The sequence below is a fragment of the Drosophila innubila genome (assembly GCF_004354385.1).
Source record: "Drosophila innubila isolate TH190305 chromosome 2R unlocalized genomic scaffold, UK_Dinn_1.0 1_C_2R, whole genome shotgun sequence".
In the NCBI taxonomy this organism is placed as follows: Eukaryota; Metazoa; Arthropoda; class Insecta; order Diptera; family Drosophilidae; genus Drosophila; species Drosophila innubila.
In genome coordinates, this window is record NW_022995374.1 from 2,093,865 (window position 1) to 2,197,323 (window position 103,459).

General features: G+C 33.0%; 7 protein-coding genes across 8 annotated transcripts; 5 read left to right on the plus strand and 2 right to left on the minus strand.

The window, feature by feature from the left end:
• Window positions 1–14,980: 14,980 nt before the first annotated feature.
• LOC117784545 (carbonic anhydrase 1) lies at window positions 14,981–22,148 on the plus strand. Its single transcript, XM_034622300.1, has 2 exons — window positions 14,981–15,127; window positions 21,228–22,148. The coding sequence occupies exon 2, from the start codon at window positions 21,238–21,240 to the stop codon at window positions 22,120–22,122; it is 885 nt and encodes a 294-aa protein (XP_034478191.1). The 5' UTR covers window positions 14,981–15,127; window positions 21,228–21,237; the 3' UTR covers window positions 22,123–22,148.
• Window positions 22,149–26,237: 4,089 nt separating this feature from the next.
• On the minus strand, window positions 26,238–26,579 carry LOC117783822 (immune-induced peptide 4). The gene is made up of 2 exons (XM_034621368.1): window positions 26,423–26,579; window positions 26,238–26,351 (listed from the first exon to the last, which is right to left on the minus strand). Exons 1-2 carry the CDS (start codon window positions 26,535–26,537, stop codon window positions 26,299–26,301), a joined length of 168 nt encoding a protein of 55 aa, XP_034477259.1. The 5' UTR covers window positions 26,538–26,579; the 3' UTR covers window positions 26,238–26,298.
• Window positions 26,580–27,466: 887 nt separating this feature from the next.
• LOC117784514 (immune-induced peptide 14) lies at window positions 27,467–27,816 on the plus strand. Its single transcript, XM_034622266.1, has 2 exons — window positions 27,467–27,623; window positions 27,685–27,816. Exons 1-2 carry the CDS (start codon window positions 27,557–27,559, stop codon window positions 27,756–27,758), a joined length of 141 nt encoding a protein of 46 aa, XP_034478157.1. The 5' UTR covers window positions 27,467–27,556; the 3' UTR covers window positions 27,759–27,816.
• Window positions 27,815–41,355, plus strand: LOC117784513 (inositol-pentakisphosphate 2-kinase). Of its 2 annotated transcripts, XM_034622265.1 has the most exons (9): window positions 27,834–28,743; window positions 29,992–30,144; window positions 31,695–31,795; window positions 34,547–34,924; window positions 35,024–35,082; window positions 36,852–36,998; window positions 38,707–39,367; window positions 40,847–41,094; window positions 41,169–41,355. In XM_034622265.1, the coding sequence occupies exons 1-9, from the start codon at window positions 28,425–28,427 to the stop codon at window positions 41,317–41,319; spliced, it is 2,217 nt and encodes a 738-aa protein (XP_034478156.1). In that variant the 5' UTR covers window positions 27,834–28,424; the 3' UTR covers window positions 41,320–41,355. The 2 variants fall into 2 exon arrangements, 1 of the variants encoding a protein (XP_034478156.1); XR_004617428.1 differs by lacking the exon at window positions 38,707–39,367 and having other exon boundaries at window positions 27,815–28,743; window positions 41,169–41,308.
• A 1,237-nt stretch (window positions 41,356–42,592) lies between these two features.
• Window positions 42,593–47,445, plus strand: LOC117784759 (calcium and integrin-binding family member 2). Its single transcript, XM_034622571.1, has 5 exons — window positions 42,593–42,767; window positions 43,652–43,686; window positions 43,951–44,093; window positions 44,240–44,362; window positions 47,135–47,445. Exons 1-5 carry the CDS (start codon window positions 42,717–42,719, stop codon window positions 47,350–47,352), a joined length of 570 nt encoding a protein of 189 aa, XP_034478462.1. The 5' UTR covers window positions 42,593–42,716; the 3' UTR covers window positions 47,353–47,445.
• Window positions 47,446–49,364: 1,919 nt separating this feature from the next.
• Window positions 49,365–80,371, minus strand: LOC117783963 (homeobox protein orthopedia). The gene is made up of 8 exons (XM_034621544.1): window positions 80,134–80,371; window positions 78,886–79,177; window positions 69,979–70,307; window positions 69,222–69,377; window positions 52,984–53,188; window positions 52,700–52,825; window positions 51,075–51,244; window positions 49,365–50,972 (listed from the first exon to the last, which is right to left on the minus strand). Exons 2-8 carry the CDS (start codon window positions 78,914–78,916, stop codon window positions 50,607–50,609), a joined length of 1,383 nt encoding a protein of 460 aa, XP_034477435.1. The 5' UTR covers window positions 78,917–79,177; window positions 80,134–80,371; the 3' UTR covers window positions 49,365–50,606.
• Window positions 80,372–95,024: 14,653 nt separating this feature from the next.
• LOC117784626 (carbonic anhydrase 1) lies at window positions 95,025–96,205 on the plus strand. Its single transcript, XM_034622421.1, has 2 exons — window positions 95,025–95,430; window positions 95,638–96,205. The coding sequence occupies exons 1-2, from the start codon at window positions 95,025–95,027 to the stop codon at window positions 96,186–96,188; spliced, it is 957 nt and encodes a 318-aa protein (XP_034478312.1). The 3' UTR covers window positions 96,189–96,205.
• The last annotated feature ends 7,254 nt before the right edge of the window (window positions 96,206–103,459 follow it).

Below are 103,459 nucleotides of genomic sequence, written 5' to 3' on the forward strand. Positions count from 1 at the left end.
ATTGGCAATGATAAGGAATATGAGTTGAAGATGGAGTTGCTGAAACGGTAATTGGAACTTTCATTGCAGAAATCTTATTCTATCTATCAAACGGAAAAGTTGCAAGGTCCACGTCTACAACTATATAAACTATACATCTATACAGTTGGTCAAGAAAGTGTTTTGACAAAATCGATGGGCCAAAAAAAAATAAAAAAGCTAATCTAAATACGCTATCTACGTTTTATTTTAAAATGTTTTTACCAAGAATCCAAAGTTCTAAAATCAATTAGTGGTCCCCGATTTTTGACTTGAAAAAATGTATTTTTTTGAAATATTCATCATGTTATAATTGTATAGTTTTTAGTGCGATCCTAACAAGATTGGTATCAAAACTCTTGTTAGGAGAAGTACTTTTAAATTTCAAATTCGCAATCTACGTTTAATTTTAAGATGTTTTAACCAAGAAACCATAGTTCTAAAATCAATTAGTGATCCCCTATAATTGAGTTAAAAAAATGTATTTTTTTGAAATTTTCATCATGTTATAATCAGCATATCTCAAAAAACTCAAAACTCTTGTTAGAACTAGGACTTTTAAATTTCATCGTATCAAAGGACTAATTGTTCTTAAAACATAGCTTTCATCCATGCAAACACTAAAAAAACATTATTTAAAATACACATTAAAAGGAATTGCTAAAAATTCTAGAAAATGAGAAGCAAAAAAAAATGTTGCGTGACATTTTTATTATTTGTAAAATGAGTTTTGTACCACTGTTTGCATAGCCAATAATCGCAAGCGATGCACAGTGTCACACGGTCGATTCCGTGGAATTCCCTTAACTAACAATTAAAATGTTCATTTAGCAAATTTTCTTTGTTTTACCGACAGCTTTCACACACACACATACATATAAAAGTGTAGAAAGAGGCGTGAAATGTAATTGCAGTATTGAGTTTGTCTGCGTGTTTTTCCCTTTTATTTTTATTAGCCAATGTGTGTGTGAGAGTGTGTGAGAGTATGTGTGTGTGTGTGTGTGTGTATCAAGTGGCAGACATTTACGCTTGTTTGCCTTTGTGTTTTATTGACATAATTGCTCATTACATGATGGGAAAAACCTACACACACATATGCACAGTGTGTGTGGAAAATTGAAATTTAATTAATCGTTGCATACTTTGCGGCGCTTTGAGTGTTGGCACTTTTATTCGCGAATTCGAGTGCTCTTTTTGATTACACAGTGTAGTGTAGACCAGTTAAGTATTTACAATAATTCCCTTGACTGACTTTTTCACTAGTTAATTTTATTTAATTTATTTTCTGCTTCAATTTTTGATTTCTCAGTGCAAAACAAATTTTTAAACACACACAAAAATCCATAAGCGGTGTTGTTCTTAAATCTATTGGGAAATGCAATTAGAAATAATATACTAATTGCCATTTATGTATTTTCTAAGCATCTAACATATAACTATCAGCATTTTAACACTGAAATTGTCTGCAATAATTTGTACATCCTTTAAACTTTTAATAACTTTTAAAGTATTTTTAAATTTGCAAAATAAGGCAAACCGTTGAAGTTTAAATTTAAACTGTTCTGTAATAAAACAGGTAGAGTACTTATTGTTCAGCAACCAAAAAATTAATATGCACTCAGCTGTTTATATATTTTAGCTTTTGGGTGCTGTTCTGACAGCTGATAGACAGAAATTCTATTCCCACAGCAATGTTTGAGCAGGTATTTAACCCAGCATAAGGTAAAGTTATCTTCAAATGCAGCAATAGCAAATAAAAAATAATAATAGATAGAAAGACAGAGAGACCAACTGAAAAAGGCAGAGACTAAAGGCATATATGAAAAAAAATAATTTTACTTTTGCTCTGGCCGTATAAAATTTATGCTCTAACTGCATCAAGAAAAGCAAAAAATTAGAAAAATGTTGAGAGAAGAAACAATTCAATTCATTGGCTGTAGATGGTCTGGTCTGGTCTGGTCAGACTTGGCCTGGTCAACGTCGCTGACCAGAAGGCAAACTTTGTGCTAACTTGCTCTAGAGAAACACAGGGAGAAAGACAGAGAGAGCGTGCAATAGAACTGGGAGAAAATGCTGAAAGCAATTCTTAGATATTGTCTGCGCTGTGTAACAAAAACGCTTTAGAAACAACAATTACGCTTATTAGCACAACTAGCAGATACCCTATAGAGCAGTTAAATAAGCAGAAAAGTGTGATATGTAAAAAATAGTATTAGTTATATAAATCATAAAGATTTTGATAGTAGTCATATAAAGTACTAAACGATTTAGACGATAAATATGTTTAAAAAAACTGTAAATATTAGAGAAATTTATTTCAAATAAATTCATTTTACAGTTGAAAAAAAAGGCAAAACTAACAGATACCCTTTAGAGTCGTTAAATATGTATCAATTCTTAATTTAGTTGTCTTAAAATTAATATTGTTCCCAAAATAAAAAAAACAATAAAAATTAAATAAATCAATCAAGGCAACGTCTTACAGATACCCTGTAAAAAGCAAAGCCTTAAGCTTAATTTTCGTGGCCTTTGCTTAGCTAATTTGCCACATGTTGCAATTTACAGGGTATTTAAGGAGCTGGTCATGCAGCTAACCGCAGTTATTCAATTCAACTAGAAAATACAACTCTGTGTTGCAGTTTCTGTTGCTGTTGCCGTTTCTCTTTCTGTTTGTTTGGTTGCTTGTTTGTTTATGTGCCAACCCCTGACTTTTTCGCTTCCCCCACTGCTGACTGTTTCCATAGTGCTGACTCTTTCCCTGCCGCTGTTGCTGCTTTTGCCGTAGCCTCTGCTGACTTAGCTGCTGCGTTTTTATTAGCCTCAACGCAGGCACAATGCAAAAAGCTGCCTTCTCCCGACTGCTTGTTACTTCTCTCCTTATTTTCTCCTCTCCTTCTTCTTTCTTCTCTCTCTCTCGTCCTGGCTGACTGTGCGTATAAATAATGAAAACACAGCGGCAACATTCACTGTGGCAGCGCCAAGAAGCATTAACAGCAACTCACACAGAGTAAAAAAAAAATAAAGCATAGAGCAAAAAGAGCAAAGAGAGCAGGGAAAGAAAAAAAGTATAAACTCAACTCTCGTTGAGTAATTTCGTGCAAAAAACCGCATTTAAAGTTTTTAACAGCGATGGCAATTGGAGCGCAGCAGCGGCAAAAACTTTTTGCTGTCAGTGTGTTAAGTGCACCCACACACACACACACACACGCACACACACACGCACACACACACACGCACACACACTCATTCAGTCAGCATTCAATGCATTGCAATGATCATTAATCAGCAGCTCTACAAATATATAAATAAATAAACACCAAAAAGCGCAATTCGCAACTTGCAACTTGCAACTCGCTACTTGCAACGCGTGGCACGAATAAACTTTTCTTGGCTTTCTGTCATTTCAATTCATTAGCAGCTAAAATTAAATCAATTATGCAAATGCTAATGAAAACGAATACGAAAATACTACTCGCTGCAAACTTTGCAAATGAAACAATTCGCATCAAATTGTAGCTACAATTTCATGATTTTCCATTCATTAGTCAAATATGCTATCTATCTACCTATGCATCCATCTATCTATCTCTCTCTCTCTTTATCTCACTCTCTCATTCTATCTTTATCTCACTCTCTCATTCTATCTTTCCACGTTTCGAAAAGCAAATTTGGTTTAGCTTTGCTACACCCTGTAATTGAAACATACTTTTAAGAGGGTATAATTTATAAATTAAATGAGAAAATGTTGAAAATATATGCAGATAGTGTAACGAATTTAATTTAATTTAATTTAAATAAAGTTATTTATTATTTGTATTTAAAAATTTAAAATAAAAACTGTTATTCCTTGATTTAAATTATGAAATGATATGATAAATCATAATATATTATAACTCTTATTTTGAATACTTATTAATTAAAGTACCCAATTTAAAAATAGTATATTTGAGATTTTCGAATTCGTTCAAATATTTTCTCTTCAGTTTCGTTTTTTTTAAACTTACCACACTTTTTTTTAGCGATCCCTAAAATATACGACATACTGTAACTTGTTGACTATCTTTTGCTTTTATTTAAATTAAAAATAAATTATAATATTGTTGTTTAAAGGCTAAAAATTAATTCACATATCTGTGTATTAATTTTCTTCATTTAATCTATCTGCCTATAAGTAAAACTGATTTAAAATATTTAATATAGATGTGAAATTTTCTCTTTATTAAATTCGAATTATATATAAAGTTGGTAGCATATGGATTGAAATGAATATAGAGGGTATCTCTGGGTAAAACACTCTGGGCTGGAGCACTCTAACTAATTTGCAACAATTATGTTGAACAGTTTTGTGGATTCAAAATATAAAATAGTAGTGTACTACATTAATGTTTTTGCTTAAATAACGGATAGATAGGAAAAGATAGGAAAGAGTATTATCGAAATTTTCATGTTATTCACAATATAGTTTTTATTCTAAAAAGTATTTATTTCCCATCCTACATCTACACATCTCAGTTAATCACAGCTACAGGGTATCTCTTGAATAAAACACTCTTCCTACTTTCTTTCCTAATAATCTCATTGACAGCTAAAGAATTAATACCTCATGTTTCTCTCTTCACCACTGCCAAAGTGGTTGTTAAAGAATTCTCATAAAGAGCTGAGACAGATTTTCAGAAGCTCAGGGATAATCTTAATGCCCAGCCCATTATTAACATAACAATGCACATTCAATGCCATTTGGATAGGCGATAATTGTGTCAGCTATCGAGGGCAGTACAAAAGGTTTCAACTGACATAATAAATACTTATTAAATATTTATGAAATTGCGGCAGTTTGAAGAGACAAAAGAAAATCAATTTACAAATAAAAGAAATCAATAGAAATAAATTCTTTGACGCAAATGGAAATAATGACCTATAAATTTAAGCTTTCAAAGTCAAAGTCTGAAAAGAATGTTGTACATTCAAACAAGCTTTGGCAAAATTAAGCAATATCAAAGAGACAAATAAATAAACATTTTGCATTTTATTTTAGAATTTGAGTTATTGAAACATTGAATTTGTGTTTCTTATGGAAAAATCTTTTTACATCATCTTTAAGAATTAATTAAATTAAATTTAGAAATGTTTTGCTTGACATTTTTATTATTAAATAAAGCAATGGACAAATTTACAAATTTTGTAGAGACAAAAAAAATAAACTTTTCACTTTTTTTAAGAACTTAAAAATTTCTTTAAGCGCATTGAAATCTAATTTGTTGTATAATTTAATTTATGGCATATGTTAAAGGCAACCCTGGTGGCAAAAAGGCATGAATGTCAGCGGATCTCGGGGTCGCAGGTCAACGTTGAGCTTTGTGTCCTTGTGTCGCATACATGTGCGCAATGTCCTTGTCCGCAAAACGAATTATAAATTGCACTCGGAGCTGAGTTACATTGTATGCTCGAACAGGTGTATATATATACTATATACGACACACGATATATATATATATAAATCGCATATGAGTTCTTTTGGCAATTTATTTCTCGCTCTGGACTCGACAAGGTTTTGCTCGATCTAATTAGCGAAGTTTACTGTTATTTTTATGTGCCACATCAGCGAGTGCTGCAACATAACCTACAAATTGAGTGGTTGGGTGGTTGAGTGGTTGCAAAGTTCGCTTTGGTGAATTTACTTTCATTAGCGTTTGATTAACGCTTGCAATTTCACTTTGAGTGTTTTTTTTTTTTTCTTTTTGCTTGATACGACATGAATATGCATGTTAAGCTGGGTAAGGAAATAAATCAGTTAGTGCAATAAAGTTAGTACAGTGGGGAGTGGAAAATGCTGAGTGGAAAATTGTATGTCAATTGAATGCCCAGAAATCAGTGTTTGAAATTTGCATGCATTTGCAAGGCAATCGGAGCCAAAGGACAAAAGCGGAAGCAGGTCAACGAGAGACAGAGACAGAGACAGAGCTAACAGCAAACAGGTAACGGTTAACGGTAATGCCAACGTTAACGGTTAACGCGCCACGTGGCCAAGAGTGCGATAGGAACACAAAACATGCATAAAACATAAGGATAACGAATGCTTAAGGACATAAACTGAGACTAAAATACACTGTGCGAAAAGAGGCAGAAGCAGAGAGCGAGTGAGAGAGAGGGAGAGTGTGACAGCGATAGATAGAGACAGGAAATGTAGCATTGTAGCATTAAAATTGCATTCAAATGCAAATGCGAATTGAAAAACGAATACGAAAGCGTTAGTAAAACGCTTAAGCGGCAAAGGAATAAGAGAAGGAAAGAAAAACACACGTAGAGAGATTAGAAAAAGGTTCATGTTGCAACTAAACTGCATTCATAAATGTAAAATTCATTGATAAAGTCCTTTTGGCCTTAAATCCTATTAGCTGAAAACGCAACACACATTAGCCGAGCGACAGAGTTAAGAAATAAAGTGCAAAAACTGGCTACACTGATAAAAAAAAATCAGTTTGAATTTAAGAATATTTAAATTAAATTTTTTGTTTAATTAAAAAGGACATATTTAGTAAAATAAATAAGCAAAATGCGTAAGTTTAGAGTTTCTAATTTAATTTTTATGAAAACAGTTATTTTTAAAAGAATCTTAAACTTAGGATTAACAATTGCGCTAACGTAAAACAAGATATTTTAACTATTTTTTTTATGAGTATCTATTATTTTTGTCACAATATTCTAAATATGCTACTTTAATTTAAATTTTCTAGTCTTACAATTTTCCTAAATTTTTTGAACAGTGTAGAAACAATTACTGGGCCAGGCTAATTTGTGCAGTGCAGTCAAGACAATGGCACATCCTGCTTAAGGATAGCTCAGCAAATAGCCGAACAGGAACTATCACAGCACACGGTTTGTCCACAGGACACAATTCGCATCCTTTTGTGCCGCGAGCGAGAAACTGAAGCCAGAAACAGATCCTTTCTGCAATTTATGCGCAAAAATTCCATGCATTCTGGGCCAGGTGCGTAAAGAGGGCGGAGAGAGAGAGAGGAAGAGGTAGAAGTGAGGAAGGTGGATGAAATATTGTAAAATGCGACAAGCATATTGAATTTTTATTGAGCTTCCGCTGGCAGCAAGCATATATCGCAAATACATATAGGCAAAAGAATGCAAAATGTGCGGACGGAAATATGTGCGGATTGTAAAAGAGTTTTGCATATTTTGGTTCATTGCATTTTCACACCTCTTGGCCATGGCTTAGTGCCAGGTAAACTGGTAACCTTTGCATCAAAAAGGTCTACGGGATTAAGTCAGAGGCGCGCGCGCGTTGCATGCCACACAATTTAGGGAATGTGCCTCAGCTGCACGAGCTGCACGTGACCATTGATTGAGTCCAAAAGGGGCAACTGGTTGCACTAGAGCAAAAGGAGGAAAAGAAGGAGGAACGGAACTGCCAGTGTTTCCACTTTAGCTATTTTATAGCTAGACTTGGCTATTTTAAGCTAGCATATTTTCAAAGCTATAAAAAACGATCTTAACATAATAAATTAGAATATATTTCTTACAAAATTAAAAATTTTCTCAAAAATAATAATCAAAATTTTATATTATTTTGCATTTCCAGGCATAGAATAGAATAAAAGAAAAGTACTGTTTTTTCTTTAATCCGAGGTTTTCGAATAAAAAGCTTAACATAAAAGTATTTTAAAAATAGAAATTTTTTTGAATCATGTTTTATAGTTTTTTTGAATAAAACTTGCTATATTATGCATAGGTTTTATGCATGCTTAAAAATTTTGTTATCTACTTAGCTTTCTTTTAAATCCAAATATTAGCATATAAATAAAATGTTATCCGAAAAAAACCATAAATTGTATAAAATTATTACAACTTACTCTACACAGAGAAAAAAATCCGGAACTCCTGGCTATAATTAATCCAATGCGGTTTCAGAAGTACTTTAATAATACTTAAATTAACAACATTGTTATTTTCAGAAGATTTGTAAGATTTGTTTTCAGTTAGATCAAATAATTTAGGTTTTTTTGTCTTAACAATGTTGAATTTTTAATATTGTAGCCATTTTGTCTGCGTTTTATCTTAATTTAAAAAAATATTTTGAATACATATTTAAAAAATAAGAATTTTAAGCTTGAATTTCAAAAAAAAATTTTTATTTCTGTGTATTTACTTTATTTATTAAACTGAGATATTTTATTAGATAATTATTAATTAATACTAAGTTAGCTTAACATAAAATTATTAAAATTATAGATCTTTATTTTACTTTTTTAAAATTTTCTTTAGCTAGTTCTAGCTACTTTTTGGTATTTAATTAGCGGCTGATATGCTGGCAACTCTGGCGCCCGCAGGTCGCGTGGCAAGCGTTTGTCACTAGTAGGCAGGTGACTCTGCGCTGTTGCTGCCACACAGATAGGGGCGCAGACTAATTTCACATGTGGCACACGTGCCTCAAGATGCGGCAAGTTGAACTTGCAGCCTGTTGTACTCGTAGTCCATGCTGCGGGCCAGTTTCTAATTGATATGCATTGTTCGGGGCTAGTGCAACATGTGGGCTGCCACAAGCAGCAAGTGGCAAGTGTGGCAGGCAGCAACTATCAAGTTACAATCTCAATCATAATGCGATTAGTGGCAACAATTCCAATTTTGATGACACCAGACACACAACTTAATGAGCTGCAAATAAGTATTTGCATTTTGTTAGCTGCCACGGATATCTGTGCAGCTCCTTGTGGCATGTGGCACGTGGCTGGCGTTTCAATATTTGCGGCATGTAAATTTGCACAGAGCTCGCAATGGAGCGCAACAAATCGCAGCTCAACGGCAGCTGCATATCATACTTTGCATATTAATGTCCAAATCCAATTGCAATTGCAATTGCACTTGCAACTTGCCACTTGCAACAGGCAACAACAACATGTGGCAAGGACGAATGTCAAGCGTCACGCACAGCGCTTTTCCTTAAGAATTTCCCACACAGATCTCGCCTGCAAATGAAAAGAAAAAAAATTATTTGTTTGCTTTCGTCGCCTGCAAAGGAAAGCTCAACTAAAGTTCTCCTTTTACGTTTTCTTTTCTTCGTCTTCGTCTTCGTCTCCCCTTCGCTTTTCTTTTCCAATTTTTTTATTTGCAATTTTTCCATTCGGTTTCTTTTTCTGTCACAAATATCAAATGCAATATCAAAGCAAATGTTGAATAAAATGCAAATGAATCACAGTAAATTGAGAAAAATGTTACCAAAATGTTTGATGGCAAGGGGAGAGAGAGAGAGAGGAATTCAGAACGATTGCAGTTATGTAATTGTAATGCTTCAAAATGGACTAAGACTTGCATAAATATATTTTAAATATTGTTATTTTATATTTTTATGTAATTGTGGAAAATAAACTTAAGAGAACTTGGAATAAATTCTCCATCAGGAAAAACTTCTTTATATTTATAATTTTTGTTAATATTTTATCAATGGAAAAATCTTATTTATCATAATTTGAAAAATTGTAAACTTCTCTTTTGCAGATTTTGTTAAAAAGAGATCTTTTAACAACTTATTTTTTCTTATAAATACGAACATATATATATATAACTTTTGTTAATATCTTATCAATGGAAAAATCTTATTTATCATAATTTGAAAATTTGTAAACTTCTCTTTTGCAGATTTCATTAAAAAGAGATCTTTTAATAACTTATTTTTTTCTTATGAATACGAATATGTAACAGATACACCTTTAGAGAGGATTTTTTTTATAAGAAACTTATCTTTGAAGAAGTCCTTTTCTCTATGAAGGTCTTAAAAATAATGAATTAAATAAGAAACTTCTCTAAGACAAACTTTACTCTAAACATCTTTTCTTAAAAAAAGCTTCTCTGTAAGAAAATTTAACATAAGATATTTCCATATGAAGAACTGCTCTAGGAACGACATTACCTAGAAGAACTTTTTTTAAAGAAACATTTAAGTGTATTTCGAACTTCGCTATGACCAGCTTCTCTATGAAAAACTTCTCTATGAAAATCTTCTCCATGACCAGTTTCTGTATAAAAAACTTCTATATAAGCCATTTCTTCAGATGGAATTTCAATATAAATAACTTCTATTTGAGGATCTATTTTATAAGGAATATAAAAGACAAATTTCTTTAACAAAGAGAAGTTTAATGGCATTAAAATTAAGATGATATATTATTGAAAACTCACTTAACACCATAAACTTCTCTAAAACTTATCAGATTAAACAGCATCAAATCAATTTTCTCAACTGTTTTCAATTAGGAATAGTTCAGTTCACACGTTTTCAGCTGAACTAATCTTGGCTGAAAGTTGTCAAAGTTTAGAATATTGATTAGCACATCCTGAAAGCTACAACAAGAAAAAAGCGAAGAATGTTTTTTGTCAAATGTTCTCCATTGCGAATTGACATATAATTTTGAGTTGCATCCCTTGAGGGAAAATCCACTTAAAAGAACTGTCAGGGAAAAGGGTAAAGGGAAAAGGAAAGGGCTTCAAAGGTGTATTAAGTCCCATTACCATTAGACAAGGACACTTTGCTTTGGGGCTAAGGCTGCTGCTCGTCAAGAGCTGCATGCTATGAAACTTTGCGACCATGGGACATTTGCATGATTTTTTCACAAGTAATAAACGAGGGAGTGACTATAACAACAACAATAACAACTACAGCAAAGGCAATGCCAATACTTAATGTCAGTCACGTAGCATGAACACTTTGCGTGCATTCACATTGCAGGCGCTCTTGCCACTTGCTACTTGCCACTTGCCACTTGCCACATTTGCCCCACCATCATCATCAGAAAATGTGCTCAGCTCTGTTCGAAATATATATGTATATAGTCTCTATGTCCATGTCCGTGTCCTGGCATAACGGTCAGTTGGTTAGTATGCAAAATGCTTCATCTTCATCCTTTGCAGAGCTTTGTGTTCGCTTTTTTTTATTCCATCATTTTCTGTTCTTTATTTTTTTTTAGCTACTCGCCATTGATTCGCCTTTCACTTTGCACCGACTGATGGCAGAGCAAACTAAAGTTATTAGATAGCGAGCAGAGCAAATGAAAAACTTAAAAAAACAAACTGATAAAATCAACAAGCAGCATGCTCGACTGGCTGTTACCCAGTAAGCAGAAGTAATTTTTATTTTCTTACATTTATTAAATGTCAACAAAGCGCAGTTAACCAAAAGTTATTTAGTGCTTAAATTAAAATAAAATTAGAAAATCTGATTTGCATTAAAAGATTGAAAACGAAAAATAAAAAACTGTTTGTCCTGACTCACTCACACACTGATCATTGCACATTACAATTTAAACTGAAAAGTTATAATAAATTAAATATTTTAATCTTCAATTAAAATGCTCAGAATATTAACTTTGATTTTTACTTAGTGTATTAACTTAAGAATAAATAAAGAGCAAATATTTCATTAAATATTTTCATCTTATGACAAATATAAATTTATTTTAAAAACTAAATTTTGTTAAATATAATTAAATTCTTTAGTAATTGTTGTTAAAGGAAATATCCAAAGTTCTACTCGTATTACTCGACTCTGACATATTTAGACAAAAGTTGTGCATACCCCATGTTACCCTAGGTATGGCTGCATGGTATACAAATTGAATATTAAATTCTACCGTCTACCATTTGGAAACTTGCTTTTTAAGCTTTCAGCTCGACTTTTTCGCATTTTCGCTAGCATTTTGCTGTAATTTGATAAGCTTGCCAAAAAATATCCCTGGCACAAATGAGTCGATACACTTTTAATAGTTTTTGTGCTTGGCTGATGCACTGAAAAAACTTTGAGAGCAACTTCTTCAAAAACTTTTGCGCTCAGATAAACAACAACAACAGCAACAAAAAGAAGAAAAAGAACTACAATAATAGCCAAGTATAATAACAAGAAGTGAAGCAGAAGCCAGCCAGAAAGTCAAAGCGAAGTGTTGACAGCTTGATATTACGCACACACACATATATATATACAACAATCACACACACACTCGCACAGTCATGTGTAGAAAGTTTTGGACAGCTCAAATGTATTGTATACAAATGCACTTTCAACGACTAGGACTAAAACTGAAAGCACTTTCTTCTTTCCCTCTCTCTCTCTCTCTCTCCCTCTCTTTCTTTTTAGATGGCAAGTCCTTGGCCAATATAGCCAAGTTTTCCTTTTCAATTTGAACTTCTGACAAAAGTGACAAAAAATACCAAAAGTCAACGTGCAAAAGTTTGAGCACAAAGCCAAAGCATTGCCAGAGTTATGTTCGGGCATTATTAGAGATTGAATTAGATTGCATTTTGGGGATCAGAGCAGTCCCCAATGCAAATGTAGTTACCTCTCTTTTTCACTCTCTCTTTACCTCTCTCTCTTTACCTCTGTCTTTATTTTAGTTGGCAGCTGAAACAGGCCAACTGTCAGTCATAAGCTGCAGCTGACGACTTCAACTTTGACTTTAGTCTAACGTGTTAACTTTAGTCCTACTGAGCTTATTTGAACACCCTTTAAATGCAGTACCAATCAAATTGAATATTGTTTATTATTAATTTAAAAAAATTTCCTTTAAGCCTATTTATTTATTATTTAATTTCAACTAAGTATTGTGGATCTAGAGTAATTTAAAATCTTAAATAAAATGATCAAAAATGGCTGAAAAATTAAAATTAAATTCTAAAAATTTTGAATTAAATCAAAAAAGAAAAAAACAACAAAATTAAATATTATAAAGTATTTAAGTCTTGGGATTTCAAAAAATTTATTAAACTTTTTTCAATACAATTGAATCCTGCTAATGAGTTAAATTTTAAGCAAGAATTAGAACTTAAAAAATAATCAAAGCTGAAAATTTATGCGGATGTATAATAAAATCATAAACATATTTAATTTAAACATTCAATTTTTTTTTTTAAGTGATATTAATACAAAAATCAAAAATTTCAAATATTTAAATTATTATTAATAAGAAATACTAAAAATTTCGAAAAATTAATTTTTTTGAATTTTAGTGACTATTGTACTTTTAAAAATTATGAATTTTTATAATAATAGTGAACAAAATTTAATGGCCAAATGCCAAGATTAATATTGTTTATTATTCCCTAAGCTTGTGTTTCAACAATTTATCAAACAATCTACAGGGTATAAATACTCAATACCTCAGCACATTTTCAACGTTTGATTTGTGACAGTTGGACAAAAACAAATGACGCATTAAGTTTGGAAATTGTCACTGAGCGAATAATATTGACAGTGTCCCATTTTGTTAGCGTGTAATTCAGCAAGAGTTTCAATCAAAAAGTTTCAAAGTAAACACAAAATTTACCTGACTATTTGTATACAAAGTAGCTGCATTAATCCTTTTAATTTTGAAAGTTTTTCTGCATGCAAAATATCAAAATATATTTAAAAAATATAAAAGGCAAGCACATGCTTTTCAAAAGTTTTTTAATAACAAAAAACAGGCAGCCACTTTCTGAAAAAAATAAGAAGAACAGGAAGAGGAAGCGGAAGAAGTAGAAGTCGAAGTAGAAGGGCTAAAGACAGCGCGACGTCAAGCTAAAGTTATAAATTTTTAGGAATAAATTTCAACATTTCCGCACGTAGTCAGCATACATTTCAGCAGGACAACAAGAAGAAGAAGAAGAGTCAAGTAAATGCAACTAGAGTGACTTCTTGGCCAAAACGGAGAAAAGTTTAGCATCAACTGTGCCTCGGGGGAAAAGTCGGCCACTCAGACAGACACGGCAAATATAAGTTATAATAATTTCTTTTCAATTTCCTCAAAGCAAATAGCAAAGGATGAAAAGGAAAGATGGGGAGAGAGAGAGAGAGAGAGGGAATGAGTTGATTTAAGGCCAAGAGCAGGAATTTTGTAATGCAACCAGAGGATTAGAAGCAGAACAAGGACTTCTTGTCCTTGGCTCATCTTTGAATGTCTTGATTCAAATTTCACTCATTTTCTAAGAGTCGCTTTCGTCGTTATTGCCACATTTTTTTTCTTTTTTTTTTTTTTGAAAATCTCCACTGAAATTTACATAATTTCAAGCAAACAAGCAATTTGTCCGACATTTCAGCCATTTCAGTGACGGCTGTCAAGTGCAGGCCACTCGACAGCTACTTGCAACTTGCAACTTGCAACTCGTAATAACTCTTGATAGTATCGTTGAGGCATTTACAACTTGCCCCCGTTTAATTTGATTTAATTTTGAAATGAAAAACAAGCTTGACAAACGACAACAACTCGGAACACAATTGCTGAGTATCCATTTTGGCATTCCGACAATATAAATAAAACTATTTATTTGACTTGAGAAACGCCATAAGCAAAAACGCAATTAATTCTTAATTATTATTTCTGAAATTGAAAATAAATGTTGACTGTGACCAGAAATAAGAAAAATTTGAAATTGAAATGAAGGAAACTAGTTGAGTTCATTTAAAAGAAAATGCTTGACTAAAAAATACCTTACACACTGTTTAAATTAGTTTTTGAACCAATTTTATTGTGACAATAAAATACTCTTTAATTCCCTTTCCAATTACAACCAGAAACTATGAAGGGATTATAATTCCAAAATTCAAATTACAAAATTAAAAAATATTGCTTAGTTTTCCATCATAAAATGCATAAAGCATATGAATTAGTTTTTATTAAAAAATAGTAGAATAACGATTTGTAAAAATTGTAAATAAATATCTTCGATATTTTTGTGTAATTTTCTTCCATTTTTTCTTTATATATTTTGAAATAGGTATTAAAATAAAAAATATAACGTATTTATTCTATGAGGTTTTAGTATTTATGAACCCATAGTTCGTATTTAATTTTCCTGATGACAGAGAAATTTGTAACAATCACAACTTTAAAGCTAATTAATCTATCCAAAGATTTGAACATTTAATCTCATTTACGAAAGTAACTTCATCTATATCTAAACAGCTTTGAAAATGTTTTCAAAATTTCCTGCGTATTCGAGTTTTCAAAGTCGATTTTGTAGAAGTAAATAGATTGTGGAGTAAACACTGAAAACAAGCCATCGAATATCGATTAAGCTTGTTATCGATTACAGCATTTGGACTGTTATCACTTACAGAATACACAAAAGGACAAAGGTGAGTATTTATTTTATTTTAGAAATGCAGAAGAATGCAGCATAAATTACAAGTTTATAAAGTTATAAAATGCAGCTGTTAACTGGGCTAAGAGAAGTTTTAGTTTGCGATAAAAGTCACTGCCAGCAATTCTGGCAGAAATAATTTGCTTGTTGCAAATGCAAAATAATATGCAAGGACTTGGACAACAAATATAATAAATTCAATATTAACTTGTGCCTATGTCAACATTTCATACTGGAAAGAAAGAGAAAGGGAGAGATATATGTATATAGAGATACAGTGGCTCCAATCGTATTCGAGACAACTCGATCTTTGCTGCACAACTACTTCTTTTAAAACTTCAAATAGTCATAATTTTTTCAATTCTTAACCGATTTTCCTCCGGAATATCAATTTTATCATTATTTGGCCTCTATTTTAATCCTACATCAAAATTGGAAAACTTAATTTTTTTTCATTCACTGTCCATTTTATCCATACTTTCCATCACTATCCATTTTTCCATACTTTCCCCAAGACACTTATTTACAAACTTGAAATCGTCATAACTTTTTCAAATCTAAGCCGATTTTCTTCCGGAATATCAATTTCATCATTATTATTTTTATCCTGCATCAAAATTGGAAAATTAAATTTTTTCATTCACTGTCTATTTTTTTCCATACTAACTATCACTATCCATTTTTTCATACGTTTCCCTTGACACTTTTTGAAAACTTCAAAATGTCAAAACTTTTTAAAATCTTAACCGATTTTCTTGCGGAATATCAATTTTATCATTATTTGGCCTCTATTTTGATCCTGCATCAAAATTGGAAAACTTAATTTTTTTTCATTCACTGTCCATTTTATCCATACTTTCCATCACTATCCATTTTCCATACTTTCCCCAAGACACTTATTTACAAACTTGAAATCGTCATAACTTTTTCAATTCTTAACCGATTTTCCTCCGGAATATCAATTTAATCATTATTTGGCTTCTATTTTTATCCTGCATCAAAATTGGAAAACTTAATTTTTTTTGCATTCACTGTCCATTTTATCCATACTTTCCATCACTATCCATTTTTCCATACTTTCCCCAAGACACTTATTTACAAACTTGAAATCGTCATAACTTTTTCAATTCTTAACCGATTTTCCTCCGGAATATCAATTTTATCATTATTTGGCCTCTATTTTGATCCTACATCAAAATTGGAAAATTAAATTTTTTGCATTCACTGTCCATTTTATCCATACTTTCCATCACTATCCATCTTTCCATACTTTCCCCAAGACACTTATTTACAAACTTGAAATCGTCATAACTTTTTAAAATCTTAACCGATTTTCTTCCGGAATATCAATTTCATCATTATTTGGCCTATATTTTTATCCTGCATCAAAATTGGAAAACTTAATTTTTTTGCATTCACTGTCTATTTTTTTCCATACTAACTATCACTATCCATTTTTTCATACGTTTCCCCTGATACTTTTTGAAAACTTCAAAATGTCATAACTTTTTAAAATCTTAACCGATTTTCTTCCGGAATATCAATTTCATCATTATTTGGCCTATATTTTTATCCTGCATCAAAATTGGAAAACTTAATTTTTTTGCATTCACTGTCCATTTTATCCATACTTTCCATCACTATCCATTTTTCCATACTTTCCCCAAGACACTTATTTACAAACTTGAAATCGTCATAACTTTTTCAATTCTTAACCGATTTTCCTCCGGAATATCAATTTTATCATTATTTGGCCTCTATTTTGATCTTACATCAAAATTGGAAAATTAAATTTTTTGCATTCACTGTCCATTTTATCCATACTTTCCATTACTATCAATTTTTCCATACTTTCCCCTAGACGCTTATTTACAAACTTGAAATCGTCATAACTTTTTCAATTCTTTACCGATTTTCCTCCGGAATATCAATTTCGTCGTTATTTGGTCTCTATTTTGATCCTGCGTCAAAATTGGAAAACTTAATTTTTTTTGCATTCACTGTCCATTTTATCCATACTTTCCATCACTATGCATTTTTCCATACTTTTCCCAAGACACTTATTTACAAACTTGAAGTCGTCATAACTTTTTCAAATCTTAACCGATTTTCTTCCGGAATATCAATTTTATCATAATTTGGCCTTTATTTTTATCCTGCATTAAAATTGGAAAATTAAATTTTTTGCATATACTGTCCATTTTTTCCATACTAACTATCACTTACCATTTTTCCATACTCTCCCCTAGACACTTATTTTCAAACTTGAAATCGTCATAGCTTTTTCAAATCTTAACCGATTTTCTTCGGGTATATCAATTTCATCGTTATTTGACCTCTATTTTGATCCTGCGTCAAAGTTGGAAAACTTATTTTTTTTCATTCACTGTCCATTTTTTCTATGCTAAGTATCACTTACCATTTTTTCATACGTTTCCCTTGACACTTTTTGAAAACTTCAAAATGTCATAACTTTGTCAAATCTTAACCGATTTTCCTCCGGAATATCAATTTCATCGTTATTTGACCTCTATTTTTATTCTGCATCAAAGTTGGAAAATGTTTTTTTTTTTCATTCAATGACCATTTTTTCCTAACTTGATAAATGTACTGGATCCAATAAGCTGTGAGCCACTGTAAATACAAACACACACACGGAAATATTTATGCTTTGCAAGTGAAAAGTTATCGCTCGACAAACAGGACAGGCTAGCCAAGAGAGTGTGTGAGAGAGAGAGAGAGGGTGAGGAAGTGAAGAGGGGAAAAAAGAGGCAATTTTTGTTGGTAGCAGTAAACTTGATGTTAACCCTAGACTGCAGCTTCCCAGGTGCCCAACTCCCAACTCCCTCTTCTCTTCCGCTCTCAATTTTCTACCCTCCTCTATTTTTTCACCCCCTTCTCTCTCTCCCCTCTCGCCTTGTTCCCCCCTTTGCGTGTGCTGCTGTTTATGACTTGCTTTGCCAGCCATAAATAAACTTACACTGGCAGGTAATCATTTTCCGCCCAACGCCCTCGCTTTTCCAACTTCCTGTCCTCTCTTCCTCCCCTTTCCCTCCCTCTCTCTTTCTCTCTGTCTACACTCTTTGTGTGTGCTGTGTAATTTTTTGCTTTGCTGTGTGTGTTACACGCTGTGGTTTCAATTTAATTACTGTTGCACAGTAATATTGATGTTGGCCCCGCAGCAAAAACCACCTGTTCGAACTTCAAACCTTTTTACCTGTCAATTGCATGAGAGGAGCCGGTTGCGGCTCCTTTCACCCTTCACCTTATGCAGCTCGTGTGGCATTTTTTTTTAGGCCAAGTTCATTCAAAGGATTTCATTACAGGTTGAAACTAAGTAAAACAAATATTCCACTTAATAGCTTTAGATTTTAATGGGCAATAATATCATTAATAATTCGAATTTTCTAATGTATTCTCATTTTTAATGTAGCTGAAATTGTTGAACAACTTCTTTACAAGTAAAATAAAATTTCTTTAGGGGCAATATATTCAGCATAAAATTTCATTACCCAAAAATTTTATTTTCTTAAATTTATTATCAATTTCTCACATATTTTATTTTCAATTTTTCACACATTTGTACGTATAAATTAATATTCCTATAAAAAGCAATATTTGTTAAAAGTTCTTTGCAAAATAAAATTCACTGAAACGTTTTTCGGTCTTTAAACATTGCGAAATTTCTCACAAATTGTTTTTACAAAATTTAAAGCATACTTTTAGGCTTATTTTCTTTATCAACTCGCAAATAAGTTTAGAAAACGATTTAAAACTAATATTATAAATGTACAACAATGTTACAACTGCTTTGCAGTTCTTAACTTAATGGGCTTTCCTGAAATGGTTTTAAATCAGTTTATAAACCTTACTTTAAGCATAATTATATTATAGTTTTGTAAGCGTAATAAGTTTCTATAAATTAAATAAAATAAACATATTAAAGCTTTTTAGACTAGATCTGACATTTTTATTTATGTTCCATCTTAATTCAGCTTTTTTCGCTGGTCTTACATATGGATTTTGTAAAACCCTTACAAGCTGATTATTTTATAGACTCACTCGTAAAGTCCCCAATGCAATTTCAGTTTTGGTTTTACAACTTTTAATGGGCTTTGTGTAATACATTTTAGACTCACACACACGCACATACATACAGACACACACATTAGGGCATGTGTTTAGAGTCACGTTTAATTACAAGGCAAAATATTTACATGCTTGGCTTTGGCTCTGGCTTTGGCCTAGACGAATAGGCCATATAATAAGCAGGTAGTGAGTTTTGGGCCAGCAACATGCATTATGACTATTTTATGAAGCACGCGTCGCAAACTTTGCCAGCAAGGATGCAGCAGGACTCTGGAACTGGAATTTTGCTGCTCTGCATTTGCTTTTGCTTTTGGTGTCAGTTTTTGGCCATTTACCAGTTAGCTATTTATTTAAGTTTCAGTTTCAGGCAGTTTGTCCTTTCATAAAATTTGGCCTAAACGCACATTCGATGTGTGTTGTTCTCTTGTTAACGTATTTGGTTTATGACAGCACAATTTCAGTTCTCTCTCTCTCTCTCTCTCACTCTCTTTGTTTATCTCTATGCAAGTCTCAAATTCATGGCCCTAACTAAATGGCTCACTTTGGAGCCACAAACATGAGCCGTCAATAACTGTTTGTTGTTGGCCCGTTGTTCTGCTGTTGTTAGCCTTCATTGTCCAGGACACGCATTTGCCCAGTCGCCCATAAAGTCAGCACTGTGTAATCCTTTCTCTCTCACTTGGCTTGCAGTTGACAGCTTTGACCTAGCCACAAAAGCATTGGGCCTTATTGATATTTCACAGTCAGTGGCATTCAATGAAAGCCCGTTTTCTGTTGGCCAATTCAATGCAAATCAGCTTGACTTGCTTGTATGACTTAACTCAAAACTATTCACTCAGAAGACGGCTTTCTATCATCGAAAGGTCGTCAAAGTCAGTTGCTTTTGTAGAAGGATTATCACATAATTTGTATGCTTGACTATGATTTTCGGGATAATAATCAGCACTATTATTCCGAAAATCATAATCAAATCTATAATTTTGAACAGTGCTCAGGCAAAACTTAGAAATTCGAAGCGGTTTTAATGTACAATGTATTTTTAATGAATTTAAATCTTTGAGATACATGTATTTTTCAAATTTTATTACACCAAATAATGTAAACTCTAATTTATGACAAATATTTAATAATAACTACATCTCAAAATTTAAATAAAATTTAAAATTTAACTATTGTTTTCAATTTTTGACTTAATAATTTACAATAAAAGCTATTTTTTAATTTTAATAATACAAATGTTACTTTATACTAATCTTACATTCATACTATTGTTATTAACAATACTAATCTTAATTGATCTGATTGGGTTTTTCTGGGCTTTCCCCAATCCTAGCAACAAATGTTGGATCATTTATAATTTTTGCTTATCCTAGATCTAACTTAAATTTTTTTTTCTTTACAGTTCATAATTTATTTTGAATTGTATTTGTATTTTTAATCTTTAACTTAATTTTTATACTTGGTAATTTTTTCTTTGCCGTCTGCTTTTAGTCGTGCATAAATAAATAAATTATTTAAAAAAAAAAAAAAAAAAAAATTGAAGGCACTTAAAAAATTATTAAAAGGCACATAAAATAAAACTAATTAAATTTTAACTATTCCCAATATTGGAAAAAATTGCAACTGTATCTCAAATTTAAATAAGTTTTTTATTTTCTATTTTTATTAATTTGATAGCTTATCTATTCTCAACTTAATTTAATAAGCAACTAATGCATAAATATCACCAACTTCTACATAATGGAATCTTATATGAATATTTGACTTAATGGAGAATCAAATAAGTAATTATGATAAAAAAAAATATTTAACAATAGTACGTTAGAATTTTTAGGAGCCTCGATTGCAATTGCTTCAGAAATTAACGATATGGGAACTGGAATCCATTCCAAATCAGTCTGTAGACTGCTTAAAATGACTCTCATATTTTTTACCATGTCTTTTTTATTACTTCTTATTTTATTTAAATTTTATTTTATTTAAAATTCATTCAAAATGAATTTTAGTATTTTTACCATGTTGCTGCTGGACTTTATATACCTGGTGTGGAATGCACTGATGGCCTTTATGTCACTGCTCATGAACTATGCCTACGAATCGAACTATATAATGTTCCTGATCAGCTGCAGTATGGCCACAATATTCCTGCTACATCTGAAGGCTGGCAGCATTTTGTTGACTGATTTAACCACAACAAGTCTGACGAATATCTGCGATATTCAGCCATCACCGATCAACATTGTGCGTAGTCTGGTTTACAGGGTATTCGATGATAGCCTGGACCGCTTGTTGTGGATCAATTATGATGAGTTGCCACGTGCGATGTCCTTGCAGAATAATGGAAATACATTGATGATGCATATAACAGCGGATCCGAATTGTCAGCCACATTTACGTGGTATCTCGCTGCTGGGCAACTATTATTTCGTGGAGGCGATATTCAAATGGGGCGGATCGGAGCATCTGATTGACTCACGTCAATATGCGCTGGAGTTGCAAGTGTTGCATGCCACAAATCTGCGAAATGTTCCCTTTGAATATCTGACCATCTCGTATCTGTTTGTCCAAACACGTCGCAAAAATCAAGCCATGCAGCAAGTTATTGAGAATTTACCTGCTATTATTACTGCCGGCTCAATCATCGAGCTGCCGCCCTTTGACCTTGCCACCCTCTTTTGGCCCTTCCACAGCGGGTATTATAGATACAGTGGCACCTATGCCAACGGCAACGTTGTTTTACCCACTCAGTGGCTCATCTGCAAGTCCATTTTTCACATCAGTGTGGAGCAACTCCATCAGTTTGAAACCCTTTGCAATTTCCAAGGACTTGCGATTGGCCAAAATTCACGCTCAGTGCAGTCGCTGGGCAATAGACGTGTTCAACTAAATGAATTTCTCTAACTTTTAATAATACTTTTAAAATCAAAAGGAAATCCAATTAAAAATATTTTATTTTCATTGAAAAAAATAACAATCGAGTTTCATTTACAAAATTATATTATCTGCGAAATTGTTGCATACTTTTTGGAGTCGCTTTAAATAGTATGACATTTTAATGTGCAACTTTTTGTGAAGTAAAATTCAGAATTTTTATAAATTTTAGTAATTCTATAATTTTTAATCTAATTTAAACGGAAATTTCAATAATTGTTTACCTAGCTATTTACTAATCATTTCTTATTTAAAATAAAGTTAAAATAGAGAAAGTTCTTACGAAATTGTTTGGTAAGTAAGTTTAGAAATATAGTTACATTATATTCTTTAATATTGAATATTTTTAAACTAACGAATTTAATCTATTAAAATTAATTTCAACACCCATAAGTATGTAAGCTTATTAATCTACCAAATACAATTTAAAAGTGAAATTTAAACAATTAATACATTAAAGCTTTACGAAATCTTTTAGACATTTTAATGACAATTGCTTTAAAAAAAACCCAACGAAATTTATTTGTAAATTTCCGCTGCTTTATATTTTGCAAAACTTCAAATAAATTATTAGTTTATGTTAAATTTTATACAAAAAAAAATTCATGTAAAATTTATTTTGTTAGCTATTTATTTAAACATTTTTCAATATAAATTTATACACTTTAAATATACATTTAAGTTAATTCAACACATTTTAAATTTTTTCAACCTTTCTATTGTTGAAAATTTGAGGAACATGCCTGATAAATTTAGTTGTATAGAATTTAGTCAATATAACAATTGATTCGTCAACATTAACCGACCCTGGGTCTTGATTCTCCGGCTGTAGAAAGGGAAAAAAATGTATTTAGCATTAGTTTGTTATGACTTTAAGTTAAAGTTATTACAATCTGGACTCGCAGTAGCCATGGCCACAATCAGGGCCAAAACAAAGCCACAAATACGAAAGAATTGCATTATTGTAGTCTAGACTGAATCGTTGTCGTTGTCTCTATTAAACTGTCTGTTCGTCTGTCAACTTTCAACGCTTTTATAGCAAGTCTCAAGTCGGAACTCTTGACAGGGTTTTGCCCGACGTAAAAACCCAATCAATTGAAATCTTTAAGATCTGCAGTCAGTTTACTATTACTATTTTATTTGTGTGATTTGCCAACTATCAGACACAGGTCTGATGAAAGACCTCAACCATTTGACTGGGCCTGTCTGGGAATGCATTGAAGCACAAAGTCAAAGTCCGTTAACAATCAATTTGAGGCAGACAAAAAACAGGGGAAATTCTATTGCACTTTGGTAATGTTTTGGCCAAACTCTTTGAAATTTTTGGTCGAGCTAGAAACGTAAAAATTAATTTCCAATAAAGCTGCCGAATGAATTCTGATTACAATTCGACCACCTACCGAACTTTGCCATCATAACTCTAATGGGCCACCAAAAATTGCTTTGATACCTTGTGCCTTCACATGAAAGTGGAGTCCAGGGAACCATGAGTCCCAAAATCCATGAGTAGCCCCTGGGCGCAAAATACTCCGGCGTAACCGTTGCAAATTCCTCAAACCATTGCTTTGTGGCAACCGCAGTCCAAACAATGCCAACCGTTCAGCTCACAAGCAGTGTTGACATCTTAGCTATTTTTTTTTTTTGCTAGCTAGATTTAGCAACTTTTTTTATGCGCAAGCTATAAAATTAGATAAAATTCTATCAGCTAACAAATTTGAAATAGGCTTCCATATAGTATAACTAATCTAAATATTTTATTTTGATTTAATCATTTTTTTATTTGAGCTATTTGTAGCTTCTTTTCAAAAATCAAATAAGCTTTTTAAGCCTTTAAGAAAACTGCCGAAACACCTATGGCATCTTAAAGCATTTACTATATATTTTATACAATAACTTGTATTTTGATGAAGATTGCAATCGAGCTCCTGAAAAAATTAAAAAAAAATTAAGAAGTTGATACTTTTTTTATCACTTTTAGACAATTTTATTTTACATTAGCTATTTAAGTTCTTTAAAGAACTACTTAAAAATGGATCTTAGTTTTTTTTTCTTAGCATTTTTTATCATTTTTTTTTTAATCATTTCCAGCTACTTTTCGTTTTATCAAGCTAGCTTAAGTTCTTGAAAAATCTACTCAAAATCAATCCTTTTTAAAATTTTGTTTTATAATCTAGGTATTTCCAGCTACTTTTTTATATCCAGTTAGCTATTTTGATCTTTTAAAGAGCTACTTAAAAATATATCTTTTTTTTTAGCATTTTTGGTTATTTTTTTAATTTAGCTATTTTAACGCATGAAATGCTGGCAACACTGCTGCTTAGTAGTTATTGAACGCACAGTCTGTTACCATACACACAATCAGTTGGAGGCGGACGTAGAAATTGTTGTTAGCCGGAATTTGGTGCAGTTGAAAATCAAAAGGATTAGCTTGAAATTGGGAATGGAATTGGGATCGGGATTGGTATTGGGATTGGATTGTGGCTCCTTCTAAGAAATTGGCAGCCAGTGGCGATTCGACGTCGCCGTCGCAGTCGCCGTCGCCGTCGCAGTCGCAGTCGCCGCAAAGTCGCCGGCAGTCATACGAGCTGTTAACCAACCAGGCAACTTCTATTACAATTTATTTCAGGCGTAAAACCAGCCAAGGAAATATTTGTGGTAAAAGTTTAAAATAATTGTTGATGTAACGAACCATACAACGTGGTTGAGCTGAACAACGGAAGCGGAGAGAAGTAGGAACAATAGCTCCGGAACAAAAGCACAACCTACACTTCCGTCCCTCTCCACTTCCCCTTACTATGCAGGACAACCAAATAGTTTTCGCTTTGGCAAATTGTTTAAAGTTTTACGCTGTTCAGACGGCAACATTGGAAACATAGAAATATGAAGGCGGCTCGAGGCTTGAGGTCTGGTTATAAAGCCAAGCGTTTACCAAGTCCATCACTTCAACAGCCATTTTGGCCCAGTTACTTGACTTGGCTTAGCCCTTAATAATTACCATAGTTTAATATGCTGGCTTAAAGCAAGTCTCTGGGCATTTCCAGTTGTATTTACTATTATTAAACAATGCAATAAAAACCACAACAACAAAAAAGTAATTACAATAACTTAAGCTGATAGTGAAGCTTAGTAAAAAGAATAAAAAAAACTTGTTCTAAACGTCATTTCAATTGATACATACGATTTTAATTGCGTATTGAGAATGCAATCAGGTAAAGCTAATCAATGGGTGGGTTACACTGAGAAATACCCCGCTTTTTAGACATTACTATATAAGTGTGAATTTAATTGAATTTCTCTAATTTTAGTTAAGGTTTACTTATTTATTTATCGGTCAAAACTAAAATATTATAATAAGTAAATAAAATTTATTTGTAAAAAAAAAAATCGGTTTAAAATAATACAACTTTTTGGTGTATTATAAGATTTAAAAATATTTAAGTTCCATTATGAATACATTAAAGCGCTTTTATATAGCATTCGAATTTAAAATAAACAAATAAAATTAAAAGTAACTTAATAATTTCCTGCATTTCAAATAATCCCAAGATACGAGTACATGGAATAGTTTTTAAATTTGTCATGCTGACCTTGACCGACATCTAACCACAGTAAAAATATGCCTACAATTGACTTTTCCCACAATTTCCCTACTACTTAAAACCGGTTTCCATTTCTAATACTATAGAATATTTTACTCATACATTGTCAATACTGTTTAGAATTGTTAATTTAAATTTATTTATTAATTATTATTTTTATTAAAACAGCAATAAGCATTAAAGTTAACCCATTAATAGCTTAAGTTACTGTGATCGGCGTTTAACATATATAATCCTGATTCAAGCCCGGAAACCAGTAATAAATACATCGTTAGAAGTATGTATGGTATCTAGGAACATTTTAATGAAATGTAAGCTAGAGAGAAAAAGAAGAGAAAGAGTGCGAGAGAGAGGGAGCGAAAGAAAGATTTGATTAAATAAAATAGAATTTAATACAAGTATATATTTTTTCTCTAACAGTTTTTTGCAATCACAAAATCAGTTTTTCAACAGTGGGTTTACATAAATTAAATATTCACAATGCTGTACTGTTTTATACATTCATTTTTATTGAAAGAAATAGCGACATTATTTTTAGTATAGAAAATTAACCAGTGCGAATGTATTGCGCGTTGTCAGTCTGAACCAACACAGTACCAGCTGTAAAATATGTAAAAATAAATATGATTTAAAATATTGTTAATAAATTGTTGTAGCTGTATGGAACTTACGTTTTGGCACGGGCTCAGCGCTGGCCAAGGCAGCGAACATGGCCAGAAGAACGGCAGCAGCTTTGAAGAATTGCATATTGATTGAAGTTGTTTGTAAGATTGATACTGATTCCATTTAGCGATCTGTGCGATCTTTTATACTTGCTGCGTCTGAAGGTGGGAAATTCACAGGTTAAGAGATCGCTTAGCTAGCGACAAATACTTAATCTTTCATTTATGAGCATCACATTTGTTGATTACATTTACAGGGAATCGAAAACCGGCTGGGGTTTCTACGCATTCGTGTAAATAGTGCATACATTATAGTTAATTTGCGTTTTATATATAGTTACTGTTTCCAAATAAACGTATTAAATACCCTGCATATTTGATATTGGAGAGAAACGTTATTTGGTTATAAAGCAGGCAATGAATAGTGCATATATAAATTTAAAAAGTTTCAAGATATATCATAGATATAACAGAGTTTGAATAAAATTCTCAAAAAAAAAATATTGATTTTAAAAAGAGTGTCGTATTTTTTAAATACTTTGTGAGCATTTTTAATTTAAAACTATTTTCAGATCAAATAAAATAGACTCCAACATAAAAATGAAAGTTAAAGCCAATAACTTTTCGTTCAAGAACAAAATTCTGATAAATTCTACTCTACTTAAATGAAACTGGCACCGCTTGATTTTTACCCGGAAAACATGATCATTTTTCTGGGTAACTATATGTAATTGAAAAGGACACCGTAAAATAGAGAAATATAATACAAAATAAAAGGATTATTATCATAATATTGATACATATAAGTATTTTAGTATACCAATCAAACAGATCATTCCAATGTCATTGTTCTACCTTGTACCTTGGAAATATTTTCTATATACTTGGGAATCTGTGCGTTTTTAGCTGATTCTATATAATATAATAATTCAAGAGTGCATTTCAATAAATTTAAATAAGTAAACACAACTGTAAACTGCAGTTATCAGTGGTTGTCGATCATGTAACTGGGTATTTTCTCAAGATTCTAAGCGGATTGACGCTGGAATTTCCAGTTCACCTGATCGCGCTGTTTGATCAGCTATAAAAGCGCAGTTTCAACCGATTGCATTTCATATCAAATACAATCAACAAGAATACAACATGAACTGCCTGAAAATCTGTGGCTTTGTATTTGCGCTAATTGCAGCTCTGGCTAGTGCTGATGCTGGTAATAATAAATAATAAAAAATTCAATAAAACATTTAATTAATTATTATTTAATTTAACAGCTACTCAGGTGCTGAATGCTGGCGGCCATACGCTGATCCAAACGGATAAAACACAATACATACGCAAGAACTAAGATTAAAATTGTATAAATAAAATTTCTGTAAATAAAATGTTTTGATTTGACGCTTAAATTCAAATGCAGACTCTTTTAACCGAAAAACTATGGTCACTCTACATAAAGTAGTTGTTGCAGTGCTTGATCGGCTATCGACCGACCGCCACATTCAGCTAGTGTTAATTTTTTACAAGCGCTGGTCACTCTACTCTACGTACGCTAAGCTTGATCGACTATCGACCGACCGCCACATTAAAACAGCTGTGATCATTTTGTAAACAAAGCAATTAAGTTGCAGCGCAATCTTGATTTATTATTGTAAATATTAAAGTGAACAATATAAATAGTTATTATTCTAGCTGCCAGTCTACAAATTGCACAAGCATAATTTGTTTTGGGATTATCTTATCGCAGTCTCAGCACAACAATAACAAAGCGTCAAGCGGCAGCCAAGAGGAAAACAACAATAACAATAACAATTGCAACTGCAACACGAAGCAAACCACAAAAGCACAACCGCAACAAAACCACAATCGGCAGAAATCATCAACACTGGCGCGCCACTTTTGAGACTTTTAAGACTCTCCTCGGGGGTCAGACGTGGCTGCGAATGCGGATGCGAACTCGTCCATGTCACTTGCATTTTGACAGCGCCAACGAACCGCAAACACCCGCGCAAAAGTCATGACAGCACCCGGAGCATCTACAGTGGCAGCTGCAGCTATGCGCCCACCTCCACCTCCCCCCTCACTCAACACGCTGCTGCAGCTGCCCGCTCAGATGGAGCTTAGCCAAATTGAGTTGATCTATCGGGCGGAGGGTAATGCAAATTTGGTGCTGGCGTTGCCGCAATTTAAAAAAGTTTTACGTTTGCCAAAAATGATATCCAACAACAGTCAGTCTCAGCTCCAGTCTGAGTCCCAGTTCCAGTCCCAGGACAGTTGCCAGCCGAACAACCCAACAAGGCCGGAAAAACAGCCCAACGTTTCCGACCCAACTAAAGGTTAGAGCTACTACATATATACAGTATGTCAAGTATTTGATTTGACAAGCTAAAAAATGCACACAGTTTATTTAATAATTTTTATTTTATTTTTTATTTTATTTCACTAAAGATGCATATGTTTCTTACAAGTTCAAGAAATTTTAAATATTGAAATCAGGTTTTGAAAATTTTAAAAATAATAAAAACAAATTTGTAAACATTTTACTTTGTTAAAAAAAACATTTTTTTTTATATTATAATGTCATATCAAAAAAAAAGGTTCCTTAATAAAAATAAAATGTTAACTAATTTGTTTTTTGACTTCGTCTTTAATTTGTCTTATAGTTGCGTATGAATATTTGAACAAATTTTTTATGAGTGAACTAATGAATTTTATAGGGCTTAACTATATTAAAATCTTTATCTTTTATCTTTGTCAAAACGTTGACTTTAAAAAGAAAACCTTTTCTTGGTATTTTAAGTTTATTATATAGTAGTTAAATGTCTTTAAGAAAAATGTTATCAATATAATAGATAGAACAAAATCCTTAAAAAAAAATACGTGAATTTGTCATGTTGTGAAAATAATTACTTGACATTACTAATTACTAATGTATAGTATCAAAATTTTCAAAAACCTTTTGAATTTAAAAAAAAAACTTACTTTTCTTGGTGTTTTATTTAGTTATATTTATTTTATGTTATTAAAATTAGTTTGAAGAATTCAATAACTATGAAAATCCTTTTAGTTAAATTATTATTTAAAGTATTTTATTATGTTATCAAAACAATTACCGCTCCTACTGTACATACATATATGTTTAAAAGGGCTGGCATGTTATTGTTGTTAGTTTTTGGACAGGAAGTGGTTGCGTGCAACTTCAAACACCACAGCAGCAGCAACAACAGCTGCAACAACAACATCAGCGGATACAGTTGCCAATCCTGCTGGCCACTTCCATTTTCATCTTCATAGCAAAAAGCAAAAACTAAAAGCAAAAGCAAAAGCAAACTGAACTAAACTAAACTTCTCTCTGGTGCTGGACAATTTGTGTATTGTGCCATGCTTATTGCTGGCTTGGTTGCTTTGGCTTTTACACTCGCTTTGTGCTTACTGCTTCTTAAAATGTGTGTAGATGTGTGTGTTGGGTGTGTGTTAAGTCAGCAACTGTTTTTGTGGCTGTGTCTGTGTCTGTGCATCTTTTGGCCATTGCATCAAATGTGTTTATTTCATTTATCTTATTTTCTTTTCCCTTTTTTTTCTAGCTGGCGTCTTGACAATGCCGGATTTTATGGCTTATATCGAGATAATGCGCCGTCTATTAGGAAATGAGTTTGTCTGCGAACCGGATATTGTTGCCATACCCAAGGAAAGCGATAGATTCTGGATAAGCGAGCATATACGCAACCAAAGGCCGAGTGAGTTCATCGTCATTGTCATCCTCATCCTCATTGTCATCCTCATCATCAATGTTGCAAGCATTTTGTATTTGATCAGCTGCAACTTTTCTGCTTGCTTTACTTGGCCTTTGGCATGTCAGCAGGAGTAGAAGCAGCAGCAGAAGCAGAAGCAGAGCAGTAGAAGAGTTGGCCATTGGCCATTGGCCACTTTCCCAAAGCCTTTGAACCGCCATAGCAATCAATCATAAAAGAGCTCGCTCTTTTTCCTTCTCTCCCTTTCTCTCTCTCTGTGCTCTAGTTTCTAAATTGTACATCAAAATGTGCTGCATGTGCACATGGGACTGATTAGTGGCATCCTCGTGGCATTCTCGTGGCATCCACGCCGTGAGCCGGCGCCACAACCGTAGCCAATAGTCGCAGCCATATATCAAAATTCGGTTTATGTTGCCTGCCAGTTGAGGCAACTTCACATGCTGAACAGAATCATAGAGAGAGAAAGAGAGAGAGAGAGAGAAATGGAGACAGAGAGAGTGCAACAGGCTGCATCTCCTGGTTGTCCTGGGTCATGCCACAATTTATCATTGCCAGCCGCTAACCCAGAGCCATCTATATATCAATAAACGAGACTAGCTCTGTACACAGAGAGATATTTGTTACACTAAAATAGCAAGTTTAAATTAAATATTTGAGATACCTTAAAAATTAACTTAATAACATCTTTTAAATAGTTCTTAAATTTCTTAAATATTTGTATTGCATTCTTGGTACATTTAGCACCAAATTTTTTAACGCTTTTATAAGAATTTACTTTGTTAAGAATGTCTAAAATTGAACACACAAAAACTAGGAAAAAAAATACTAGAAAATAGCTTATTTAAAAATAAAAATTGCAAAGACAAAATAAAAAGTAATAATATTAGGAAATTAATATTAGAAAAAGAAAATAAATCAATTAGATTTCGTCTTTTTTTTTTGTAGTGTGAACGCTTTTCTTATTTTAATTTTTTCACACTGTGTATTTCCTAAATTATGCTTTCTATTTTCCATCCTTATTTTGATTTCTTTAAATTTGATTATTATTTTCTTTTGCATCAAGAACATTTAATGCCGAAAACTTAAGTGATAACCTTTCTGATTTAAATCTGCAATGTGCATTTCATGTAAATACTTAATTTAATATTTTTAAGTAGTCTTCAAAGTCAAAGAATTGAACTTATTTTAAAATAACCCCTTATTCCAAGTACTTTTGAAACCCCTTCTTTAATGTACGAATACTAAATTATAAGAATACTTAAATTTTTTAACTCAAAAAATTCTTTGGTTTAAGATTACTAAGCTACTAAAATATTCAAAAATTTGTACTTGGTATAAGATCAAATTTCTCGACCTTAGTAATATGAGTTCTAGAAAGCAATCAACCTTAAATTTATATGCCGAAATGCTTGGAATTTTTTTGTTCTATGTAATCTCGACTGCTCTGTTGCACTTTACATTCATGTTTGCTTCTATTTTTTCTATTTCTATTTTTTTTTTTTTTCTTTTTTTTTTTTATCATTTTCCACTTGCAGTTGGGCGTCTGGATAAGGAATTTGTGGGGCCATTCGGTCTGATGCTGCCAGATGTGACCCAATTGCCTGCCACATTCGATGTTTTACTTGCCAATTTACAGGTGAGTTGCTGCTGCTGCTGCTGTACTCGATTCTCGATACTCTATACCCCCCGATACTCCGATACTACCTTCTGATGCGGGGGCGTCATATTGGCGCTCGGCTCAAATATATTGTATATTTTGTACAAGGACAATATTGGCATTTTTTTCACCCATATGCGCTCGCTTCGATGCTGCGGTTTAGCCAACGTCCAGCTACCAAAAATAACAACAACAACAACAAGAACAACAACAAATACAACTAGAAATATATATAGATGTTTGTAGCTAAAGCTCTAAACCAGGCGGACATGGATATGGACATGAACATGGAAGCTAAGGCAACATAAATCAACGGTTCTTTGTTTTGAATTAAAGTGGGCAACAGTGTAAACACATTGTTGTTGCTATTGGTTATTGTTGTTGCTGTTGTTGCTGTTGCTGTTGTTGTGAAAGTGGAAGCTGCAAACCTTGCCTAAACCCAAATGCCCGTTTCGGTTTGTGCGGTTATAAAAGACGCCGAAATTGCTTTGAAAGTGCCGCAAGAGCCACTAGTTCAACATACCCTGTAATTATTGAAAACCAAAAAAGGGATAGCTTGTCAAACTTTATAAGAACTGAATAGTAGTACAAATATAGTCTGTCTATTATTTATTTAAATTTACAGCTTGAATTATTTGAGTTCTTTATAGAATATGTATAAAATCTTATAACATATTATTTGGCCTATTTATTAAATGTTATATAGAATTTAGTTTGATTTTGTAAAAATATAAATCTTATAAAATTAAAAAAAATCTTTGTTCTGGTTGCATTCAAACGTCCAAATATTTGTTTAGAGTTTTAATAAAATTTTAAATTTATTGAACTAAATTCAATTCTTTTTTAAATTGTATAAAATGGCTTAAAATATATGTTAAATAAATTTTACCTATCTTTTAATATTTTATATGATTTTATGTTTTCTTTCTATCAATATCCCACTACTGTTCCAACAAGTATTACATCAATATATTTTCTAAATGTAATTCATCTGATATTAAGCTTATTCTACAATAGATATAAAGTATTTCTATCAAAGCATGCGTTGCATGATTATATATAAAATTGATATATAAAATTAGTATTTTGAATTCAAAATCCAACAAATTGAAAACCAGTTGACGACATCTAGCGTGAAGTGTAGTACCCGCAACTCACGCTAGATGGCGTTGGCTAAAGTCAAGCAGGTTACAGGATATCTTGGTAGTCGGTAAAGGCAGTCTTTCTGTTAGATTCTTTGGACTCTTCGAACTCGGCCTCGTCGTAATGGTTATATATTCAATTTATGGCTTTGGTGCCAAAGCATTGACCGAAATAAAATTGCAAGTGGAGGAAAAAAACAATAGTTACGGCGCCATAACTAACGCCATATTGTGTGCCGGACAGGATATGACGATGAGACCACGAACTAGAAGAGGATACGGAGAAATGGGAGGAGGGAAAGGGAGAGCTAAAGTGCCGCTTTTAATTGTGCCTTTAAATGTTAATTTTCAATTTCAACTTGGAACGAGAAAAGCAAATATGAGAAACTGACAAAGGTGTGTTTGTGTTTGTATTGTTGTGTGTGTGTGTGTGTGTGTCCAGCTCCATAACTCATCATACAATCAGCGCGGCAAACAACAACTTTTGTTTTATGTCGCAACAACAACAACAACAACTACAAACAACGACAACAAGCTGGACAATTTCAGACAGTTACAGTTCATGTTCAGGCTCCTGCAGCGATAACCTGGTCCTGCCCTTGGTCCTGGTCCAGGTCCTGCCTCCAACTTTCAACTCCAATTGCCAGGACCTTCTGCCACTCTCCTTTTTTGTTTATTTGTATTTTTTGTGTTGTTTTTCATGCTTTTTTTTTTGTGGCACAACAACTTCGTTTTACTTTGCTTGTTGTTGGCATTTTCAAGTCAAAATGGCGTCAACGCTGACGCTGCTCCACATGCTACACCTGCCACACACTCCACGTGCAGCAGGGGCAACAATGCAAACAAGTAATAACACTACAGTCCAGTTGCTCGACTGCTAGCAGCCCAGTAACCATATCTTTGCAGCCAATTCAATTCATTCATCTAACAAAAAGAAATACAAATTTAGTAAATATAATCAAAATAGGTTCAAAAATATTTTTAAATAAATATTAAAAAACAATTATTAAAGAAAAAAAACAATATGAATCCTTTTCTACACTGTAACTGAGTTTGAACACCAAGTACTCAAAAAGATTCCTGCTGAAAAATATTTGCAATATTTGCAAACATAAAAATAACAAGTAAAAAATTATTTAATAAATAATTGCAAAATTAAATAATATAGAATAAATCTAATCGTGTAATATACACAACTTCTACCAGTTAAAAAGGTCGAAACATCATAATCATTTAATAGAAATAATTTCGTTTTCTTGAAAAATAGAAATGTTTGAAAACAAATATTATTCAAGATAGTGGAATATTTCTTAAAATAATTCACTAAAAATAAAACACAATAGAATTATTTTTCATTAAATTTGGTAGCTTTAGGCCCTAAAGTCTCTGAGATCTAAATACTACTAAAAAACTAGGAAATAAACAATAAAAAAAGATTATAAAGAATTTCAGATTTTAAGTCTAAAAATAAATACACATAAAATATAATAAATTGCTTATATACTCTATATACCCTTTGTACTTTGTAAGTACAGAGTCTAAATTAAAAAAAGATTTGAGAGAATAAGCCAAATGAAATAATTTGTAGGCAAAGGACATGAACACGGACATGAATGCCGACATCTGCAGCGACTCCGAGTTCGACTCCCAGGCCAGTTCCAGCTCCAGCTCCAGTTGCAGGACAGAGATGGGAACAAAGGGGAATGTGGGTGGTATAACCTGTCTGGGCGATACATATGCCATTGAAATAAAACCGAAACAGGGCTGGTTGCAGTTGGCAAGTGATGTCAGCGATTTATTTGATTTAATGCCAGCGGGCGCAGCAGAGACAATGGACATGGATGCGAGCTGCAATCCGAGCAGGCGAGGACAGAGACAGGGACAGGAAGAGGGACAAGCACAACAAGGGTTAACGTTAACCCCAGACAAGTGCAGGTGTCGCTATTGCAGCATGCAGCTGTTAAAGGTAAGTGTGTCTGCATCCTCACACTGTTGTTATTTGATTTGCTAACATTTTCTCCACTCTTTTTTTTTTGCCTTCTCTCTTGATTTTTTGCTTCCTCAGCTGCACACGGGCAAAATCAAACAATTGAGCGACTATTGCCCATTGGAGCTATTTTCCGGGTAAGTTTCAAGTTTTCAATCTGTTGTTGTTGTTGTTGTTGTGACGCTTCTCCTGCTTTTTGGACACGCCTTTAAGTCATAAATTTCAATCTGCTCCATTTGCGTGTCCTGTCGTGCTTCATAATTCCAACACTTTCGGGCTCCTGCTGCAGCTCCCTTCCCCACTTCAGCTTCTGTTTCTACACAGAAAAAAATCTGGTATATTTCAGAATAAATATTCCTTAAAAAAGTAAAATGTTCTGTGGTTTTTAATAATTTTAATCCGAATACGACATTCTTAAGATTTCTATAAGAATTTTGTACTTGAATAAAATATGTTAGTATTACTTTTCCTAAGTCATGATCCGCATATAGTCATAACTTAAGAATTCTAAACTTAATACATATTTAAAACACATTATTCATTTTTTTGGCATTTTGTTTAGCACAGAGTGTAAAAAGACTATATTACAATAAGAAATTTTAAACTAAAAGCTTAGAAGGAATTTTTTTTTTAACAAGTTTAGTTTTAAAGAATTAAAAAGAATTTTGTAATTAAATCAAATATATGTATATGTTTGACTTATTTTACTTTTTTAATGCTTAATCATTGGTTTTAAATTGGCATGTATTAAACAACAAAAAACATATTAAAATTTAAATTTTTTTGTAAGAGCTAGAGATTTAGGTTTTGCATTTCAAATTCATAAAATTGTTGAAATTTTAAATCGAATATTGTACTTATATCATATCTTTTGACTTTATTGTCTTTTATAGTGCTAAATCATTGACATTTAATTCGCATATATGATTAGTCAAATTAAATTAAAAATCTTAAAAGCTTAGAAATTTTTTATTTGAATTTAAGAATGTTTATTTCATTTCTTTCAGTGTAGTTCTGCCTGTGCTACCTTCTAGCACTTGTCTGGCGTTTTATACCATTCGCCATATTTGCGGGGCCAAGCCTTTATAACATGACCAGGGACATTCGGTTCAGTTTGGTTTTGGTTTGCTTCAGTTGGGTTCAGTTTAGTTCCCGCGGCTCATTCGTTTATTTGCGGCCCGCTGTTTTAAGTCATGCGTGCATCCGTGCACGAAATTCAATTTGCTTGTGCTTTCATTCCGGTTTACCGCCTGTTTCGCCTGTTTCCACTTTCATTTCTTTTCGATACCCTGTACCAATTGAAACTGACCAAAGCAGAAATGCATAACATTTTCTCAAAGTAGCAGCAGTCTTGTCTTAAACTCAGTAATTTTAAGAGCTAGACACACCGTATTTAATATGTGAAATTCGTATATTTAATTGGAATTATTTTGTAGCTAAGAATTTAATGAAAAGCAAGAGACTTGCCTTGATCTTATCAATTTTAAGAGCTAGACACACCAAATTTAACATGACTCTAAGATCAGTTTATAAACAATTGAATTTTGTCTAAATCTCATTTACTTTAAGAGCTAGACACACCAAACTTCTCATGTTAATTACTGTTTCTCATAACAACAGATCTACTCATGTACTTATTTTCCAGCTGGGTACAGGGTAACTCGTAGTTGCTATCTTTCAACTGCAACTTTCTTGCATTTTTCGTTTTTTTACTTTTTTATGGCATCGCCTTTGCTTTCGTCCCAAAATTGTTGCCGTTTTTTCGCCAGCCTCCATTTATAGCCTGAAGCCAGATATATCGTATATACATATATATATAATATTTATGTTTTAATAGTGTTATTTTTTTATATATTCATTTATATTCTTTTTTTCTTCACTTTTCTTTGTTCCTCTTCTTTTTTAGTGCACCCGGTCGTATGGTCAATGCCTTGAATGCACTTTTCGCCTGCCCGCAAAATAATTTACGTGTATTTCAGTGCGGCAATTTAATTTATGGCGATCACGCGAATTCGATTTCCTGTGATGAGCTGCATACTCGCATTTTTCCAGGGTAAGTGCAATTTATTCCCCCCTCTTTATCCTTCGCTTTTTTCATCACTATGAGCACTAATTTGTACTGCTTTTTGTAGCATTCAATACTTCGGTAATTTTCTAAGAAATTAGTTTTGGGCAGATATTCTGAGTTGATTTTTTGAATCTCTATTAAACCTGAGAACAAATTTAGACATACAGATCTACATACCAAAAATGTAAAAAAAATTAAGTGAAAATTAATAAAATTTTTGACTTGCAAAGTGCTTATTTAAAGGTCAGACCAACTTTCAACTCTCATAACTTTGTCAAAACTCAACCGATTTTCATGCGGAATGTCATTTTGTTCATGATTTGGCCCCGAAATTGATTCTACATTCAAATATTCTATAGTAAAAAAATTTCATATTTTTTGACTATAAGCCAAGAATCATCCAATTTTCCTTAGCAACCCCTTGACATTTTTTCGAAAACTTTGATCTATCATAACTTTGTCAAAACTCAATCGATTTTCATGCGGAATGTAATTTTGTTCATGATTTGGCCTCGAAATTGATTATACATTTAAATTTGATTCATTAAAAAAATTTCATATTTTTTGACTATAAGCCAAGAATCATCCAATTTTCCTTCCCAACCCCTTGACATTTTATCGAAAACTTTGATCTCTCATAACTTTGTCAAAACTCAACCGCTTTTCATGCGGAATGTCATTTTATTCATGATTTGGCCCCGAAATTGATTCTACATTCAAATTTGATACATTAAAAAAATTTCATATTTTTCGACTATAATCCAAGAATCATCCAATTTTCCTTACCAACCCCTTGACATTTTTTCGAAAACTTTGATCTCTCATAACTTTGTCAAAACTCAACCGATTTTTATGCGGAATGTCATTTTATTCTTGATTTGGCCCCGAAATTGATTCTACATTCAAATTTGATACAATAAAAAAATTTCATATTTTTCGACTATAAGCCAAGAATCATCCAATTTTCCTTACCAACCCCTTGACATTTTTTCGAAAACTTTGATCTCTCATAACTTTGTCAAAACTCAATCGATTTTCATGCGGAATGTCATTTTGTTCATGATTTGGCCTCGAAATTGATTATACATTTAAATTTGATTCATTAAAAAAATTTCATATTTTTTGACTATAATCCAAGAATTATCCAATTTTCCTTACCAACCTCTTCACATTTTTTCAAATATTTGACAATAATAAGTAGCTGCGACATAAATTTCCATAGCAAACCAAACAATTGCAAGAATATACAAAAAGATAGGGAAAGAGAGGAACAGAAAGCGAGTGGTAAAGAGAGAAATCTCAAACCAATTGTTCAACACGCAAATATTCAATAAATAATGCAAGCAAGAGCCAAACACACAAATTCTCAAGTGCCAACCGCTAACATTGAAATTTCTACTTTTATTTTTCTTTTTTTTCATCTCTCTTGCGTTTTCTTTTATGTTTTGTTCACTCATTTCAACACCTTGGCACAACAACAATAACAACAACCATAAAATTGGAATGTGCATTGAAAATGCTAACAAAACGAAATGCTGGACAACAACTTTTCCCCTGCACTGTGGCAATGCCAATCGCCAAAACGCAATACCAATGACCATTTTCCCATTTTCGCATTTTCGTATTTGCCATTTGCCATTTTCCATTTCCCATTTGGGCTGGTCATGGTCATAAAATCACTGAAATTCTCCAGTGAAATTATGGCGCTTATAAAACATTTGCTGGTCGCCTGCCTGCTCAGGGAATATAACAAAGCGGACCAAAAGGAGCAGGAGCCGAAACGGAAAGAGGAAAAGAGTAGCCAAATCCACGTGGCAGCCATGAAGACAAAAGCAACAGCAACTACAGAAATTGGCGTGGCTAATGTTGAGGCAGCCTGGAGAGTAGAGAAGGAGAAAGGGGAAAAGAGGGGAGAAGCGAAAGGAGAAAGCGGAATTTTTGAGTTTGTCAAAGCTGTTGCTGGTCAGCCGCAGCGACGCTCGACAACAGCAGCAGCTGCTGAAAAAGCGACCCAAAGGTACACAAAACGTAGCCGTATAGCAACAGCAACAACAACAACCGAAACAACAACAACAACCGAAACAACAACAACAACTGTAACAACAACGTGCTGTGAAAGCACAAGCAGCCTGTCAACGAATGTGGCAACGCCAGCAATTCGAACGGAAACGGAAACTCGAACACTGACATCGTTGGCGACACCGTCTCTGTCTCTGTCTCACTCTCACTCCCCATCTCACTCGCACTCGCCGCATCCAAATGCGACTCGAGCACAGATCAACAAAGCGGAAATATTTCACTTACCAAAAAATTGTGTGCTGCAAAAAATTTTGCATTTGCAATTGTTGGTAAAGGTAAGTAAAGCAACTTTTGCTTTTGCTATCATCATACTCCCTTTTTTCTTCAACTTTGTTTATTTCTTTTTTTATTTTTTTTGTATCGAGGTCAGTTCCCAGAGTTGCCCATTTTTTTCGTTTTCCTTTCTTTACCTTTACTTTTTTTTTTGACATTTGATGGCCATCGGTTTATTTTTTTTTGTTTTCCATTTTCCCTTTTTCAATACACTATCTGACTGTATTACATTATTGTCAAAACATATGTAACAAATTTAAAGAGTTGTAGGAGAGTTCTTAATGCTTTAATTAATCTGAGCGGCAGATAAAAAATGCATAAAGCTTTTCCTTTAATATAATTTATTAATTTTAAAATTGTGTAAACAAATTATTTTTACAGAACTTAAGTATTTTTTTAAATACAAATGTATCATGTGAATTTTTTATTTTGTCAAAGCACTTTTTTCTCTAGCTGTTTTTTGTTGTATAACTATTCTAAAAAATCTATTTTCTTTACTATATTACTTCCATTGGAATAATTGTTTCTGACAAGAAATTCTTTATAAAAACTGTTTTGCTCTATAGGATAAATCTTATTAATAATCAGTAATAGATAGTTTTAAATTATTCACTCCAGTTTCAGTTAAATCGGACTATATTATATAGTTGTCATATGAATTATAAATTAAGTTTGTCTACGAAAATGTCTTTAATTTAATTCTAGTTGCACTTTATTCGAATGAATAAAAATCGACTTAGCGAACTTAGGGTACTTAGACTTCGGCTTTGTGTGGCAATATTCAATCTTGAGCTCCTTTTATATTTTTTGTTGCTCTCGTGCAGTTGGTGCCACACAAAGGCAACTACATTGAGCTACCTGGTTGATGTTTCAACAATGCTTCAAGTGAGTGCCTCGTGCTAAAAGCCAAAAAGGAATGAAATTGAAAGAGCAGCTAAACGGCAAACGGAGTGTGTCTCCGCCAGGTGAATTCACCGGTTACTGGTCAGTGGTGCTGCTTAGTGGCTGCTGGGTGGAACTGGGTGGTGTTGCAGCACAGTGGGGAATAACAGCTAAATTAAAGATTTTATTTAATAAAATGTAATATAAAATATTTAATACAGATTTTAGGGAGTACTAGCAGTTAAATATACCTTCAGATTAAGCTGTATTTAAACATATCTTTTAAGTAAATTTTAAAATATATGTTCCGTCAATTTTTTTATACCTGTATAACATTATACTTTTTATAAGATTTTTTTTTTTTTTTTTATTATATTGTAACTTATTTAGCCTTTTTCCCACTGTCTGCATTTGGGGATTTGCACTGGACGCGTTCACTTGGACGCCAGCCAAGTGGCTTGGCCACTTTGTGTAGCAAAAGATTGGACTGTCTCTCTCTCTCTCTCTCTCTCTTTTGCTCTATCTCTCCCTCTCTAATTCCCGCTCTTTTGCTGTCTGTGTGTTACAAACTTTGCAAACGTTTTTCTTGCCAATTTCAGCGTCATTTTCATTACATGTGGCAAACGGGGCAGGCTGAACATGCCACGCCCAGCTATGCGGCACTGCGAGGGCTGCTTAGTCGCTGTCAACAGAATCCGGATTTGTTTTCAGCCTTCGATTCAGATTCAGTGGCAGATAATGTGGATCAGCTGACGGCAGAGCAGGCTTACATGTTGGGCGCCACGGCACTGGATTGTTCCATAATGTTGACATTTCAGGAAATACGCTGCCACAGCAAACACAACAGGTAAGCACACACACACACACACACTCATAAATACACACACAGAGAGAATCAGCTAATTAGTGCAACATTTGCAGCTTATTGCAGCCCTGGCTCGTCACATTGCAAGGACATCAGTTTCTCACCAAGCTGACTGTTTTAGATCTCGATCCCAAGCCGGATAGTCACTTTCACAAGTTCGTAAAGCAGTTGAGGGAAATTGAAAAGTGCTGCCGAGCATTAAATTAATTAATAAAGTCTCTGGAAAAAGCGTCTAAACAACAATTTTCTCAATGAATCAACTGCGCACAAAACTGTGCTACACTTTTTGCGCTTTCTTTAAGACCCTGTACTTTGAGAGTACAAAGGGTCTAGGCATTTCTCATTATTTATTTAGCGTCAACTGTATTTATATAGTTGAATAAAAAATGAGTTAGATTTTAAAATAAAGTTTTAAAGTGACAAAATAAATAATGTTAAATTATTAATACAAAACTGTAAATATAGAAAATAAATACTTCAGTTAATTTATAAACACATAACAAGTCAGCAAAAAATTATGTAGAATTTTTAATAAAACTAAAAATAAATGATTTAAATATAGAAAATAATTATTTTAAGATGCGACTCTAACATTACTGGGTTATTATTATAACAGCATCCCACAGAAATTATTGTAAATTAAGAAGAAAATAAAATTTAAAAATTACAAAAATTGTATATAATTTTAAATATTAATCTGATCATATAGAATTAAAATACTTGAAAAGGAACGTCTGTATTAATATTACTGGATTATTACCATTAAAGTACTGCACAAAAAAATTGTTTGAAAATTTAAATAAATAAAAACAAAAAATACAAATTAACAAAATAAATTATATAAATTATTTTTGTAAACTGTTATGATAAAGAATAACATAAAATTCTTAGTGGCATAGTATGACAGAATTAGTACAGGTAATATCACAGTTGGGTTCACTTGACTGCAACTAGTTTTTCCGCTAGTTTTTTCAGCTCTTTGGCATGTTTGTGTGCAATGCGTGTGTTGTTGGTTTTTTAGCTGTTTCGCCGCACCTCTAAAAGCGTTTTTGCCGCTCGCCTTTTTGGTGTCGAAGAGCAGCAAACAGACCACACACACACACACACACACATAAAACAGTAGGCGAGGGCGAATCGAAAAAAACAGAGAGAGACAAAGAGAGAGTGAGTGAAAGAGAAAGTAGCAAACTGACAACGTGAACACTCCTTAATTAATTTCCATGCGAATGCGGCCAGGACAAGCTGGAGCCAAAAGCTGCCGCAAAGGCGCCGCAGGATATGTCAGTCGCCACTGAGCTCAACCTGAAACTGAAAATGAAAATGAAACAGGGCTGGGCAGCTGTCCCAATGTCCCCATGTTCCCCTGTCCCCCTGTCCCCCTTTTCCTCTGTCTATACTAAGCAAAACTCTATGCAAAGTCAGTTCGCTGTTTGTTTTTTTTCCAGTCGCGCAGCGTTTGTAGAGCACAGCAGTTGGCCGAGTTTTGCCTAAACAGTCTGAAAACTGGTAACCAGAAACTGAACGTGGTCGCGAACGTGGTTCGACCTGTACCTGTACCTGCACCTGAACCTGAACCTGCATAAACAAACGCAATTGGATAAGCGATGGGCAACAAAGTTGTGACATTCACCGAACAGCAATTGGATGACTATCAGGTGAAAGGCTTTCTCTCACATTCCCCATACCTTTCTCAGTCTCTCAATTTATAAATTTTAATTTGTGATGTATGAGCTTAAAGTCTGTATACTTTTAAAATGAATATACTAACTTATTAGTCTTAAAGCCGGTTTTTCAATGCCTATTTAAGGGGTTTAATAACAATACAACAGATTGTATAGAAATCAATTTTAAAATTTAATTTATCTATCTTATAAAATATAAGGAGAAATTTCAAAACCGGCTTAGTATTTAATATATATTTAACAATCCCTTGCGAATTAACTTAATACCAAGTTAAATTACAACCTACTTAAACCTATATTGCTTGCTCTTTGAATATTTTACATGGGAAAGTTCAAAAAAACTACAAAAATTAATATTCTGACGAAAGGGAATTATAAAAAATATATATATTTTTTTTATTTACATTGCCTTTTTTATTGAATCTTCCCCAAGGAAGACTTACAATAAGTTTATCAAATCTTATATTTTAAGCTTAACTAACAGTCATGTTGATTTAATATGAACTACGTTGCACCAAGTGAAATATATGTAAATCAATTCTATTATCAGAAATATTAAATTAATGCAGTTTTAAATCAATGCAATACTTCATTAATTTTTAGACACAGAAAATAAAGTAAAGTAAAGTAAATCTCACTGTTCCGAGTTAAACAAAATACTGACTGACATAAAATTTAGTTATTTAATAAATAATTTAACAATTTTATATTTTAATTTAAATCTAAGAAAACTTTACGTGCTCTTTACTTTAAGTATATAATTTTCAATGATTATTTATTTAATCAGGAATTTAATTAAGTAAAAATAATAAATAAATACAAATATTTTTCATTCTTTAAAATAATTAAAATAAAAGGATTGTACGTTCTTCACACGTAAGGAGATACTGCGGTAAGCATATTTGATCCCACGGGGCGTATACGTATTTTTTTGATTGTTTATTTCTTTAATATAATAAGCAAAACTATATTCTATTCATATGAGTTGAATTGGAATGGCGCCATTGTTTGCCGCATTCTTTTGTTTGGGCACTCAGCAAAGCACACACACACAGACACACACACACACACAGACACAGACACACATAGACACATACACTTGAATATATATATAGAAATAGAGAAAGCCTTTTATGAAGTATTCTCGCATTTGTAGTGTGCATAAACGGTTTCGTGAGCTGCGACCGGATTTGGTGCCACGCCAAATGACCGAGGGTCAGACGTCGAGTGTCAAGGTGCCACGCGAATGCATTGAGAAGATGCCCGAGTTGCGTGAGAATCCATTTCGGCGACGTATCTGTAAGTACAACAACAACAACAACTGAGACAACAACAACCACAACTATAGTCTGCCAGTTTCATAAGCAAAACGATTTCAATATATTATTTGGCAAATGCCACGCCCCTCTCTGCCTCCCATTTATATTTTGTGCTGCTGACCACAGGCGAGGCTTTCTCACGCGATGGCCTGGGTAATTTATCCTTCGAGGACTTCTTGGATGCTCTCTCTGTGTTTAGCGAACAGGCGCCCAGAGATATTAAAGTCTTCTACGCCTTTAAAATTTATGGTAAGTTCAACTTGTTTTTTTTTTTTTTTTTTTATACCCTGTACCTGTAACAAATGAAGTCCTACAGTATGTATGGGACAGTTGAACTGAATTTATATCGTCTATCTGATTATCTGTCTGTAAGATTGAAGCAATCTCAGAGTCCTTAAAAGCTAAAGTGACCAAATTTGGTATGCCAATACTATATACACTTTGTATGCAAAAATGTCTCTTATCAATTAATTTACAAAAAATACAAAAAGTTGTTCATTAAACCAAAAAACCACAAATGAGAGTTAGAAGTTTCAAGAAATCAAACCTACAAAATATTATCTGGATTATTGTATTGTATTGTCATTATAAATATTGCTTTTAACTCTTATTTTTGATGTAGATACAAAAATAACGAGATAATCTTTAAATTTCTAATTTAATCCTGTTTCAAAATTGAAAAACTCAATTTCTGGTTCCTAATTATTAATTTTATCTTTTCGTACTTTCCCTTTTACACTTTTACACAATCTTCAAAATGTCATAACTTTGTCAAATCTTAACCGATTTTCTTGCGCAATGTAATTTTTTTCATTATTTATCCGCTTTTTTGATTCTGCATCAAAATTGAAAAAAATTGCAATATTTATGGTATCTCATAGTCGATCATTCTCGTCTATAGCAATTTTGTTGTTTTGTTTGTTGTTGTGTTGCACGTTTTTGGCCAGAGTTTTCCGGTTTTGTTTATGCATTTTCATTGTTGTTGTCGCTGTTGTTGTTAATGTTGTTGCTGTCTCACTATTGTTGTTGTTGCTGTTGCCGTTGCCGTTGCTGGTTTTGTCTTTTGTGTCTTTGGCATTTACATGGAACGCAATGCTATTTGCCGCGAATTGTGAGTCGTGGCTCAGTAATTTGTGGACCAGGTCAAACCCAAGCAGAAGCCCATTGCCAGGACAACTAAATAATGTTGTTGCTGCTGGAATTGTTGTTGCTGTTGTTAGGGTTGCTGGTGGCACAGTTTTTGGTGGCACAGTTCAAGGACAGTCATAAATTCTAATAAGCATTTTAATTGAAATTTAAATTAGAATCTGGAAATTTTTCGAGCATTCTCTTGCTTCCATTTCCATTCTCTCTTTCTCTCTCTCTTTTAAATTGATTTGAGTACATTTTGGATTTACGACTGGCAAGCGAATAAATGAATACACTCGCACTCGCAATAACAATTAGCTGCATACTCAAAGTGCACACATTTCATTCACTCGAGTTTGTCTCTATTAATAAACTGTGTTTAAACATTTCCTCAGCTCATTGCAAGCGAGTAAATTGAATCAACAATATTCAATTCAATGCAATGTAATTGTTTAAATCTTCGCTTTGTTCAATAAAACAATTGAGCATTTACTGCATTATGTTATCGTTTATCGCATCGTTTTGATTTAATGAAACGTGTCCATTTGGAATGCCTTTAATTGCCAATTATAAATTCTTTTGTTTAACTCGATTATCAATTTATTGACGATTAACACAGTTTGTGACTAGGTTGAGAATTCAATAAAACGAGTAAACCAAGATTTGAATGTGCTTTGTTACACTATAGGAGCTCCTTATAACAGGACAAGTTTTAAACATAGATATTTGTATTGTAATTATCATTAGTATTGGCATACTTTCAGATTTGTCTCTTACATTAGCAATTGCATTAGAGATATCATTGACATCGTCATCGTACCTGTGACTTTCGTATTGGCAATAACCTAATTGTTATTCCTTTTACTATCATTATTACTTTCATTATACTTATCATTAGCATTGGCATTGTAACTAGCACTCGCATTATCTATTCATTTGCATTTGCCAGACCTTTGGGATTTGTATGAGCAATATCGTTATCATTTGTATTGTATTATCATTTTCATTGTCATTATCATTAGCATTAGAACTTTTCATATAAATAGCATTGCCATTATCAACTGCATTGTCTTTAGGACTTGTACGAGCATTTGGCACTGGCATTAGAATTATCATTTGCATTGCATTAACATTAAAATTATAATAAGCATTAGCATTAGCATTTTTATATGCATTGCCTTTAGCTTTTGAATGAGCGTTGGCCTTAGCATTAGCATTATCATTGTAATTGGTGTTGCATTATCATTAGCACTGTCGTTTTCATTAGCATTGATATTTTTTGTAAAATTGACATTATCCTGTGTTAAAATTGTGATAATCAGTTTTATTTCAATACATTGACATTATAATTAGCAATGATATCATACATAAAATTGTTATTTTACTTCGAAATCTTATCGCATTGGGCTTAAAATACTATATGTGACCCGTTTTTGTAGTTGTGGATATTTCTGTAGTCTTAATTCCTTTTGTGTTCATCGTTTGCCAATCCATGATAATATTTTGAAATGTGAACACAACGCTGGCACTTTGTCTCAATGTGCTTTATTGGATTTTCACAAATTGAAGCATGCAACACAGACAACGAGCAGATGCGATTATGCACACAAGGAACTCACACATAGAGAGAGGAAGAAAGAGAGAGAGAGGAGAGAGAGATAGAGAGAGGTAGTGAGTTATCTATAAGAATATAGCCCGTAACTTAGTTTAGCACACATCAGTTGACTTTTATGCATGAAAATGTCAACTTTGATAATGCGACACAGACACAGACTTACACACACACACACACACACACACTGCATTTGCATGGTGTGGTAGTATGTGTGAGTGTGTCTCCATACATATGTTGTGAGTTGTACTTATGCATGTCTGGCTGTCATGACTTTGCAGATTTCGATCAAGACGGCTTCATTGGGCACGCTGACCTCATGTCCTGCCTGACGACAATGACCAAAAACGAGCTGAGTCCCGAGGAGCATCAACAGATTGCTGACAAGGTAATCGAGGAAGCTGACGTCGATGGCGATGGCAAGCTATCAATTCTGGAGTTCGAGCATGTCATACTCCGTGCCCCCGACTTTCTCTCCACATTCCACATAAGAATATAAACCAGCGAAGGCACTGAGGCAAAAATTTAGGATTTCAGCATTCCTAATTATTCCATTTCGTTGTCAGCAAATAATAATAATATTCCCTTACAAATATCGACCTTAAAGTTTTAAACAAATTATTAAAATTAAAGAAAAAACATAAAAACAAAAAATAAAATTGAAGTTTTTTTTTAAATCCTACTTTTAAGTATTTGGTATTTTACTTCTACTTTACAGAATGGTGTCTAAAAATCTTAATCTATATTCTTAAGTAGATAAGAAAATTTTCGATACCAATTTGACATTTTATTCATTGTCAGTAAATCAGCCAATATTTAAATGCTTCAGAGATTATTTTAAATTAAATTTTAAACACTAAAGACATAAACTTGGCATTATAGTTTTTATTTCCAGCCTTGAATCTGTATTTTTTCTGACTTTGTATCTTTGAATTTTAAGCTTAAACTGTCAAAACTCCGCCTAAAATCTGAAATGCTCTATTTGATTTGTAACTTGATTTTTTTTTTTTGCTGTGTAAACTTTTCTTTTGTGCAATTTATGCTGCATATTTAAGTACTCTGTGTGTAGTTTTATTATTGAATTGCTGTTACGGCAACTGCAATTGCTGCTGCTGATGTTGCCACTGTTGCAACTGTGGCTGCCACATCACATAAAAATGCCATCAGTGTGATTAAGTCTGGCCAATTGTCCTGACAATGTGCATGTCAAATGTCACAGAAGCAAACGAGCAGCAAACGTTATAAAATTTATAAGCTTCGTGTACTCATCTATGCATACACACACACACACACGCACACGCACACGCGCATACCTCACCTATGTATGTGTGTCACAACCTATGTCCCAACCACAATAACAACTGTTAATATGATTGAGAATAGGCTGAATAGTACTTAACAATACCCTGTAATTATTTATAGCAATAGATAATATAAATTCAGTTGTTTGGAAAAATAATTGAATCAAACTAAAATAAAACAAAGCTGAATTATCTTGGAATATTTGTATTCCATATTCCAATAAACCGAAATTTTGTTTAAAATTAACAAACTTGAGATTCTGAAAATTTATTTATTTAAATAAAGAAGCTACATTGTAAACTGTAATACCTTAGTTATTCTGTAATAAATTGTAGTTCTATTAAAATAGTTTTGCCTAATGATACCCTGTAATCAAGTTCATTACTATATGGCTTATGAATCTAAAAAAGGTTTATCTTAGAAAATGGAAAAAATATATATATACCAAACTTACATCGCTTGCAGAGAATGCAAAAAAACCCAAATTAATAAGAGAACACATATACCCTTACTTACTTCGTTTACAGGGTATGCATATATGGCAGCTGCAGTCTGTGCTGACCCCAATCATGGCAAGAAGAAGAAGAAGCAGTCAATGCCACCCCAAAAAAAAAAAGAAAATAATAACACTGCATTTGCTGTATGCATGTCTGTGCATGTGCGTGCATGTGTGTGCGTGTTCGATGTCAAAGTTTTATCAATTTGCCAATTTTAAGCTTAAAGTTGTTTGTGGCCAAAATTCGTTTTGGCGTTTTTATTAGCCAGACCAAAATGCCAAAAAGCTGATCACATGCAATTATTCTAATTGCTTTTTCAACTACCTTCAAACTAATTCAGTTCCAGCCACGCCCCCATAATGCCATACGCCCATCTCATAGTACAAGCTGATTTAGTTAATTGACTTGGCATTAAATGCAATTGCAGCATTATAATTAATTATAATTTGTTTAAAAACTTAAATTACTCGACTTAAAAATACCTTGTAGCAGTTCTCATTGCCTCTGGCAGACACGACCAACAATATACCCCTTGTCTCTGCATTTACAGGGTATGATAATTAAATAAAGGCAAATGCACAATGATTTTTACACTGAAATCAGTTTTATTTTTCGTAGTTTTGTCATCTATCTGTTATTTAAATCACGTTCAATTCATATTTAATTTAGTTTACTAATTAATAATACGCATAATTACATACATATTAAATTTTTTTTTTGTTTGTTTTGTTTTTTTGTTGTAGCATTTTTGTTGATGTGTAAATGTAGGCTTAAACATTAGAAGAAAGTCTATTACAAGTATTCCATTTAATTATGTATCTTTAGTATGTATATTAAAATTAAATCAAACGCATACGTCAGCTAATTAATTAGATAATTAATTAATTCATTCATTTATCGGTGCATTGGCAACTGTTTTTCATTGTTCATTTTGTTTTAACTCTTCCGTTTTGTTCGTTATTCTTGCTTAGGTTATATTTCTGTTTTGTTTATTGCATTTAAACAATTGATGTTTGTGTGTTTATAATAATTAAGTATAGCAAAAGAACTAAACAATAATGAGCTATACACAAAAACAACAACACTTAATTAATACAACTACAAATGCTTAAGATTAACACGTTATACATATACATATATCCTATATATAGGCATATATATTCATTTATTTAATATTATTTTTATTATATATATTTAATTTTATTATTATGCTCTTAAAATTACGTCGAAGCATGCGAAAATTTTTGCAAAATTATTGTGACACCCCAGGAAAATGTTTTGGGCGCTTTTCCGAATTTTCTTTTCCTTTTATACAATTTTTATGTTAGACTTGTCATTTTTTATTTGTTTGTTGCCTAAAAAACCTTTTACAATTTCGTATACAGTTATGTTTCAATCTAATATTATTAGGATATTATTTTCATAATTAATTCTAATTAATTTTTGCATATTTTAAGCAAAGTTTTCATTAAGTTTTAAATTGTTTTGTCATCAGCTTAATTTAATACAATATTTAATATTTTCAATAGTCGTACATTTATAGTGTTTGTATATATGGAGTTAGTTCTATCTCTTTTACTCTTTCTTCTGCTGCTGCTTCTTCTTCTTCTTCTATGTCTTCGTCTTGCTCTAATGCCACTAAAAATAGCTCATTGAATTGAGTTGCTTTTCAAGTTCTCATCTCGTATACATCGTTTACATTCATTATAGTCTTTTAAGTTCAAAATCTTCGCTTCATGGACAATCTTTTGCAAATAATAATGAAAATAATGAAAATCAAGAAACTCATTAAATTTTATAATATTTTTTTTTTAAATATAAATTTTGGTTAAATCTTAAGTTTAAACCTAAGCTTAAAGTGACTCTCAAACTGTTGGTGTGGACTCTAAAACTCGTGAGTGCCGCAATTGGAAAAACCGTAATCCGAAAAGCTTTCAAAGCTTTTCAACAAATTTCAGTAGACCGAATTGTGATGCTCGTAGTTGTTGTGGGCGGCAGCAGCGTGATGCAAGTACGATGGTATTGCTGTTGCGTTTAGTTCCGATGCTCGCCGTCGCAGCGCTGCAATGCTGTGTCCTCGCCACACATCCTCATCGGTGGCGCCATCTGGCGACTGCATGGCCTGATGACAATGCGGCAGCAAATTGACGCTATCCTGTTGCTGTTGTTGTTGCTGCTGCTGTTGCTGATGTTGCTGCTGCTGTTGTTGCTGCTGCTGCTGCTGCTGCTGTTGTGTTGGTGTTGCTGACTGTTGCTGTTGCTGGTGAGTTACTTGCTGCTGTTGGTGAGTTTGTTGCTGCTGCTGTGGTTGGTGTGCCTGCTGTGGTTGGTGTGCCTGCTGATGATGTGGCTGCCAAGTGGATGTTAAGTTTATGTTAATCACAGCCCGTGTTTGGTTCGTGTCTCCACTAAAGCTACTCACCATGGGCTCGCCATTGAGTTCGTTCTGTGCGGCATTCGGCTGCGCCGACAACGGCGGCGGCGTCACCGACGAGCAGCTGTTCATGTTGGGCGGTGTCGTGGCGCTCGGGGAGCCGCCCGGTCCGCAGCTCACCCCCCCGCCCACGCTGTGCTGATACATCATCGAGTCGCCTGCAAATATACAAGCAAATAAAATTAAATTAATTGATTGATTCTTACAAAAAAAAAAATATAATTTACAAAATAATAATTCCATATTAATTTGCATCCAATCAATTGAAAATATCATATTTTCTTTTATAATTCCTATATAAAAATGCATATATCATAAATAAAATTAGACAAAAAATATGAAAGACAAAATTAATTTTTTTCGAGAATTTATTAAATATTAAAAGGTTATTTGTAAGTAAATTTAATTATTGAATAAATAATAACATATGCAGAAATCAAACAATAAAATAAAAACATAATCAAATTATAAACTGATTTTTCTTTTCAATAAATTTTTATAAGAATCTTCTTTTTAAATTGAAAATAATATTAAGAAGAAATTAATTAAATTTTTATTTTTGTTTACGAAATTTGTAATAAAAGGGACTAAATTTGGCATTTCATATTTTTATTTTTTTTAATAGTGGGGTTAAAATTATTATTATTCAGGAAAATAAGAAATAATATTGGTTTATTTATTTATTTATTTTTATATTTGGTTTTATAATTTAATTGTTAATTTAATTTTTATTTAAATTTTGTTTTATTTTATGCATTATGAATAAAGAAATAAAAGAAATAAATAAATTAAATAATACTTTTTTATATATTTATAATTATAAAACAAAAAAAATGTACTTCAGTAGATTACAAATTAAATTCAATTTAAATAAGATAAAAAAATAATTTAAGCAAATGTATTGCTTTAAAAAATAATTAATTTGTAGTTTACTGTATTAAAAAAAAAACAGAGTCTTGAATGTATACGACTTTCTCAAAATTTAAGAAAATTTTTTATTTCGTTTTTATTTTGTTGAACTCATAACTCTTAGTTGCGATTCCTAATAAATATTCAAGACTTTGACAGAGAAATCAACAAAAGAAAAAAAATACAAAATACAACAAACTTCGAGTCAAACTGAAACTGTAACAATGAAAACTTTGGAATGAAGAAGCAGCAAGATCAAAACCTGTCTCCAAAATGTCAATTAGCACAACTATACGAAATCAAATAAAGCGACGAATACCTTTGGGTATTCCTGAAAATTAAAATTAAACGAATAGTTGTTAATTGAAGGAGTAAATACACCGAAAAATCCGAAATCAAAGCGTTATAAATCTTTCTACATGTATTTATTTATTTATCTGCTGGCTACTGAACCAAATATGTAAAGGAAAAAACAACAAAAAAGTGTTATGAGTTCACAGAAATGAAAAGATTGTCGACTATAATCGTGTTTGTTCAATTTCCAAAATAAAACTGGATTGTGACGAGAGACAGAATACAAAAACAAAAAAATAAATAAAAATTGTCAACTCTTTTTTGAATAATAAATGGAAAGTTTTTGGCAGCATGTGACTAGATTTGATTTGATTGGTGGATGATAAGAGAGAGCCTGTGGCAACACCTACCCAATGCATTTAGGCCATAATGCTGATAGCTGCCGGCACCGAGGGCGGAGCCCATGTTTAGGCCCGAATTGAGGCCGCTATTCAGCGAGGACGAAAGCGGTGACGATTGATTAAGCTGGCCAAAACCTGATTTTGTTATCAGTTATCAGTTAACGTTTATCGTTTATCAGTCAGCAATGCAGCAATTAGTAGCAATAGATACAGATAGATACAGTTACAGATACATTCAGATAGAGATACAAAGTTAGTTTATTGTATTTATTTATTAAATATGGCTCACTCACCTGCCGTCATGGGATTTACTCCCACACTCCAACGATCACCGCCAAACATTCCCGTGCCACAGAGCCCATCGCCCATGGCAATGTTCGTGATGTTTGCCCCAAACGGTGGCAGGCCATGTGAGGGCAAGAGGGCGCCAGGTGTGCGGAACACATTTGTGGTCTTCTTGCGCTTCTTCCACTTGGCGCGACGGTTCTGGAACCAAACCTGCAAACAGAAACATTTTTAATAAATATTAGAGAAATTTCATATGGTAAAATTTCATTTGATATGATTTTGGTATTTAAATGTAAGAACAAAGTGTCATAGTGAAGGATAAATTATACGTTTAAAGGAGATAAGTTTTTCTTGAATATTAATTATATATTATTAAAGTAAAAACAAAACTTTGCAAAAAAATTGTTATACTTAATTCATTTAATTAATTAATATATTTAATTTAATTTTAATTAATTTTATTTCAATAATTTATTTTATTCATTTATTGCAACATTATATTCTAACTAAGTTTTCTTTATTTTAGCTAATTTTCTAGCCTAACAATGTGTCGTTAAATCTATATACATAACACTGTTTGTCCTGATTGACTGACTAACTGATATTTGTGCAGCCCAAACGGTAAGACCTAGGAGGCTGAAATTTTGACACAACATAGCTGAGACAATTTCATCGTGCAGTATAGTGTAACTCATTAAAATTAATGTAATGTAATTTCTAAATATTAATTAAAAATATTTTAAGAGCGTAACTAAGATTTTAACTTGAAAATAACAATTTAATTTATATGTTTAAAAGTAGAATCGATTTTCTGTCTACCTTTGTAAGCCTAGAAGAAACTTTAGTAATTTGATATATTTCTAGAAATATTTCTAATGTGATTATTTGATATATAAATTTCTAAGAATATACAATATATATGATAAATGAATGTAAGAATAGTCTACTTTAATTGCTTGCAGTTGCAGTTAATTAAAGTAGATGCAAGTTGAGGCCTTAAGACCGCGAACAAATTGACTCTCTCTCTCTCTCTCACTCCCTTACTCTCTGTTTCTCTTTCTTTAGCTCTTTAAGTGTATGTACGTGTGTGTGTGTGTGTGTGTACATGTGTTGTCTGCTTGTTAAGCGAGTTCTCGTACATGGTCTTAATCGAGATCAATTACCGTCGTGACAGTCAAAACATGTCTCGACACACACACACAACAAACACACACACACGCATAAATTCCATATGTAAATTCTTTATCAATACGAGACTGAGAGATGGCTAAAAGCAAGCACAATTTGGCCGGCTGCCTGGGGCAACTGCCACTTGGTCAGCCAACAGGCTTTTGTCTTATATCAGCCGTCTAAAACCTTGGCCAAAAGCCGACAAGGTGGTAAGCGAGGAAGGAAGCGAAGAGAAGAGAGGAGAAGGTGGGAAAAAGAGGGACAATGTCGGATGTGTGAGGTTTTCAAATTGGCATTTTCATATGCATAAGAAGAAGCAGCAGTAGAAGAAGAAGAAGAAGCAAGCGGCAGGATGTGTAGACATGTTGAGGTTTTGACATTTACAAGCAGCCAAAATACACACACACACACACACACACTCCCACGCACAGCTTTGATGTAGATTGAAAAAGTGTTGCCTACTTCTAGGAGCCAAAATTGCACAATGTTCTCAACTTGATTTTACAAAGATGAAAAGAGAGAGAGAGAGAGAGAGAGTGTGTGTGAGTGAGAGAGAGCGAGTTGGCAAATGAAGTTCGCTAGCAAATGAATGACTTGTGACATGAAAACGATTTTTCCGCCGTGCATAACAAAACAAAAGCAGGTGACACTAAAAACAGAAACAGAATCCACATCAACATTTGTCGGGTTGACAACTTAACCGTTGTTGCCACACTCACATTCACACTCACATTGCTGTTGTTGTTGTTGTTGTTCTCGCGAATTTATATATAGTAAGCTGAATCCGTGGCAATCTTGAGCTGTCACCGCGATGCGCCGATGCCACAGCCAAAACTAATGGCCAAGAAAAACAAGATGAGTCGAGTCGAGTCGAGTCAAGTCGCAGCTAAAAGCAAAGCTCAAGAAAAATGCCAACTTTTTGTTGCAAAGTAACTTTGCTTGTAATGCTGATGGTCCCCAGTGGATTTGTCATATGTCGGCCAGGCAGGCAGACAGACAGACAGACGGACAGACAGACAGACAGATAACTGGCAACTGGAAGCACTGCCAGTTGCAGTTAGAGAAACACACATAGATACAGAACAGTGTTGCACACTTTTGAGATGCAAAAAAAAGCTGAATTATTAACTTAACTTAAAGAATAAATTTGAAAAAAAATGCTATTTTTTTCTTCCTTATTTCTATTCATTTTTAATTTGAGAAACATAAAACAATACGAATAAAAGTTCAACAAAAATCTTACTTTTCATAGAAAATTATATGGAAAATGTAATGTATTACAAAGTGATATTTTATCACTCTTAAATAGTATCCTAGATACTTTCGAAATTCTACACAAATATTTTTGAATTCTTAAAAACGATAATATATGATGTTTGAATGTAATCATCTTTCTCATGATTTAACAAAATTATAAAATTATTATTTTTTTAAATTTTTATATTTTGACTAACTAAAAGATATTCTGACTTAAAATAAAAAGAAATTATTTGCAAGATCAAAAATATATCTCTGCTAAAATTGTGTGCAAAATGTATTTGAAAATTTTCAAACAGTATGTCAAACAGTTGTTCTGACAAAGAATAAATTCATATATTTCATAATTATAGTACTTAAAAAATTTTGTATTAATAAATAGATCTCATTGTCTTTTTTTTAATAGTTCATTAACATATAATAATAAATCAAAAATTAAGAATAGCTATTTCTTAAACAATAAATATAATCGTCGTTATTGGTTTAATAATAAAATAAAAAAAACAAATTAATTAAATATCCAGGATAAATTATTTTTTTGCAAAAGCATTTCTGTGCATTAATGTTCATTATCAAAACAATTACTCGACATACAGTGCATTTTTGGTAATAGTAGGAAAAGCAAAAAATAAATTAAGACACATTTTAAAAAATTGAAAAACTATTTCCTGCAATAGGAACTTAAATACAACGGCTAGCTTTGACGGGAAAAAAGCTGTTGTGGCAGCACTGATAGAGACAGAACTACATACATCCGATGTCCAGGCTGGATCGACGAGCGTTAACTAAATATGCGCGCAATGTTACACCAGGGACGCTAATGTGCCACATTCAGTGGCACAAGGGGCAGCGACTGACAAAGCGAAAGAGGGTGGGAGAGAGAGGGGAAGGGAGAGAGATAGAGAGTGTGAGATGTAGAGAGGGTTGTCAGCTGACTGCGACGCCAGCGTCAGCAGCGACTGCGGCAGCGACAGCGACCTTGACTTGTTTATGCTTTTTACGTGTTTGTTTGTGCGTCGCTCTATTCATTAACTTTTAATTTAATAATTTAAGACAATGTCTGACTGTCTGACTATCTCTTTCTCCCTCTCTCTCTCTTTTATTCTCTTTCGCTCTATCTCACTCTCTTTTGCATGCTTTGTTTACTACAATTGAATTTATGGTCTGCTTTCTTTTATTTTCTACACCCAGAGAAAAATTATCTGAAATTTAATTATTTACACTGTAATTTAACTATATTGACCGATATTTAAAGAAGTGGCTAAAATTGAAAAATATATAGACTTTTGAGTTAGTAAGAAAACGGGTAAAATAAATAGTATTCATACTAGAAACGATTGACAGTTTTAAAATAAATAAGAAAAGTATTTGGCTGAAACTTTTCCATCAAATGAATTTAAAAAAAACTTTTCAAATGTTTGATTCTATGTTAAATAAAATTTAAAAAAGTAATATTTAATGCATTATTTTGAAAAACAGCTAAATTAAAATTGTGCAAAATTTTTTAATTAATTAGATTTAACTAAATGTCGCATTAGTTATTAATTTTAAGTATATTTTACATTGTTTATAATATATTCGTATCAACTTTGACATTAAAGTCTAGTTTATTTTTAGGAAAACATGTTTTATTGGGTTTTATTTCTCTTAGTAAATCTTATATATAATTTTAATTTATTTGTTATTTATTATTATTTATTTAGTTGGCACAGTCTTCATTTATTTTCTTGTATTTATATATATTTAATTACTTTTTCTGGCTGAATTTCTATATGTTTGCTCTTTCCTGATTTTGTTTTTCATTTATTTATTCACGCTTCCTCTTCTGATATTTCTTCTTCTACTTCTTCTTCTTGTAACACAAAAGCCAAAAGTCATTGCCTACTTGGAGGCGCGTTAGCAGACCATTAAATTGGCATAACGTGCATGACGTGCGAGGCACGTAAATAGGCGTTAAAATGTCGGTTAAACAAAGCATTTATTTTTTATGCGCCTCTCCCAATACACACACACACATACACACCCTCAACAGGCATGTGAATATGTGTGTGTGTGCCAGACATTTCTATAAATATGTGTGCTTGATATTCTGTTCTTCTCTTCTCTTCCCTCCCTTTGTTTTTATTTTGCTCCTTATGCCGCGTTAAATTGTGTTTTGACGGTAATTTTTTAAGCTGCGCCCTTATGCATAAATTATCAGCTCGTCGGCTGAGTGGCGGTTAACTGCTATCACTGACTGTGACTGTTTGTATAAAAGGGGAAGGGAAACAAGGGTTCAAGCTGCTTCAAATAAGTTCAGAATCTGATTTATTTGATTATCAACGATAACAAAAAAACATGATATAAAATCAGCTAAATTTGATGAGCAGCTATAGAATTTGATTGCATTATAAATATATAATTTAATATTAAAACGGAACAAAATTCTTGAAAACAATATAGTTATAAATATGAATGAAGGATTTTACTTGAGTTTAATTAACTTGCTTAAAATATGATATTTGTTCTGTGCTCTAAATAAAAATCGTAATGTATACATTATTGTAGTATTTACTTTTAAAATTCTTGTTTTAAAAGATATAGAAAACGAAGACTAAAAACATACTATCTTTGTGAGAAAACTACTTAAAAATAGATTAAACTGCAAACAGAAACAGATTTTAAAGAAATAAAAAAAAGAATGATTAGAAATAACTCAATTATTATAATGCAGAGGCAAAAGTTGGAATTCTTCAGACAGTTCAGCTAATAAAGGAAAATTTCAAATATTTCTTAACCAACAGCAAAACTACAATTTATTTGCAAATGAAAAACAAAAATCATTCTTTGTCAGCATTTTTCGCACTTTTTGAATGCCAAAAACAGAGCAAAGATTTTACATAAACTCTGGCACCGAAAAATCTCTCTCACAATCTCATTCTCATTCCCAAGCAAATGGAGCAGAAAGGAAAACGAGTTTTTCCAAAAATTGCAGCCATATGCTGCTAACAAAAGCATTTTCATGTTTGGACTTTTAATTTTCACTTGCGACTGACACCAAACCAACAAAAAAAAAAACGAGGATAAAAGAGAATACAAGGAAGGAAGAAACACCACCGGCAAAAGGGCAGACAGACAATAACAAAAGGTGTGAGAATATCAACAACAGCTACAACAAAAAGGCAGAGAAAACTGTTGCAAATAATAAATGAGTCAAGTTCATGAAAAAGCAATTTCTTGCGGCAGGCCACAAATATTAGCAGCAACAACAACAACAACAACAACAATAAGAGCAACAACAGTATTATCAGAGGGCGAGAGCAGCACCCACAACAACAGGGAGAGGGGATGAAAAGCAAAAGCAAAAGTCAGAAATTAAGTAGCTGCCAAATGACATGCAACTCAGAGGAGGGATGAATTCTGCCATGATTTCAGGCATGAAACCAGCTCAGCCCAAATGGGATAACAAGTGATTTGCTTTGATTTTATGACTGCCGACGAGGGAAAGTGATGCCCGAATTTCAGAGGCCAAAATAGCTAATGTAATCCTAGAAAGTAGCTAAAATTAGCTAAAAAATATAATCACAAAAAAATTAAATATAATTTATAGTTTTATGTTAAACTTAAAAAACTAATGTAATCCTAGAAAGTAGCTAGAATTAGCTAAGAAATATAATCAAAAAAAAAAATATTAAACATAATTTTTCGTTTTATGATTAACTTAAATAACTTATGTAATCCAAGAAAATAGCTAGAAGAAGCTAAGAAAAATTATCAATTAGAAAAATAAAATTTTCTTATTCGCTTTATGTAAAACTTTTAATTTTTTTAAAGTCTCATTTTTAGAGTCACTGCACATTAAACATATAAGTCTAAAATGTGGGCTGAAAATAAAACAGTTCTAGTATCTTAACTCATTAATTAAATAAATAAATATATAATTTGTTTTTGAAATATTTAAGCAAATAATTGTTCTGCATTTTAGGCTTTAATACAATGGAAAATTCTGAATTTTTAGTAACTAATAATTTTTAAAAATGCGTCGAGTGTAGATATTAAAGTTAAAAAGATAGCAATTTAATTGTAAAATTGTGATTTTGCTATTTTTTTCTAAAGATTATTTATAAATTATATTTTTTTAATTTCAGAACCCATTTTCTTATATTAGTGTAGACAAATATTTTTTTAATTTAAAAACAGCTTATATTTATATCAACGTAGACAACATTTTTTTTTTTTAAAAGACAGATTAATGACTAATATTATTTCTTAAAATGTTTTGGCTTTTGCATTTTTACAAAACAGCTATAAAATAGCTAAGTCGACAGCACTGTGCGGGGTGAAGGGCAGTTGTGACTGGTGTCAAAGACCCAATGGTATTTTTATTGTGTTTACTCTGATTGCAGGCCATTCATAATGGTCTGTCATATGGCAAATCCTAGTTATCCTTCCCCCCCACTCATCCCACTGCGCATCGTTATGCAACATTAATTGCACATTATGGCTAATAAACAGCTGGCGTATAATGTCAAGTTATTGCCAGTTGGTAACAGTGCTTGCCAAAGTAGTTTGCCAAATCAAATCAAATCAAGCAAACAAACAATTGTTGACAAACATTTATAAATTTGGATGACAGTTTGTGACTCAAGTGCAATATGCTGTATATAACCGTTACATTGAAATGCACTTTGCACACTTGAAAAAGCCAATTTTGCAAAAATATCAATCAGCTGAAAAGTCGGCAACAATATTTGCAAAATTGCAACATAGAAGAGACAACAGAAAATTGCAATCAAAATTCGATTAGCAGCGAATGCAAATATTATTTATAAAGCCGGAGGAAAAACAGAAACAAAAACAGAAACAACAAAACAACATTTACCATTTTCCATAGCTCCTGCCCTCTTTCACTCTTTCTCTCTCTCGCTATTAATAAACATTTGAGTTGTCAAAGGCAGCTTGCCAGATTGTCAGATTTATTGACAATTTTCGCTGGTTATGATTGCGTTTATTGTTGCCGTTGTTGTTGCCACATAATCAAAAATCAATTGGCCAGGTTATTGCATTTCTTTTGGCCATGTCTCGCTTGGCAACTGGCAAATGAATTGGCCACTCTGCCCTGAAATTGGCAACTGGCAGCATTATGATTGTATCTTTTGATGTCCTGACTTTGCTGCTGCTTTTTCTGCAACTTGAACTCTACTTAAGTTAAGCAGCTCCAGCTTTTTTTATTATTATTATTGGACTTGGCTAAGAGCAAGCAGTGGAGAGAGACAGAGAGTGAGAGAGAGCAAGTTGGCTGAGTGGTTTATGGAAATCGTTTTTCGGCCAATATCTTTTCATTTCTTGGCTCAGATAAAAACTGCGTATAAATTCATAAAGCCAAAACACACACACACACATATATATATATATATATACAGATAGCTAGAGTTGTTGTTGTTGTTGTTGCACACAACACAAATGGAGTCGATTTATTTTATGTTATCCTTTAAATCCTGCTTTACGAGCGCGCCCAGCGACACTTGCTGTTCCCCCCTCCCACACTCTACGCTCTCAGCAGCCACTCTCTTCCTCTCCCACTCTCACTCAAAGTCACAGCCCAGCCCAAAATCTAGCTGCTCCACTCGCCAACAGTGTATTTCATTTTGTTCACCCACCCATAGCTACATCCACATCCACAACATCCACAGCATCCACAGCCAATGCTGCTACTATGCCCGTCTCACTCACACTCCCCACTCGCAGTAATGTGTCTCTTCTGGCTTCGAATTGCTGTGACGCGCCCTCCATTGGGGGTTGGCACAACTACAACTACGAGTATTGGTCCATTTACAGTGCACAGTGGACACTGGACAGTGGACAGTGGAATTTGTCTGTTTTAGGCACTGTGATTTATGAATTAGTTGACGCACGTTGACTGGCATTAGTAGCGTCATTACTTTTAGCACACACTGTGCTTGTATTTTGTATATTTTGTAGTTGCAAGCCGAAATGCAGCATATTTCTCAGAGGGAGCTGTGGGGTGGGCAGGGGGTGGGGGCAAATGCAACCCCCAAAAATTTGTTTGGTGCATGCGCAGCTCGCGTTTATGCCACAGCATTTGCAATTTTTTATTTTGCTTTATTTTTTGATTTCAAAAAACGCTTTTGTTGCAGCTTTTTTGCATTTATCAATAGCTTAATCCGAATGGAGAACACACACACAAACATACACATATATATGTATGTATACATATACAGTTATGCTGCCAGACAGTGGACACTTTAGCACGCCATTTTCACACAAACATTTCAATGAAAAGTATCAACGGAATTGCTTTTGAAATTGCTTCATATGCCATAAACGAGCTGCGTGCCAGATTTTCTTTATGCCCTCTTTATGTGACCTCCTCTCCCTCACTCCCTCACTCCCTCACTCCCTCCACTTTCCACACAACATCCACAGTCTGTCTGCCTCTCCCACTCTCTGTCTCTCTCTCTCTGTCTATCTCTGCCTCTCCTACTTTAACTGCCTTAAAGTTTCCAACCAACAACTAATTCTGTCTATGCTCTATAGCATTTTCCTACAGCTCCTTCTACAGTTTTCCGCTTTTCCGCTTTTCCGTTTCCCAGTTTTGTTGTTGCATATTTCCGTTTTGGTATTTCAATTAAACTTTAATTAAAATGCGATGCCATGGTTATCAAACGCGTACTAACAGCAACTACAACTTCAACTACAGCTAAAATTTCCTTTTTTTCTCTCTCATTTTCTCTGCTTTTCTCCAGTTTCCGCTTCCCAGCTTAGCGCTTATATTTGCCAATTTTTGATTACATTTTTGCTGCATTTTTCTTACATATTTGCATTTGTCTTTTTGGCCAACTAAATAAATGCATTTAAGCCAAAATGTTTCGTATCTCATAAATTCTTCAACCTCTTTCTCCTCACATTAGGTATCTTCAGGGTGCTATTATTAGAGGTGGCATTAAGCGACTTGGCAAATAAATTAGTTGTGTCTGAGAAGTCGTGGCCATAATTTATCACTTGCCTCCGCCTGCGGATTGTTTGCCTTTTTGGCCCTCTTCTCTCTCCCTCTTCTATTTGGCCAATCGATAGAAATAACAGTTGGAGAAATCTCTGAGTGTGTGTGGATGAGTTTTATGTGGAAAAAATTATACAATTCTATTCTTAGACTTCACTTAAAACAAAAAAAAAAATCAATTAAAAGCATTGCTTAATTTTGTTTTAAAGTGTGACAAAAAATGCATTTAAAAAGTTATGACTCATCTGCATGTATTTTGAACTCATTTGAATGAGTTAAAATGAATAATCTTAAGGTTTATATCCGCTAACAAAAGTGTTAATTTTTTGATGATTCAACACTTCAATAAATATTTTATATGCAACTTGCGATAAAATCAAGTGAAGAGAATATTAAAAGGGTTTAAAGTTAAGAATCAAAATAAGTCAGCACCAAAAAAAAAAAAATTTCTTTATTAAGACCATAAAAGAAATATTTTTTTTAGATAAGAAAAATATTAAAGAAGTTTGCAAATTTTAAATTAAGTTACAAATAGAAATTCTTAAATAAACACTTGACAGGTATTTCAACAAGAAGATACATAATTTTTTTACTGCATAGTATTTTTTACTACTAATTAATGTCGTTTATTCATTACTTTGTCAACACTTTTATTTTTTAAATTTAATCAGTTGACTTTAATATTGAATAATATAAATTATGAAAATACACAAAAAATAAGCAGTTCAACTTTTGAGTACCAAAATATATTTATACTCCTTCTATCTATCTATCTATCTATCTAGCTATCTATCTATATATCTATCCATATATCTGAATCTCTTCTATTGCTAATTTCACTAGAAATTCAAACGTGTATCTTGAATTTGAAATTACTAATTTTGAATCTCAATCATTTGCTATTAACTGAGATATTTTACTCATCTCTCTTCCCTTCACCCACTTGAATATTCCTTCATATTGTATGAAGCACTTGGTTTACCTGTGTTTAATCTCTCCCCTTACTCTCCCCACCCTCTCCCCTCTGCCTTGGTTGCAGTTGCTACCCCGCTGTTGCCATAGAAATTAATCATGTGAGAAATTCATTTAGTCTGTGGCACGTGCTGACCAACAGCGTTGTTTCGCCTTGCCTTGCGTTGCCACATTGCAACAATTTAATAAACAAACCAATAAATGCAAAACATACGCAAGTTGAGCCCTAAACAATGCATTGTCAATGACAATGTAAAATCATGATAAGTCAATTTAGTTCTCCTCATTTCGCTACTCTCTGTTGCCAGGCATGTGGCCTGTGGCATGTGGCAAGTGGCAAGTGAGCGTGTGGCAAGCATATTGCCAGATTCAAGGGTGGTGGCTAAGACTTTGGCCTTAACCGTTAATGCCCGCACACAAATTGTCAATTTCTCGCTGTGTTTGGCGGTGGCACAATACAAATTAACAATTGCACCGCCCGCTGGCAGTTGACCTCCTCCCTCCCCCCTTTTAGCACTCCATCTCTTCTCCATACTCCCCTCTGTGACTTCAATAAACATTTCCCTTTGGCAATGCGATTACGATTACATTTCTTAATGTTCTGCTGTGATTTCTTTTTTCCTTTTTTTTTGCTCAGTTATTTGCAGCTTTATTAAATTATATATATTTTATATTTGTATTATTTTTAGTTATTGTTGTTGTCTGCATAATTAAACAACTAAATATTAAACCTGTCTCATATCCTGGCGGCTTATATTCATGTATTTATATCCTGACTGGCAGCATGCCACATTTGCAGTCACTGTACGTGAGTTTCATAACTTATGCAGACTCACACACACCCTCACACACACACGCACACACGCACACACACTATTCAGGCAGTTTCCTCCTTTTTTTTGAGCATATGTGAGTCAGATTTTCGACTTGATTTTCGTGTTAATGCGACTAAGGTTTTTTTTTGGGGGCATTTATGGGTGCTGTCTTTATGCCGTCATTAGCTGCAAATCCTTGTAGATTGATTTAGGACCAGACGTGTGTGTATTAAAAGAGAGAGAGAGTGAACAAGGAAATACAGGGTGGGAGAAAACGAGGTATAGAGAACGGGTAAACTTTGGCATTTAAAAACAGCTCCTTGCATGCGTGGAAAATATCAAATAAAATATAAAGAATAAGTGGAGAAGCAACTGTCGACAAAACTCGACGACAATAGAACCTGCATCAATACCGTAAAAATAAAAAAAAATTAAAAATGATAATGAATAATGAATTATATAACGAAAATAAAAACAATTAGCTAAATATGTTTTTTTGTTATGGAAAATTTTATGAGGGTCGACAAATTCTAATTTTCCTTTTTAAAGAAAAATTTAATTCAGAACGAATTTGAAAGCCAAATAAAAATCAAAATAACATTCCGTTTAAAAATCGGTTGACTTTTGGCAAAGTTATTAGAGATCAAAGTTTTTCAAAAAATGTTAAGGGGTTGGTAAAGAAATTGGATTTAAATTTTTTTACCCTATAAAATTTGAATGTAGAATTAATTTCGGGGCCAAATCATGAACAAAATGACATTAAGCATGAAAATCGGTTGAGTTTTGACAAAGTTATGAGAGATCAAAGTTTTCGAAAAAATGTCAAGGGGTTGGTAAGGAAAATTGGATGATTCTTGGCTTAAAGTCGAAAAATATAAAATTTTTTTACCCTATAAAATTTGAATGTAGAATCAATTTGGGGACCAAATCATGAACAAAATGACATTTGGCATGAAAATCGGTTGAGTTTTGACAAAGTTATGAGAGATCAAAGTTTTCAAAAAAATGTCAAGGGGTTGGTAAGGAATATTGGATGATTCTTGGCTTATAGTCGAAAAATATGAAATTTTTTTACTGTATAAAATTTTAATGTAGAATCAATTTCGGGACCAAATCATGAACAAAATGACATTTGGCATGAAAATCGGTTGAGTTTTGACAAAGTTATGAGAGATAAAAGTTTTCGAAAAAATGTCAAGGGGTTGGTAAGGAAAATTGGATGATTCTTGGCTTGTAGTCGAAAAATATGAAATTTTTTAACTGTATAAAATTTGAATGTAGAATCAATTTGGGGGCTAAATCATGAACAAAATGACATTCCGCATGAAAATCGGTTGAGTTTTGACAAAGTTATGAGAGATCAAAGTTTTCAAAAAAATGTCAAGGGGTTGGTAAGGAAAATTGGATGATTCTTGGCTTATAGTCGAAAAATATGAAATATTTTTACTCTTTAAAATTTTAATGTAGAATTAAATTCGGGGCCAAATCATGAACAAAATGACGTTCCGCATGAAAATCGGTTGAGTTTTGACAAAGTTATGAGAGATCAAAGTATTCGAAAAAATGTCAAGGGGTTGGTAAGGAAAATTGGATGATTCTTGGCTTCTAGTCGAAAAATATGAAATTTTTTTACTCTATTAAGTTTGAATGTAGAATCGATTTGGGGGCAAAATCATGAACAAAATGACATTCCGCATGAAAATCGGTTGAGTTTTGACAAAGTTATGAACGATCAAAGTTTTTGAAAAAATGTAAAGGGGTTAGTAAGGAAAATTGGATGATTCTTGGCTTATAGTCGAAAAATATGAAATTTTTTTACTCTATAAAATTTGAATTTAGAATCAATTTCGGGGCCAAATCATGAACAAAATGACATTCCGCGTGAAAATCGGTTGAGTTTTGACAAAGTTATGAGAGTTCAAAGTTTTCGAAAAAATGTTAAGGGGTTGGTAAGGAAAATTGGATGATTCTTGGCTTCTAGTCGAAAAATATGAAATTTTTTTACTCTATTAAGTTTGAATGTAGAATTAAATTCGGGGCCAAATCATGAACAAAATGACATTCCGCATGAAAATCGGTTGAGTTTTGACAAAGTTATGAGAGATCAAAGTATTCGAAAAAATGTCAAGGGGTTGGTAAGGAAAATTGGATGATTCTTGGCTTAAAGTCGAAAAATATGAAATTTTTTTACTGTATAAAATTTGAATGCAGAATTAATTTCGGGGCCAAATCATGAACAAAATGACATTCCGCATGAAAATCGGTTGAGTTTTGACAAAGTTATGAACGATCAAAGTTTTTGAAAAAATGTTAAGGGGTTAGTAAGGAAAATTGGATGATTCTTGGCTTATAGTCGAAAAATATGAAATTTTTTTACTCCATAAAGTTTGAATGTAGTATCAATTTTGGGGCAAAATCATGAACAAAATGACATTTGGCATGAAAATCGGTTGAGTTTTGACAAAGTTATGAGAGTGTGAAGTTGTGGTTTGCTTTAGACAAACGAGCGAAACTATGCAGATCAGGAATATATATACATTATGGTATATGCGACACTTGCTTCTGTCTTTTATATTTCGATATTTCGCTTTTGTCAGTATTTTTTTAAACTGGGTCTAAAAATATGTATGTCAGCTGAAAAGTGGGAGAGAAAGAGAGTGGAAAAGAGAGAGAGAGAGAGAGAGAGAGAGAGACAGAGAGAGGGAGTGTCAGAGAAAGTCGGCTCTAAAACAGCATGCAAACTTAATTTATATGCTAATTTTATTAACAGCAACAACAATAAGTCCTTGCTAATCCAAAGGGCTGACATTCCATAAGCCGCAAAAAGCCAACGACAACGACGAAAAATCAAACATTATAGCGTGTTAATAGCAACAGCAACAACAGCAGCAACAACAGCAGCAACAACAACAACAACAATAGCAACAATAGCAACAATAACAACAAAAACTGAGGGTAATTCTAACCAAAACCCAGAGACAACCTCACACATTACGCTGCCTACCCTTCGACGGACTTGCTCCCCTCTGCCTTCCGCTTGCTCAACCCCTGCCAGGTTTCAGGATCAGGGGCAGAAATCAACGCTGAACTCGTCGAACAGCCGGATGAGCAGGATACATTAACAGCCAGACACTGATACGCAATTATTAAAACAATTTATCAAAGTAGCACATCCTGAAAGTAGGCAGCACTTTTTTTTGTTGCGCTCTCTTTCAATGCCTACTCCCCCATTAGCCTCTACACCCCTGCTATTATCCAGCTGGGTAGTTCAAATAATTGTTTAGTTCAGTTTGAGCCAAAAGTGTGGCCATTGAATTGGCCAATAAGACGCCAAGTTTTGGCATTCATTGAAACCGCAAAACAATTCTCACATTGCATAGTTTTGGGTCACACAAGAAGTAGGAGCTGAATGCTGAAAGAGAGGGGAAGCGAGAGGAAGGGGAAGGGGAAGAGGCGAGGCACACAGGAATCGTTGAGTGGTCAGGCAGTCAGGCAGGAAGCAACAGCAGCAACAACAGAGCCAAAGGGAACTGCGCCAGCCGCAAAAGGATAATGCTCACTCTCACTGTAGATGTGTATGTGTGTGTGTGTGTGTGTGTGCGGAAAACTTTTTGCACTGACTGCGCCAGTCATAAGTCCCCGACAGAGAGAGAGAGAGAGAGACAGAGAGTAAGGCAGCGACGTCTAAATGTGACTTTATGTGCTTTAATAAAGTATAATTTTGGGTGCTTAAATGGCGTGGTGCGCTTTCAGCTCCAACCAAGCGCTCGTAAACTGCTAAAATTGTGAATTAAAGCCGTTACACACCAACAAATTTTTCAAAAATTTTAAATCACACTCAGAAATCTGTCTAGATTGCAAAACAACGACAAAAGTATAGTAGAAAAGTCAACTTTTAATAAAACAAAGCTTCAAAAACAAGTAAGAAATGTTAAAAAAAAAAATGAATATAAACCTAATAATAAACCTAATAAACCTAATTAACTGTGTTGAAAAAACCTTTTAAAGTGTTAAAAAACTTCAAAATGCGCCAAAAATCATAGCTAAGAATTCTATGTGAAATATGGTTAAATTTTGAAGATTATTTAAAAACCAGAGCCAAGGTAAATATTTGACAAATCATATTCAAATTTGTAGCAGAACTCAATCTTTTTGAAATTGAATACATATTATTAACAATAAATATTATAATCTTTTGTTTTGGCAGCATTTAACGTATTTTGAAAGCATTGTTTATAATATTTACTTGCTAATTGTTTGTTAATTGAACCAATTACAAATCAAATATATATAAACTTTGTTTATGTACAAATTTATGAAACAGAAATTTACGGCAAAGATCAGAAAGACTAGTCTGCATTTTTAAATTATTTTTGTAAGCATTTTATATGAACTTTAGAAACTTTCATAAATTCTCTAAACTATTGTATTCTTGCTCTTAATGTTCAAATCGTGTGAATATAAAAACAATAACTTTTGCTACATTTTTATACAAGTGCTATTTCTTATACCATTTTTTATTTCTACATACATGTAAATATGAAAAAGTAGAATTAATTTTTTATTATTTTCCTTTCTTTGCCTTCTGCAAATCAAATTTCTACACCTATTTTAACTCCTGCTTCTACTCTAATATTTAATAGATATATAGTAAACATTTTAAGCAAAAATTTATAAAATTTTCATAGTTATTCTTGTTTAAATTAAAGATCAAGTACGATTGGACAAGTGAATGCCACAAAATGACAGTTGCAACTTGCAACTAGCTGCGGTTTTGTGCAACACAAGCGAAATGTCATGTCGAACTAAACGACAAAGTGTCAAGCCAAATGACAGTTGGCCAAGTTGCAAATGAAAATGGAAATGGAAATGGCAGTGGAAATCGGAATAGAATCCCAAATTCAGGACTCAAATGCTAATCAGCGATGCAGCGACCGCAGCAACAAAGTTAACAACAGATGGAGACATGTGGCAAGGTGTCAAAGTGGCAAGGTGGCAGTTGAAAGGGGGCAACTGATGGATGACTCACCTGGACACGGGACTCGGTGAGACCGATGCGCATTGCGATCTCCTCGCGCATAAAGATATCGGGATAATGTGTCTTGGAGAAACAACGCTCCAGTTCATTGAGTTGCGCCGGCGTGAAGCGAGTGCGATGACGTTTCTGCTTGTTTTTATCGAGATGCTGCAAGACAGAGAAAGACAGAACACAGAAGAAAGAGTTGGCATGAGTGTGAGTAGCACAATTGAAGAGAAAGAGAGAGCAAGTTTAATTGAATCAAACAACAATAACAACAGCATGTATAACAATTAGTACAACTACAACAATTACGATAACGATAACGATAACGATTACTACAAAACTAAAACAAATAAACGAAACTAAAATACAAGGGACTTTTTTTTTCTACTGTTTTGTTTTTTTTTTGTTTTTTACATAAAATATGGAAATATGGAAATAAAATCACACTTACTTTTTTTATATATTCATTGCCCATAATATATTATTATTTATACACAATTCAACATACACAATTTACACATTCACAATAGATTTTTGATTTCGATTTTGGTTTTCATTGTTTTTTTTTTGTTTAATTTTGTAATTTTTTTTTGTTTCGAATTGGTTTGGTTTTTATATTTTGATTTTTGAATGCATAGCAGAGTTTTTTTTGTATTTTTTGAGTTTTGAGGAAAAAAAACATCGAAAAGAACATGGATTATTAAAAGTTGCAGCTTTTACTTGCTGTTAAATATATATCTTTATTGGATATATAACTGCTCACCTGATCCTGTTGTTGCATGTTGTTGCCGCTGTTTCCGTTGTTGTTGTTGTTGTTGTTGCCGCTGTTGTTGCTATTGCTGTGATTGTTGCTGTTGTTGCTGTTGCTGTGATTGCTGGCACCGTTTAACACATTGCTATTGTCGCACAATCCACCAGTGACATGCAGTCTGGCAACACCGCCCACACTGGCACCACCGCCAGGTCCACCGGGTCCAGCACCACCGCCCCCAAGATCCGCAATGCTCGGGCCGACGGGCAATTGGCCAAAGCTATTGACGCCCGCGTGCAACGCTGTGATTGCCGCCTTCGGTAGATCACAATCCTTGGGGCCTAACAGAGAGAGAAAGAGAGAAAGAGCGGGAGAGAGAGAGAAAAAAAATGAGGTAAAATTATAAATTTTGTCTCAGCTATGTTGTGTGAAAATTTCAGCCTCCTAGCCCTTAGGGTTTTTGCTGTGCAATGATCAGTCAGTGAGTCAGGGCAAAGGGTTTTATACACATTACAGATTTAATAATAATTTAAAGTTCTGCCCCTTGAACATTTTTTTTTTGACCGACACTATCCTATATTAATTAGCTAAGACAGTAAACTTTTTTTCTAAGATTCTTATTAAATTTTATCCAATATGAACTGCATTGTATTTAAATCTGTTTTGTTTGTTTCAACAAATATATTTATGTTTCTTAGTAATAATTTATTTTTAATAAAAAATGAGCAAAAATGAGAAAAAAAATTAAATTAGAATCCACACACAAAAAAAATTGTTACCTTAAAAAGTATTTGGTTTAATTTAAATAAATGATATTCTTAGTTGTATTTTAATGATAATATCAATTATTTCGAATTAGTTTTAAACACTACAAAAGTTTATTTATTGATTAATTAACTAAATTACAACCTCAATATTTTTTAAATTATTTGAAAAAGAGGTAATGTTTTGTTATATTACAAAAATATTTAAACAGAATTTCTTAATGCACGCCAACAGGTATTAATTAATTTTTTAACAAAAATAAATATTTAAGTATTTGATAATATCATGAAAATTATTAATTAAATATTTTCCAAATTTGTCTGATCATATTTGAACATACTATATTTAAGCACTGTGAACAAATAAAATAATTTGTAAGCATTTCGAATTAATTATGAAACACTCTACAATTTCCTTATTTATGTAAGCGTTGATTGTTTTTGTTAATAGTGTTAAATACTTGAGCAAATTTAAAATAAATCCGATCAAAAATCGCGTAAATTTATGTCACAAATAAACAGAGTCGCATAATTATTTGCAGTAGCAGCAAACGAATGTTTTGAGTTAAATATATATATATATAATTTAAAAGCGAAAGCCACAACATAGAAATGTAATAAACTGTTGTTGTTAATTAATTAAATGTTTGTTTAAATTAAATAACAGCACACACGAGGGACACTCACACTATTGCAATTTGTTGAAAGAATTTAAAATGATGCACTTAATAAATGATTCATTGGAGAAAAGATGCGATTTGCTAAACGAATCAAACGAATAACGAATGAATCGATTCGAATCGATTCGAATCGAATCCTGACTGCGTCTTTTGCCGTCGCGTCGTGTCCGCGTCAAGTTTCGACTTCGTGAATTGCTCAAACCGAACTGCGGCGATCGGATAAATTGAATTTTTCAACAAGCTGTCATTCAAAAAAAAAAAAAAAAAAGAGAAAAAGAAAAAAAAAAGATGCCAAAAACAGAGGCAGAAGCAGAAGCAGCGGCAGCATCTCAACTGAGGTGCGATACTCACAGATACACAAACAAATACAACTACGAACGTGTATAGATACAGATACAAATGTTAACTCTCAGCTTAACCCCCTTTTTTTTCGTTTCATTTGTATCTTTAGCTCACCTGACTACGTAACCTGTGTGTGTTTCTATTTTTATTTATTTTTTTGGACTGCAATTCGAGATACATAACAACAGCAACAACGAATCATAGTCAAATACAAATAGATACATGTATCTACAGTGGATTGGATATAGACGGAGTCGAGTCAAAGTCGCTGGCATCGCATCGGATCGGAGACTTTATCGAGACTTGCAACGCATGTCTGGAATTTTTAACATGTATGTGAGAGATGAGAGATGTGAGACAACAACAACAACAACAACAACAATAGTAAGACTACCTCGCTCAACTCTTTTATTTTTATTATATTTTTCTGTTGCTGTCGCTGTTTCTTATACCTTCGATATTTTCAACTCTGTCTACAAAATCAAACATTTACTCATCGCCAGTTGATGCGAACTCTCGTACCTTTTGTGGGCTCTCGACTCTTGACCAAAACTGAAAACTGAAGCTCACAATTTGAGCTGATGTTGTCATGATTTTCATTTAATTATGCGCACCTCTCAACTTGGCTAAGAGTGAAGGTGTGGGCGTAAAACAAGTGTGCAATTTCCGCTGAAAGCGAAACAAAAATTACACATAAATATACTCCTGACTTGACTTTATTTTATATATGCTTTCAGTGATAAATTTTAAATTTTAAATATAACACTTAATTTTTTAATTTTAAAGACTTATTTAAGAATTTTATTAAAATTTCTAAACACTTTTTTTTGCTTGACTAATTTAATTTATAAAATAAATAAATACAAATTGCAGTAACTGAAATTCATGTCAACTCAACTGAACTGTAGAGCAACCTTTCAATTGTTAGCCGACTTTGATGTGTAATACCAGCAAACAGAAAGACCAAAAGAGAGAGAGAGAGAAAGAGAGAGAGAGACAGATAAATAAGTAGTGTAAGAGAGACAGCACAGCAGCATCAATGATTTTTATTGTTCTCAAATGGACTTGTTAAAATTTCGGCAACTTCAGAGCAAAACTGAAAACACAGGTTGTTGCCACAAAGCTGATGCAACAACAACAGCAGCAACAACAACAACAACAGGCAACAGGCAACAGGTGCCGGGCCAGAAACTGTAACGGGCCAACAAAATGGGAATTGAAAGCCAGCTCATAAAACTCATAAATAAAATAACTACAAAATCTATATACATATAAAAGTCTCTGTATACCCTGTATGTATTGCAAGTGAGTGTTTTATTGATTTTATTTACGTTAAACAAACAAATGAGAAAAATAAAATTTTTTAAATATTATTTGTTGCAGTTATTTCCTATTTTGATTGTATTTAGTTGAAGGAAAATTAAAAAAATTAAGTCTACTATCAGTTGTAATTTGTAGAACTCAACTAAAATTTTGTTGCATTTGTTAAATTAAAAATAAAATAAAATTGATAAAAATAATAAGCTAAATAAAATAGAAATAATAAAAACCAAATTTGATTAAATAAATTAATTAAATAAATGAGTAAAAGAGGCGTTTTTAACAATCTGTATGTTCACCTTTGTAAATGCTTTAATCTGGCAGACTACGCGTATAAATTTAGATAGATTATAAAAACACAATGTTGCCTTTTATATATTCATTAAGTAACGGATATAGTGATCAAAGTCAGTGTTGCCAGTTTAACTAGAAAGTTTTAAAACGCTTAAAGTATTTCAAATGAAGTAGAAATTAGAAAAACACGAAATACTCTTGTTTTGTTTGGAAGCATTTACGCTTACACTTTTCAAGCAGATAAATTTTAGTTTTTTGTATTTTTTTTTTTATTTATTTAAATTCAAATTTCACTTATTTTAATTGTCAAACTTCAGGCAAAAATGGTTGAAGTATTTAAGAATTTATTAGTGGGTATTTCATAGTTGAATTGACTCTAAAATGTTGTTGTTATTTTTGATAGACTACGACATTTCCTTCTTTCAGCTTAAATGTTGCTCATGTTGCTGTGGTTGTTGTTGCTGCTGTTGTTGTTGTTGCTGTTGTTGCTGTTGTTGTTGTTGCAGTCGCTTTTAAAGCGTTCGCCAGCAAAGTGCTAATTTTTACACATACACCCAACGCGGCTACTGTTCATTAGCGATTTTGACGCTTACATGACGCAGAGCGAAAGAGCGAGACAAGTACAGAATAAGAGAGGAAGAGGGAATGAGAGAGAGAGAGTGCCCCCTTTTACCCCCCACTCAGTCAGAGAACTTGCAACATTGACATTTGTCAAACATTTAAAACCAAAACTAAGCTACGACAATAACAACAACAACAACAACAAACAAGCGGCAACAACAACAACTTGAAAGCTGAAGTTGCAGCAGAGTTGTCAACTTGTTGACCATTTAGCATTTACCGTTATCAGGCAAGCTGGTCTGCAACTATAACAGGGCCAACATCATTATCAACATCATCATCATTATCGAGTCATCAGTTTTAAGGCGGATCTCAATTTTCATTGTCGTGATTTGTAAATTTAAGGCGCGGTGTTAGGTGCGATTTAACATAATGTATCTGCAGCTTCTTCTTCTTCTTCTTCGTCTTCACCGCTTCGCTTAACTTGGCTTAAACTCTCAGCTTTGGGCCAAGAAAACCCGCCCAGGTACATTGCTCCATGTGGAAGTGCGACTTTTAGCATTCAACTTGTTGCCATGAGTCGAGTATCTCAGAGTTACAGTATCTCAGTATCTTTGTAGCTCAAAGTCTTTTACTCTCCTCTCAAATAGCGCCACTTCTCAAAATCGCACTTTGTTGCAGCTTCAGCTTCAACTGCAACTGCAACTTCAACATTAGCTCCAGCTTTGATTTTACAGTTGTGGCACATAAACATGAAAAGCAAAGTCAATTCAAGCTGCAACTGCAACTGCAACTGCAACCGAATTCCAACTGTAAATCTGTGTGAGCTGTAAACACTTGCAGCACAAATATCTCAAGTATCTGAGAAAAATTCTCGTTCAACTTTTAAGCATATATTTAAGTTGTCAGTTTCTTATGTGAACTGAGTTCAACATGAAATGGAACTGCATATTTTATATAAAAAGTACACACTATAGTTGGTTAAATTTAAACTGAATCAGAGCTGACACTATACATTTATCAGTGTTTGATATAGAGAAAAGTATTGAATACTGAGATAGATTAAATTTCAGGTTTATTTTATTCAAATCATTCAAGTAGCTGAAGAAAAAGATTCCGAAAACCAATTTAATTACAAATAGTCAATCATTTTATATAATTATAATTTTTTTTTTCGTTACAGTTCATAATTTATTTTTAATTATTTGTATTTTTAATCTTTAACTTGATTTTTATACTTGGCAATTTTTTTGTTTGCCGACTGCTTTTAATTGTGCATAAATAAATAAATAAATTTTAATTTATCAAACAATTTTTTTTTAGTTTATAAATTTATATATTTAATATTTATATTATTTAAGTTAATAAAGTAAGAACTAGAGCAAGACTTAAATTTGAATCAATTCAATAATGAGTTGCTTAAAAGCTTAGGTGATTTTTTTAGTGTCTTTACAAGTATTCAGAATTAATTCTCCATATATATATTGATCTGATCTGAGCTATGAAAAATCGGGTCTAAAAAATAATGAAGTGTATGATAAAATTCTCATAAAATGATGACTGTCTAAAAACACTATTATTCTTTTGCAATTATAGTAATCAAAAATCCATCGCAATCTATTTAAGTAAAGCCGAACTTTATAACAAATAAAAATTAATAAAGTAATAATTTATACAAATTTCTGTTGCACCAATCACAAGTCATCCACATATATTTTATATAGAGTTAGTAAGGGAATTGTTCTTACAATAAAAAGAATTGTAAAAAGATAAATCAAAAGTGGGAAAAAATTTTATTGAATTTAAATAATAATCAATAATAAAATCTCAAGCTGTGTATTAAATTTTGTAGTTTTTTTAGCTTAAAATAATTAAACTTAATGGATATTATTATATATTTTTGTTACATTTGTTTTTAAAAACCAAAAGCCACAACATAAAATTAGTAAAGGAACAAAATTTTTATTATTTTCTTTTGTTTGAAAAAAAAATATTTGTGCTTTTTTTGTCAACACAATTTCTTGCCACACTGTCTATAGGCTTACAACTTTATTTAAGCTTTAAAAAAAAACTTTTTACTTTAACTAACTTAACTATGAGTCTTTAGGTTATTGTTTATCCATATACAGTAAATACAAATCTATCTAAATCTATATTACTCTGATAATTTCTCTGATATTTGTAATATTGTCTAATTGGCATATGAAATCAATCATTGAGTCAAAACTAATTTGCAATGGCATCGTTGTGACATTAGTTGAATGTTGCGTAATGCTCGCAACAATTTACAGTTGCAATAAAACATGGCGGCACCCAGCGGATGTCGGTGTGTGTGTGTGTGTGTGAGTGTGTTTCTGCTGGCAACTGGCAGCCATTTTGGCTTTGGTTCGTTTCGGCCTGTTTGGTTGCAGGACGTTGGCACGAAAACCGCACAAAGCGATTAATTAATTAAAATTGGCAAACATGAATTTATCGCGCAAGCAATTTGCACAATTTGCGCAAATCAGTTTGTTGGCTGAATGCAGCGACTGCAACGCGCATTGCACTAAATGCAAATATCTGCCACAAAATATATGGCAACATGCAGCATGGACTTGCAAACCGAGTGCAACTTGCAACCAGGCCTCAGTCAGTTGCATGCACTGTATATAATTATTGAAATTTGGAAATTGTGCGGTTAAGCGGCAAACTGGGCTGGTATTTAAGGGGTGAGCAGGGGTTAAAAGGGGTGTAGAGGGGTCTAGGGGTAAGAGAAAGCTATCCGGCAACCGCAGCAACAGTTGCAGCATTCGCCGAACAACCGCAAAACATTTCAATGCAAATGTTGGCAGTACACACACATATTTCACTAGCACAGGCGACCACAAAAATGCCAGCACACAGGGTGTTAAGGGTTGGGGGCTGCTTCTCAGTCAGTCAGTTTGCCAGTCAAATTACAAATGCAATCATGAAATTAATTTAATTAATCCAGGGCCACGAAAAATGCCCGACTCGAGAGTTTGCATTAAGTCAACGATTTAAGTTTTATGCCAAATGAATGGCAAATTGTGAAAATGACAACTCAACTCAAATCCCGTTTCCCGCTACCTCTTTTCGCATTTCTTTTGCATGCAAATTGCGCTTAATTGGGCGCTGTGGGCTGTGGGCCCCCTCAGTCCGCTCCTGTGCCCAGTTACAGCTCGGCCTACGCTGCGCATACGTAATATGCAAATGTCGTCTGTTGCTTCGCCTAGTTCCTAGTTTGTTGTGTTTGTAAAACAGGAGAGGGACTTATGAAATTTATTAGCAGCAAACATTGCTGGCAGCATTTTACTTTTGTTTCTCTTTCTCTTTTTGTTTCTTTTGCTGCAAAAAAGGATTTTTCGTCGCGTCCTGAACATGAAAATTTATTGAAATTTATAGTTTTCTGTTTGGCAGGGCGAATAAAGCTTGCGATTTAAATATATAAACAAGGAAAATAAATTTAATAAGCGTTTAAATTGCGGAAAAGTAAATCTGCATAGTGCTAAATTAAAAACTATACAAATTGAGATTTTATTAAACTTTAAAATCAATTGATTTATTACTTTCAATTTTATTTACATGCAACCTATGCTTTATCAGTTGCGTCTTAAACTTTGAACATTTAAAATTTAATTAAATTAAATTTTTAAAATAATCTCAAAATAGCGACGTGGAAAATAAATAAATAAATATAATACAACTCAAGATTTCATTAAATATTATACGCAATTTGATTTATTGCTCTTAATTTCAAAAACATGCTTTGCAAAATTTACCTTATCTTAATATTGAATAAAAAGACATATTAAATTAATTAAAAAATTCTTTTAAATATTGCTTTATCTCATTAGTTTTATTTTTTCAATTGTATATAATTTAATTTAATTGTTAATAATAAAGAATATTTAATTTAATAACTTTGTTTTGAGTTGTTTTTATTTTTATGTCGACTGTTTTAGTTAACGTTAAATAAATAAAAACTTCAACTGTTGCCAATTTACATAGATGCATCTCTGGCAATATTTTTCGGCCATTATTCTTGTTTTGACCCTAAAGGGTAGCCTATAAAAAAACACGCATACGCAGCGTATGCCGACAGAGCAAGTGCATGAAAAATGCCAATAAATTAATAAAAGTAATTAATAACCAACTGTTGGGGGGAAAGGGGGAGGGAGAAGGGAGATCGATCGAGCGAAAATATTCAATAAAAGTGCGCGCAATAATTCATTCGAGTGTGAAACTGTTGCAACTGTTGCAACTGTTGCAGCAAGGTGGCAAGTTGGCCAAGTGGCAAAGTGGCAAGGCAGCAAGCCTGCAACGGCTTAACAATTGATTGCCGAAATTGAAAGTGCTTGAAAAATGATCAACAATGTGGTAAAAAAAAAGTTATTATAAAATTGTATTTATGAATATGAACTGATAATTATGTGCGTGATGTACAAATGTAATTTACAATTTACAATTTACAATTTGCGGCATATTTAAAAGAGCAATTATGGCAATTAACACACACACCCACCCAGCCACAACTGTACACACACTGCTGTGCGGCACTGTAGGCCCTTGTTCACACCCACAAACATACACACAAACAATAAAAAATATACAAAAAATGCGAGCTAGTTAAATACAACTTAATTATTGCTAAATGCACGCGACAGGCGCCTCAGTCTGTTTAGACGCCTCAATTATAGGCCATTTAGCGGCATCGATGGACCAGGCCAATAAGTCGGAAGTAATCCCCCCTCCACCCGCACATCTGCCAATAACGGGGTATGCTCAAGAAATTAGTTTAATTATGGCCAAGATTAATGCACATATTATTATATATTAGCGCAATTCACTTGACGATCTTAATTACAATATTAGACGCTGTCTTTTTAGACTTCCTATTTATACACCGCTTATCTATATTTGTATCTATATCTTTATCTTCATCTTTATCTAGTACTTACCCAGCACATTGGCCCCAAGATTGTTCAGCATACTTGCCGAGAAGTTTCGTATTGATAACGTCGACAGTTTGTCGCCTTGTTATATTTTTTTATGTAGCCAAAAATTCCGTACTCTCCGTAGTCTTAACTAGTATTCAATTGAATTGAATTACAATAATTTATATATGTATTTTTGTTTAGGCAGCATTCACTTGGAATCTGCTCGTATACTCGTCTATCACAGTATGTTAATTCTAACGCAATCCAAATTACATTTTTATAATGTTTTGCTTAAGTTTCTTCCAGTTCTGGTCTGTAAAATAAAAGAAAATTGTATGAGTTATAATAAAAATGAAGCGAATTTTACATTTAATCAGTTATTAGTTACAATAATACAAGTAAAGTTAAAAAAGATACAAAAGTATCTCAGTTATATTCCTATTTCTATTGGTAAGGAAAAAGAATCAATCTCATCACAATTAAATCACTTTATCTATTTGATTCATATTTAACTGGATAAGATAAGGATACAAATGAATAAAAATTTGTAATACACATTAAGCAAGAAAAGATACAAAAAGGAACTTAATTAAGTACTAAAAAAATTTAAAAAGGGTTAAAATGTATCTTATTTATAATCCTTTGTTTCTTTAATTTCCATACAACTAAAATATTTAAAATATAGATATATAGAGATAAATATAAAAAGATACAATCGTATTCCAAGTAAATTCCTTTCTTTATATGATTCATTTTATCATTCGCTTAACTTAAATTATATTGAAGATTTCTAAAGTTATTTAAAAATATCTAAAATTCATCAGTTGGAAAGTTGCAACTTACACAACAAAATATTAACATAATTTTTATGACTTTAAGACAAATTCAAAAACTATGTCAAAAATAGTTCTTGAATTTCTCACTCTTGCATAATTAAGAAACTTTTATATTTATAGTTTCCGATTAAAATTATAATCTTAGCTTTGCATAATAAATTCATAATTAAAAACAACAAAATTTAGAACTATGTTTAATACTTCAAATCAAATATAAAAACTATTTAAATCGATGAGCTCTTTGATAACTCCTTTCTTATCATTAAAGAGTATTTTTAATTTATATTTTTCCCTCACAATTTAATCTGAACTATTTAAATTTCTCTTATTGATTGCCAACTATTTAGAAATCGTCACTTAATTACATTTATAGATTTCAATGCTCAAGTTTGATTGCTCATTTCCAGTGTAATTTTATTTAATGCTCACTCACCTTATTGACCCCTGACCCCTTTGCTTTGCTTGTGTGTGTGTTTCTTAACCGCTTGGGTCAGAGTTCAGTCCAGACGACATCCAGCACAAGTTAGCTTTAGATAGCCATAGTAAAATTTAATTAAATGCCTTGACCATAAAAAAAAAGATGTAGCCAAAGAAATTAAATCCAAGTCACTTGGCCGGAAGTTGAAAAGTTTTTGTGTGTGTGTTGGTTGCCGGAGACACGCACATGCACACACACACAAACACACACACAGAGACACACTCACACACACACCTAGACACACTCGCACACACACACACACACACACACGCGTACAAGTTGAAGGTGAGCACGCAATGTAACGGAAGTTGTAGCGTTTATTGATGAAATGTTTGACCAACTGACAGCCGGACAGTGTACGGCGTACCGCAATTTGTTAGACTGCGGTTGCGTTGTAGTTGGTCTGCTTATTTTTGTTGTTATTTTTGGTGTTTAAATTGATTTTTTGCTTTGTTTTCAAACACTTTATTCACATATTTTTTGTTTGTTTGTTGTTGTTGTTTGCATATTTTATGAAGTCAAATTTGTGCTGTCGATTTGTTGGTGAATTGTTGTTTGGCGACGGCTTTTGGGCCAACCTAAAAATATTTGGCTAAAAAGCGTAACGGAACGAATTGGAACGCGTAACGTTTCTCAGGCGACTCGCTTGCATTTGAGACAAATGCGAAAAAATCAAAACGAATTGACTCCGATGATGATAACGTTAACGCTAACGCTAACGTCGCAGCGACGCTGGCAGAATAAACAACAACAACAGCAACAACAACAACCATAACCATTCAATCGCCATCCCCCTTTTGTGTCTCGCTTGCCAAAAACAATCGACAAGCGAAAAGCAAAGCCGAAAAGGCGAAAAGCGGGTAAGTCGCGTGTTATCTGCTTTCCTATCTGCCAACTGCCAACTTGCTGCATTTTCAGCATTGATTTCCACAGCATACACTCTGCGCAAGCAGAAGCGAGACAACGCTAGTGCTCAGCTGCCATCTTAGCAGCAAGCAGGCAAGCCAGCACAGCTAGCTGTCTCGCTCTAACTGCGGCTGCTATGCACACAGCGCAGAGCGAGACAACAAGCTGTCTGCTATGCGTTAGCACAAGCGCCGCCCCTAAAAACGTAACTGTTGTGTGGGTGGGGCGGCCAACAAAGAGGTGGAGGGGGAGGGATTACTGTGCTGCACAGCGATAACAGCTAAGGGCGCCTATCGATAGACGATAACAGTCAAGAACATTTTGATATCGGCGCAGCTTTTATCAACATTTTTCGCCCCCACTCACTCTCTCTCTACTCTGCTTCTTACCTGTATAACGGTTGCCAGTGCAACCACAACGCGCAGCGCTGCCTCTTACAGTTATTGCCAAAAGTCAACTACGGGGGCGGCAACTGTGGAATTTGTATAAAGCATAACTCTCTCACACTGAGAGAAAATTTCTATGTTAATCTTACAATTTTCACTTTGATTTATTTTGATTTACTTTGATTTAATAACATAAAATTATGTTTCATTTGAATATTTAAAATAATAATAATAACAAATCTGTAAAATTAATTCTAATTGTTAGTTAATAATTTCCTTTTAATTAAAATTGATAAGTCGGCCAATTTTATAAAATCGCTTAGACATTATATAAACTTATAAATTTAGCAATTAATGCTTATAAAATACAAATACATTTCATATTGTTATTATATTAATTAAATATTCTGTTGAGAGTATATTTGTTTCTTATTTAAACTAAATATAAAACTGTAATTTAAATTTTTAACTGTGTTTTACTCATTTTCTCCCTAATAATAATATATATTGATCATTTCTAAATTTATATATCTAGACATCAAAGCCTATAAAATATTATTATTATATTAATTAAATAATATTTAATTTGGCATTAATAAAATTATTTAAACTGAATCTAAATTTGTAAATTTATTTTGAATTGTTATTCAATATTTCTCGTTTTTGTATACTTTAATATATTTTCAGCTGACACATGCTGAAAATATATTAAAGTAGTAGTTCGACAGTAAATAGATTAGCTATCCATGGATAAACTAACTTTTATATTATCATTATTACTACATTAATTTAAAAATCTATTTAGTTTATACATTTTGCTTGTTAAAATCAAACATTTTAAAATTTAGAAAAAAATAAATAATCATGTTATATTTAAATCTTCATCGTGGCTGTTAAATGCTTTCAGTGCTTGTGAAAGTAAAGTAAGACTGACTACAAAAATAATGCTGCCACTTCAAGCAAGCTAGAACCAATTATTAAGAGTTTTACATTGAATAAGACAAATATTTTATATAAAAATATAAACACGAACTTTGGCCTCGATTCTGACACACTTGCACGTCGAATTTTCAAAAACGCCGCCTTATCTCCCGATGAAATTGTCATAACTTTGTTGTCCCAAAATTTCAAACTTGTATATCTTGCAGTTTGGCCTGAACAATAATACATGAGTGAGTGAATGTACAGGACGAACAGCTTTATATATATATTTTTTATTTATTGCAAGGTTTTTCACTTCTGTTTTACTAAATGCATTTTAACTTTGACACTTAGGTATATTTTCATTTAATTAGGTAATATTAATGCGAGTTATACATTTTCGAAATATTTAATTATACAATACATTTGTTCTTTCAGTGTATTATGACAGAGATTGAGCCGCGTGGCATTTGTGAGCTGGCAGCACCTTCAGAGATGAGTTCATTGCTGTCGCTGCCTGCCACGTGGCGTCTCGTCCTCGCCTTCGTCGTCGTCGTCGTCGTCGTCGTCCTTTGAACGTCTGTCCCACTCACCTGTTGTCCCACTCGCTTATTAGTTTTCGCTCTTCACTCTACCTATCGGGCAGTTGTCAGGGCGCTTTCAGCGGAATTTTATATTTGTGCAGCATGCAAAATGCCGAATTAGCCAACAAAGAATGTTGTCAAAATGAAACTTGCCATGGTAACAACACCACGCCCCTTCCCTTAAATAAAAAAATATAAAAAAAATACTTCTTTCAGTCCAGCCAAGTCCAGTTGTACCTTTTTCGATTCATCTCGTCCAAACGCGCAAGCAAACAAATCCAAAGCGTTAATTAAAAACTCAAATCAAAGCAAGCCACAAAAAGCACAAATAAAAAAAAATAAGAAACATACGAAAAATATCAGAGACTTACAATGAAACAAATTGATGTCTGTTGAGGTGTCTGTGCTGTAGATAGAGTTTGGTAACTGATACAGTAAAACACATTCAGAACTGTAAAAAATCACAGCCCTTTCTCAGATTCTGGCAGGTAGTTCCTCAACGCGATAGGCAAACAAATCCCAAACTTCAATACCAACTCCCAAATTTAAGTACAGCAACTTCAAATAATTTTAAATATGAGTTTTAGTGTTGAAAATAATAAGAAATTTTGTGAAATTGCTTTATGTATTAAAAATCTCTCAATAAGTCACTTCGGATATTTCTTTATTATTTTTCGTAAAGTATTTTAGATATTAGAACTATTATTAGGATTGTTCAAAATGTATTTTAATTATTATATAATTTATTAAATTAAGGCCCATATTTATCATTAAATGGCAGCTTTTTTATCATCAATTTAATTCTAGTCTTATTAAGAACAATTTCTCAATTAGGCAATTAAATATAAATTAAGATAGAGATTTTACGCTTCAAAAGTTTATAATGTTTATATATATTTTTAACTTTCCCTTTAATCTAACAAATATTAAATCTTTTTTTATTTTTAGCTTGAGTTATTTTTTTTAAATTTATATTATTCTTAACTTACGAATTTTTATTTAAATTATAGAGTGGACTGCAAATAAATGGCATTATATTAACAAATAAGTCTTATGTATCAAATTTTTTTAAAATATTTTCATTAATATTGTATAATTATTAACATTTTGTTGTAAATAAACCTTTCGGCTTTTAGAATTCAAGAATCGATAACAAAAGTAAATAATTAAACTCTTTTATGATTATTTTTTAAAAATATCTTATAATCTTGACAAAGATAGATAGCCCATGTACCCTCTTTAAGGCGGCAGTGTATGCAAAGTAAACAAGCAAAATAATCGTGAAAACATCTCAATTCGGTGTTGAGCTCGTTTATTAGAGCTTCATGTCGTCAATAGTTTTTTTTTCCTTCTAATTTTTTTTTTGGCTTGGATTTTTGTTATCAGAAATATTGAATGCGTGTTAATTAATCAAAGTCGTTTGGTCAGTTGCGCATTTGTTATAGAAGTCAAATACACTGTCCAAAATGTAGATGGACTGAGCAAATATTTGCTAGCAACTAGTTGAATTTGAAAATATTTGCATTGGAGTCGTCATCTCCAAGATCTGGAGGTCAATGGGAAGTGTATTTGTGCATTGAGATGCTGGGCAGGAACAAGGCATAAATCACTTTGCCAAATGCCGTCAGGATATTGGCTGTTGACATGGCTAAGAGAGCCAGTGTCAATGTCTGAGTTGCTGCCACGTTGGAGGCGCCACTTGGCATACTAAACTGAAAAGCGATTGAGGCAGCAGGCGGCAAAATGTTGCAATTCTTGGCTTTTTTGACTTTGTGTCAAAGAATCGAAATCGCTTAAGCCGCCACGCAGTTGCAAATCCAAGAGGCAGCCACTTGTACGTGCAGCATGCAACAGCAACAACAACAACAACAACAACAATAGCAAGTGGCAACACGTTCAGTTAGCTGCTTCATTCCGTTCACATCAATTGGCTTTTAAGCCAGCGCATAAATCAAGCGCGAGATTTACGCTACATATGACAGTTTAGCTATTTTGTAGCTAGTCTTGGCTATTTGTAAATGCAAAAGCTAGAAATATTTAGGGAATTTTAACGGCTAGAAATCTGGCTATTTTCAAAAATTGTAAATATACTAAAGAAAGTCTTTAATTGTTGGTAGAAAATAAGGGCTAGAAAAATGGTATAAAAATATTTCAATATGAGATATATTTAATATGGTTTTTCCCCTTTTTTCAATTAGAAAAACACTACTTACATCGTTAAATTATATTTAAACATTCTATATGATATAAGAATATTAAAATTAATATTGTCATCATTTTTTTAAGTTAAATTTACAGATTTAAACCTAAATTAAGTAGAATGTATTGCAACAACAACTCCATACATTTTTTAAATATTAAATCTTAATCCGACAAAAAAAGAAACTATCGATTAATATCAAAAAGATAACGATTAATAAATATAATCAAAATAAAATTATGAATTTAAAATCTAAATCTACAATAAAACACTTAATGAAAAAGCAAAAAATTAAAAAAAGGAGCCGTCTGCATGAGTAAAAAAATTCGTCATTTTTGTTATTGCAGATTTTTGCTTGTGCGTCCTAGTGGCGCCAAAACTGCACGTATTTTTTGGCTTGAGTGCTTGTGCGTCTCTCTGACGCCGCATACCTAAATATACCGAATAGAGAACTGGGAGCAGCAAGAAAAAAAGACACGTCTTTGGCTGTTTTAAACAAAACTTCAAATAAGTACGCAAGTTTAAAAATAATTTTAATAATAATTTAGCTTTTCTCTAGATAGATTTTTTTATCTCCTGATAATCTGGCAGCACTGAAGAAAGATGCCAATGCCAATGCTTTTGGCAAGTTGCGAGTTGCGAGTTCCAAGAGTGGCATGCGAGGATTCGAGTGGCAGAGTTCATCTTCTTCTGCTACGTGTTCTTCCTTTTTTTTGACAGTAACGCGGGGAGCGTTTATTGAAAGGATAATCGATGGCAACGACAAAATGCATTAAAGGATTTGCGTGGGCCAACAACTTTAAAACTTCACTCAAAGCCTTGGCTATGGCCCAAAGATGTCGACGAACTCGGAACTCGGTACTCGGAGTTCGGTGCTCGGCAACTTTGAAATGTTACTCTGCGGTCAATTTAATTGAATGATGAATTGCGTTGGACACGTTGCAGATGAGGGGGAAAGAGGGAGACAAAGAGAGCGGGGATAGAAAGAAAGAGAAGGAGTAAAAATGTTGTGGCTGCGTTTGCCGAAATACAACATTCAACATTCAACTTCAACCTCAGCAGCCGCAGCCGCAGAATTTCTTCAGTTGTCACGAAAAGGATGTCAAAGGATGCGGCAAATGGTGAGTGGAAAGAAGAGAGAGGGTTGGAAGGGAGAGAGGGGGTGGTAAACCTGGGCTCCTTGGGACAGTGCACGACAAAGACGAATACGCATAATCAGTCAAAATTTATGACAAGCTCACCAGAAACACAGCTTAAGCATTTAATTGGCAAACCCCAAGATCCCTTCCTCTGTTCCCACCCCCTTCCACACACCCAAGTGTCACTGTTGTTGTTGTATCCCCGGGTTGGACTGCCTAATTATCCCATAGCATATGCTCCATTTCCCCATTTCCCCACAACGTACAACGTCCATTTTTTGTGGCCTGCCTAGGACCCAAAACGTTTTTTGCCCAGTACCCAAAGGTGACAGAGACTGATAATGTTGCATGGAAAAAATGGACATACACGTAAGTGAAAAAATTTAATTTTCCAATTTTAATGCAAAATAAAATTTATGGGTCAAATAATGATAAAATTGATATTCCGCAAGGAAAACGGTTAAGATTTAACAAAGTTAGGGCAGTTTGAAGTTTGATAAAAAGTGTCAAGGGGGAAGTATGGAGAAAATAAACAGTGATGGAAAGTATTGCAAAAATGGATAGTGAAGGTCAAAAAATTAATTTTCCAATTTTGATGCAGAATTAAAATAGAGGCCAAACAATGATAAAATTGACATTCCGCATGGAAATCGGTTGAGATTTGACAAAGTTATGATAGTTTGAAGTTTGTGAAATAAGTGTCACAGGCAAAGGATAAAAAAAAAAGAACAGTGATGGAAAGTATTGAAAAAATGGATAGTGAAGGTCAAAAAATTAAATTTTTTAATTTTGATGCTGAATTAAAATAGAGGCCAAATAATGATAAAATTGACATTTCGCAAGGTAATCGGTTAAGATTTGACAAAGTTATGACTGTTTGAAGCTGTCGAAAATCCTTAAGGAATAAAAGTATGAAAACAACTATTATTGAGCTTGGAGGTGCGGTTCCTTATCTTACATATTTTTTTAAATATATTTTTTATATTAATTGTACTTTCATATTTTAGTTTTTTATTTATCAATTTAACTCAGATATTTATTTTCAGTACGGGGCATTTAAAAGTCGAGCACACGATTTAAGTTTTCTTACTACTTTGTCTCTTGCCTAGACCCAAAAAGGGATTTTTTCAGTTGCCATTTTGGTGGGACCCTTTGAGGATCAGCCCCGCCCACAAGCGCCTCTAGTCTCCTTCTCATCCGCCTCCGCCTTCTTGACTGATGGCTTCAGTTGCAGTCGCCGCTCATCGGTAATTTGTCTAGTGCTTCCGTTTCCTAGGCTCAGTCTCTTTTTGAAGGAATATTTAACTTGTAGTCATTTCTCTCTCTCCCTCTCTATCTCTCTTTCTCTTTTTCTTTGTGTGCAGCCTGACGCATAAAAAATAAATTCACCAGCCAAAAGACAACCAAAAATCGTTGAGCTTAGTGCAGTTTCATGTAACGCATTATTCTTGCTTAGTGTCTATCTCACTCTCTCTCTCTCACACTCTCTTTTTCTCTATCTATGTCTCTGCTTTAGTTACAGTTACATCTTTCACTTTGTTGTCCTTGTTTTTCGTGCTACATTAGAAGTTGGCAAAACCAGAAAACTTATATTAAAAAAATCAAATCCCTTAATATAATTGATATCGATAATTATCGACTTATTTCACAGTGAAATCTTTAATCCTAACGTTTGGTTTTGTTATATTAAATGTTTTTCCTAAGAAAACAGCTTATTTGAAAGCTCAATAGCTCTTAATTTTATCACTTACTTAGCTAAGTAATTTACCTTTACTATTAATTAATTGATTAGCTCAAACATCGAGTAAATTGTCCTAAAAATGTACTAAATTTTTCTCATTTAATAAAACTTTCACTCAATTAAATTGCGCATAGAATGCGGACTCTGTGGATTCTGTGGATCCAGCTGGAATGTGTCTAGGGTGCGTGTATTCGCTAGCTGTGGTGTGCGTTCAGTCTACTCAACTGTTGAGCGCCAGCTTAGCAGCAAGCAACAGTGGTGAGTTCTGTATACTCAACTGTTTAGTACTGAAATAACAGAATTTATTTAATACCATATTAAATTATTAAGAATAAATTAAATCCAACACTCTACAAAACTCTAACAAAACAGCCTATAGTTATAGTTTTTTTTAACCACATGTTTCAAAGCTGTGTAGCCACCTTTTATTTGTTTGCGAAACATAAAAACGCCACCTGTGGTTTGGTTTTGAAAGTAGTTTGTGAAAGGTATTGATACATTTTAAATTATATACAAATATCAACTCAACCAATACTGTAATTTAACTATAGTCAAATAAGTGTAATCTAAAATTTTTATTTTAAAAAATATATTTTACATTGTTAATTTTAATTTAAAATAAAGAGATAAAAACTAAAAAGAATTTATATATAATAACAGTTGTGAATATAATTTTTTCTGAAGCAGATTTTTTTCCCATTAATGTTATTAGTTAAACTATATCTTCATAGTTGTCATTTTCGGTCTTTGGAATGTTAAGAAAAATAAATATATATTTCTTCTTACTCTAATAAATTATGTATTCAAATTTCTAGATGCTGATCTACACTTTCTCTACTTTCGCATGTATCCGGATATATTTCCCAAACTCAAGTAGGTGTATTTGTTTTTTTTTTTTTTTGGAAACAATCTCAGTTTTGTCAATTATACCATCCATTTCAAAGGTGATTCCCTCACCTTTGTGTTTGAGGAAAACAACAGAGAGAAGAGGAGAGGAAATGTGCACTTTGAGCGTCTTCGGTTCATATATAATGAGGGCAACTAACAACATTGTAAACAAGGAAGGACCAACTCAAGGACCAACAAACACGTCAACGCCCCTAAGCTGCTAATGAAGCAGCTCCGACAAAGGACAAAGGACACAATTTCACAAAGGTCGCATGCTGCGATAAGGATCACGATTACATTCGAGGGATTCAGGCAGCTGAGAGAGAGAGCCACATAAATGGTAGCTACTGTAGAGTGGAAATCATCGAGTGTCCTCGATTTGCAACATGGCTGCAAAACGATCCTGCGATGATCACACGCTCAAAAGGAAGAGACAGACAAACAGAAGTCGCAAAGAAATGTGGTTTTTGTTGTGGTTAAGAAACTGACAGACAGACTAACTGACAGAGCATCAGGTAAGCAAGAATCAGTGCTGAGAAAAACAGCCATTTTTCGGACAGATCTATCCTTTTTTTTATTAAATGACTTGCGGAAGAATTTGTTAAACATTCTCAAAGCAAAGATAGAAGCCTTAAAAAAATTACTAAATTGATTTAACACATAAGCATTACCCGATTAAATTAATTAATATTTATTGCATTAAAATAAATTAATTGTTCATGAAATATTTAATTACAAATCGTTACTTTACATTAAAATTATAAATAATTTGGAATACAGAAAATTGTTCTGTTTTTTGCCTATTTTTCCTATATTTTTGTCCTTAATCTAATTTTTCTTATCGATTTTTGGCAGCACTGGCAATATTATCCTTAACGCATCCTTGCTGTTCATTTAACAATCGCACTCGGCTTGTAAAGCGATAATCCTGTCATTCTTTTTGCTCTTCCTCTCTCTTTATCTCTCTCTCTATGTAATTCCAGGACGTTAAGCGGATTGGCCAAAACAAAGTTGAATTGTTGAGTGTGTGTGTTTGATGTCCTGCGGCGCATATTAACATTATCAGCTGGTAGATAGCCCAAAAACTATACAGAATGTTATCAGAGCACACAAATAATGTGTGAAATTTTACGCCTGACGGGAAAACGCCCGCTGTGCAGGACTCTAAAAGACTCTGAAGGACTAAAGAACTACTCAGCAGCACGACAGTCGCCTCATTGGTTTAATCAGTAAATGCGTTTAACTGATTTAAGGGATATACTTGTAAGCATCAATTCAAATCGAATCCCGAATTAAATTTGTTTAGCCAATGCCACAAGGAGTCGCTTTAAGGATATCCCTATATCCAGTATTTGATTTGATGCTTGCAGCTCACTTTTCTCACTTTTCTTTTGCTGAGTTTTCCTTCTGCTCAACGCTTTCAATTGAATTCGCGTCACTTTAACAAAGTTTTTCAAAACGGAAACGGAAATTTCTTTCGCATGTTTGTCAGCATCAATTTGTTTGCCTCGATTGGAGCTGCGGTTAAGTGAGTTGTCAGTGTATTGAACACCTGAAAAACACCTGGCAAATGTGCCTGCCAACGGGAAATTTCAATATCAAAATTAATAAAAAAAAACACAAAGTTAAATAGCTAAGACTTTACGAAAGAAATGAATAAGTTTCATTGCCTAAATCAAGGCTGCAAAATGTAGCACTAAACAAACCTTTATAATTATTTATTTATAAAACAAAATTTGATTCAAAAAATCAAGTTATACATATAGTATATAAAATTTTGCCATTACTCGAGACTTGAACCAAATAATGATTTTCTTCGATTCAATTGTTTAAAAAATTGTTTTATTCAATTATTTTTGTATTTTACAAATCAAACTTGGTATAAAACAATTTGGAAAAAGCCGAAAAATCATTAAATATTCATAATATATTTGTGTTATAGTCTTAATAAAAAATAACTAAAAACATGAGTAAAATTTTAGAATTAGTTAAGTTAAAATTAGAAGACAATCAATAATATTCTTGGGTCACATTCTTTCATAAATTAGTAGATTTTAATTGGAAATTGGAATGTCTTTGAAATAATGGTAATTTGAAAACATTTATGAAAATAAAATTGTTTTTTTTTTTAAATTAATCCAAGTTTTGACAAAAAACTTGGGATCATTTGTGAGTATTAAGAAATCAATAATGATATGGAAGAGCAGAGATATAAAGAAAAAATAATGAGATATTGTTGTTTAATTTTTATATTTGTTTTTTTTTTATCAAGCGTAAAAAGACATGAGAAAATATTACATAAATGCCTCGTTTAAAAAATGATATCACATGCTTTAATTCCACGTTTTTCACTTCAGGGTAAGAATACCAGACTGCGATACAGGGAATCGACAAAAGTGAACACCTTGATATAGCTGGGACGCTTTTGTAGGAAGAACTTTACCAAACTGCCGTCAAATTCAACGCCGAGAGATTTGGCAATGCCCGAAACATATTCCAGGGTGACGGATGAGTTTCTGCATTGGAAATAACTCGAGTCGATGAGATCGGGCTCGTGATGATGAATGAGGGCGCAGAAGGCGTATCCACTTGCCCAGGATACGGAGAAATCGTACATGGGAATGCCATAGGGTCGCATTATAAACTGGCATCGATTAAGCAATTTAATTCGATAAGTTCCATCGGTTTCTCCCGGGTATTTCTTAATGATAACACGCACTCCTTTGGTGTGAAGATGGTTTTCTTTTTTCTCGATTTTAATGGGAAGAATCGATTGATGTAGACTTGCAATATTACTCGGACTACCCATAATTAAGCCCTGTTTTTTCGCTGCTTCCAGCAGCGCTTTTAGGTCGGGGTTGTATTTAGCGAGAATATCGCTTAAATGTTTGGAAGTTTCAATTGCAGTTGCTTGAGAAGTATCGGATTCCTCATCGGAGTCCACCCGTTCTTTGGGCATTAATGGTTTATCGTTCTTTTTTATATCACATTTCTCTCTCCCTAAATCATCTTCTAATTTTTCTGCCTCTACCAACTGGGTATTTACATTGCTCAGAATGCTATCCATTGTTTTATTCAATTCAACTCTTTTATTTCTCTTATTGTCGACCAACTCCATGTCCAAGTTATTCCGCCGAATTATAGTTTGTGCCTTAATCATCTTCAGATTCTGATGAATTATCTCCAATTCGCGTATAGCCTCCGAGTTTGACAATTGCATTATCGAGAGCAAATCCTTGTCTAATCCCTCACAGTTTTCTAGCGACTCCGACATCTTCGATCAATTGATTTTTGGTACAAATATATAAAATGGTATAGACGATGGTGATATCAAAATATATAAATTTATAAAAATATAGATATACAAGTAGATGCACGTAGAATGGGTTACTTAAACTCAAAAATTTTATATAAAATTTTAAATGCTTTTTTCTGACATTCTAGAATTTTTGAGTTTTAGAGCGTGGAGATATTTGAATGAAATTGAACGAGAAAAATTAACAATATTTGTTAAATATTTATGTATGAAGATTGAAATTATAGTTGAAGATGCTGTCATAATACTAGAAGTTGTAGTAGTAGTAATAGTAATAGTAGAAGTAGTAGTAGTAGTAGTAGTAGTAGTAGTAGTAGTAATTGTAGTAGTAGTAATAGTAGTAGTAGTAGTAGTAGTAGTAGTAGCAGTAGTAGTAGTAGTTATAGTAGTGGTATTAGTAGTAGGAGTAGTATAGTAGTAGCAATAGCATTAGTAGTAGTAGTAGTAGTTGTATTGGTAGTAGTGGTAGTAGTAGTAGTAGTAGTAGAAGTAGTAGTAGTAGTGGTAGCAAAAGTACTAAAAGTAGTAAGAGTACTCATAGGAGTAGTAGTAGTAGTAGTTATTAATATAAATTATAGTAATACTAGCTGTATAAAAAGTAGTAGTAGTAATATAAGTATTAACAACTATTAAAATTGTAATATTAGTAGTAGCTACAATAGTAGTAGTAGTAACAAAAGTAATTGTAATATTAGTAGTAGGAATTTTAGTACCAGTTACAGTTGAAGTAGTAGTAGTAGTAAGAAATAGTAGTATTAGTGGGCAAATTATAAAGATTTTTGATTTTATAAATATTAAAAAAATGAAAAGTCAAGGAGTGAGTATATGAGTATATCCCGGTATTGCTAGAGTATTTATAGATTTCAAATACTTGAAAATACAAAAAAATGAATTTGAATTGTCAATCAGTCAGTCAGTCAGGCCAAAGAGCTTTAATTATGCACGTATATAGCTGAGTGATAAGTAAGATTCGTTTAGTTAGATTTAATGCAATATTTGGAATAAAATTGCAAGTCAATTAACCCCGAAGTACCAAAAGTGGTTGATCTAAAAAAAAAATCGAAACAACTGCCTCGGGCTATGGTCGCATTATGGGGAGTTATTACTGTGATTTGGTGATTTTGTGATTTGGCACCCTCAAGCATCGGGTTTTGATATAACAATGTTAGTGTTACGTTTATGCCACATGCTTACCCCTCAATTTGCCTGCATGTTGCAAGCAACAACAAAACGCCCGAGGCAACAACAACAGCAACTGGACTGGAGTGGAGTGGAGTGGAATATCACAGTGGGCCACAAAAGGAAGTCAACATGAAATATTTGTAACATTTGGCAGATGTCAACGCCTTCAACCCGCAAGTGCAAAAAGTCGAAATCAAGGCAACAATTTGATGAAACTGTCATAATTGAATCAGAGATTAAAAGAGAGACTGATAGAGAGAGAGAGAGAGAGAGAGAGCGTCTGTTAGAGTGAGAGGGCAGCTTAAGGGCCCGTCTCAAATAAAGTTGCCTTTTAAATGCATTTCGCAATTTGTTCGTTATTTAATATTTCCTCACAGAAGGGGGGCGGAAGGTGGGCGTGTTCCGCTATTCTGATTGCTTTTCATAACTTTATGCTAATCTCGAAACTGGTCGCGAAGTCTCAAATTTCAGCTGGTCCACCAAAAAAAGGAAAAATAAACACTACATTTTTGCAATTGACAACATAATAATGAAAGTTGGAGGAGCCGAAAATAATTTCCGCTTTTAATGCTCATTTCGCATTTTGTATACAAAACTAATTAATATCTTAGCGACACTCCAACTTCCCTCTCTCTCTCTCTCTCTCTCTCTTTTTCTACCAAAATGCAACCGTGCTACAGGATATTTGTGCAAGTCATTTCCGTATCTAAAGAGTTCTCCTGTGCGTAATTAATTTATGCAAAAACATACAACAACAACTGTCGAAAAATGCAAATGCAAATAAATTGCAAATTGCGTAAATTTGTTTTTGAAAATAATTAACTTTTCAGCGCATTTAATTAGAAATTTTTGGCCATACAGCGAGGGCCATAACAAGTGTTTAAATATAAAAGTAGCTTCTTTTTTTTGGTTTATGTAATTAAATGTTGCTAGAATAAGTGTAAGATTGAGGAGCATAGGATTCGATTTGACAATGTGATGTTATATTTCCAAAATTTTAAGAAAATGTGTACGAGTTGGTTTTCAAAATATTTAAAATTTTTAAGCGACAAAATTAAAATTTCATTTTACATGAAAATGAGTTCTGTTTTGACAAACTTTTGATGGCTAAGATTCTTGTAAAATCCGGAACCCTGGATCTGAAAATATTTCCAGATAAACTTTTCTACTTTTTGGACAGAGTTTCGAAAATAAAAACTAGATATCGATTTATTTATTAATATTCTTATTTTATAACCTGTAGTCGATTAAAGGTATATAATTTTAACATTAAAAAATTTTTGAAATATAAAAATAAAACGTCAAGGGGTCAGTATGAAAATTTTTAAGAACTTCATAAATTTTTTATAGCTTGTAATGTTTTTCAAACTAGGGATAATAATAAGAACTCAAATATATTATTATTTCCCCGATACGAGATGGCTATTATAAATTGAATAACTGAGTTTTTCATAGATTTGAAATAGATTGTAGCACTGAAATAGCTGTCTGACTAGCTAGATTAAAGAACTTGTTTTATATCACTTGAAGAAAGCTTGTCAAGTTTCGATAAATTGTAAATTCGTTTCAATCAAATAGAATCAATGGGCAGCAGTGCTAGCTGTGAAGATTGCAGGGTATTATTCTGTTGGCTGTGTGAGTTGTCGCAGAAGAATTGGTTTCTCCTGCTGTTGGCCTTTTTAGGAGCCTTACTCCTGATCTGGAATTGTCATACCGGAGTCGCTTTACTCGATCAGTTGTGGGGGAAATGTGATCAACCCTCGGCTCAACTTCAATCGCAGTCAACAGGCGTTGACTATGGAGCCAGGGATGGACCACACACTTGGCGGAGTGCAGACAACAATCAGAGTCCGATAAATATCGATAGCGATTGTGTGCAGCTGCGTTGTTTCGATTCTCCCCTTATTTGGGTAGGATATGAGGAGTTGCCTCTTGGCATACGTCTGACGAACAATGGACACACTTTGGTGTTGCATGCCGCATTTCAAGGTGAGTCTAGGATTGTTCATCAAATATTGATATATCGATAGACATCAGCTATATTTTAACTGCCGATTATATCAATATATTACATGTATATATTTATATTATGGATAATATTCCAATTTTTTTAAATACTTATATTTGTAGACATTATTCTTTTTCATGTTGATAAGAATTGATATTTTCGTATTGATATTTTTAAAACACCTTTAGGTGAGACACCCTGTATCGATGGTGGCGATTTGTTGGGCAGCTTTAGTTTTCATGAGATCAGCTTTCGTTGGAGCTGGTACAATGACTGTGGATCAGAGCATACCCTGGAAAATGCGCACTTTCCACTGGAGATGCAGTGCCTCCACACGGATGCCATCGACAATGGACATGCCTCCAGTCGTGGCTTGCTCATGGTCTCCTACATGTTCTCTCTGTCCACGGATAATCCCTTTCTCGATGTGATCATCCAACATCTCGTCGCCATTCAAACTGCCGGACAGTCTGTGGAGATTCCTCCGTTTCCCTTGGACTATCTGATGCCGGCATTCCACACGGAGTTTTATAGCTATCATGGTTCCTTGACGGAGCCACCCTGTCACCGTGGTGCCGAGTGGTTCATCCATCCCATTCCTTTGGCCATTGGTGAGCGTCAACTTCACGAGATCCGCAAACTGCGCAGTCGAAACGGAACTCGAATCACTCGCAATGCTCGACCGGTTCAGGAGCGTGGAGATCGACTTGTTTACTTGAATCGCTATGAATCTACTTGATAATTTATTAAATAAAATAAAAAAATAAACCAAAAAAGTACAAATTTTAACACATTAAAATAAATAATTATACCTCAACATATCATTTAATAAAATTAAATCAGAATAAAAGGTAAAATAAAAATATGAATTTATTTAAATAAATAATAATACAAGAAAAGAGTCAGCTATGTTGTGTCAAAATTTCAGTTTTCTACGCCTAACCTTTTTTGCACAATAATCAGTCAATCAGTCAGAACATATATGTATTTAGATACATATGAAGTTATTAGAATAGCAATAAAATTTATTTAATGCTTGTATTTATATCTATTCTAAGTTATAATTTTTTGAATTAATTCAAGTGAGTCTGTTGATATGCAAGAAATTGAATCACAATTTGCTTACATAGTTTCAAATAAAGCCTTTAATAATATTATACCATTTAATTGCAATATTTTGACTTTAAAAATAACTAAAATAATTATAACAAATAAGCACCATAAAAATAAGTATCTATGCACTTGTAGCGTTAGGATGAATATTTTCAATAAATTGTAGCTAAAATTATTAAAACTGGTAAAAAATATATTCATAATATGTAACACATAAGAAATTGAATAGGAATTAAAACTGCATTCTCTTACAGAATTTTTAGCTATTCTTAAAATAAAACAAAACTAATTTGAAGCATAATATGATTATTTTCCAAATACCTATAAATATATTATTATATATTAATCTCATTAAAATTTAAGCAAGTTTTCAACATAACTTTATTATTTTAATTTATTTACCATTAATTTAAAATTAAATATTTACATGATTATTATGCCAATTTGAGGATATTTCTCGTTTTCTTCTTTACTTCCTTTCTGAGCAGTTAATTAGGCAGTCTCTTGCAAAGCAAATCTTACGCACAATTTCATCAGATTGTTATTGTTGTTGTTGTTCGTTAAAGTATTTAGAGAGTCTGCGTTTAGTAATCCACTAATTAGAGCTTCAAAGCAGCGCTGCTTTCAGAGCAGCAGCAGCGCCGCAGGATAATACAGGATAACGCAGGATATAGTACTGTGTTCAGTCAACCATGTGTTAGAATTTGAGAGTGTGTGTGTGTGTGTGTGTGTGTGTGTCTGCGCTCTATAATTGTGTTAGTGCAGCGGAAACTGTTGCGGACATGTTGCCGAATCTGTTATGGCATTGGCATTGGCTCTGTTCATCTGGACTCGAATCGAATCTAAATGCTGGCTGGGATTGGACCTCCTGCGGTGCCGCACCCTTGTCTCAACCCTGCCTGACACACACACATACACACACACACTAATACACTTATGTAGTCCCTCTCTCTCTCTCTCTTGCAGAGAATTGCGATTGCAGCTTCTAATTATCCGTTGAGTCCATAGTTCCAAGTACGAATTGAGTCTACAATTTGGGAGCAGGAAGTTAGGAAGTTTCTGGTAATTACTTTTGATTGGAAAGGGTAAGAGTAGTCTGCCAATAAATCTAACTGCTCTCTCTCTCTCTATAAGTAGTGTATTCTGTTTTCCATAATCAGAAACAGTCCAAATTTGGGCACTGCAATTTCGCAATTGCAATTGAAAATTGCTGCAAATCAACGCTAATGAAATTATACAAACAAATTTCGCTGCAGTTGTTGCAATTGCAATTTCTGTTGTTCTTGTTGTTGTTGTTGTTGCTGTTGTCAACACTGTCAACATTTGCGCACTGGCCAAACGCAATTTGAATGTTTTGAGAACTTAATTGAATTGCAATTTCACAAAATAAAGCGTAATTTTTGGTCACGTTTCGATTCGCTGCAATTCTATTCGATTTCTTCTCTTTTTTGCAATTGTTGTATTTATTTTGGCTAAATAATTACTGCAATTTATCACAAATAGCCATAAAGGCTGAAAAAATGTTGCCAAATTTATCAATTTGCAATTAAAAACGCATAACTCAATTTATTAATGCAAATATCCCAAAATGTTTTTGGCACAAAGTTATGCAAATTATTTTTGCTAAAATATTTTATGGAAAACTGTTAACAAAGAAAAAAAAAAAACTTTTTGTTATTGTTGCCAAATTTTAAATGAATACTTAATATTATGCATAATATTGTACATAATCAACTTGTTTCTAATCAATTTAAAATTGTTTATAAAAGAGCAAAACTTTTTTAATGCATAATTCACAATTAACTTGTTTCTAATTAATAGAAAATTTCATATAACAAAAAATACATTTAAGCCACCAATTGAGCGACATATTCAACATTGTATAATTTATGAATACTTTTAATTAAGTTTAACAACAAATTGTTGACATATTTTTTGTACAACTTAATATTTTTGCATAATTTGCTAAGTTCATTACAAATCAATATATTGCAAGGTTTATCATGAAAAATAAATAGGAAACCAGACTAAACTATTTTTATACCCAATCAAGCATAACAAGTTGCTTAAGGATGAAGAAAAGATTAAGATTTTTTAATTAAAATTTTCGGAAAGAAATCGATTCAATTTTGACGAATTTATGATGGTTGATAGAAAAGAAAAAGTCGAATTTTTTAACTTCTAACATGACTTCTGATTAAAAATTCAGTATTGTATAAGATATCAATTATAAATACAAAACTGAATGGTAATATAGCCTACAAAAGATTCGTAATATTAAACTATTTCATTTATTTGGAATAATAAAAAAGCTACAATAGATTGAGGTTAAAAAGTTTTGTCAAGTTCTTAATAACATTGTAACAATTTGATAATTAAGAAAAATAATGGAAAAAAATTTAAAAAGATTTACATTAGGTGGAAAGAAAGAAGAAATAAACATTTTAAAGCTTTCGCTAATTTGATTCCTTAGTTTAATCGATGTTTCAAGTATACGACATAAAGGATGTTTAATTAGAATCAATGAGTCAATAAACTAATCTTCAATGACAATTCAAATGAGGAGCTGCAGCAGCTGCAATTGTTGCCCCAATCTGTGGCAAGACAAACATATCAATCAACATTCTAATTGAATGTAATTAGAAAAACGCATGAGCTGCCAAATCTAGTGTATGCAACAACAACAACAACCGCAACAACAACAACAACAACTCCAACTGAAAATTGTGGCAGCTGCAGAAGCGACACGGAAAATGGCAAGAAAATGAAATTAGACGAATAGAATGACGATGTAAGTGCCATGAAAAGACCTTAAGATGCTCTAAATGGGCCAAGTTGGCAGGAGAGAGAGAGAGAGAAAAAGAGAGAATGAGATGGAAGACAGAAGAAGTTGCCAAGCTGAAGACGAGATGTTGATGATGATGATGATTTTAATCATGATGATGGTGATGAAGTTGTGTGTAGTGGTTGCTCGAAATTGAGGTAAATTGCATTTAAGTGTTGCCGTTTTGCCGCTTTTCCCCATTTTCCATTTCCCACTCAGCTGCATGAATATGTATAGAAAACTCAAGCTGAAGCTTTTGTGCCACGAAAATTGAATGAATAATTGAGAAAACGAGCGCATGATGGCATTAGTGTGTGATTGTGTGCATATATATATATATGTGTGTGTGTGTGTGTGTGTGTGTGTGTGTTGGAAAATTCGCTGCTAATGAATTTTAATTGGTTTTATTAAGGCTGAAAAGCTTGTTGCAAGCAGGCAGCATCATAAATCGCAGTTCGCAACTCGCAATTCACAATTTGCCATTCACAATTTGCAGTTTTCTGCTCTCTTAATTGTTAATCATTAAATATTGTTGGAGAAAAATCAATATATATGTGTGTGTGTGTGTGTGTGTTTGTGGCTGGCGATTAATTAACGCCATTTTGTAATTATCTGCGCATTTTTAAATCAATTAACTTTATGCAGGCAGACGAAAAAAAAAATGAACGAACTAAAGCGACAACTGTTGCAGTTGATCGACTACAAGTTACCCTCTAAAGTACACTTAAATATTGTGACAAATATTTTTAGGTTTAACTTAACTTATATATAATAAAGTAAGTGTTTATTAATTATTTTTAATGATTTCTGATTTATATTAAAAGAGTGCTAAAATATGTTATTATTTAAGAAACTGTTGATTTAATCTACAGATTTTTTTATAAGGAAAGGAAAAGAAAAAATTCTGAACATTAATATACAGCAATCTACACTAAAAATCAAAAATGCTCTTTTAAATATTTTATTTTGAAAATAAACCCTAAAGAAATAAGACAAGAATTAGATTAAAATGAAATATTTCAAATTATATAATTCTAAAAATTTAAGATTTTTGATTTGTAAAAAAAGTAAATTTTGTTGTTCAGATTTTTGTTGAAATTCTCTTAAATGCCTTTTTTTATGTCACATGTTTACTTATAAAATATAATATATATTACAATTTTGGAGCATTTGCAAAGGGCAAATATAATATATATTTGTATAAAAAACATAATATAAATATAAATATACATAAAATGGTTTCTTTCGCTTCGACTGTCTGTCAATTAATAATGTGCTAGGGAAACAAATAACTTTAATTGCAAATTGTTATTGCAATGGCAACCGCACTAAAAAAAAAAAGGGTAAAAGAAAGAAAGAGCGAGAGAGAGAGAGAGAGAGTGAGAGTGAGAGGTACACACATGGAAATTAATTTGGATAAAAAACTGAACTCATGCTGAACTGAACTGAACTGAACGGAACTGAAGCGAGCTGTGTACTTGGTCCTTGCGTTATTCTCCTGCCCCTGGCGCACTTCCTTTTTCAATTAAACGCCACCATTTTCCATTAACGAATTTGCATGCATGTCTCTGCTTGTTCGTGTATGTGTGTCCTCTCTCTCTCTCTTCGTCTCTCTCTCTTGCACACAGTCTGTCTCTGTCACTACACACACACACATCGTCTCTGTATTTCTATAATAAAATTAAATTAGAAGACCAGAAAATTAAATCATCAAAGCTTGACGTCTGGCGGCGGCGGCTGCTGTGTGTGTCTCCCTCTCTCTCTCACAAACACATGCACTACCACTCTCTCTCTCTAATTTTGTGTCTCACACACACACACACATGCGCCCAATTTGGCAAAGCGACAGTTACGAGTTCATTAATTTCTCAGCCTCTTTTTTATATTTCAGAAAACTTTTTGGGTCTGCATCTGTGCACTTGTGCTCACTGTGGTTAAGAGCGTTTAAACCGCCCACTTCTCTCTCCCCCGTCTCTCTCTCCCGTCCCTCTCTACCCCCTCCTGTTGAAGAGCAGAGTGAGCAGCATCATAAATTAAATTCTTCATCAACTCAAACTCGTTAAGCGCCAATAAAGTGACAGAGAGTTATTTTCATCACTTTTTCAATGGTCTACCACAAGCTGTGTGTGTGTGTGTGTGTGAGAGAGAGAGTGTGTGTGTTGTGTGTATTTTGTATTGCGTCGAATCGCTCTCCATTAATTCTCTGACTCTCTGTCTGCAGCAATAACAGCAACTGGTTTAAACCACGCCTCTTCATACAGTGAGAACGTTAACTGCAGGGAGGAGAGAGCAATATAACTGAGAGAGACAGAGAGAGAGAGGGATTGACTGTATGTAAGAGTGAGACAAAACACAGCTGCAACTAAAAACTGGTTGGATTTTGCGCATGCGCAGCCTGATTTGATTGTCTGCCACGAGATAAGACTAAGTGCCAAAGTAACAGTTTGTCATTGTCAGCAGAGATCGTATCGTATGATATTGTACATTGAAATACACTGGAAATACATTAAATTAATTTTATTCAATTATTATTGTCAGTTTACAGCGAAAAAAAACCACAACAGCAGCACTGACAACATTAACATCATTAAGAGCAGCAGCCAACACGTCGTATGCGTAATTTGACTTGAAAAGCGCAGAGGCAACAACTTCAACTAGGGATGGGTGTAGTCAAAAAGTCAATGACAAATACCAAATATTCTATTCTAAATATAATTAATTATATATATCGTTAGAACGCTAAGAAATCAATGAAATTTAAAAATATAAAAATATTAATTTCCCAAAAATTAAACACAACATCAATTTTGTTAAAAAAAAAAAACAAACAAATAAATAATAAATTAGTAGCAAATATAGTGCACAATTGAAAGGAATAGTGTTATATAATATTAAATTAGAAAGAACCATTATGCAAAAACAGAATATATCTTTTTAAAAGAATTGATCTGCGCTCAAAATGTAATTACTATATTTTTTAAATTAAAATATAAAACCAACATTAAAAACTAAAAAATTACTGCCCTAGTGATAAGAGATATTTTTCCGACATATAATAATTATAATCTATGTAATTTATATATATATTAAATATCTTTTTGCTTTTATTAAATATGTATTTATTTTCTCTGTATCGACATTACCATATCAATACACATCCCTAGCTCAAACAACAACAACAACTAGAAAACAGGAAACCAACGGGAAAAGCTGCCGCAGCATAAAGTTGAGCCAACCCCTTAACAGCTTAACGATAAAAGCAAACTAATTAAAAGTACGAAGCAGGAGAAATTGCCACATAATAAAGCAAATTAAAAGCAAATTAATTTAAAACACAGCAAAAAATTATAGTAGGAGAGCGCTGGATGGGCAGATACCCTGTAAAGAGGCCTGCTCGATTGGAGTGTTTGATTGGCAGACAAGACATTTGAATTTAAAATTTTTAATTATTTTGATTGTTAATTTTTAATTTTATTGTAATGTAATATTATAATATAATAAGATAATAATATAATAAGATAATAATATGATAATATAATAATATAATAATATAATAATATAATAATATAATAATATAATAATATAATAATATAATAATATAATAATATAATAATATAATAATATAATAATATAATAATAGAATAATATAACAATATAACAATATAACAATAAATTAATATTATTTTTGTCTATTGCTTTGAGTTATTTATTTATTTTATTTCGAAACTATGATTTTTAATTTCCTGTCAATTATTCAGGCAAGAAGTGTAGATTTTTTAATATTCAAAAAATAACTATAAAAAACCGGGTAATATTTATATAAATTTTTTTTAAAGATATTTCTATATACCATATCTCATTATTAGTTCACTTTCAATGGGTATAATGAAACACGTTAATGCTGCGGATGTAGCGCAAATGAAAACGACGCAAGGCACTTCTCACACACACACACACACACACACACAAACACACACACACAGACCCACGTAGCTAGTCACACAGACAGATACAGAAAATGTGCCAGCAAAAGCAGCCGACGCTCCACTTCAATTAAGCAGCGCGCCACTATG

Excerpts from the sequence above, each read along its gene's own strand:
- LOC117784545 (XM_034622300.1), top strand. The coding sequence starts at position 21,238 with ATGTTGCTGCTGGACTTTATATACCTGGTGTGGAATGCACTGATGGCC.
- LOC117783822 (XM_034621368.1), bottom strand. The coding sequence starts at position 26,537 with ATGGAATCAGTATCAATCTTACAAACAACTTCAATCAATATGCAATTC. Across the intron at positions 26,352-26,422 it reads CGCTGAGCCCGTGCCAAAAC|CTGGTACTGTGTTGGTTCAG; the intron begins GTAAGTTCCATA and ends CATATTTTACAG.
- LOC117784514 (XM_034622266.1), top strand. The coding sequence starts at position 27,557 with ATGAACTGCCTGAAAATCTGTGGCTTTGTATTTGCGCTAATTGCAGCT. Across the intron at positions 27,624-27,684 it reads TCTGGCTAGTGCTGATGCTG|CTACTCAGGTGCTGAATGCT; the intron begins GTAATAATAAAT and ends TTAATTTAACAG.
- LOC117784513 (XM_034622265.1), top strand. The coding sequence starts at position 28,425 with ATGACAGCACCCGGAGCATCTACAGTGGCAGCTGCAGCTATGCGCCCA. Across the intron at positions 30,145-31,694 it reads TATACGCAACCAAAGGCCGA|TTGGGCGTCTGGATAAGGAA; the intron begins GTGAGTTCATCG and ends TTCCACTTGCAG. Across the intron at positions 31,796-34,546 it reads TTTTACTTGCCAATTTACAG|GCAAAGGACATGAACACGGA; the intron begins GTGAGTTGCTGC and ends AATAATTTGTAG.
- LOC117784759 (XM_034622571.1), top strand. The coding sequence starts at position 42,717 with ATGGGCAACAAAGTTGTGACATTCACCGAACAGCAATTGGATGACTAT. Across the intron at positions 42,768-43,651 it reads AGCAATTGGATGACTATCAG|GATTGTACGTTCTTCACACG; the intron begins GTGAAAGGCTTT and ends TTAAAATAAAAG. Across the intron at positions 44,094-44,239 it reads TCCATTTCGGCGACGTATCT|GCGAGGCTTTCTCACGCGAT; the intron begins GTAAGTACAACA and ends TGCTGACCACAG.
- LOC117783963 (XM_034621544.1), bottom strand. The coding sequence starts at position 78,916 with ATGCTGAACAATCTTGGGGCCAATGTGCTGG. Across the intron at positions 69,378-69,978 it reads ACATGCAACAACAGGATCAG|CATCTCGATAAAAACAAGCA; the intron begins GTGAGCAGTTAT and ends TCTGTCTTGCAG. Across the intron at positions 53,189-69,221 it reads TCACCGAGTCCCGTGTCCAG|GTTTGGTTCCAGAACCGTCG; the intron begins GTGAGTCATCCA and ends TTCTGTTTGCAG.
- LOC117784626 (XM_034622421.1), top strand. The coding sequence starts at position 95,025 with ATGGGCAGCAGTGCTAGCTGTGAAGATTGCAGGGTATTATTCTGTTGG. Across the intron at positions 95,431-95,637 it reads GTTGCATGCCGCATTTCAAG|GTGAGACACCCTGTATCGAT; the intron begins GTGAGTCTAGGA and ends AAACACCTTTAG.